The following is a 121,896-nucleotide window of genomic DNA, read 5'->3' as shown; positions in this document are numbered from 1 at the left end:
GCCCACAGTCCACCTAGCCATTCCCTAATATACTGAAACCCCATCCACTACCCACCTAAACCCCACCCACTTCCCATCCAAATCCCACCCACTATCTATCTTAACCCCACCCAATATCCACCCAAACCCCACCCACTCCTTGATCCAAGCCCCCTACTAGCAACACAATTATGCAATGGAAGCAATGAGACGGGCGGTGATAGGCAGCAGTGGTGCGGGGGGGGGGTACGGCTGTGGATTTTCCAGTGGGCCCCAGGTACCCCAATCTGACACTGGAAGAGATGGCACCCATAACAGTTGCATACGGCAGTGAGGGTAGAGCTGTGGTAATAATAATAAGGGCCAAATAAGGGCCAAAATATCACAAACAGAACATACTACATCTATATATTTAATAATGATCAAATCACAACTTCTGTTTCCTATGTATCGGTTTCTAAAGGTTCGGGAAAGATTCTCGGATTTCAGTGTAAATGTCCCAGAATCCTCCATTTTCCCATGATCGAAACCTTTAAAAGGGACAGTCTCTGCTCAATGGCTTTGAAGCCACTCAGTATAATGCCCTGTCAATGGGTCATTTCCATGGGGGTCTTCTGCTGAGAGGTCCAATAGAATCAATCAGGATCCAGAGGGAATGCCATGCCGCACTTCACTGTAGCATTATTGTGGATATATTTATATATATGTGTGTATGTACATTAATTAATATACATCTATAAGTCATATGTACATGTATGTGGCCCCAGGGACACGGGGTAGATGAGCCAATACCAGGAACACGATGTCTCCTAGCATAGCGATTCCTCTAGTAGGGTCCCTTGTGCCGTTTGAGAGAGGGGCTCACACTGGGTCTTCTGTGGGAGATCAGGGTCTGGGAAGGTAAGCTGGCGGAATCTCTGTTAGATAAGAGAGACAGCTGCAAGTTAATATAGGTGGCCATGTTGGTGGTTAATGGGGGGGGGGGCAGGTCAGAAATGTAGGGGCTGGACACTGAAGTGATCCATTTGAGTAAGCAGGATTGCCCTCTAGTGACCAAAGCCAGTTGCAATTGTTTGGGGTTTGTGGGGCACCTTGTATCCTTGGTGGGTGCCCCCCCTAGTGGTGGGCATGGAGTACTGGCAGGGATTGGGCTGAGCCTGAAGGCCAGTTAAGGTGAAATGTGGGGGGGGGGGGGGGGAATGGACATTTCCTCTTCAACATACACCTCACAACTTATCTTGAAGGTCAAGCAGGGTGAGATTTGGGATGAATACATATTTGCTGCCCTAGGTATTCTTGGAACTACAACTGAATGGCTGATTTGCCAATGTTGTACAGGTATGGGATCCCTTATCCGGAAACCTGTTATCCAGAAAGCTCCGAATTACAGAAAGCCCGTCTCCCATAGACTCAGTTTTAATCAAATAATTCAGAATTTTAAAACTCATTTCCTTTTTGTCTGTAATAATAAAACAGTACCTGTACTTGATCCCAACTAAGATATAATTACCCCTTATTGGGGCAGAACAGCCCTATTGGGTTTATTTAATGGTTAAATGATTCCCTTTTCTCTGTAATAATAAAACAGTACCTGTACTTGATCCCAACTAAGATATAATTACCCCTTATTGGGGGCAGAACAGCCCTATTGGGTTTATTTAATGGTTAAATGATTCCCTTTTCTCTGTAATAATAAAACAGTACCTGTACTTGATCCCAACTAAGATATAATTACCCCTTATTGGGGCAGAACAGCCCTATTGGGTTTATTTCATGGTTAAATGATTCCCTTTTCTCTGTAATAATAAAACAGTACCTGTACTTGATCCCAACTAAGATATAATTACCCCTTATTGGGGCAGAACAGCCCTATTGGGTTTATTTCATGGTTAAATGATTCCCTTTTCTCTGTAATAATAAAACAGTACCTGTACTTGATCCCAACTAAGATATAATTACCCCTTATTGGGGCAGAACAGCCCTATTGGGTTTATTTAATGGTTAAATGATTCCCTTTTCTCTGTAATAATAAAACAGTACCTGTACTTGATCCCAACTAAGATATAATTACCCCTTATTGGGGGCAGAACTGCCCTATTGGTGGTTCTGTAAATGTATGGACTGGACTGGAAGACGTAAGGGTCATTGCAGGGGGGGATGATGGGATTGGGGCTCATTACCTCCATTAGAGAGCCTTTGATTGTAGACAACTTGTAGCCGACCCAAAGCGGAATGCAGACCATAGAGGAGAGCGCTAGAAGCCAGCCTATAGCATCACCCCACCATGGGTATACATAGTGCTTATTATACGTTAGCGGAGTGTACTTCACCAATGAGAATAGGAAGGTTGCCTGCAAGGGGAAAACATGGAACCCTGAGCCATATCCCCATCTCAGGGAAGTCCCACCACCCCACCAAGCTGAATGCCTTGGCCTTACCATGCACACTGCCGGGGTAACAAAGAGCCAGCAGTACTTTATGATACCTGTCGGCCTGTAACCAATCATGTGCTCCACTTTGTCGTAGAAATTATCAGCCCCTGGAAGATGCCATTAAACAAAGGTAAACATAACATGACACATTGCCAGAAGATCTCATTTGCACCCACAATGCAACGGGCTCACTCGGTTGGGGGATTATAAGTACAATAATAATCACTAGGCTGCATAAGGGACCACTTACCATATACCCAGCCTACACACAGAGTTTCAAAGATGGCCACAAAGAGCAGGCACATCCCACTGGCAGCGTAGTAATCGAACAACTGAAATACGTACATTCCGCCCTACGGAAAAGGAAGAAGAAGAGAGGAAAACTGGTTTAATGCGTGAATAGAAGAAATAGCTGGGTGAGAAGATTGAAGATCAGTCAGGTAGGCCCCTCGTTAGTGCCCCTACACGGGCCGATAAGCTGCTGAGTCGGTCTAAGGGATCCATATCGGCAGCTAGAATTGGCCCGTGTATGGGGACCTTAAGCTTGTAAAGCACTGGTGGTAGATGGCACCATGCAGAAACACTTGTTCCATAGCAGATATTTCAGCCATTTTGGTCAACCAACAAGTGGCCCTGGATCTGGTCAGCAATATAGCAGCAACTCATAGGACTAAACACAAATATGGCCGGCTCCAAGTTCATTCGTCGCACTGCTACCATTTCCCTCATCCCCATCCCTCTCACCTCAGTGAGCATGATGAGGCCAACGAGAAAGGAAATCATAGAAACACCCAGGATGAGAAGCTCCCGCCGGTTCTTTTTGCGGAATATGGTGGGATACATGTCGACCACAGCAGTAACCAAGCTCTCGACGCACACAAACTGCCCACGGGAAAAGAAAAGATAGAAATATTACACGGCTGGGAATCCATAGGAGCTATATATCCTAGCAAATGGATATCCAGTTGATTATGTGCAGCTACATGTAGGCATGGAAGATACTTCTGTTGCAGGAATATGTCTCACTTACCTGGCTATCAAGTCCCAGTAGAATCACCATGAAGAAAAAGAAGCAGGCCCAGAGAGGAGAGAAGGGCATCATGGACACGGCCCGGGGGTAGGCAATGAAAGCCAAACCTGGACCTGGATGAAGACCAAGATTACTAAGTGTTCTCCATTGGCCCAGCATAATAGAAGTTTTCCCTAACCTGTAGGAAGTCTTCTCGGATTGAGATGGAGCTTCATCTGACCAAATAGTACTGGTGCTCTCTAATGTGAGTGTAGTTGTTCCTCTCTTACTCTTACTGACCTGATGGGGTTGGATTTGTCCCTCACATAATGTCACTAGCCCAGTGGAACTATAGTTATTCCTGACCTGATGTGGCTGGAGTTGTCTATAATCTTGGAAGCTTAAGCCATTTCTGACATGATGAGACACAAACTGGAATTAGTGAAGTTGGGTTTGTTGTTGACCTTATAGTGCTGGAGTTTTCCCTGACTTAATAGGCCCCAAGTTGCCCCTGGCCTTATGGAACCATAGGTGTCCCTCATCTGATGGGTCTAATGTGGGTCCTTGATTTAATTCAGTGAGAGTAGGGCTGTCCATGACCTGATGGGACCACAAGCTGTCCCTGTCCTCACTTACTCCCAGTGGCCCATTTATTGCAGACTAAAGCTGAGCCCCTAAGTTATGTTGGCAGCACCAATACTGTGTAGGCACCTACCAGACTCTGCCACGTCTGAGATGTGCACCCCTTGCTCTTCTGCCATGAAGCCAAGGATTGAAAAGATGGCAAAGCCAGCCACAAAGCTAGTGCCGCTGTTAAGGAAGCAGAGGGCAACACAGTCCCTAGAAACAGAAAACACATTTACAATTCATATCTTGCAATAAGCATTCTGCCCATATTCTGCCCAATGATGTTCGATGTTTAATTGGGCCTCCTAACAAAACCCCTAGCATTGCCCCTGATCTATCTGTATTCCGTCTCAGCGCCCCCTTCCTTCACCAACCTCCATGCCCTCTCGCAGTGACTTCACCAATGTCCATTTGTTTAGACCTCTCCCCAAAACCACTAAAGAAGCCCAAATGTAAAGAGGAAAGTATGAGCAGTAAAGTACCTGTAACAGTTGTTGTTGTATTTATTGTAACTCCCCAGGGCTGTCAGGCACCCCAGGCAGATGGCGTAGGAGAAGAAGATCTGGGTGCCAGCATCCATCCAAACCTGCTGAGGACAGTCTGATGAAAACACGGCAAGCATGAAGAGATCAATATGAGAAGGAGCCTAACTCTGTCCTTCTTACTACACACTCACTTATAGGAGCACCCATGGCCATGCCCTGTTGGCATAGTGTCCATTGGCGGAATAGAGGGTATGAATTGAGGTTGCACCATGATTTTTATGTAATGCAAGTGCCAAATGGCTGCACTGCCCTACAAGTGTGCCCAGAATGGCAATGTGGATACTCTGGCCAATGGCTGGAGTGAGCTCCATAGGGTACTTGAAATGCCAAGGCTTAATTTGAATCTAAAGGTGGCCATACACGGGCCAATTCGGCAGCTTATCGGGCCGTGTAGGGGCAGGAACGAGGGTCGCTTGTCGACCTCGCCACCTTAATCCGCTCGCTTGGCGAGGTCGGCAAGCAAGCGGATCTTCTCCCGATATCCCCACATATGGGTGGGTGATATCGGGCAAATACAGGCTAATTCGGTCGTTTGGCCCTGGGGCCAAATGATCTAATTATAACAACGGCATTGGGCGCAGTCGGTTCGGGGAGCATCAACGAGCCGATGTGGCCCCCGATCCGACTAAGTATTTTAACCTGCTCGATCGATATCTGGCCAATTTCAGGGCAGATATTGGTCGGGTATGGCCATCGTTAGTGCCCCTACACGGGCCGATAAGCTGCCGAGTTGGTCTAAGGGACAGATATCGGCAGCTACAATCGGTCCGTGTATGGCCACCTTAAGGATGGGCACAATGGACCACGAAAGAGTACTGGAAACATAAATGTATTCAATAAACAAAGATAGAAAGTCCTTCAATTTAAATGCCAACATCAAAATTGGCCATGAATGAGCGCAGTAAATTGCAAGTTAATGTGTAACACATGGGTAGTAAAGCGAGTACACAGTGTGGGCAGTAAGTACATAGTGTAAGTGCTAACATATGGGGCTGCTCCTCTGGGAATATCCTAAGGAGATTCCATACATTCCCGTGTAATGCAGGATTCCAGCCCCCATACAAACAAGCCGGGTCACACACAGCTCCGGGGGCACAAACACAGCCACACAAGTCTGCCCCGGCCTGTTTTAAAGGTTGGGGTGAAAGAGCATTTCTCATGCCCTCTACAAGGGTTAAAAATCAATCTCAGCATTGGGGGAGTGGGATAAAGGAAACAGAGTAGGGTCACTGGCTAAATGGGGTTGTGGTCAACGATATAACTGTGCTCTCTACTTGCCTCGAGCTGGGGTTGCTGGGAAGTGGATCAGGAACATGCTACATGGCTTATTAGGCACCAGTGCAGTCTGCACCATTATTCAATTAAACAGCCATGTAGCATTTCCTTTTAAAGACAGGAAGCATCCGAACAGACAGGGAGCCTTTCAGCAAATCCCATGGTCAGACTTAAAAGCCCAGAAGTCAGTTCTTAAGGTCCTCATACACGGGACGATTGTAGCTGCCGATATGGGTCCCTTGGACCAATTCGACAGCTTATCGGCCCGTGTAGGGGCAGAAACAAGGTGCCTGCCCGACCGAAATCTGGCCTGAAATTGCCCAGATATCGATTGGGCAGGTTAAAAGATTCAGTCGGTTCGGGGACCGCATCGGCTCGTTGATGCGGTCCCCGAACCGACTGCCCCATTGCCGCCAATATAATTTGATCGTTTGGCCCCAGGGTCAAACGATCTAATTAGCCTATACGTTCCCCGATATCACCCACCCATAGGTGGGTATATCGGGTGAAGATCCGCTCACTTGGCGATCTCGCCAAGCGAGCGAATCTTTACGCGTATGGGGACCTTTAGCATTGGTTGAAGGCAAAGGGGGCTTTAAACTTTAAATGGTGTCTGGGCTTTATAGGGACATGCAGGGAATCTCTACTTATACCAGTCACTTTGATGGTCCAACCCAGAGCTAGTGAGCCCCCCTTGGCAACCTTGGAGACCCCATATGAAATATAAAACCTTGCGCAGCCTCAGAGAGCGGTGCCACCAACTGGTATGGTTCATAGGGGCATGTTTAGGAGCCTGCTGGCTGCCCCACGGGGCTTATCCAATTGGACAGCATAGGCCCCCAGCCTTCTGCAGAGGAAAAATTATTGCCCCAGCAGCCTCATTAAGATACTAACACTGGGCAATAATCCATATTATATATCACGGCTGTATGGCACATGGGGCATTTTTGCTTGCTGATGCCACCCAATGTGTTTCGGCATGACTTTGGCTAATAAGTCTCTTTAGGTTTATGGCACACAGGTCAAGAAGGTGAGACATTTCCTAGGCCCTGGCATTTCAAGTACACAAAGGCCTAAACAGCCCCCCACCAGTCCGATAGAGTGACTGTCTATGGCATCTTACAGCAGTTCTTCTGGCATTTGCCAGCCAGTCTGGCCCTGCCCTCTAGTCCTGGAGATGGCCATTGAAATAAATGAATTCCAAGGGTTTTGTTGTTTGAGATGAAATTTATAGGCTTGGTATTGGTCCTGAGTTGCTGAACTCAAGAGTCCAGGCTATTGAACTGTTGGAACTTGGGTCGTTTTGTCAGCCATGCGTTGAGCTGGACAACAATTGGGCAGCAGGATTAGCCATTGGCTTTATACATCCAGGGACCCCTCCAGTTGCTCCATCTGCCATCTCTACTTTATACACCAGCCCCCTACATCATACAGTCCAGGCTGTGGGATGGAAACTTCACCTTTTCTGCCTTACCTGAGGGTCCTGCAACCTGCTGAGATCAGGGTACAGGTAAAACTGAATTCCAGTCAGGGCCCCAGGTAGAGACACCCCCCGGATAAGCAGGACGATCAGCATTAGGTAGGGGAACGTGGCGGTGAAATATACAACCTGCAGAAGATACACACATTGAATTAGATAGAGGGCAGGAGATGCTGGAAGCAGAAGGGATCACTGTGGCCCTAATTATGTTTTTTCCCAAGGTTTTGGCCCTTGTCATAAGGCTGCTCAACACATTCAGAGTAACAGATCCCTAAGACATGAATGATATCCACCCCACTCACCTAGTCCTAATACCACCAATCTCTTGACCCCGCCCCACCTTCTCTAGTTGGTCAGAAGCCCAAGGTAATACCCATGCCCTACAGGCCAATGTATTGGTAATAACCCATAACAACCTACCAAATGCCTAATTTATTCCTACTTGGTGTGGCCCTCAGGTACTTATGTTAGCCGAAGGTGTCACAAGGTCACTGACCTTTCCTGTGGATTTGACCCCTTTCCAGATACAGAAGTAACAGATGATCCAGGCCAGCAACAAACACAGAGCCAGCTCCCAGTGGAGACCCCCAATGTTATCAATGCCATCTGATATCCTTAGCACTCGTCTCCTGGGAAGAGGGGAGAGAAGTGAGGCTTGATAACAAGGCAGCAGAACGATTGTTGTTATTGGGGAGGGGGAGGTGTGGGGTACAAAGAACTAGCAGAAGAAGGATGAAGACTTGGGAACCTTGGCACAGGCAATGCAGGTATCAAATAGTTAACTGTAGTTGTTAAATGCAAACAGGGTGTTTGTAATATATTAATATATCACTCTACTTGCTAATTAGACTCCTGCTTGTGGACTGAGCCCTGCCCTCTCAGGGCTGGAACTAGGTTTAGGCAGCAAAGGTGCCAGAACATATGTTTATTGCAGGGCAGTCTATTACTTGAAATCACTAGACCAGCTCCCGTGGCAGCCGATCTGTGGGCAACTGGTAACAGTGTGGTGGAACCATGGACAGTGTCGGACTGGCCCACCAGGATACCAGGAAAATTCCCGGCGGGCCCAGGGGTCAGTTTGCCAACCATTTGCCTTGTATGCCTTACACCATGGCCATCACTGAATTCTATATGAGAAGAACAGAAGTAATGGAGGAAAGGATAGATAATACTATGTAAAAAGAAGTAATTAAGAGAAAGTGAGTGACCAGAGAAGGGGAGAGTGGGCCTAAGGTTTTCTGGGGGGCCCTTGGCATCCCAGTCCGACACTGACCATGGAGGAACTATGGGGGGGTGGCTTGCCTTCCATGACAAAGCTCCATGGCCTAGCTCTGTGTCCATTCATGGTCAGTCATTCTATAATATATACTAGTAATATGACACCACAAACCAATGAAAATACTAGTTGGGAGCAGGAACTTTTTCTACTGGACAGCCATTGTGTTGAGATACAGGAGCTTTATGGGAACTAGGAGACACGGAAAAAGGCGCTACGGGTCAACAAGAGCAACGAGACTTACTCCCAGAACTCAATGACGCTGGAGGTACCGTTGAGTGTCACATTGTGAGTAGAATTTCCCTTGTAAAAATCCAGGCAGTTCTCTGTGTGCATATAAAAGGGGGGTCAGTAGGTGTATAGTCCAAGGGAGGTGGTTGGATGATAGAATAAACAGAGGGTTACAGTGGTTACCTGTGTTCCATGAATGGCCACAAGATGCCCAAGGCAGCTCTGATGTAAAGGAGTTAAAGAGATAGAACAGGGCCCAAGCCAGGACTACAATGTAATAGCAATTCAGTAGCATAACAATGACCTGGGAAGAGTAGCCAATCCCTGAAACAGAGAAATAGAGTGTTCAGTTAAAGAGATTTATGCCCTTCAATGAGGCCCATAAGCAAAGGCAGAGAAAGCCTAATAGATAAATGGAGAGTGTTGCCTGGAGTTCTGGTTATTAGATAGGGCAGAGATGTCATCCAATCAGGTTACCAATAAGATTCTGAACCAGCCCTGGCACTTGGGTTCATTAGAAAGTTGGACTGGTAGGTTTCATTAGACATTAGTTATCAAGATGAGTGAAGAAGACCATGAGCTTCACCTTCATCTTCTGCTTGGCTTGAACTTCTCCTCTTGGAATTGCAAGGCTTTGTTTCATGCTATTATTTTTCTAAACCTAAATTCTGCCTTATTTAATTGCTAACGATTGTAAGGTACAGAGGGCCTTAGCCATAGATACTACTCCATGTTACATTAGTCTATGTAGTATTGGGAGTTTCCAGGCAATTTTGTGGCCCTTCCCCAAATCTGGGTCTGGGCAATCTGAGAATCTGCACAACCCAACAGCAAACTGTCAGGGACGTATAGAGGCCTCAAGCAAAAGGGAATGGGCCTATAAATACATTATTCAGTAGGGAGAATAAGCCCTCTTTGTGTATTCCACCCAGTTCTGATGTTTCCGGCACCCAGGGTGCCACACATTTGCTGTCTGTGGGTCCAAGAGACTGTAAATAAGGTAAGAATGTGAGAGAAGAAAATTCCAAGAAACTAACCTTCAAACAGTGGGCAGATTTTCCTCCAGGCTGTGACGCCCCCTTGGCTGGTGTATTGACCCAGAGCCGTCTCCAAAAAGAAGACTGGGATCCCACAGGTAAACAGAAATATAAGGTATGGAATGAAGAAGGCACCTGTATGGAGATGGGGGTAAATGAATAAAAGGAACATTGATCGGAGTCCAGAAAATTCCGGAGGACATAGTGTTTGGCCAAACCCAAAACGTATGTATGTTGTGTATTGCTAGATGGAGACCTCTGGCCTAAATGTTAGGTTGTTAGGAACAGAAAACTGACTGCCATGTTTCTAAACAAGACAACAGCCTGCACCAAGGTGTTAGATCAGCATCAATGTACCGCCGGCAACTGATTCCTGCACCCATTACATTGTCACCAAAGAAGCCATTTTCGTTACTTAGCCTTCAGGGAGGACATGGAGAACATGAGAGGGTTCATTTATGAAGCAAAGACAAGTTAGATGTGGCCAGTGGACTCTTGGGAACCCTAGAATTATCCCCCGGCCTAGAGCTGAAGGTTATTGCAGGGTTCTGGGTCGGCGGCAAAATGGGAAAAAACACGGTTCCCGCCAACCAGGAAATGATCCTCACCTGCAATGTAGTTGTCGCTGACTCCCTACCTACCCCGATGTCAGCAAATTTAGTATAGGGTACTTGGGTGGGGGGGAAGGCTAATTCTATTATTGACAATTAAATAGTAAATTAGGTTTAAGAAAGGGGAATCTGCAAGTTATATCCCACTGATATGAATAAACAACAGAAATTTCAGTGGAATAAAAACAACAACATTTATTGGCTCAAATTAACAGAAAACAAAAAACTAACATATAAAGTATATTATACCAAACAATGGATAGGTGCATCCCAGTGCCTCATGGTACCCACACTCCTAACGCGTTTCGCACCATGTGATGCTTCATCAGAGGAGGTCATCAGGCCTGATGGCAGAGGCAGAAGCCCCGGTGGGCCCTGCATCCCCCAGTCCAACCCTGTCTGAGGGTTAGCCTGCTCCATACATGCCAGTTCAGAGCTGCCCTCACCAAAAATGGCGACTCTGCTGGTTTGGAGCAGCTGTGGACCAGACCCAAACTTGTCTCCTTAAGTAACAGTTACATCTAGTTACGTCTCTGGGCACCATCCCATATACAAGTGTAAAGCACTGAGGGTGTGTTTTCCTATTGCCTACAATATGGCCAAAGCCTCCCGTAATTTAGTATACAGTGTTATGCAGCAAATTCATTCCAGTCAGAAACAGTCCCACAAGGCAGCGCCATTCATTCAAACCCATTACTCATTAGCTCTGTGAGGGATTCTTTTTAGTTCCAGAACTCGTGTTTAGACATTGAACCGAGGAGTTAGTAAAGTTACAGAATTGAGTTAGCGTGGCCCCCCCACCCACCCCACCACTACCTCTCATTCACACACCTCAGCCCCACCTCCCCCAACCAAACCAATCACTGAGGGGGGAGGACTCCCAATGGGTTTGTATTCGAGTGGAACTGGCAGAGATGCAGCGGAGTGACCAATACACATTCTCCCGACCAAAACACAAAGTGGCCATTGATTGCTTGGGGCAGGTAGAAGGCGGGACGCACGACTCAATAAAGTGAATGTACAAAGTTCAAGCCGTGTGTGTCACAAGGGTCCCAAAGCAGCTTTGAGTGGCCCACGAGGCGGAAGCATTAGGAGGGATTAATGTATATGGGCTCTACTGGTACTGTGGCCTGTCAAGAACCTGTCACTATTTATTGGGCTGGGGGGGCTGTTTGTGCCTCTGGGTACTGGGAATGCCAGGGGGGCTTTAAGGTGCCACAGACAGTCACTATTTATTGGGCTGGGGGGGCTGTTTGTGCCTCTGGGTACTGGGAATGCCAGGGGGGCTGTAAGGTGCCACAGACAGTCACTATTTATTGGGCTGGGGGGGGGCTGTTTGTGCCTCTGGGTACTGGGAATGCCAGGGGGGCTGTAAGGTGCCACAGACAGTCACTATTTATTGGGCTGGGGGGGCTGTTTGTGCCTCTGGGTACTGGGAATGCCAGGGGGGCTGTAAGGTGCCACAGACAGTCACTATTTATTGGGCTGGGGGGGGGGCTGTTTGTGCCTCTGGGTACTGGGAATGCCAGGGGGGCTGTAAGGTGCCACAGGCAGTCACTATTTATTGGGCTGGGGGGGGGCTGTTTGTGCCTCTGGGTACTGGGAATGCCAGGAGGGCTGTAAGGTGCCACAGACAGTCACTATTTATTGGGCTGGGGGGGCTGTTTGTGCCTCTGGGTACTGGGAATGCCAGGGGGGCTGTAAGGTGCCACAGACAGTCACTATTTATTGGGCTGGGGGGCTGTTTGTGCCTCTGGGTACTGGGAATGCCAGGGGGGCTGTAAGGTGCCACAGACAGTCAGTATTTATTGGGCTGGGGGGGGGGCTGTTTGTGCCTCTGGGTACTGGGAATGCCAGGGGGGCTGTAAGGTGCCACAGACAGTCACTATTTATTGGGCTGGGGGGGCTGTTTGTGCCTCTGGGTACTGGGAATGCCAGGGGGCTGTAAGGTGCCACAGACAGTCACTATTTATTGGGCTGGGGGGGCTGTTTGTGCCTCTGGGTACTGGGAATGCCAGGGGGGCTGTAAGGTGCCACAGACAGTCACTATTTATTGGGCTGGGGGGGCTGTTTGTGCCTCTGGGTACTGGAATGCCAGGGGGGCTGTAAGGTGCCACAGACAGTCACTATTTATTGGGCTGGGGGGGGCTGTTGTGCCTCTGGGTACTGGGAATGCCAGGGGGGCTGTAAGGTGCCACAGACAGTCACTATTTATTGGGCTGGGGGGTCTGTTTGTGCCTCTGGGTACTGGGAATGCCAGGGGGGCTGTAAGGTGCCACAGACAGTCACTATTTATTGGGCTGGGGGGGCTGTTTGTGCCTCTGGGTACTGGGAATGCCAGGGGGGCTGTAAGGTGCCACAGACAGTCAGTATTTATTGGGCTGGGGGGGGGCTGTTTGTGCCTCTGGGTACTGGGAATGCCAGGGGGGCTGTAAGGTGCCACAGACAGTCACTATTTATTGGGCTGGGGGGGCTGTTTGTGCCTCTGGGTACTGGGAATGCCAGGGGGCTGTAAGGTGCCACAGACAGTCACTATTTATTGGGCTGGGGGGGCTGTTTGTGCCTCTGGGTACTGGGAATGCCAGGGGGGCTGTAAGGTGCCACAGACAGTCACTATTTATTGGGCTGGGGGGGCTGTTTGTGCCTCTGGGTACTGGGAATGCCAGGGGGGCTGTAAGGTGCCACAGACAGTCACTATTTATTGGGCTGGGGGGGGCTGTTTGTGCCTCTGGGTACTGGGAATGCCAGGGGGGCTGTAAGGTGCCACAGACAGTCACTATTTATTGGGCTGGGGGGTCTGTTTGTGCCTCTGGGTACTGGGAATGCCAGGGGGGCTGTAAGGTGCCACAGACAGTCACTATTTATTGGGCTGGGGGGGCTGTTTGTGCCTCTGGGTACTGGGAATGCCAGGGGGGCTGTAAGGTGCCACAGACAGTCACTATTTATTGGGCTGGGGGGGCTGTTTGTGCCTCTGGGTACTGGGAATGCCAGGGGGGCTGTAAGGTGCCACAGACAGTCAGTATTTATTGGGCTGGGGGGGGGGCTGTTTGTGCCTCTGGGTACTGGGAATGCCAGGGGGGCTGTAAGGTGCCACAGACAGTCACTATTTATTGGGCTGGGGGGGCTGTTTGTGCCTCTGGGTACTGGGAATGCCAGGGGGGGCTGTAAGGTGCCACAGACAGTCACTATTTATTGGGCTGGGGGGCTGTTTGTGCCTCTGGGTACTGGGAATGCCAGGGGGGCTGTAAGGTGCCACAGACAGTCACTATTTATTGGGCTGGGGGGGGCTGTTTGGTGCCTCTGGGTACTGGGAATGCCAGGGGGGCTGTAAGGTGCCACAGACAGTCACTATTTATTGGGCTGGGGGGGCTGTTTGTTCCTCTGGGTACTGGGAATGCCAGGGGGACTGTAAGGTGCCACAGACAGTCACTATTTATTGGGCTGGGGGGGCTGTTTGTGCCTCTGGGTACTGGGAATGCCAGGGGGACTGTAAGGTGCCACAGACAGTCACTATTTATTGGGCTGGGGGGGCTGTTTGTGCCTCTGGGTACTGGGAATGCCAGGGGGGCTGTAAGGTGCCACAGACAGTCACTATTTATTGGGCTGGGGGGGCTGTTTGTGCCTCTGGGTACTGGGAATGCCAGCAGGGCCGGATTTCAGTTGGAGGCGCCCCGAGGCCGCCCCCGCAAGTGCGCATGCGCAATCGCGCGGCGCCCTCTCCCCCTGAGTGCGCATGCGCATTCGCACATTTAAACTCCCATACGGAGCAGTGGGGAGAGGTCCCGACTGCTCCGTATGGGAGACAAATTTAAAAATTCTGTTGCGGCGGGGCGGCATGCCGCCCCTAAACTTGTGCCGCCCTAGGCCCGGGCCTTTGTGGCCTTTCCACAAATCCGGGCCTGAATGCCAGGGGGGCTGTAAGGTGCCACAGACAGTCACTATTTATTGGGCTGGGGGGGGGGGCTGTTTGGGCCTAAGTGTACTTGAAATTCCTGGTCTGTTAATCATTTGGCTTCTGTTTCAGGAGTCGGGGCAAGCAGTGCAGAAACACAGATGGATGAGGCTGTAAAAAGCAATTAAATTTACAAATATATTGAAAATGTACTAATTAAGGTCCCCATACACGGGCCGATTGTAGCAAGCGATATGGGTCCCTTAGACCAATTCAGCAGCAAAACAGCAGCTTATTGGCCCGTCTAGGGGCACTACCGACGGGCCTGCCCGACCAATATCTGGCCTGAAATCGGGCAGATATCAATCGGGCAGGTTAAAAAATCTAGTCGGATCGGGGACCGCATTGGCTCGTTGATGCGGTCCCCGAACCGACTGCACCTATTACCACTGTTCTAATTCGATCGTTTAGTCCCTGGGCCAAATGACTGAATTAGCTTAAATTCACCCAATATCGCCCACCCGTAGGTGGGGATATTGGGAGAAGATCTGCTCACTTGGCGACCTCGCCAAGCGAACAGATCTTAAAGTGTATGGCCACCTTTAGCCATATACATGTATACACATACTCATATGTGACTGATGTTAGAGTGGTAAGACACCAACTCTGATTGGTCAGGAAGCCTAAGAAGAGTCGGTCTGGGCCAGTGGGACACAGGAAAAAAATCCCTGCCATTTTGGGTTCCGTCAACCCAGGCCCAATCCCTGCCAGGAACTACTCACACTTCCTCCACCCACCCGTCGACACATGGAGGAAGGTAGGTGGTGCATACGTGTGGGGTGTGTGTCGCCATTGTCGGGCTCAGCGTGGAGGGGCCCCTGAGATGGCAGCCCTGGTGGGCCCCAGCAATGTTCCCTCTAGGGAACATTGGGTCCCAGACACCCCAGTCTGATACTGAGCCTAACTGCCAGCTAAATGCCAGAAATGGAAACAGGTTTGACCTCACTGGTTTAATACAAGTCTCGCAGCAAGCATAGTGTGACCCAGTTCTAGACCCAGTTCTAGACCCAGTCTAAATGCACTGCCCACACAACTGACCTGTGCCTGCATAACATTAAGGTGGCAGAACCCCGGGTCCTTTTAATACAGAGCAGTAATAATAACAAAGGGAATTTTGTGATATGGGGCCAAAAGAAAGCGCTAATCGTAAAATCGGCTCATGGAGGCCAATCAATGGGTTCATTTTTCTCTGCACACAGAAATGTGACCATTTTAACACCCAGAACTTGTTGGACTTTGGACTTGGCAGCTTCTTTCTGCCTAAACTACAGCCACATTCCTAACCCAGTAACCCTTGCCAGGGCAGCTAAGACTGGGTTGTACCTTGGCTATAATGATGGCACTAGTCAGTGGAGTAACTGCCATAAAGCAAACCACTCACATTTGCATGGGGGAGGTAGCCTGTTGGATAAGGGGGCCTGGATTGTGAGCTCTGCTGTACAGTAGTCCCCCAGCCATTTCAAACTCACTGCCTGCTCACTGCTTGCTGTTTGGCAAGCCAAGCCAGCATCCGGCATGACCAATGGACCACTGGAGCCTATGGGTAATATGTTATATTTCCTTGTCAAGGGAAGCAGTATGGCAGCTACAACCCCTTTCAGTTACAATATGCCCGACTGTGTGCCCAAAGCCTTTACATTGCATAGGCAGTGATAAAGCATGGAAGTATGAAATACCTTGGCCGGATTATCTATAATACAAGGGGGTGTTTGGGCGGATAAGCAAGGGCTAAGACAGGGTGCAGACAGAGACAGGGTGGAGCAAGGCCAATGATTAGAGCATCTGTCACCCATGGACCCACAAGCTTTGTCCTAGGTGTTTGCCACACCCACCCCCATATCTTGCCCTCTGAATGTTCTGGGGGGCCCTAAAATGATGTTCCTGAGGGGCCCAGTAACTTCTTGTTATGCCAGTGGAGCTTTGTGAGTGTTAGTGTGTGTATGAACAAAAAAAACCCACAAACAACTGTACAGACTCTTAAGGTGGCCATACATTGGCCGATTGTAGCTGTTGATATTGGCCCATGTAGGGGCACAAATGAGGGGCCTGCCCGACCGACATCTGGCTTGAAATCGGGCAGATATCGTTCGGGCAGGTTTAGTCGGATCGGGGACCGCATCGGCTCGTTGATGCAGTCCCCGAACCGACTGCGCCCATTACCGTTGTTATAATTCGATTGTTTGGCCACAGGGCCAAATGACCGAATTAGCCTAAATTTGACCAATAACACCCACCCATACGTGGGGATATCGGGAGAAGATCTGCTCGCTTGGCGACCTCGTCAAGCGAGCAGATCTTAATGTGTATGGGCACCTTTAGAAGAACCAATCTCTCAATAACAATAAAAGTCAAATTATGGGTTATATGGATGCATTTCGGCTCCATCTGTGCACCACTGGCCACACCTCTGTTCCACCTTGGTCCTGCCCCCCCCCCCCCCAACAATCATGCTCACTGCTCCACTAAGAGAATTTTGGTTAACAACTCAATACAATTCATTAGAGAGGGTACAAATAAGCGACAACAAATGATTGGCCTGCTACTGCGGGTGATTGGGGGTTAATTCAGGGTGACCCCTCCCACCCCCAAAAAATATGGGTGAATTTACAGGTATTGAGGGCAAAATACACCTATAAGTAACTAGATATCCGCCCACCTATTTGCCCACCATTCTGTATGTGTTTGGTTATAATGCAAGTTCTACTCTCCTTACCGCCTCCGTTTTTGTAGCACAAGTATGGGAAGCGCCACACATTCCCCAGTCCAATGATTTCTCCGGCCACGGACAGCACAAACTCCACCTTATTGTTCCACTGTCCCCTCTCAATCATCATGTCGCCATCTTCCATTTTGGGTTCCTTCTCCATGAGAGGCTTGGTTGGAGGCACACAGTACCCATTGCTTACAGCTCCTGGCACCTTGTTATCCATAATGCCTGGAACACAGAGTCATTGAGCAGTTATGTGCAAGAGTGTGGGGCAAGGGTTCTCCATCACTGGGAGACAATCTTTTAACACAATACACACACAGATTTTAGTTATTGGTGTTAACAAGGTACGATCCTGCTAACTTAGTAGTACGGGCCCTATAATTACTGATAGTCTGGACACGGTACTAGAATACAGTGGTAGTGTGATATAACTCCCCGACTCGGTGCTAGAGTACAGTGCTACTGGGATATAAATTCCTGAATCCTGACTCAACGGTAGAGTACAGTGCTATTGGGATATAACATTCAGTGCTAGAGTACAGTGCTATTGGGATATAACACTCAGTTCTAGAGTACAGTGCTATTGGGATATAACACTCAGAGTGACTCAGTGCTAGAGTGCATTGGTATTGGGATATAACACTCAGTGCTAGATTACAGTACTATTAGGATATAACATCCAGACTCAGTGTTAGAGTACAGTGCTATTGGGATATAACTCCCAGACTCAGTGCTTTATTACAGTACTATTAGGATATAACATCCAGACTCAGTGTTAGAGTACAGTACTATTGGGATATAACTCCCAGACTCAGTGCTAGAGTACAGTGCTATTGGGATATAACTCCCAGACTCAGTGCTAGAGTACAGTGCTATTGGGATATAACACTCAGACTCAGTTCTAGAGTACAGTATTATTGGGATATAACATCCAGATGCAGTGTTAGAGTACAGTGCTATTGGGATATAACTCCCAGACTCAGTGCTAGAGTACAGTGCTATTGGGATATAACTCCCAGACTCAGTGCTAGAGTACAGTATTATTGGGATATAACACCCAGACTCAGTGCTAGAGTACAGTGCTATTGGGATATAACTCCCAGACTCAGTGCTAGAGTACAGTATTATTGGGATATAACTCCCACACTCAGTGCTAGAGTACAGTGCTATTGGGATATAACTCCCAGACTCAGTGCTAGAGTACAGTGCTATTGGGATATAACACTCAGACTCAGTTCTAGAGTACAGTATTATTGGGATATAACATCCAGACGCAGTGTTAGAGTACAGTGCTATTGGGATATAACTCTCAGACTCAGTGCTAGAGTACAGTATTATTGGGATATAACACCCAGACTCAGTGCTAGAGTACAGTGCTATTGGCATATAACACTCAGTGCTAGAGTACAGTGCTATTGGGATATAACTCCCAGACTCAGTGCTAGAGTACAGTACTATTGGGATATAACTCCCAGACTCAGTGCTAGAGTACAGTGCTATTGGGATATAACTCCCAGACTCAGTGCTAGAGTACAGTGCTATTGGGATATAACTCCCAGACTCAGTGCTAGAGTACAGTGCTATTGGGATATAACTCTCAGACTCAGTGCTAGAGTACAGTATTATTGGGATATAACACCCAGACTCAGTGCTAGAGTACAGTGCTATTGGCATATAACACTCAGTGCTAGAGTACAGTACTATTGGGATATAACTCCCACACTCAGTGCTAGAGTACAGTGCTATTGGGATATAACTCCCAGACTCAGTGCTAGAGTACAGTGCTATTGGGATATAACACTCAGACTCAGTTCTAGAGTACAGTATTATTGGGATATAACATCCAGACGCAGTGTTAGAGTACAGTGCTATTGGGATATAACTCCCAGACTCAGTGCTAGAGTACAGTGCTATTGGGATATAACTCCCAGACTCAGTGCTAGAGTACAGTATTATTGGGATATAACACCCAGACTCAGTGCTAGAGTACAGTGCTTTTGGCATATAACACTCAGTGCTAGAGTACAGTACTATTGGGATATAACTCCCACACTCAGTGCTAGAGTACAGTACTATTGGGATATAACACTTACACTCAGTGCTAGAGTACAGTACTATTGGGATATAACTCCCAGACTCAGTGCTAGAGTACAGTGCTATTGGGATATAACACTCAGACTCAGTTCTAGAGTACAGTGCTATTGGGATATAACTCCCAGACTCAGTGCTAGAGTACAGTGCTATTGGGATATAACTCCCAGACTCAGTGCTAGAGTACAGTGCTATTGGGATATAACTCCCAGACTCAGTGCTAGAGTACAGTATTATTGGGATATAACACCCAGACTCAGTGCTAGAGTACAGTGCTATTGGCATATAACACTCAGTGCTAGAGTACAGTACTATTGGGATATAACTCCCAGACTCAGTGCTAGAGTACAGTGCTATTGGGATATAACTCCCAGACTCAGTGCTAGAGTACAGTGCTATTGGGATATAACACTCAGACTCAGTTCTAGAGTACAGTATTATTGGGATATAACATCCAGACGCAGTGTTAGAGTACAGTGCTATTGGGATATAACTCCCAGACTCAGTGCTAGAGTACAGTGCTATTGGGATATAACTCCCAGACTCAGTGCTAGAGTACAGTATTATTGGGATATAACACCCAGACTCAGTGCTAGAGTACAGTGCTATTGGCATATAACACTCAGTGCTAGAGTACAGTACTATTGGGATATAACTCCCACACTCAGTGCTAGAGTACAGTACTATTGGGATATAACACTTACACTCAGTGCTAGAGTACAGTACTATTGGGATATAACTCCCAGACTCAGTGCTAGAGTACAGTGCTATTGGGATATAACTCCCAGACTCAGTGCTAGAGTACAGTGCTATTGGGATATAACTCCCAGACTCAGTGCTAGAGTACAGTGCTATTGGGATATAACTTGAGTATGAAACTATTGGGTTTGATGCATTTTTCCAATAGAGAAAACACAGAGTTACTGACATGAACTCTTAGTACATAGCTGATAATAATATATGGCAGAGAATGTATATACATGGGGGGGTTTGCAGGTCATGCACATAGCGCAAGAGGGCCCGGGAATATCCATGTTTGTGCAGTTTACTCATACTGATCATCCGTAAGCTGTGCCCGGGCTTAAAACTTAAACATACCAGACCCCCGCGCTAAACTGCCCCACATAAATTCATTAGAGTAGGCTTTAGTTGCCCTTTAATTGCTCCTACAATAGAAAATACAAGATATTAAGCAGAATTCTGGTCTGCAAAGGCGACTTATTCTGGGTCCCACCCAAAAATAAAGGTTAACAAACCTTCACCCTAGAACTGGAATAAATATAGTACCTTTTGGGGGGGGGGTCCACAGAGTCCAGGTGTTTTCAAAACCAGTGGATAATCCTGGCTAAAGGAAGGCAACTGTGCCCCCCTGTCTGGCACAGGAGAGTCAGGAACGACACATGGTGGGGGCACTGAGTGCAAACGGATGAGCCAAGGGGGCGCAGAGAGTTGCCACACTGAGTACTCACTCCTCGTGTACTGCTGTAGGGAGCACCGGGCTGGGGATATTTAAAGGATGAAGGAAGTAATTCTAAACTCTCCCCTCCCTCACATTCCATGGTCACCAGAGAGAGGATAGGGGCCGGGGAAGCTGCGGGGAAGCTATGGGGGCAGCTGGGGCTATAGGGCTCTTTCCTATAATCTGATAAATACAGATTTGTGTTTCTATTGCTGTCAGGACTCTCCTGGTCCATCAGCTTCACTCTTAGCAATGTGTACTTAATCATGTCATAAATGGAATTATTAACTCATTCCACAGAATGCCCTAATAACCATAACTACTATAGGCACCATCATTTCCTACTATAGTCCCTTCCCAAAAGCTACTATAGGCACCATCTCTCCCTACTATACCTGCTATCCCACAGCCCCAGTCCCTTCCCAGAGGCTATTATCCCCCCACTGCTACTATAGGCACCATCTCTCCCTACTATACCTGCTATCCCACAGCCCCAGTCCCTTCCCAGAGGCTATTATCCCCCCACTGCTACTATAGGCACCATCTCTCCCTACTATACCTGCTATCCCACAGCCCCAGTTCCTTCCCAGAGGCTATTATCCCCCACTGCTACTATAGGCACCATCTCTCCCTACTATACCTGCTATCCCACAGCCCCAGTCCCTTCCCAGAGGCTATTATCCCCCACTGCTACTATAGGCACCATCTCTCCCTACTATACCTGCTATCCCACAGCCCCAGTCCCTTCCCAGAGGCTATTATCCCCCCACTGCTACTATAGGCACCATCTCTCCCTACTATACCTGCTATCCCACAGCCCCAGTCCCTTCCCAGAGGCTATTATCCCCCCACTGCTACTATAGGCACCATCTCTCCCTACTATACCTGCTATCCCACAGCCCCAGTCCCTTCCCAGAGGCTATTATTCCCCCACTGCTACTATAGGCACCATCTCTCCCTACTATACCTGCTATCCCACAGCCCCAGTCCCTTCCCAGAGGCTATTATCCCCCCACTGCTACTATAGGCACCATCTCTCCCTACTATACCTGCTATCCCACAGCCCCAGTCCCTTCCCAGAGGCTATTATCCCCCCACTGCCACTATAGGCACCATCTCTCCCTACTATACCTGCTATCCCACAGCCCCAGTCCCTTCCCAGAGGCTATTATCCCACTGCTACTATAGGCACCATCTCTCCCTACTATACCTGCTATCCCACAGCCCCAGTCTCTTCCCAGAGGCTATTATCCCCCACTGCTACTATAGGCACCATCTCTCCCTACTATACCTGCTATCCCACAGCCCCAGTCCCTTCCCAGAGGCTATTATTCCCCCACTGCTACTATAGGCACCATCTCTCCCTACTATACCTGCTATCCCACAGCCCCAGTCCCTTCCAGAGGCTATTATCCCCCCACTGCTACTATAGGCACCATCTCTCCCTACTATACCTGCTATCCCACAGTCCCAGTCCCTTCCCAGAGGCTATTATCCCCCCACTGCTACTATAGGCACCATCTCTCCCTACTATACCTGCTATCCCACAGCCCCAGTCCCTTCCCAGAGGCTATTATCCCCCCACTGCCACTATAGGCACCATCTCTCCCTACTATACCTGCTATCCCACAGCCCCAGTCCCTTCCCAGAGGCTATTATCCCACTGCTACTATAGGCACCATCTCTCCCTACTATACCTGCTATCCCACAGCCCCAGTCTCTTCCCAGAGGCTATTATCCCCCACTGCTACTATAGGCACCATCTCTCCCTACTATACCTGCTATCCCACAGCCCCAGTCCCTTCCCAGAGGCTATTATCCCCCCACTGCTACTATAGGCACCATCTCTCCCTACTATACCTGCTATCCCACAGCCCCAGTCCCTTCCCAGAGGCTATTATCCCCCCACTGCTACTATAGGCACCATCTCTCCCTACTATACCTGCTATCCCACAGCCCCAGTCCCTTCCCAGAGGCTATTATCCCCCCACTGCCACTATAGGCACCATCTCTCCCTACTATACCTGCTATCCCACAGCCCCAGTCTCTTCCCAGAGGCTATTATCCCCCACTGCTACTATAGGCACCATCTCTCCCTACTATACCTGCTATCCCACAGCCCCAGTCCCTTCCCAGAGGCTATTATCCCCCACTGCTACTATAGGCACCATCTCTCCCTACTATACCTGCTATCCCACAGCCCCAGTCTCTTCCCAGAGGCTATTATCCCCCACTGCTACTATAGGCACCATCTCTCCCTACTATACCTGCTATCCCACAGCCCCAGTCCCTTCCCAGAGGCTATTATCCCCCCACTGCTACTATAGGCACCATCTCTCCCTACTATACCTGCTATCCCACAGCCCCAGTCCCTTCCCAGAGGCTATTATCCCCCCACTGCTACTATAGGCACCATCTCTCCCTACTATACCTGCTATCCCACAGCCCCAGTCCCTTCCCAGAGGCTATTATCCCCCCACTGCTTCTATAGGCACCATCTCTCCCTACTATACCTGCTATCCCACAGCCCCAGTCCCTTCCCAGAGGCTATTATCCCCCCACTGCTACTATAGGCACCATCTCTCCCTACTATACCTGCTATCCCACAGCCCCAGTCCCTTCCCAGAGGCTATTATCCCCCACTGCTACTATAGGCACCATCTCTCCCTACTATACCTGCTATCCCACAGCCCCAGTCCCTTCCCAGAGGCTATTATCCCGCCACAGCTACTATAATACATACTGATGAGTAAAGAATTTAATTAGCGTTGCATTACTAAACTTTCGAGCACTCTTTTTTACTTAACACTGATGCTATAGGTACTCCTATGACCTATGATAGTCACTAGGGTTGCCATCTGTCCAGTTTTGACCCGGATAGCACGGTTTTTGGAAGGACTGTCCAGGGCAAAACCTCCTGCCCCGTTTTCTAAATTAGGAAAACCAGATAGGACTCAGATTGATGATGGCCCTGCCTCTTCCCCACCCATTACTACCTGCCCCCTGCCCGGCAACAAATACAGGCAGAGGTGGCAACCCTAATAGTTACCTTGTCTGAACTCCTTGAAGACAGCACCGAGTGTAAGGAAGTGACTCCTGTGGGTTTATAATGGGCTGCATGGATAAATGAGAAACTGAGATTTGGAACGCTATGTACATATAAAAAGAAAACTGTGATTTAAAGCTCCTTATGTGTTACACAGAGCACTGCTATTCTGGGGGTGATTAGAATTCCCACTGGGGTTAAAACACAGGTCATTTAATACAGAGACGCTTATTACATTTATAGCTTTATATCTTGTTCTGATCTTAAATCTCAGCACTGTGTGGTCCAGCGGGAAATAGTGGGCCGGGCAGGGTAATGGCTAAAATAGGTATCATATCTGCGCCACTGTGGTGTTATTCTGTAAACTCAGAATGATCAGAACTTTAGGCTTTATTCTGTAATACAGAGTACAGGTATGGGATCCCTTATCCGGAAACCCATTATCCAGAAAGTTCCGAATTACGGAAAGGCCATCTCCCATAGACTCCATTATAAGCAAATAATTCTAATTTTATAATCTTTTTCTCTGTAATAATAAAACAGTACCTGTACTTGATCCCAACTAAGATATAATTACCCCTTATTGGGGCAGAACAGCCCTATTGGGTTTATTTCATGGTTAAATGATTCCCTTTTCTCTGTAATAATAAAACAGTACCTGTACTTGATCCCAACTAAGATATAATTACCCCTTATTGGGGCAGAACAGCCCTATTGGGTTTATTTCATGGTTAAATGATTCCCTTTTCTCTGTAATAATAAAACAGTACCTGTACTTGATCCCAACTAAGATATAATTACCCCTTATTGGGGGCAGAACAGCCCTATTGGGTTTATATAATGGTTAAATGATTCCCTTTTCTCTGTAATAATAAAACAGTACCTGTACTTGATCCCAACTAAGATATAATTACCCCTTATTGGGGCAGAACAGCCCTATTGGGTTTATTTCATGGTTAAATGATTCCCTTTTCTCTGTAATAATAAAACAGTACCTGTACTTGATCCCAACTAAGATATAATTACCCCTTATTGGGGCAGAACAGCCCTATTGGGTTTATTTCATGGTTAAATGATTCCCTTTTCTCTGTAATAATAAAACAGTACCCCTTATCCGGAAAACCCCAGGTCCCGAGCATTCTGGATAACAGGTCCCATGCCTGTAGTTGTTTTTATGGCTGCTTTTTAATTCCTGACAGACAAAGTGACCAACAATAAAAACTACAAGAAAACGTAATGTCAACTGAAGCCCTCTAGTGGTTGGAGGTAAAATTCACCACAACTTCCCCTTTCTCAAATAAGAAAAATTAACAATAACAAACATTTAGAACATGCATTAATACATTTATAACATGCATTGTTCAAAGTGGGACTCAATATCAATAGTCAGAATCTCAATGTAGGACTTTAGCATTGTTCAAGTAAATGGTTGGCGTATAACTTGTCCAGATGAAGTTACTTCATGGATGTCTCGCTCCTGACTGTTGTTTGACAGACTATTTGCAGGCATTGCCTTAGAACAGGGCTCCCCAACCTTTCTTACTCATGAGCCTCAGTCAAATGTAAAAAGACTTGGAGAGCAACACAAGCACCATAAAAGTTCATGGAGGAGCCAAATAAGGGCTGTGATTGGCTATTAGGCAGCCTCTATGCACCCTATCAGCTTACAGGGGGCTTTATTTGGTAGGAAATCTTGTTTTTATTCAACCAAAACTTGCCCCCAAGTCAGGAATTCAAAAATAACTCCCTGGTTTGGGGGCACTGAGAGCAACATCCAAGGGGTTGGGGAGCAACATGTTGCCCCGGAGCCACTGGTTGGGGATCACTGCCTTAGAATGAGGCGGCTTTTGTGTTGCACCGGTTGTGCTATCATTAGCTTCACTGACCTGGGCAGATGGTATTTGTTCTGGGATCTGTAGAAAATGTCAACGGAGGTTCTGCCCTGTATCTATACAAAACACATACAACCTTGGTCTGTGAATTACATTAGCGGGTACTTCCCAAGACTTGGAACTTTGAATGCAAACTCTACTATTCTTTGCCAAAGGTGGAAGTTCTCTGGAATGTTTGGCATGAACTTCATTTCTCTTGGTTCTAAAACCACTGCTTCATCTTGGCATGGTGCTACGGTTGAGTGGTTGGAACTCTAGTGAAGATCTGATTCCCAAACAGAAGTTCTGCTGGAGCTTTGTGGAGCTGCATGATAACCCAGCAGTGCCAAACAAAGGTCTTCCTTTGATTCCCATGATTTTTTGAGTATAATTTTTAGTATCCGTACTCCTGCTTCTGGCAATCCATTTTCCTCTGGATGCTCTGGCCTTGAGGTCTGATGAATGAATTTATATGTGGAGGCAAAATCCTTGAATACGTTGCAGGCAAACTGAGGGCCATTATCAGTGACAACAACTCTAGGCGTTCCATGTCTAGCTAGAATTGACTCAGCATGCTTGACTACCTGGGAAAAAAGTCCATAACTGCTAGATAGTGCTGTCCTCCCAAGGAGAGACTGAATAGTCTATATCAGGGATCCTCAATCTTTTATAACTATGAGCCACACTGAAATGGAAAAGGATTTGGAGAGCAACACAAGCATGGAAAAGGGTTCTGGGGTGCAAATAAGAGCTATAATTGGCTATTTAGTAGCCCCCTATGTGGACTGGCAGCCTATAGAAGGCTCTGTTTGGCTTTACACTGGGTTCTATGCAATCAACAATTGCCCCCAAGTCAGGAATTCAAAAATAAGCAGCTGCTTTGGGGCCACTGGGAGCAACATCCAAGGGGTTGGGGAGCAACATGTTGCCCCTGAGCCACTGGTTGGGGATCACTGGTCTATATCAAGGTAAGGTTCCTTGGTAGATGTTTGTGATTGACTTCATGAAGATATTGTAAGTATGCAACAGAAATCCTGACCCTACATTATTGTTCTCAATGGCACCTTTGACTTGTATCAGTATTTCATCTTGCTGTGTAGCCTTGGCTAGTTGAGGCCATAGAGCATGACCAACTCTGGAAGTTGTCTTTACTAAATTCACATGTGCAGAAGCATCATTAGTTACATAGTTACATAGTTACATAGTTACATAGGGTTGAAAAAAGACCTGTGTCCATCAAGTTCAACCCATCCAAGTAAACCCAGCACACCTAACCCACACCTACCAATCTATACTCACATACATAAACTATAAATACAACCACTAGTACTAACTGTAGATATTAGTATCACAATAGCCTTGGATATTCTGATTGATCAAGAACTCATCCAGGCCCCTCTTAAAGGCATTAACAGAATCTGCCATTACCACATCACTAGGAAGGGCATTCCATAACCTCACTGCCCTCACCGTGAAAAACCACCTACGCTGCTTCAAATGGAAGCTCCGTTCCTCTAATCTAAAGGGGTGACCTCTGGTGCGTTGATTGTTTTTATGGGAAAAAAGAACATCCCCCAACTGCCTATAATCCCCTCTAATGTACTTGTACAGAGTAATCATGTCCCCTCGCAAGCGCCTCTTTTCCAGAGAAAACAACCCCAACCTCGACAGTCTAACCTCATAGTTTAAATCTTCCATCCCCTTAACCAGTTTAGTTGCACGTCTCTGCACTCTCTCCAGCTCATTAATATCCTTCTTAAGGACTGGAGCCCAAAACTGCACTGCATACTCAAGGTGAGGCCTTACCAGGGACCTATAAAGGGGCAAAATTATGTTCTCATCCCTTGAGTCAATGCCCTTTTTTATACAAGACAGCACTTTATTTGCTTTAGTAGCCACAGAATGACACTGCCTGGAATTAGACAACTTGTTATCAACAAAAACCCCTAGATCCTTCTCCATTAAGGAAACCCCCAACGCATTTTCTGAAGTGTTTCCAGTCTGTAATAAAGGGAGTGAACCTTTTTTTAATATTAATCATTTGTATTAATTAACATTAATAGCAAATATTAATACATATGCAGGATCAATGATTAAACCTTCTGATAAACTGTTAGTGAGCAATAACTTACACGCACACAAGTAATAATAGAACCAAATAGATTTACTTATCTTTGTATGATTATAGTTACAAGCACAGCCAGTTCTGTATCAATTCAGCACAATCTGGGAGCCCCACAACCTTTGGTGCAAAACCTTCAGGTTCCCGATAACCAATCGATGATCCAAATGTCCCGGCACTTGTTCAGGAGCCCTAGGCGAAGCTACTGACATATGGTGGAGGCTCCCTTTTATACATGAGTTCTTAGTAAACCCCCCAACACCAAGTGCCGACTTGTGCAATATTGTGTACAAACTTTTGTCATGAACAAAAGATCTAACTATACAATTTATTAGCTTATAGCAGGCCTTATTTGTTTCTCAAATAAGTTGTACATAGAGTATATTGTCTCTCAACTGTCTGTTTGTTTATTCCAAGGATATTTGCTGGGTAACAATATCTGTGTTTACTGTTTACCAAGCAATTTATATAGAACAAAGACACTGTACCTTGAACATTGGACAATAGCTGTCCCAAAATCTGCTGCTTTTACTGGACTCAAGCCTAAAGGTGCCCATACACTATAAGATCCGCTCGCTTGGCGATGTCGCCAAGCGAGCGGATCTTCACCCGATATCCCCACCTACGGGTGGCCGATATCGGGTAGCAAGTAACTTTAAAAAAAAATAATCCGTTCGTTTGGCCCTGGGGCCAAACGATCGGATTACATTTGTGGTTATGGGGCAGTCGGTTCGGGGACCGCATCAACGAGCCGATGCGGTCCCCGATCCGACTGGATTTTCTAACCTGCCGATCGAGATCTGGCCAATTTCAGGCCAGATATCGGTTGGCCAGGCCGCTCTGTTCTGCCCATACACGGGCCGATTAGCTGCAGAATCGGTCAAAGGGACCCATATCGGCAGCTATAGTCAGCCCATGTATGGGGACCTTAAGGCTGATGCCACACGAGGCGTAGGGCTGATATTTTCGGCAAGCGGAAAAACACTTGGCGAAAATTCAGCCCTACGCCTGCTACTTGTGCCTGCACCCGAATGAATGAGATACGCTCGGGTGCAGGCACATGTAGCCGATTGTGTATAAACGCAAGAGAATGCAAAGTCTCGCGTTTTCATGCGTATATCGGCTACATGTGCCTGCACCCGAGCTTATTCCATTCATTCGGCTGCGTTTTTCCGCTTGCCGAAAATATCAGCCCTACGCCTCTTGTGGCATCAGCCTAAGATTTGATTCATATGTCAAAGCAGATGTATATATTGTAAATAATTATAAAATCAATAGAAAATCCACCTTGCTAAACAGTCAAATAAGCACATGATAGTGTCTTCTACTACCAAGTTCTTACCTGGCTTATAGTAGAAAACAAAGTTGCGTTGCTGAAGCCGCAGTAATTATCTTTGAATTCTAGGTGGGGCTTCACTTATGCCTTTTTGCAATAAGAGGCTTGTACCTTTTCTATTTGCACATACAAAAGTTCTGTTGAAGTCAGTGCTCCGGAAGCATAAGCTACTGGCATCCAAGAGTTATTTGTTTTTTGATGAACAACTGCCCCAAGGCCTTTCTGTGATGCCTCAGTAGACAATTTACTCTGCAAGGAAGTATCTAAATACTGTAGTAACGGGTTTCTTGTTAAGCATCTTTTTAATATCTTCTAACTCAGCATTGTGATATTCATTCCATTCCCAGTCAGTATTTGCTTTCTGTAAGTCTCTTATGTATTGTGTTCTGTGTACTAAACCGAGTATGAATTTGCCAACAAGTTAATCCTTCCTATTAAGCACAGTAGGTCTTTCTTACATTGTGGAGCAGGCATATCTTTTATTGCGACTATATTATTTTTATCCAAGCAAAGAACCATGTCAGTAAGATACTCCTATAGGTATTTTATAGAAGACTGGGAAACATTGCACTTCTGTTTGTTTTTCAAGTACAGGTATGGGATCCCTTATCTGGAAATCCATTATCCAAAACGTTCTGAATTACGGAAAGGCCGTCTCCCATAGACTCCATTATAAGCAAATAATTCTAATTTTTAAAACAGATTTCCTTTTTCTCTGTAATAATAAAAGAGTACCTGTACTTGATCCCAACTAAGATATAATTACCCCTTATTGGGGCAGAACAGCCCTATTGGGTTTATTTCATGGTTAAATGATTCCCTTTTCTCTGTAATAATAAAACAGTACCTGTACTTGATCCCAACTAAGATATAATTACCCCTTATTGGGGCAGAACAGCCCTATTGGGTTTATTTAATGGTTAAATGATTCCCTTTTCTCTGTAATAATAAAACAGTACCTGTACTTGATCCAAACTAAGATATAATGAATCCTTTTTGGAGGTAAAACAAGTCTATTGGGTTTATTCAAAACTTAAATGATTTTTAGCAGACCTAAGTTATGGAGATCCAAATTACGGAAAGACCCCTTATCCGGAAAACCCCAGGTCCCGAGCATTCTGGATAATAGGTCCTATACCTGTACTTGCTCCAGTCTAGCATCATGCTCCTGTATGTCTGTACCCCACACAAGGGTATCATCCATACAAACTGCAGTTCCATCATTCGGCGAATAGCACGACGAAACACTTCTGAACTAAGCATCTGGAACAACCTGTTTCTGTAACGGAGCCGCACACACAAACATATGCAGTCGGGGAGCTTACCCCATTTATTGTGACCCCCTTGATGAACGTTTCGGGGGGATACACCCTCCCTTCGTCAGGATATAATTCCAAGCGCACACCACAAACGTATAACAAAAAACCCAGAGTTCCTTAATGTCCAATCAGTCCAACAGAAAACATCAGTCCAATGAAAAACCAAAGTCCATTAAGTTACCTGGAAAAAGCCATTTCAAAGTGCAAATTTCTTTAACCCCGTTATATAATTCACTATACACTGAATATTTAACAACACTCCGGTGCTATATCACAGGGAGGGGGAAAGTGTTAATATATAATTACATAAATCAAACACTCACTACCGGCGGGGCTATAACCTTTAACTCTAGTACATTACACTCTATTCCCCACCAGCATTTTCTTATCTGTGAAAAAACGCACAGAACTGGGCTTGTGTTATTCTGTAAACTCACCCTGTTCAGAACTCTATTCAGTGAGTCTGAAATATACAGCAGTTGTCTTTATGGCTGTTTTTAGTTCCTGACAGACAAAGTGACCAGTGCTCTATTATACAGATAGCTAGAATCTCAGCCATAAAGCAGGGCAGGACTGCTGCTTACAATGGGGGGATCAGATAGGATCTGTGCCACTGTGACAGAATGCTCTGTTATACAGATAGCTAGAATCTCAGCCATAAAGCAGGGCAGGACTGCTGCTTACAATGGGGGGGATCAGATAGGATCTGTGCCACTGTGACAGAATGCTCTGTTATACAGATAGCTAGAATCTCAGCCATAAAGCAGGGCAGGACTGCTGCTTACAATGGGGGGATCAGATAGGATCTGTGCCACTGTGACAGAATGCTCTGTTATACAGATAGCTAGAATCTCAGCCATAAAGCAGGGCAGGACTGCTGCTTACAATGGGGGGATCAGATAGGATCTGTGCCACTGTGACAGAATGCTCTGTTATACAGATAGCTAGAATCTCAGCCATAAAGCAGGGCAGGACTGCTGCTTACAATGGGGGGGGATCAGATAGGATCTGTGCCACTGTGACAGAATGCTCTGTTATACAGATAGCTAGAATCTCAGCCATAAAGCAGGGCAGGACTGCTGCTTACAATGGATGGGGGGATAGGATCTGTGCCACTGTGACAGAATGCTCTGTTATACAGATAGCTAGAATCTCAGCCATAAAGCAGGGTAGGACTGCTGCTTACAATGGATGGGGGGATCAGATAGGATCTGTGCCACTGTGACAGAATGCTCTATTATACAGATAGCTAGAATCTCAGCCATAAAGCAGGGCAGGACTGCTGCTTACAATGGATGGGGGGATAGGATCTGTGCCACTGTGACAGAATGCTCTGTTATACAGATAGCTAGAATCTCAGCCATAAAGCAGGGTAGGACTGCTGCTTACAATGGGGGGATCAGATAGGATCTGTGCCACTGTGACAGAATGCTCTGTTATACAGATAGCTAGAATCTCAGCCATAAAGCAGGGCAGGACTGCTGCTTACAATGGGGGATCAGATAGGATCTGTGCCACTGTGACAGAATGCTCTGTTATACAGATAGCTAGAATCTCAGCCATAAAGCAGGGCAGGACTGCTGCTTACAATGGGGGGGGGGGGGGGGGGGATCAGATATGATCTGTGCCACTGTGACAGAATGTTCTGTTATACAGATATAGGTTATAGATAGATAGGTTATACAGGGTTACTGCTACAATGAGTATTAGATGGGAAAGTAAAAGCTCTGTTATACTAAGGACAGGGCTGCTCCTTTCTAGGAACAGTATATAAAGGCTATAGAGGTGATAGGGCACAGGGCAGAGGTCGGGACCTTCAGAACAAGGGACATCTACTCATCGACAGGTCAACAGAGGGGTCGTTCAAAAAATGTGCATATGCTTTGGCAATCACATAGACCAACCGCCTTCCAGATGGTGCCACTTCAATACCTAAGAACTATGGGCAGCTCTGATTAAAGGACAACTAACTGTAAAATATAAGTTGCTCATATGTTGTGTGACTAATAAAAACAGCAAATGAAAATGTCCAATCAGTGCCAGGTTCCATCTCATTCAGCTCTCCTGTGAGCGGGGCGATGGTTGTGCTCTCTCTGCATAAGAAGGGCAGAAATTCCAGTTAAGAACCTGAAATTCTGCTCTTAATGTCACCATAAAAGGCTTTTTCCCTTTGGTAGAAATAATATAAACGCAAGCTATCTACTGAATGGTAGTGTGTTGGGGGGATCCTTAATGGAGAAGGATCTGGGGGTTTTTGTAGATAACAAGTCTAATTCCAGGCAGTGTCATTCTGTGGCTACTAAAGCAAATAAAGTGCTGTCTTGTATAAAAAGGGCATTGACTCAAGGGATGAGAACATAATTTTGCCCCTTTATAGGTCCCTGGTAAGGCCTCACCTTGAGTATGGGGGGCAGTTTTGGGCTCCAGTCCTTAAGAAGGATATTAATGAGCTGGAGAGAGTGCAGAGACTGCAACTAAACTGGTAAAGGGGATGGAAGGGTTAAACTATGAGGTGAGACTGTCAGGGTTGGGGTTGTTTTCTCTGGAAAAGAGGCGCTTGCGAGGGGACATGATTACTCTGTACAAAAAAAAAACCCCAGTGGGCCCCACTGACCCAGACCCCTGCTGCCCTCCCTACCCTAGTTAGGTATGAGATATACTCGTTTGGGGAGGGGGCAGGTGTGTGGGCAATGGGGCCCTTGGGGGTTGTGGGGGCCCCTGTATTGGCAGGCCTGGTGGGACCCACACTCCCCAGTCCAACCCTGTCCACCCTAGGCCTATATGAAATGTTATATTTGGCACTGTCTGTGTTAGATTCTATGGTCTCTATAAAAAGATATTGCATAAACAAGTTCATATGTAAAACCCTGTTTCATAAAAATATACTTTTTTAGCAGTATGTGCCATTGGGTAATCCTAAGAAAACTGCCATTTTAAGAATTAAGGGCCGCCCCCTGGGATCATAGGAGTCACAGTGCACACAAACAAGCCAAGGCACACATACATGCTAGGCCCTATCAGCCAATGAATGGGCAGAGTTCTACCTTTTGCTCCTACACTACTTCCTGTTACAGTTGCTGCCTCACTTCCTGTCAGCTGATCTCTGAGGGAGCACACAGCCCATCACAAAATGGCGGCTCAAGGGAAAGGATGTAAAAGGGCAATATTTACTGATATATATTCCAGTTTGGGGAGATTCTTTTATTGGTCACTTAACATAATATAAACTGTCTGTTGGTTACGTATTCATTCTGGGGGTATAGTTTTCCTAGCCTTTAGGTTGGGGGCGGGCAGTGACAGTCCAGAGAAATGGGAGGCCACAGTTTTTGGGAGAAGTTCCCCTTTAAAGGCTGAACTTGCTGAATACTGAAGGATTTATCCGCTTGCTAGTACTGCTGTTTTCTTCATGGGAACGACCGCAAGCCCTTGGGACAAACAGGGTTAATCAGCAGAATCCAATTTGCTGACATGTCGCTTTTTCCTTTGTTTGCAGGTGAACCCTCCATTGCTCACAGACTCCCTCCCTGCGTGGCGCCGCCCTGCTGTTCCTCACTAATTCCTCAATCTGATGTTGCAGCTGTTGGCTCCGCGGGGTTCTTTGCCTCCAGCATCAGGATGAAGATTAAAGGCATTGCGTTGGTGGGAAAATGTATTTTCTTTGATCCCCCCTAAAATTCTTGAGCCTACGGGTAAATGACTGGAGATATAGGGGTGCGTTTTTAGGACCGTACACTTGGAATTGGCCTTTTCCTGCTGTACCTATAGCAAAACAGCTGATAGGTGGGTAATATCAGACTAAATTGAGTTTGGCCCTAGGGCCAAAGGATTGAATTGAAAAGCGGGTACAGGGGCTGTTGGACTGAGTACTGAGTACTGAGGGAGAGATGGTGCCTATAGTAGCAGTGGGGGGATAATAGCCTCTGGGAAGGGACTGGGGCTGTGGGATAGCAGGTATAGTAGGGAGAGATGGTGCCTATAGTAGCAGTGGGGGGATAATAGCCTCTGGGAAGGGACTGGGGCTGTGGGATAGCAGGTATAGTAGGGAGAGATGGTGCCTATAGTAGCAGTGGGGGGATAATAGCCTCTGGGAAGGGACTGGGGCTGTGGGATAGCAGGTATAGTAGGGAGAGATGGTGCCTATAGTAGCAGTGGGGGGATAATAGCCTCTGGGAAGGGACTGGGGCTGTGGGATAGCAGGTATAGTAGGGAGAGATGGTGCCTATAGTAGCAGTGGGGGGATAATAGCCTCTGGGAAGGGACTGGGGCTGTGGGATAGCAGGTATAGTAGGGAGAGATGGTGCCTATAGTAGCAGTAGGGATAATAGCCTCTGGGAAGGGACTGGGGCTGTGGGATAGCAGGTATAGTAGGGAGAGATGGTGCCTATAGTAACAGTGGGGGGATAATAGCCTCTGGGAAGGGACTGGGGCTGTGGGATAGCAGGTATAGTAGGGAGAGATGGTGCCTATAGTAGCAGTGGGGGGATAATAGCCTCTGGGAAGGGACTGGGGCTGTGGGATAGCAGGTATAGTAGGGAGAGATGGTGCCTATAGTAGCAGTGGGGGGATAATAGCCTCTGGGAAGGGACTGTGGCTGTGGGATAGCAGGTATAGTAGGGAGAGATGGTGCCTATAGTAGCAGTGGGGGGATAATAGCCTCTGGGAAGGGACTGGGGCTGTGGGATAGCAGGTATAGTAGGGAGAGATGGTGCCTATAGTAGCAGTGGGGGGATAATAGCCTCTGGGAAGGGACTGGGGGCTGTGGGATAGCAGGTATAGTAGGGAGAGATGGTGCCTATAGTAGCAGTGGGGGGATAATAGCCTCTGGGAAGGGACTGGGGCTGTGGGATAGCAGGTATAGTAGGGAGAGATGGTGCCTATAGTAGCAGTGGGGGGGATAATAGCCTCTGGGAAGGGACTGGGGCTGTGGGATAGCAGGTATAGTAGGGAGAGATGGTGCCTATAGTAGCAGTGGGGGGATAATAGCCTCTGGGAAGGGACTGGGGCTGTGGGATAGCAGGTATAGTAGGGAGAGATGGTGCCTATAGTAGCAGTGGGGGGATAATAGCCTCTGGGAAGGGACTGGGGCTGTGGGATAGCAGGTATAGTAGGGAGAGATGGTGCCTATAGTAGCAGTGGGGGGATAATAGCCTCTGGGAAGGGACTGTGGCTGTGGATAGCAGGTATAGTAGGGAGAGATGGTGCCTATAGTAGCAGTGGGGGGATAATAGCCTCTGGGAAGGGACTGTGGCTGTGGGATAGCAGGTATAGTAGGGAGAGATGGTGCCTATAGTAGCAGTGGGGGGATAATAGCCTCTGGGAAGGGACTGGGGCTGTGGGATAGCAGGTATAGTAGGGAGAGATGGTGCCTATAGTAGCAGTGGGGGGATAATAGCCTCTGGGAAGGGACTGAAACTGTGGGATAGCAGGTATAGTAGGGAGAGATGGTGCCTATAGTAGCAGTGGGGGGATAATAGCCTCTGGGAAGGGACTGGGGCTGTGGGATAGCAGGTATAGTAGGGAGAGATGGTGCCTATAGTAGCAGTGGGGGGATAATAGCCTCTGGGAAGGGACTGGGGCTGTGGGATAGCAGGTATAGTAGGGAGAGATGGTGCCTATAGTAGCAGTTGGGGGATAATAGCCTCTGGGATGGGACTGGGGCTGTGGGATAGCAGGTATAGTAGGGAGAGATGGTGCCTATAGTAGCAGTGGGGGGATAATAGCCTCTGGGAAGGGACTGGGGCTGTGGGATAGCAGGTATAGTAGGGAGAGATGGTGCCTATAGTAGCAGTGGGGGGATAATAGCCTCTGGGAAGGGACTGGGGCTGTGGGATAGCAGGTATAGTAGGGAGAGATGGTGCCTATAGTAGCAGGGGGGGATAATAGCCTCTGGGAAGGGACTGGGGCTGTGGGATAGCAGGTATAGTAGGGAGAGATGGTGCCTATAGTAGCAGTGGGGGATAATAGCCTCTGGGAAGGGACTGGGGCTGTGGGATAGCAGGTATAGTAGGGAGAGATGGTGCCTATAGTAGCAGTGGGGGGATAATAGCCTCTGGGAAGGGACTGGGGCTGTGGGATAGCAGGTATAGTAGGGAGAGATGGTGCCTATAGTAGCAGTGGGGGGATAATAGCCTCTGGGAAGGGACTGGGGCTGTGGGATAGCAGGTATAGTAGGGAGAGATGGTGCCTATAGTAGCAGTGGGGGGATAATAGCCTCTGGGAAGGGACTGGGGCTGTGGGATAGCAGGTATAGTAGGGAGAGATGGTGCCTATAGAAGCAGTGGGATAATAGCCTCTGGGAAGGGACTGGGGTTGTGGGATAGCAGGTATAGTAGGGAGAGATGGTGCCTATAGTAGCAGTGGGGGGATAATAGCCTCTGGGAAGGGACTGGGGCTGTGGGATAACAGGTATAGTAGGGAGAGATGGTGCCTATAGTAGCAGTGGGGGGATAATAGTCTCTGGGAAGGGACTGGGGCTGTGGGATAGCAGGTATAGTAGGGAGAGATGGTGCCTATAGTAGCAGTGGGGGTATAATAGCCTCTGGGAAGGGACTGGGGCTGTGGGATAGCAGGTATAGTAGGCTTTGCTAAAGGCTACTGAACAATATCTATTACATACAATTAATGAAAACAACTCCAGGCTTCTTTAGACATAATAATAAATTGCTAATAATGGAAAGACTATAAGTTCAGATCTTGTTTGTGTTGCAGAGATTCGTTACTCTCCGTTCTGTACCCAAACATGAAAGAGTTTCTGATGGTTCCTCCCTGCTGGGTCCGTGCTCCATGTGTGTCCCCTTTCCTACTGCTGGGCAAGAAGGGAACAAGCAGCTGTGACCCGGCCAAGGTTATTAAATTGTTCTGCCTCAATTCTCTCTGAGTAACAACTCGGGGATATGTAGAACACAGTATACTCTCTAGTACTAAGATTTAATGAGACATTTTTTATTTCCAGCTGTTATTAAACTGACACTTAATATTATGTAAGAAAATTATTCTTTCCCTAAACTCAGTATGTGATGCACTCCCATATTTAAAGGAGAACTAAAGCCTAAAAAAGAATGTGGCTAGAAATGCTGTACAGGTATTGGACCCGTTATCCAGAATGCTTGGGACAAAGGGTATTCAGGATAAGGGGTCTTTCTATAATATGGATCTCCATACCTTAAGTCTACTAAAAAATCAATAAAACATTAATTAAACCCAATAGGGCTGTTCTGCCCCAATAAGGGGTAATTATATCTTAGTTGGGATCAAGTACAGGTACTGTTTTATTATTACAGAGAAAAAGGAATCATTTAACCATTAAATAAACCCAACAGGGCTGTTCTGCCCCAATAAGGGGTAATTATATCTTAGTTGGGATCAAGTACATGTACTGTTTTATTATTACAGAGAAAAGGGAATCATTTAACCATTAAATAAACCCAATAGGGCTGTTCTGCCCCCAATAAGGGGTAATTATATCTTAGTTGGGATCAAGTACAGGTACTGTTTTATTATTACAGAGAAAAGGGAATCATTTAACCATTAAATAAACCCAATAGGGCTGTTCTGCCCCAATAAGGGGTAATTATATCTTAGTTGGGATCAAGTACAGGTACTGTTTTATTATTACAGAGAAAAGGGAATCATTTAACCATGAAATAAACCCAATAGGGCTGTTCTGCCCCCAATAAGGGGTAATTATATCTTAGTTGGGATCAAGTACAGGTACAGTTTTATTATTACAGAGAAAAGGGAATCATTTAACCATGAAATAAACCCAATAGGGCTGTTCTGCCCCAATAAGGGGTAATTATATCTTAGTTGGGATCAAGTACAGGTACTGTTTTATTATTACAGAGAAAAGGGAATCATTTAACCATTAAATAAACCCAATAGGGCTGTTCTGCCCCCAATAAGGGGTAATTATATCTTAGTTGGGATCAAGTACAGGTACGGTTTTATTATTACAGAGAAAAAGGAAATCAGTTTTAAAATTCTGAATTATTTGATTAAAATGGAGTCTACGGGAGACAGGCTTTCCGTAATTCGGAGCTTTCTGGATAACGGGTTTCCGGATACAAGATCCCATACCTGTACTTTATATACTGTACTTACTGTACCAGCCCAGAGGTTCAGTAGCCCTATAACAGTAAATGTTGGATCTTGTTAGGCCTCCTTTTGTGGGTCAGTGGCACTGCACGTGCTCAGTTGGCTATGGGCTGCTGTTGCGAAGCTAAGCTTAGGGGGATGTGAGAAATTATCAAGCAGAAGCTGAGGTTCATCTGCCATAGACCTACGTGCCCCCCCCATTTAGTGCTGGCTAACGCAGAGTAAGCAGTATAGCAGCTCATATCTACCTACACCGCTTTCTATATACTGACTTGTTGCTTAATATTGCCAGTGTTTTTTTTTTTCAGCCCCTGGCAAGGTGCCAACTGAGGCATAGTTCTTATCTGGCATCATAAATGAGACATAAGGGATCCCATTGAGAGTCCACTGGGACCATTCCATGTCCAACTCCATATGAAGTGCTCTCCAGTTACACTGGTTGCTAGGTGACGCTGGTCATGTTACCCCGCTCAGCCAGGAAAACTGACAGTTAGCTGTGCTCCTTCCCTTAGATCCTTTCCGGCCACAAGCCCCACGCTGGGGTCTATATTAGGCAAATGACTAATAACTACACCTCTGGGGTATATTTAAATCCTTAGGCCCCCGGTCAGTGATTATTGGGCACGCAGAGCCCTTCGACCAATCAGAAGCCTGTATGTGAGCATATGGAATATGGCAGCCACTCTGTTTGATGCTCACATCTATACCAAATACTTATGCATTAATGTTAATAGATATATTACATTGGCTGAGAGTGCCCTATGGGCGGGGTGTAAGGGTTGGGGTGGGAGTGGCCGGAGGCTGTACTGCATAAACTTCCGTTACTTTATTTAGAGAGGGTTTCTGCCCCATAGGTGCTATGAGTTTCAATGTTTTTGGCCCAGTAATAGGGCTTCCTAATGTCTTCCACATGCAGAGGAGAAGTGCCCAAATGTGGGTGTGCAGCCAGTCTAATAATATATGTCAACATCTTGAAAGTGCCCCCTGCTGTTCAACCTGGGAATGGTAAAAGTTCATGTTACTGAAGTAAGCATCTCTTGCCACTTCCCTGCTCAGTTTATCGCTCGGTGTGACAGAAGAGATAGAACTGCACTGGTAGCAATGTTATATTGTTACATGTCCCTCTCCTGACACAGTTACAAAGATCAATGGTATCTTATAAGAAATGTAAGCCCCTTATTGGTAAATAAATGACCGAGCCCAGGTAGCCAGGTCTAGCTGTAGGTTATTTATTGCCAGATCTGCGGGTAATTCAGAGAGGTCTCAGCAGAGATCGGGAACAAGTTGTGCGAGGCTGGAGAGACATCAGCAAGAGACTGGGCTGCTGCACAGAATGTCAGTCCCCCCGCCGGCAGCTGGCAGGGGGCATCCAGCTCTTTCTGCCAACTCTGCTCAAACAGCACCGCCCCATAGGGGTACGGTCTGATACGGCAATGTGCCTGAGAATAAACTCTTACTTGCCCAGAATATCAGAAAGGGCATTAAAGGGAAACTAAAACCTACCATGAAGCTGTAGGGAACTGGAGGCCTGCCCTGCTGTAGGATACCCTGGCCGGTACATATCATGGACATGGAGAGCTGGCCTAGTGCATCACTGGAGTACAGGTCCTTGCCCCGGTCAGACTGGGCCACCGGGACACCAGCGACCCAGACCCAACCCATGCCGGCGCTCCCCCTGCCCGACTGGTCCTCCCCTGACGCGTTGGGGGGGGGGGGGGTTAGAGGGGCACCAGAGGGGATGCGGCCAGCAGGGGTACCTGCAGGGCCCCTGGGGGGGGGGGGGGGGAGCTCCGGTGGGCCCTGCACCCCCCAGTCCAACCCTGGTCCTTGCACTTCATTTTAAAGAGTATAGACATGTGCCTGTAGGCACTTACCCTTAGTGGGTGGAGCCAGAAGCTGACTGAGGGAGGGGCAGAGAGTCTGTAACCCAAGGAGTGGTTGGTACAAGAACCCTCTGATAGAAGCTTTACAGGGGGAGGGACAAGGAATCATTAGCATTTAAATTAAAAAAAAAAAAAAACTGCAGCTCTAATTCTTATATATATTGTCCAGCCTGGGGAGATGTATAGGCTGCAATGTCTTTAATGGACATGTCACTTCCAGAACTCATAGCGGAAGATAATTTGCTATATAATCAGGCAGGGCCATCATCAGAAATCACAGCCCCCCTCCTTCCACGCTCCGTCCCCAAATGGCCCCTCCCATCAGTACAAAGGACACACAGACATTGGTAGCCAGGGACCCCCAAAAACATTGGTGCTACCTCCCCAGTGTCCTCATACTATGGCCCGCTCCCCCTCTGCATCATCCCATTCCCCCCTACGTCCTCCAGCATCCTCCAGCTCCCGCCCAGCATCCTCCCTAGCATCCCACCCAGCATCTTCCAGCTCCCCTCCCCCCCCCCCCCCCCCCCAGCAACATACAGATTCCTGCAGCTCCCCCAGCTCCAGCTCCAGCGACCTCCTGCTTCCTCCATCCTTTGGCTGTGTAATCTTGATCTGTCTCCCCGCTGCATCCGCACACTTTTATATGGTTGCACCCCGTGCGTACTGTGCGTCCCCCCTGATGGCGGCCCTGTAATCAGTGGTGGATTTAGATAAGGGCACCCACAAGGGCCAGGTATGAGGTGGATCAGTACAGCCCAGAGCCATGAAAATGACTAGCAAGAGTTATGGGCGCAGTTCTAAAGATAGCCACTAGAGGGCAGGCTACAGTTGCTCAGAATAAGAATATCATGACAATATTCATTATTCCACAGCTGTATGGCAATGAAGTCTTGATCTGATGCTAATTCCAGACATAATTTGGAACTTTACATTGGTTGTATTTAACTGAGGACATATAATTAGTGACCCAATTCTGCCACACCCACTGGCTGCACCCTAGCTCCCCCTGCTGGAATAGAGTCCATAGGTTCCAAGTTGCGATTCTGGTACTGATATGACTGCTTGTTTTGCTTCATGGCACCGAGTACTGATATACACACAGGATCAGTTACAATGTCAGGGCCCCCCCTTACCTTAGGCTGCAATGGCCAGCAGACGCACCCCTGTAATTCCCAGCGCTTATGTGCATTCGGGCACCCCAAAAGGGCGTCGATGAAGACCGGGAACAGCTGCACAGTAGGAGTCAGATTTGCACCAGCGTTCCTGCTAACTAGTACATTACACACAAGATACAAAGCAAGATCCATTAAAGGACATGTTAACCCTAAAAATAATTTTTTGCCCAATACTCCATTCCACAATAGTGCAGCGTGGAGATGCCTTTCCCTGCTTTTAGCTATGAGAAGCAAAGAATGGGGAGCTCTGCCACAATAAATGATACCAGAGGCGGGCCAAGCTGGCTGGGCACCCTAGGCACGAATGCACGTATGCGCCCTCATTTATGCCCACCTCACCTTCTGTCACCCAACATTAGGGTAAAAGGTGAGGGGGGCATTGTGTCCCGGTGCGCCCATGTTAGTGGGCAAAGAGGCTGGGGCTGATACTCGTTCCCCTTCTACCTCCATACCGGGTAGGAGTGAGCAATAGGGGTAGACTAGAGGTAACCTTACACTTGCCCCTTTGGGTCTGCAAACCCGTTCTCACCAGTTGCCCGATACCTGCTAAAGGCCAGGCTGTGGTGATTATCCCACGGTGGGGGCTGACATGGAGGGTCTGGCAACTGTCGTCTCAGGTCTCCCTGAGACCCCATGTGCTGAGGCTATTCCTCAAGATGTAGAATTCCATGTGTAGGGCCTATCTAAAGGCCTCCTTGATTTTGTGAGGGCGTTATATAAGGGGGGCGATTCAGTTATTCTACAAGTGTACTGCACATAATTCCACCCATGTACAATGTAGAAGGTTCATATCCCAATGAAAGATGTGGGATATGAATAGGAGAGGCCTAAATAAGGAATAAAAAGGTAACAATAATTATAAATTGTAGCCTTGCAGAGCAATAGTTTTTTGGCTGCTGGAGTCAGTGACCCCCAGGCTATTTTAACACAGAAATACTCACTGTTCAGTTTAAAGGGATCGTTTACCTTATAAACTTCTGGTATAACGTAAAGAATTCCATTTGGAGAATTTGCAGCCGTTTTTCATATTTACTTATTTGTGGTTATTAAATCTCGCTTTTTCTGCATCAGCTCTCCAGGTTTATCATTTTAGCTTCTCTCGTTGCTAGGGTTCAAATTACCCTAGCAACCAGGCAGTGGTCTGAATGACAGACTGGATCATGAATAGGATAGGGGCCTGAATAGCAAGAGAATACAAACAATATCAATAACACTGTAGCCTCACAAAGCAATTGTTTTTTTGTGTGCTGGGCTCAGTGACCACATTTAAAATGAAGACCAATTGAAAAGATGCTAAGAATAGACCCCCCTCCCCCCATTTTTTTTAATGTCTACTTTGGTGGGACTGTGAGGTCATTTGCCCACTACGGCAAGCCCTGAGGATCAAACATTGTACCACGGTATGCAAAAGCAATAATCAATATATAGAGGAAATCAGGAGCTTAAACACAAATGTATTCTTCAAAGGGCACTTCATTACTTATCGAAATTTCTAGAGCTACTCCCTACTCCTCCTGCGTTTTAAAGTACAATGTAGCTGACAACACTGGAGAGAGAGGTCCTGGTTCTTTTAACACAAGAAAAACAAATATGGCCGACATCAGACAAACAGTGAGGAGTGTGGGAGAGAATCTATTATTACACAGTAGTCACAGGAGGAAGAAATGGAAAGCAAGTCTTTTCAAGGCTTTCCTTCCCTCCTCCGACACAAGCCAACGTCCTGCAGCCGCCATAGGCCGATTTCCTAGATGGCGCCACTTCCCGGGGGGGGGGGGGGGGGGCATCAGAGCTTATTAAATGCAACCGACAGAGGTACCCGTGTCATACCCAGTAAGGAACAGGAATAAAATGAGGCCAGAAACACTGTCGCTAGATTGCTTGAAACATAAAAAGTTCCGTCCATAGGTGACACTGTAGTAATTCTCCATGCCGGGGTGGGGGGGGAGGGTTGTGATTGGCTGCTTCTGTTTTTAACTCCTTTATCCTATATAATCCAGGTAAGGTCCAATGAGGGCATCCTATTAACATGGTTGTTTGCTTTGAACGTGCATATCATCGGACCTGGATATAAATCGGCTACGGAACCCGTAGCCGGATACATGTCTCTACCACGGAGGATTTTCATTCATGTCATGATCAGCTACTCCTACCGTGTACTACTACTGGGAGAGGCTTCTGGGAGTCGGATGCTCAGTCTTTCCTCTGCTGGTGGGAGCCATTTGGATTCCAAAAAAGGGCACCGAACCTACTCCGTTCCTTTTGTGCATTTATCTCCTGCTTCTCCGGGTTCCTTCAGCACTACCGGCCTTAACCAGAGAACGGTTCTGACGTTGAACAGCACCGGGGGGGGGGGCTTGCTCAGTGTCAAAAGAACTACCAAAAACAAACACATCCCCCCCGTTTGTTAGGAAGTAGGCAGAGGGATGATAGATCAAAGGGTAGGAAGTTGTGAAACAACCAGTCAGTGCTTCGCCGCTTTGCCGTGCTAGCTGACTTCCTGTTTAACCTCAATGGGGGACAAAGGGAAACCAGGGGAGAAAGTTAAATTTGAAGGGCAGGGGGGACAGGGTGGGCCTGAACCCTGCACCCGCTTCCTGCTGCAGTTCGTACAGATGTAGTCTTCGTTCTCAGCCATTTCGGAGGAGACTCCCACGCAGACCTGATGAAACCACTCGTCGCAGCCCCCGTCGCACTGCACCCAATCAACCTGTAGAAAGCGAAGTGCAACAGAGTGAGCAGAAATTTGGAACGTTGGGTTGGTGAGGCAGAACGAGATCAACTGGAAGTCAGAAAGGATTATAGTTTTTCTATCACTGGGCAATAGCTCTTAGTACAAGTTGATCCAGGGCCTGGTCCGATTGCCATCTTGGAGTCAGGAAGGAATTTTTCCCCTTCTGTGGCAAATCAGGGTTTTCTTTGCCTTCCTCTGGACCAACTAGCAGTTAGGAAGGTTTTATATAGGCATTAAGGCTGAACCGGACGTGTCTTTTTTCAACCTAATTTACTATGCTACTATGGGAGACAATACCCCCCTTTGGACGAGCTCATTCTGCTGGATAAATATATATTCAGATCATGCATACTATGCCTTTTAATGATGAGGGCTACACCGTTGCAAATCCTGAATACCTTGTACACATTTCAAGCTGCTTAAACAACCCACAGTTACCCCAGCTATTCACAGAAAGAGTATCTTTAACACGTCTAGCAATACTTCAGTTTATGGGCAGTATAAAGCTGGCTACAAACTGGCAGGCCATACAGTAGATATTGTATGAGTTGGCCATCCAGCAGTGCTTTATTAGTCCAGTGGGCATAATAAGGAATGAAAACTACTCTCACATCCTTCTCTGCTGATGCAAGACTAGGGGCAAAACCGTGCAACCCAACCCAAATGAATATAAGAGCTCACCTTATCCTTGCACGGTCGCTGGCAGTTCTGTGCAGCACAAACTGCATTCTCATCATCGGACTCTTCTGCTCCTGACCAGTCATACTTAGAGGGAATATCTAGCACTTTCTTCTCTCGCTTCTTCTCAGCAATTTCTTTGCTCAGCTCTGCCTTGGCAGCTGCTACTTTCTCCTTCTTCCTCTTGCGTTCCTCCTCCTTGGCCAGCCTTTTGGCAAGCTTGCTCAGCTCCTTAGCCTTGTCGTGCCCCAATTTCAGCTTTTTCTTTTTGTTCTTATCCAGCTTTTTGAATTCCCTGGACCGCTGTTTACCCTCGGCCAAGAGCTGTTCTGCGCGCTCTAATTTCCTCTTACGTTTCTTCTCCGAAGAGTCCTTGCTCTTCACCTTCATCGGTTTCTCATCCAGGCTGTCATCCTGAAACACAGTAACAGAGCTCTAGTTAGACAGAGATTTGGTCCCATTATAAATAACGTCAGAGTATACAAATCAATACTTAAATGGGAGAAAAAGACTACTTTTTGCTCTACTTCCAGTTTCTGAATTGCTCTTTTTTCTGTGATTAAAGGGATGGTTCACTTTTATGTTAAACTTTTAGTATGTTATAGAATACTCTATTCCAGGGGTGGCCAGAATTTTTCATTCCGCGGTCGACTAATGACTGGGGAATGCAGAAGTGCGGCATGAATGCATCGAATGCCCCGGATTCATTGCGGCTCATCAGTGATCCACGGGAAATCGACTGGTGGACCGCGATCGACGTGTTGGCCACCCCTGCTCTATTCCTAACAACTCTGCAGTTTTTGCCAGCTTTCAAACAGGGGGTCACTGACCCCAGCAGCTTAAATCTGTTCCAGGGGCTACAATTTCATGCAGGCCTTCTACTATTCATATTCCAGTCTCTTGTTCGAACCACTACCTGGTTGCAATGGTGAATAAGACCTTGGCAACCAGAACTATAATACCAAACTGGAGAGCTGCAGAACAAAAAGCTAAATAACTGAAAGAACAAGAAATAAAAAATAAAGACCAATTGCAAGCTGTTTCAAAATATCGATGTCTACATTATACTAGAAGTTAGGGGCACTGCTTGGCTGTGTACCAGTGGCCAGTTGTAGGGATGTTCCATTGAACGAATATCTGTTAGCAGCGCCAAGTAAATTAATGGTGTTGTCACTAGAAGGAACTGTTTCACACAGAATTTCTTTGGCCCATAGACATAAATGCAATGAGTAAACCCTGAGCTTTCGATCCCTTCCTGTACCTCCATGACATGCAGGAACTTTTCTTCAGAAGGAGGGTGTGTTGCCTGCAGGATCCTCCAGATATGCTGAGTCTCATCCAGTGATACCTCCAGCAGGTCTCCTAACATCAGGAGTTCCTCCAGCTGGCACTTGGCTCCCGGGGACAGCTCCAGTACGGGAGGTTCTAGGCTGCGTGGTACCAGTGGGCTCTTCCTGGGCTGTTTTCGTGGGGTGCCTGAAACTAACACACAACATCTCAGACTGTGATTTACATATTCCAACAAGGAGAAAAGCACAGAAACCCCCCTACATCATAGACCAGTGAGCCCCAACCAGTGGCTCGGGGGCAACATGTTGCTCCCCAACCCCTTGGATGTTGCTCTCAGTGCCCCCAAACCAGGGAGTTATTTTTGAATTCCTGACTTGGGGGCAAGTTTTGGTTGAATAAAAACAAGATTTCCTACCAAATAAAGCCCCTGTAAGCCGATAGGGTGCATAGAGGTTGCCTAATAGCCAATCACAGCCCTTATTTAGCACCTCCATGAACTTTTATGGTGCTTGTGTTGCTCCCCAAGTCTTTTTACATTTGACTGTGGCTCACGAGTAAGAAAGGGTGGGGACCCCTATTATAGACTATGAAGAAGCCCATCACAACTCTCACCTTGGACACAGCTCTTGGAAGCAGAGGAGTAAGCATGTTCAGCACAAAACGACGATGTTGTCCACATGTGGCTCACAACTTCTTCAGACTTAATTGGGATCTCCTCGTCACAGAACAGGTTTGGCTCCAGGCTGCTGGAAGATTTTACACTCCCGCTATCCTGAAAGAGAAAGCACAGAATCCCTATGTAAAAAAGAAACTCCTTTGGTAAAGCAAGAGGTACTATGACAGTATGGTATATTCCGTTTCCTGCGCTATAATAATAATGTGTTATAAATGACCCCCAATGACAAGCAGTCAACCTCATCCATTCACAATTAAGGCTTGGTGGTTGGCATGTGAATATAGACATTCTATATAGACAAAATAGACAAGTGCAAAGTTATGCACTTTGGTAGAAATAATATAAACACAAACTATCTACTGAATGGTAGTGTGTTGGGGGGATCCTTAATGGAGAAGGATCTGGGGGTTTTTGTAGATAACAAGTTGTCTAATTCCAGGCAGTGTCATTCTGTGGCTACTAAAGCAAATAAAGTGCTGTCTTGTATAAAAAAGGCTTTGACTCAAGGGATGAAACATAATTTTGCCCCTTTACAGGTCCCTGGTAAGGCCTCACCTTGAGTATGGGGGGCAGTTTTGGGCTCCAGTCCTTAAGAAGGATATTAATGAGCTGGAGAGAGTGCAGAGACTGCAACTAAACTGGTAAAGGGGATGGAAGGGTTAAACTATGAGGTGAGACTGTCAGGGTTGGGGTTGTTTTCTCTGGAAAAGAGGCGCTTGCGAGGGGACATGATTGCTCTGTACAAGTACATTAGGGGGGATTATAGGCAGATAGGGGGGGTTCTTTTTTCCCATAAAAACAATCAGCGCACCAGAGGCCCCCCCTTTAGATTAGAGGAAAGGAGCTTCCATTTGAAGCAGCGTAGGGGGTTCCTCACGGGGAGGGCAGTGAGGTTGGGGAATGCCCTTCCTAGTGATGCTGTAATGGCAGATTCTGTTAGTGCCTATAAGAGGGGCCTGGATGAGTTCTTGAACAAGCACAGTACCCAAGGCTATTGTGATACTAATACCTACAGTTAGTATTAGTCTTTGTATATATAGTTTATGTATGAGAGTGTATAGATTGGTAAGTATGGGTGCTGCGTTTAGTTGGAAGGGTTGAACTTGATGGACTCTGGTCTTTTTTCAACCCTATGTAACTATGTGATGAGAAGCTAAAGCTCCACAGACTGCTTTTTATCTCCAAACAACTGATGCTACTTGCTGTTACATAAGCACAAGCCAGTGCTGTAAATATTTACATAGCTGCACATAGATTCTGGCTTTACTCTGCTCACAGCAGGAAAGGAAGCAGAACAGCCAACAAGTATAGACCCTTGAAGCAATGGGTTGTTTTCTAGTCACCTTTATATCATAACCATATGTCTCCCGTATATCCTCATCTGAATCAGTCTCCTCATCATCATAATCTAAAGGCGTCTGGGGGGAAGGTGCCATGCTGGACAAACCCCGACTGAAGGAGCTCTGCTGGAAAATGGGCAAGTGACCCTGCAAAACATAGTTTGAAGCATTTTTGGAAAAGCAACGTGAATTCCACCCCCACCCCAATCCTGAGATTGGTCACACTCTAAAGCAGTGATCCCCAAACAGTGGCTCAGGGGCAACACGTTGCTCCCCAACCCCTTGGATGTTGCTCTCAGCGCCCCCAAACCAGGGAGTTATTTTTGAATTCCTGACTTGGGGGCAAGTTGTTATTGAATAAAAACAAGATTTCCTACCAAATAAAGCCCCCTGTAAGCTGATAGGGTGCATAGAGGCTGCCTAATAGCCAATCACAGCCCTTATTTGGCTGAACTTTTATGGTGCTTGTGTTGCTCTCCAAGTCTTTTTACATTTGACTGTGAGTAAAAAAGGTCCCCCTCCCCTAAATGATACCATGCTGCACACCCCCAGGATGATAAACCAGTAGGGGTAGCCCTTTTTTAATAAGACTGGATTGTGTCATGGTCAGAGGTCATCATTTAAGTCTGGACGCAGGGTCAGGACTACCATCATCATACGGAAAATCATAGAAATGAAGATTTGAATACATTGTTTAAAAAAAAAGGACCTACTTGCAGGTCTGGGTTTGCCGCGGCTTTTTGCAGCTCTGCGCTTATGATCTTCTCCGTCTTCTCGCGTGCTGCCTGCTCCACCATACGCTGGCTCAGAACACTAAGCTTAGCCAAAGCACACGACAGTTCATCCGTCGCCAAAGCCTGCCGTGCCTGGTCCTGCCAGCTCATGGCTCGTTCAGTCAGGCACTGCAAGGCCTCGCCTTCAGGTAAGCGCACGGGAAGCTTCTGCAGCGAAACGAGCAGCGAGAGGATAGTCTCTAGGCGCGGCCGCCGGGAGCGCATACACTGAGTGCAAAGGAATTTCACGTCCTTGGACTGCCAGTTGGAGCCCTTCTTCTGAGAGCTGGTCTTGGGCAGCGGCACACAGGTACTGTGGAACCAGTCTTTGCAAAGCTCGCACTGCAGCATGAAGCCGCTAGCTGCCTTCCGACACACGCAGAACCGCACCTCCTCGATTCGATCCACCATCGTCATCTTAACCAGATTAGCGGATCTCAAAGAACGAATGGCGTCCACCTCTTTGTGCTCCATGTCTTTAAACACTGCAACCTACACGGAGAAAACAATCACGCAGGGCTCAGAATATTGTCCTGTAACTGGCACAGTGCCAGGGCGATTATACATTTCTGCAGCACAGGGAACCTACAATTACATTGCTTTATGGGATTTTTTTTATAAAGGCCGTTAGTTACCTAAGCCAAAATACATTTATGGTTTCTCTCTACTTATGGGGCTTTTCCTGCCGAATTGTCGGGGAATACCTATGGTGGCAATTGTTTTATGGTTGCTCTCTGTACAGGTATAGGACCCGTTATCCAGAATGCTCGGGACCAAGGGTATTCTTGGATCCGTAATATGGATCTCCATACCTTAAGTCTACTAAAAAAAAAATCAATAAACCATTAATCAAACCCAACAGGATTGTTCTGCCCCCAATAAGGATTAATAATATCTTAGTTGGGATCAAGTACAGGTACTGTTTTATTATTACAGAGAAAAGGGAATCGTTTAACCATTAAATAAACCCAATAGGGCTGTTCTGCCCCCAATAAGGGGTAATTATATCTTAGTTGGGATCAAGTACAGGTACTGTTTTATTATTACAGAGAAAAGGGAATCGTTTAACCATTAAATAAACCCAATAGGACTGTTCTGCCCCAATAAGGGGTAATTATATCTTAGTTGGGATCAAGTACAGGTACTGTTTTATTATTACAGAGAAAAGGGAATCGTTTAACCATTAAATAAACCCAATAGGGCTGTTCTGCCCCCAATAAGGGGTAATTATATCTTAGTTGGGATCAAGTACAGGTACTGTTTTATTATTACAGAGAAAAAAGAAGAAATACATTTTAAAAATCTAAATTATTTGATAAAAATGGAGCCTATGACAGGCTTTCCGTAATTCGGAGCTCTCTGGATAATGGGTTTCCGAATAACTGGGTACTGGATTTTGCTTAGTACAGGGGAATAACTGTAGGCAAAATGGGAACTCTGTACATTCTGTGAATAAACTCGGGACCTTATTCCTGCTTTTATTGTGCCTTGATTTACCAAACCCCCCTTGAGCACTAGGCCAATCTCCCTGCTCGCTTTATGTAATGGGGTCATGAAGATTACAGGAGGGAAGGCATTAAGGAAGCTTATGTAGGGTTAATGTAAATAGTCTGTAACACATTTGCAGAAGATAGCAAAGAAAACCTTAAGTGAAATAAGAATATCTAATGATTTATTAGCCCATTAATAGAAAGTCTGCAATAACTGCTACAAGTTGAGACCATCTGCCAGGATCCCAGAAAGAAGGCCTTACCACAGACGCAGCATCCCGGGGCTCTTCCATTGGTTCTTCCAGCTCACTCATGGAATCTAGATCCAAGTCTTTCTCATCCATTAACTCTTTGACTTTCTTCCTCTTACTCCGACTGCTGCCGTACACACCAATATCAGTTCGTGGGCTCAACACCTTATTAGCAAATAATTAAAATGATTAGGCATGCACCTATTTCATCACATTTGGGTTCCATCAAATACTAAATTTTGCACAAAGACTGTAATAGATTACTAAAAAGAAATTCAATATTAACACTTTATTTTAAACCAGAAGTGACCTATTTTATATTCACAATGGGGCTAAACATCTATTAAATAACATATTTAGGGCTGGACTATATAAAACAAATGCAAAGTATTGAGCTAAGGGGGCTAGGCCTGAAGGCCAGCTAGGGTGCTTATTTGTGCCCTGGATACCCCTGGAACTATAGCAGGGTGACTGTTACCCCAATGTTTCTATATATCTGTAACCTTGTTATGGGCTAAGGGGGCCCAGCCTGAAGGCCAGTTAGGGGGGGATTTGGGGTGAGTGCTTATTTGTGCCCTGGGTACCCCTGGAACTATAGCAGGGTGACTGTTACCCCAATGTTTCTATATATCTGTAACCTTGTTATGGGCTAAGGGGGCCCAGCCTGAAGGCCAGTTAGGGGGGGATTTGGGGTGAGTGCTTATTTGTGCCCTGGGTACCCCTGGAACTATAGCAGGGTGACTGTTACCCCAATGTTTCTATATATCTGTAACCTTGTTATGGGCTAAGGGGGCCCAGCCTGAAGGCCAGTTAGGGGGGATTTGGGGTGAGTGCTTATTTGTGCCCTGGGTACCCCTGGAACTGGCCTTCAGGCTGGGCCCCCTTAGCCCATAACAAGGTTACAGATTTATAGAAACATTGGGGTAACAGTCACCCTGCTATAGTTCCAGGGGTACCCAGGGCACAAATAAGCACTCACCCCAAATCCCCCCCTAACTGGCCTTCAGGCTGGGCCCCCTTAGCCCATAACAAGGTTACAAATATATAGAAACATTGGGGTAACAGTCACCCCGCTATAGTTCCAGGGGTACCCAGGGCATAAATAAGCACTCACCCCAAATCCCCCCCTAACTGGCCTTCAGGCTGGGCCCCTTTAGCCCATAACAAGGTTACAGATATATAGAAACATTGGGGTGAGTGCTTATTTATGCCCTGGGTACCCTTGGAACTATAGGAAACTATAGGACCCAACGTTGAAGTGGTGAGTTCTACTTTGCATAGGATTCTTTTAAATCATATAAGCTTAATGGGCCCAGTTTAAAAGCCAGTTAGAGCAAAATTTTGGGTGCTAATTGTTCTTATATCCCCTGGGACTACAGCATAATGACCATTTCTGCAAAAAAACCCTTTACCTTAAACAATCAGTAATACGTAAATAAGCCATATCAGAGGTAGATCAACATTTTTATCAATCTTCAGCAACTAATCTGTCACAAGACATAGAGGAACAATGCAAAAAATGGATACTAGTGTGTGTTGGCAAATAATTTGGAAAGAGAATGAGAGAGTGAACAATACTGTCAATATAACTGAGTGAAACAACCACAATATTCACCTGTAGCAAAGTATAGCTGGAGTTCTTCTTTAAGAACGTTCTGGCTGTTCTCTCTCGCCACGCTCGAGCTGCTGCAACCTGGGACTCCACCTGAGGGAGGGCATCAAGACGCACTGGGATGGGGCGGCCTTTCACTAGCAGGTTCTCCAACTGCTCTAAGTATGCATAGTGAGAGCCACTCTGTGGAAATAAAAAAAAAAAAAACAATTACTAATGTAAGTTGCAATCCTGGAAGTTAAGTCCAACAGAAGCACAGAGGGGGGTCCCCAGCAGGCTACACCCCCCTCCAAGAGGCTGTCCCTACCCAGAATGTAATAAGAAGAACCTGCTGAACCAGGCCAAAAAGAAAATTGTTGTGAGAACTGATTCAAACTCTTATCCCTGTAGGTAAGGAGAAAAAGTCAAAGCGAGTGATAGCAAATAGGACTCCCACCAGAGACCAAACAGACGCTGCCGTGAGCAGGGGGTCTACCAGGATGGGGCTCTTCATTAACAGGCTTGAGAAAACGGGAGGCCGTGCCTGCGGGAGTCACGTCTGAGCCTGTACTGCAACCTGCAGACTGCCTCTGTCGAAAAAGCCACATGAACCTGATAAAAGCGAGTAAAGGTGTGGATGGAGGACCAGGTGGCTGCCTTGCAAATCTGTTCCACGGAAGTAAAGTTCTTCACTGCCCAGGAAGCCACCATGGGTCTCAGGGTAGTCTTGGAAGCCTACTGAGCCCTAACAACATCAAGAGGGGTGCAGTCTCCTTTGGAGTCTTGGGATGTGGGCAGAAAGATAGTACGACAATATCTTGGTTTAAGTGGAAGGGCAATACTAAAGGAAGGCAGGGTGCGGAGCACAGCCTTGTTTTGATGGAAAAGTAGGAAGGGAGAACGGCTGGAAAGGGCTGCCAGTTTTGAGACCCTCCTGGCAGAAGGAGCCAGGAGAAAGAGTCTTCCAGGTGAGCAGTGTGTCAGAGGCCTGAGCAAGGGGCTCAAATAGAGGCCCTTGGAGAGCAAACAGAACTAGGTTGAGGTCCCTTGGAGAGCAAACAGAACTAGGTTGATGTGTGAGGATCCTGAGCAATCTGGTATTGGAAAAAAAGAGCAGATCCATGTCTTCCTTGGGGAAGGGGTAGAGAGGCGAGGAAACAACAGGAGATTTTGATCTTGCACTTTGGAAAAGCCCATTCATCCTTAAGGGCTCTGGCACACGGGGAGATTAGTCGCCCGCGACAAATCTCCCTGTTCGTGGGCGACTAATCTCCCCGAGTTGCCATCCCACCGGCGAAAATGTAAGTCGCCGGTGGGATGGCACACGATCTCCCCGTGTGCCAGAGCCCTTACAACCAAGAAGAGCTGTTCGTGTCAGGGGAAGGCTCTGAATGTCTTCTTCTGTTGCTTGATAAGATCCTTGTAGGGGTCTGATAAGATGGGTGCTGAGACATTGAGGGCCGTTAAAACAAGGAGAACAAAGGGAGAAGGATCTGTCTGATGGGACTACTCGTCGGAGGAACCCTCTGTGATTTGCTGACGTCATTTTGGCACCAAATTCAAACTTTGTTTATTTTCTTTGCCTAAGCTGGTTCTAATTTTCTAGATCATAGCTAAAGCCTTGTTTCATTTGCTATACTGATTTTTTTACTCTGTTTTTTTACACTGAATCTCCACTGCCTGCCTTTGACAATTGCCTGACACTGAGGTTGCCTCTGCCTGATCCTATTGGTACTGCGTTTTCGTATCAACCTTGGTAGTGTTTAGAATCCCTGTCTTCCCCCAGCAGAAAGTCCAGGGCCCCAAAAGGGCATCTGTGAAAACCAGGGTTGCCAGGGCTCTTCTACTTCACCTAAATGGTTTGTACTAGCAGTCTACGAGCTTCCTCATACTCCAGACCGTAACATTGAGCTGGCAAGGCTCCTCTCCAGAGCCTGTGAGTGCTTCTGTGACAGGGGGATCTGAGCCAAGGTCCCTGCTCCACTGTGTAGCCCCAGGGGTCTAAGCTACACCCCAGCCTGTAGACCAGAGGCAGGCTGTAGTATCAGCCAGTGTCCATCCCCCCATGGTCCCCCCTGCTCAGGAACCGAGGGAATGGAGCCAAAACTCCTGCCCCTGAGCGTGGGCTGTTAAAACATTTGACCTTTTGGTGTCCTTTCCTCCTGGAAAGATGTGTTAACTCTCCATTGCCTGTGCCCCCCTGAAATGATAATATTGTCAGAATAATGTGCACCATGTTTCTCTATACCTGAATGGCCTCCACTTTAGCTGTCCAATCTTTAGCCCTTTGCAGGGCTTCCTTAAGAGCAAGCACATTGGGCAGATATGCATGGATGTTCTTGGCTTCCACGATGATGCTCTCAATACCTCCCATACTGTGCTGTGGCCTGGAAGGGCAAACAAAAATAAAAATTGTTAAAAGAAAAATCTTGCAATTTAGAATAAAATCAGAAAACATTCCCCAAATGCAGTCTGGGAACAAGCACTTCTTGTCTCTTACCTGGCTTGCAGACATGTTTTGGCTTTCTCTTCCATCCTCTCCGATACTGTGAGCAGTTCCTGTAAGTCTGCCATTGCTTTCTCCACTGCGTGATGGGGTGCCAGACCCACTCCAGAGTCAATCAGTTTCTTCATCACATCCAAAGTAACCCTGTGAGGGTCTGACAAAGTCTGCCGCACCTCGTCAAGCCAACGGGCTTGCAGAAGTTCTTGCTTTAACCGTGGCAGTTCTGGAAGTTCTACATACAAGCTGGAGCCGAGGTCTATGAGAGCCTGAAGCTTGCTGGAGTCAGGGATATCGTCACGCATGGCTTCATGCGCGCGTTCATGAAACTCCTCCACGTCGTCAAGCAGGTTCTATGATTGGAAAAAGGAAACAAGAATGTACAATGTAGTATCAATGGCTCTTAAAGCTCTTACACTCAAAACTTTCTTTTATTTCTTATTCTAACAGCAACTCGGGACAAAGACAGCTCAGCAGTTATGATTACTCCTTTTCGGTTCCACCCCACTGCTTGGCACTTTGCAGCCAAAGCATTAATTTCAACATATATATACCCCCTATAACTGAGAATATGATTGTATGCCTCTTTGATAAAACTTGATGAACCACCAAATCATTTCTCAAAGAAAAGAAATGTGCCAGGGTATGGAATGGCTCTCAGGGGAGAAAACCAAAGAGAAAAAAAAACAAGGATATCCCCAGTGGTGGGAGCAATAACGGCACCCCACTTAGTATCTGTGTGCAGAAGAACAGCTGGCTGCATCGAAGGTAATTTTTTTTTTATAAACTGCTTTAAGGTGAAGGCCTCTGTTCTATGGACAATGCTCCATCATATAAGCAGGTTACAGATTTCATGATCCTATAAGGAATATGGTGCATGTTACTCTCTATGATCCCAAATACAAAGTATGCAACCTGCAGAGGCCACGTTTCACTGCTGTGGAACTGAGGATCTCTCTATAGCAAGCCCAGCCAGAAACACAAGAGAGCTTAAGCAGTGCTTATTTTTGTTTCACCCACCTTAACCTGTCGGGCCTGAGAGATAATGCAGGGCAGGCTGAACAGCTGATGCACAAAGGCTTTGAGCTCCTCCATGGTAAGTTTGGTGCGAGTCTTCCCATATTCTGGGTTTAATCTGCTGCAAAACAATAAACACTTAAGAGACTGCGACAGAACCTGCCCTGTTCCAAACAAACACATACAGAAGGACTGCAGCATTATTTAAATTGAAGAAATGTTAAAACATCATGACAACATATTAGGGCTGTTAAACATTTATAAATTCCATGGTAAGTGAGGAATTGTAAGACCAATGGGTCACGCTGACACCACCTGTCACTACTCAAAGGGGCAGTTTCGTCTGGCATCTCCATTTCTTAGCAAATGGGAAAAACAGAGGTTGTGCCATTAGTAGGGATGCACTGAAACCAGTTTTTCGGGTTCGGCCGAACCACCGAATCCACATTAAGGCATTCAACTGAACACCGAACCAAATCTGAATCCTACTTAGCATATGCTAGTTAGGATCTGGAAGGGTTAAATGTTAAAAAATTTACACTTCCATGTTTATGCGGCGACATATGCAGCATATGCTAATTAGGATTTGGTTCGGCCAAGACCGTGGCTTCGGCCAAATCCGAACCCTGAGATAAAGGCTGAATACCGAATCGAATCCTGGATTCGGTGCATCCCTAGCCATTAGCCTTTGGTATTTCCAGGTAAAGATTATAAGGAGCTGTTAAACTGATGCCCTGCCGGGGTACACTGCTATTCATGTGAAACAACTCATACTTGTGCTTTTGTTTTTTGGTGAGTAGCAACTGGGCAACAGATGCACAGGTTTCTGCCTCCTTAACGGCATCCCGGAGTTTGCGGTACAGATCGTTCTCTGGAAACTTCCTATCTTCCGCATCCTCCAGCATGACTTTCAACTCGATGACATCTATACAACATAAAAAAATAGGTGAGAGAAGAAATCTGGACACTGAACAAACTCTACAACATATGTTGTAAAAGGGAAGGCAATGGCTGATTCTGTACAACAGGTAACCCAAGGGACCTGAGATCACTCACTGTGGAATCTCATTGGGGAGAGGGGTCACACAATGAGGCCAGGATAGACTAGTACTGGTCACCTACCTTGACAAGTAGTAGTAAGAGATTAGGCACTGTTAAGGAAAGAGATCTAAAAAGCCCAAGAATTGGTCCAGGGCAAACCCCTGGAGCAGTCTCAATACTGGCCTGAGCAGTGGGAGAGTCCTGGGAAGAGCGCAGGAGAATAGCCCTGTCTAAATAGCAGGGGAACTGTGGATCATGTGGGAGAGCAGAGCACCGTGAAAGAGGTGGAGCACCTGTAATGTGCACAAGAAGGGGGACTGGAGGGACCTAAAAGTAGACCCTGAGAAGGGTGGGAAAACAGAGTCAAGCCTGAGCCTGCAGCACTTTCCTGCTGAACACCGCCTCCGTTGAGGAAGCCACATGTACTTGGCAGAAACGAGGAAATAAGGACACAAAACGAACTGGGTGCCTCCTGGAGTGGGTGTAGACTGTGGAGCAGAGGAGGACTGTCAAGACTTGGGGGGTCTTTTCTTTCAGTGTCCTGTCCTCCCAGAAGGTAAAGTTAAACCTCCAGAGAAATGTATTTTTGAGCAACAATTTTGGCCAGTCCAATCCAGATGCTGTTGAACTACAGCTCCTAGGTCTATTGAGAGGCGGGGCAATGGTGGTTCAACAAGATCTAAAGGACGGGCAGTTTTGCTATTCACTGCTGCAAGTCAAAACATTCAATTCAATGGAAAAAAATATACTTGTCACTTTAGTAGGCTTTCAGTTTTAAGACTCAGCCTGTAACAAATGCAGAGGTAAGTCTCACCTTTTTTGTGGTTGAGAGAGGCAGACAGAGCATCTGTAACTCGATTCACCCATGACTCGTAAGACTGCGCCCGTAATTTCACACCATAAAGCAGTGATGGGAGATCCTCCAGAGAGTACCGGTACCTAAAATTCAATGAATTCAGGGATATATGTATTTAGGTTGTTCACAGCACAGTCAGACATTAGCTCCATTTATCAGAAATCTACCTTACTGATATCTTAAAAAATCTAAGGTGGGTCAGCCCAAATCCCATAGGATTCTTTACTGTTCGTTTGGGGGGCAATTCACAAAAAACAGACAACTATTACAGGGAACATTTTCTTTAGTTAATGTCAGTCCTAGTATGTATTTCCTGACCAATCCTGATCCATATGCAAAGCAAATGCATTGTGTAGCATTCCTATTTTCTGTGCACACTTGGTCTGACATTAGCAAAACACAGAATTTATGGGAACTTGAGTGCCTACCTTCATCTGTTGTAGACTGAGCCTACAAGCCCCAGGGCACACTAACTGATGTGCAAAGTAAAACTGAGCCAAGTATAACATTACTAGATATTTTTTTTTAAACTCATAGGTGAAAGTGTGCGTAAAACCATCACAAATATAAACATAAATAGATTTTCTTCAATGCCATGTTTGCATACCTGAGACACTTATTTTGCATTGGACAGGAGCAGAGTTCCTCTGCATGATTCAGACAGACAAGCTGATCCAAGCTGCAGGAACACGTGAGAGCAGACAGAAAGCAAGTAGTTCTGCATGAAGAACATTGCCTCTCGTCATCTGGCACCAACTCGAAGGCCTCCTCCTCGGCCTGAACAACTCCCTTGAAACAAAGCAAAATGCCATTAGAGAGAATGCGAATAGCAGCAAACAATGCACCTGTAAGACGATAACGAGATTCCTCTGTATGTTTGACTTGATATACTGATAACTATCTCTTACCAACTGCACAATCAGTTCCCTCAGTTTGGTCTCCTCCTCGATCATTATGGTCATCTCTTTGCATACTGCGGCTGCCAGTCCCACGTCCAGGCACTCTGGGTCAGACGCCATCTTAAAGATCAGCTCTTCGTGAGAGAAGACGCAATGGCGCCTCAGCCGACGGTAGTGGCTTACACACTGACGACCCATAGAGAGCTGAAAAACAAAAGAAAATGGTATATATTTATTTATACTATGATATTTTATTCTTACTTGCAGCACACAATATTATATACAGCACAAACGGCACAACAGGGCTAAAAGTACAAATTGGACAAGGAAAGAGTAGAACACTTAAAATCCTGGAGCCAAACTTGGTTATGGGAACAAACTAATGTATGGCTTTCAAAATGTCAAAGAGTAGGAGTATAGGGGAATAGCTAATCTTCATACCCCCTAAGTATGCCTGTCACGCTTGCTTACAGAGGAAGGGATATATTTATTACTCATACCCAGTCTGCAGTGCAGAAATTCACAGCCTCTGCAAAGTTGTAGCCCTGATTGAATCCAGAATGATAAGCACGAGGAAAGGTGATCACAAACTCTCCGGCACACTGATTGGTCCTGTATACCTACAGACAATAATAAAAATCACAAATAGCAAAATCATAGTAATTAATAAACAGCAGTTAGATGGCCATTTCTTTTTGCTGCAACAGGGAAATCAGAGTGAGGGAAAGGGCTTATCGGAAGCTTTTGTAAAAGTCTATGAAACTGTGACAATCTTATGATACATGAATGCTCCTATTAGCAACATTAAAGGTAATCAACGAGCAGATGAGGCCCCCGATCCGACTAAATTTTTTAACCTGCACGATCGATATCTGGCTGATTTCAGGCGGGAAGGCCCGTTGTTGGTGCCCCTACATGGGCCGCTAAGCTGCCGAGTCGGTCTAAGGGACCGATAATCGGCAGCTAGAATCGGCCCGTGTATGGGCACCTTAACATTAAATGCTTGGAATCACCCCTGATTTATTTTATTGGCAGTGAGTGTATTTGCAGGTCATGCAACTACTGCTCAGGGGGCAGGAGTTTCGACAATCTCCTGACACCTGCAGTTCAGCGATGGGTCCAGACGATCGCTATAAGCATGAATGGGAGGTACATTGCTGCCCAAGCTGGAAATGACTTAAGCAATTAAACACCCAGTATAAACACACACTAATGGAGAGCTGCAAGAACCTCTAATACAAAAATATCTAGAACAATTTTTTTTTTGCCTAGAAGCAGTTGCAATGGCATATTAAATCCCCATAAATCCCTTGATTTCTCTACATATGTGATATATAAAATAGAAGGGATATTACTTACCGGCACTCCATGTTCCATCAGGACGTTGGGGTTCATGATGGTTACCAGCTGATGCAAGAGATCAGGCTGTGTCTCAAACAGCTCTGGAGCCAGAGTCCTCATCACATCCTCCAGCTGTTCGGCAGCATGGGAAGGAACACCATACCAAGTCTTTGGCTCCCCCCTGACATAAAGGAGGTAGAAATAACTTTTCACTACTGCCCAGTAACAGGAACAAAATCTAATTATTGTAAAAGGTCTGGGTGAGGCAGGCAAACTTACCAGTGCAGATAGTTGATTGAATAACTCCAGTGGTCTTCAATGTGCCAACAGAAGGAGGAGAAACACATGCCCACGTAGAGCCAGGGCACTTTCATACCAGAGATATCAGCGTTAATGTGGGCGAGCACAGACTGCTCAAGCACAGGCATGTTATTGAGGTTCCATCCACAATGAGCATAATCCTAGAGAGCAACATTAAATTAGTCTCTTTCCTTTAAACAAACTGATCTGTGACCTGCCCACCTACCTTAGTTCTAGCACTGGGTTATTTACCCTAGACAGAGCAGACACAGCAACTTGGAGGGCCCATTGGAGGTCCTGGTTTATACAAGATTTTAGCACAGTACAAACAGGTCAACCTCTCTTTGTTGTGCCCTACAAAGATACTGATATGGGTGCCAAACATTTAATCATGCATTTGCTGGACACAGGGCCGCCATCAGAAATCAAGGGGCCCCTCACAACAAAATTTTCTGGGCCCCCCCTCCTCCCACCCCCAATGGCTCCTCCCCCAATGAACCCTCCCATCAGTAAAAAGGACACACAGACATTGGTAGCCAGGGACTTCCTTAAACATTGGTAGCCAGGGCCCCCCCTAAAACATTGGTAGCCAGCATCCCCCAGCACCCCCCCTCCAAGAATCCTCCAGCTCCCCTCCCCCCCAAGAATCCTCCAGCTCCCCTCCCCCCCAAGCATCCTCCAGCTCCCCTCCCCCCAAATCATCCTACAGTTCCCCTCCCCCCAATCATCCTACAGTTCCCCCCCTCCATTCATCCTACAGTTCCCCCCCCCCCCAAGTATCCTACAGCTCCACCCACCCTCCTCCTGCTTCCTGTGGCTCCCCCTGCTCCCCCCAGCCTCTTCCTACGGCTCCCCCTGCTTTCCCCCAGCATCCTCCAGCTTCCACCCCGTGGCATCTTTGATATGTGCCCCGGCTACCTGCTGCATCTACACATTTTTATAAGGTTGCGCCACTTGCGTACTGACGTTGCGCATACGCATGGGACACAACCAATCGAATTATCTGCTGACCACCAATGACAGGGCCCGTAATTTTTTAAAGGGGGCCCGAGCTAAAAGCCCGAGCTAAAAAACTGTATCACGGCTGGGACCCCTTTAAAGCGACAATCGTCCGGGCCTGGGACAACTGTGCCCCCCTGATGGCGGCCCTGGCTGGACATCTCCATCTGTCCAAGAGACTCAAGGTTAGTGGACAAAGACAGAGTTGCTGGACAAAGTACGTCACGTAGGTGCCCATTTTTACATTTCTGGCTTGGAAGCACAGAGACACAGTTTTACTCCAAGCAGGACACATGGGGCTACCAAATAGCCAATCACAGCCCTTATTTGGCACCCCCAAATAACTTTTTTCATGCTTGCGTGGCACATCAACAGTTTTTACATTTGAGTGTGGCTCATAAATGAAAAAAGCTGGGTATCCCTGGCTTACAACTTTGACCTACAGCAAAGCATTTTGCACAACTGACCTCTTCATCTGCAGTTAGCTTTCTGCGTCCGTCCATTACGGGGAAGCCGCTCCCAAAATCCCGAGAGGAGATGTCAGCTCCATACTCCACAATCACATCTTCTTCAATGGAACTGACTAACCGCCAAAACTCTTTTTCCACAAGCTCAGTAGGCACCATCTATGGCACAATGATTTCATTGACATTAGCGGCTCAATATATTATAGGCATTATGATAGAACATCAGGATGGATGGGTTTCAGCACCCTTTTAAACTGGAATTAATTCACTGTGATACTTTAAGTTAAATGGGATATCTGAACGCAATACAGTATTGAACTATAAATGTTGTAATTATTATACCAATGTCAAATAAATAATGAATAAAACTAGAAAGGGAAGTTTGAGAACAAACTTCATGTTGGTTTGAAAAACGGGATGTCAGTGACTGAAATCTAATTGGCTGTTGGCTACACCAAATTTATCTATATAGAAAAAACCACTGTGCAAAGTTTAGGGGACGCTGGTTTTAAAGGAGAAGGAAAGGTAAAAACTAAGTAAGCTTTATCAAAAGTCTATGTAGATACAGCCATAAGCACTCTGTCAAAAGAAACACAGGATTAGGGACACTGGCGTTAAATGTGTGAAATGGCAGCACTTTAAATTAAAAATCAATTAAATAAATCTGAGTGGCTGTCAGTGGTTCCACCCACTTTTTTCAAACCTTGAATTACTGTCAACCAGTTACTAACTCTGTCCCAAGTTTGGGGACTCTGGTGTAAATAGTATAGGAATGGCAGCATTTTAAATGTAACCAAAAAAATAGATGAAACCTGATTGGCTGTTGGTGGCTCCACCCAGTTTTTCAAACCTAAAAATGCAGTCCTCTAGTGATCAAATGTGAAGAGTTTGGGAGACCCTGGTGTTAATACAGTGAGAATGGCAGCAGGTTGGATTTCCCCATTGAAAGTCAACAAGCAACATCTGATTGGCTGTTGGTGGCTCCGCCCACTTTTTCTAACCCTGAACCGCAGTTACCCGGTGCCTAATTCTGCAAAGTTTGGGGACCTTAGTATTAATATTGAAAGAATGGCAGCAGTTTAACTTTAAACCAATGAAAATCTATAGGTGAAATCTGCTGTTGGCCCCACCCACTTTTCTAAACTTTGCATAGTTTGTCATTGGGTGATTACGTTCCAAGTTTGGGAACCCTGACATTAAACCAATAAAATTCAATAGGTGAAATCTGATTGGCTGTTGGTGGCTCCCCCATTTTTTCCAAACTTAAAACTGCAGTCCCCTAGTGACCACCTGTGAAGCGTTTGGGGACCCCGGTGTTAAAACTGTGATAATGGCTGCAGGTTGGATTTCCCCACTGAAAGTCAACAGGGAACACCTGATTGGCTGTTGGTGGCTCTGCCCACTTTTTCCAACCTTGAACCGCAGTTACCTGGTGCCTAACTCTGCAAAGTTTGGGGATTTCCCCTCTGAAAGTCAAAAGGTAAAATCTGATTGGCTGTTTGTAGCTCCACCTACTTTTGGGCATCCAACAATCATCATATTTTCATTCAGGCTGACCCCATGACTATGTGATCAAAGTCTGGCGAGTGTAGCCTCAAAGCTGTAAGTGTGGCAACAGTTTAAAAACTGAAATTTGATTGGCTGTTGTTGGCTCCTCCCACTTTGGGTCATCCAACAAATGTTGCTGTTTCATTCGGGGTGACCCCATTATTATGTTATGCAAGTTTGGGGGGTGTACCTTCAAAGCTGTAAGTGTGGCAGCAGTTTGGAAATCTTCCCTGTCAAAGTCAATGGGAAAATTGGGGGGTTCAGAGCGGTGCCACAAAAAGACAGGGGGGCGGGATCGCTTAGAAAAGCACAAGCAGCCTGCTCCGCTATAGGGCGAAGAAGTGTGGGGAGTCTGGGTGTTGTACCCCTAAAACTGTAGGAGGAGTAGCTTTTAGAAAATGGTGGGCGCTAAGAATAAGAATCAGCTGAAGTCGGAGAACAGTTTGTGGGTATGAACCCAAAACATGATCTGCCTTGAACCCCACACACATACATATGAATCAGCACAGCAGCGTCCCAAATAATTCATAATCACAGAGAAAGCAGTGAGCAGGAGCGTAAGGCTTCCATTTGCATCCAGTTCCATATGAAACAAAAGGGAAAGGACATCCGATCCCTTACAGCCTCATTATGAAGCAGATTAAATGACCAACCTGAGGCAGCCTTCCATGACACTGGGAGACCTGATCTGCCCAACAACAGCTGCACATTTTCCAGTATCACAAATACATGGTACAGGGCTGTTAGATGTAGTGAAATACTCACGTGCACAGGCATATTGAAGTAATCGGATTTGAAGCTGTCGGCCATTTCCCCAAAGCTTTGTAAAGTATATTCCCTCACTGCCTGCTCAAATCCAAACGCTTCCCGGGGTTTGCTACATTCCTAAAACGAAAAGTTAACATACGTTATTACAAACCTGGAGAGACGGCCTACGGGATAAGGAAAGCTCCAAACAGGACTTTCTTCATGGCAATGTAAGGACAAGTTTAACCATAGACATATAAGCTTTAGGCCTACTGGTATACTGTATATACTCGAGTATAAGCCGAGTTTTTCAGCACCCAAAGTGTGCTGAAAAATTAACCCTCGGCTTATTCTCGAGTCCCTCCAACTAGCACCCTCTGCTACCCGATTCCCTGTGTGCTCTTCTGTGCTCCGCTCCTTCCTGGTTCCTTGCCCCGCCCCCCGGCATGACATCACACGCTCCCTGCTTTCAGCTCCAGTGTCTGTGTCTAATGGTGAGGGGGAGGGAGAGCCTTTACAAGCAGGCAGGAATGGAACTGTTTGAAGCAGGCAGGCAACGGAACATCAAGCCTGCATGCTATTGAGGTGACAAGGTGAGGAGGGAGCTCCTTGAAGTAAACCTCAAGCTGAATCCTCTCAGGAGGCAGTAGGGGGGAGCCTGGCATCTCGCATACTGATTCCCTGCACGTATTTGTTCAGTAAGATTGATAGATCCTAATTTTATTGGAATTTATTTTGATTATTGAAACTTAGAAGCTGCTTCATTTCCCACCCTAGGCTTATACTTGAGTCAAGAGATTTTTCCAGTTTTCTTAGGTAAAGTTAGGTACCTCGGCTTATATTCGGATCGGCTTATACTCGAGTATATACAGTATTTAAGGCCTAGATCTAGCAAGAAGTTGCAGCAAATGTTTTGATCATTTAATATAAGTTGTTTACAGATAAGAAATGTTTATCTCCTATAATTTTAAGAACATCTACCCTCACCCCACGTTATCAAAGAACCCCAGATGTCACGTGATGTTTTGGAAAGTCCAGAACTTCTGTTATCGCAAGAGGTCAGGAGAAACTTCACGAAAGGTGAAGAGATAACAATGGGAACATTGAACTCTGATTGGAAATCCCCCACTGAAGGGTATAAAAAGACATGATAGAATGTAACTTGGAAGTTCAATGTACAATATTGTATTGTACATTGTTTCCCCATCGATGTAAATTAAATCTTATCGGATATCTTTTCAGCAGAATCTAGATAGTGTTCTTGCATTATTCAACCCAATTTTGGGCCTGACAGCAATTACCTCAGCCACACATTTGGGACACCTCCAGTCACCCTTGGGCACCTCTGAAAGAGGTGGGATCAAGCAAAAGGTATGGTAGCTGTCGTCACATCCATCGCACAGCAGCAATTTGTCTTCACAGTCACCGCGGGCGCAGAACAGACAGATGTACAGGTCGACCTATTGTAGCAAGAAACATTAGACATTCACAAGTTATGGTTATATTACTGTACATGGGAGAGTAAATAATAGGTCGTATTTTCTAATAACCTTCATCTGTTTTATGTTCATTGACTTACAAAACTAACTGACAGGGCCCCCTTCCCGTGTCTTCTCTGCATTCCAAAGGCCTCCAGCTTTGAAGTTTTGCGCTTCTTGTAAGCTTCATCTAAAATTAGAAAATATTACATTAGAAAAGGGGAATGAGTCCGCTCACGTCTGGTGTATTGGTCATTTTGCTCAGCATCTTGTCAATGGAAGATGCTAGTTATGTTATACATTTCAGGCTGCATAACGATTGGGACAGAGAAACAGCCCAAACCGGTCACATTGTGTCATTAGTTCTCTTGATAAAGATGTTGCTGGGGTTCCCTTCTGATTGAGCTATGGCCACTGGCTCTGCTGAGTCAGGTGTGTGGGTCTGGGCAGGGCTGCAAGAAGCGCAGAGCAGAACAGCTTGGTCCTCCCTAAATGTTATGAGACATTTTGAGCAGGCAAAGAATGTTACTTGCCCCCCCTGGAGAATAGATCCTTCATGCCTTTCCCCATGTTGGGTGCTTGCAGTGAGACTGGGGGCAAGATGGCCTCAGAAGAAATAATAAAAGTGCGAATGGAGTAACGCAAGATGGTGGCGTCACTTCCCATGCCCCACCCGTGCTAAGAGCTCTGCTCATCCGTGGTATTGATTTGTGTGGCAGGCAGGGGGATCGATCCAGGGCTCATCGCTCACATACTTACCAGCGGGGAAGTCTGTGCATGTTACACTAGATCAGGGGTGGGCAAACTTTTTGGCTCAGGGGCCACATTGATTTACAGACGGGCCAGGCCAGCATTACGCCCAGGGCTGCCATCAGAAATTACAGGACCTCTCAGCTCCTCCCCAGCATCCTCCAGCTCCACTCCCCAGCATCCTCCCTCCAGCTCCCCCCCCAGCATCCTCCCTCCAGCTCCCCCCCAGCATCCTCCATCTTTCTCCCCCTGCAACCTGGGGGTCCCTCCTCCAGCGACATCCTGCTTCCTCCGTCCTTGGCTGCTTTTGTCCCCGGCTCCCCGCTGCATCAGATTAAAAAGGCCAACAGGCCGGATGTAGCCCGCGGGCCGTGGCTTGCCCACCCCTGCACTAGACACCTATACATAAATATATACACTCACCAGCTCGGTCTTTCACGCCATCACCAACCCCTATCATTCTAGCAGCTGCTCCAAAAACATGCAACTTCTTCATCTCCGGGCTCTTTGTGATCTCCAACGTTTCTGGCTAAGATGCACAAAATGGGCAAGAATACGTTTTAATATTCAAAGTAATTCGCTACCTAGATATCACATTGCTAACAGTGTACCTCCAGCCTGTAGCTCTCCCACTGCTTTTAATAGTAATTATATATACAAATAACTCAACCATTACACATTTATAATGAATGTACATTGCAAAGCTGCTTATAATGTCTTCTTTTATTAGGCAGAAAATTATATTCTGGGTTGACTTGTCCTTTAATATTGTTGCTAATAACATGGATACTGCTTAATAAAAACAATGTAGCAACCCCTTAAGGAGCATTAGTATTAAAGGAACAGTAACACCAAAAAATGAAAGTGTATAAAAGTAACTAAAATATAATGTGCTGCTACCCTGCACTGGTTAAAGTTGTGTGTTTACTTCAGAAAGTCTACGATAGTTTATATAAATAAGCTGCTGTGTAGCCATGGGGGCAGCCATTCAAAGGAGAAAAGGCACAGGCACATAGCAGATAACAGATAAAACACTATTGTATTCTACAGAACTTATCTGTTATCTGCTATGTAACCTGTGCCTTTTCTCCTTTTTTCCAGCTTGAATGGCTGCCCCCGTGGCTACACAGCAGCTTATTATATAAATTATAGTAGTGTTACTGTAGCAAACACACCAGTTTTACCAGTGCAGGGCAACAGAGCAGTATATATTTATTACTTTAAAGCTCTTTCATTTTTTAGTGTTACTGTTCCTTTAAGGTGAAGCAACTGCAAAATGATAAAAGACCAAAGAAATATGAGAAGAAATGTTCAGTAAAACCAGAATGAGGATACCAACTGAAATCTGCTTCCTAATAAATGGATGCACGCTGCTGCTTCCCCACATGGGCTTGTGTGCCTCAGATGTAGATATGAGAGGGGGAAGAAAATCTAAACCACAAACTACTATTCTCAGGCATGCAGTGGGAGGAGTGTAATTTATAGGCCACGCAATTCAAGTACCTCTGACTTTATGCGTCGAGACCTTTTTAAAGGGACAATCATCTTCTTCTCAGTTTCGGGTAAATCTTTTTGAACCTCACATGGCTCCGTCACTTCCAGCTTCTCTTCTTCCTTCAGACTTGTTTTTTTGATGCCCTGGGGTGTAAACAAAAAATATAACAAAATAAACTAAAAATGCCATTCAACTCTAACCACCTAAAATAAGCTGAGCATGGTCAACGTTGTTCTAAAGCTTTATTTACCCTTTAAAAAAGCATCTAAAACCCAGAAGAACACCATAATAAAAGCACCATCTAAACAGATTCCACCTGGTCTGAAAGATAGATTATATAGAGACAGAGAAGGCTTACTAGAGACCAACTAGGAAAAAGTGCAACCTATACAGGTATATGATCCCTTATCCGGAAACCAGTTATCCGAAAGTTCCGAATTACGGAAAGGCCATCTCCCATAGACTCCATTATAAGCAAATAATTCTAAATGATTCCCTTTTCTCTGTAATAATAAAACAGTACCTGTACTTGATCCCAACTAAGATATAATTACCCCTTATTGGGGGCAGAACAGCCCTATTGGGTTTATTTCATGGTTAAATGATTCCCTTTTCTCTGTAATAATAAAACAGTACCTGTACTTGATCCCAACTAAGATATAATTACCCCTTATTGGGGCAGAACAGCCCTATTGGGTTTATTTAATGGTTAAATGATTCCCTTTTCTCTGTAATAATAAAACAGTACCTGCACTTGATCCCAACTAAGATATAATTACCCCTTATTGGGGGCAGAACAGCCCTATTGGGTTTATTTAATGGTTAAATGATTCCCTTTTCTCTGTAATAATAAAACAGTACCTGTACTTGATCCCAACTGAGATATAATTACCCCTTATTGGGGCAGAACAGCCCTATTGGGTTTATTTAATGGTTAAATGATTCCCTTTTCTCTGTAATAATAAAACAGTACCTGCACTTGATCCCAACTAAGATATAATTACCCCTTATTGGGGCAGAACAGCCCTATTGGGTTTATTTAATGGTTAAATGATTCCCTTTTCTCTGTAATAATAAAACAGTACCTGTACTTGATCCCAACTGAGATATAATTACCCCTTATTGGGGCAGAACAGCCCTATTGGGTTTATTTAATGGTTAAATGATTCCCTTTTCTCTGTAATAATAAAACAGTACCTGCACTTGATCCCAACTAAGATATAATTAATCCTTATTGGATGCAAAACAATCCTGTTAGGTTTAAATTATCCAAATTACGGAAAGACCCCTTATCCGGAAAGCCCCAGGTCCCGAGCATTCTGGATAACAGGTCCTATACCTGTACCTATACTAAAAACTGAAACAGAAGGTTTCTCTCTAGAATATTCTAGGTGCATTTCTTACCATCAGGCTGACGCCAGACTGGAACAGCTCGTAGGGGTAGAGGATTCGGTCATAGTGCAACTTCAGAAGAGAGCCTGTGCCTTTGCCTGGCTGGTATCCCATTCGATTGCCCACCTGAGACCATTTCTTCTCTTTAGTGACAACCTCAAAGCCCCCCTCACTGGAAACCACCTGAAGTGAAAAGGAAAGACGGTAACAGTCTACGGATGGCTCTGGGCAATAAGGCCCGTTCTGTTCTATTAGAAAGGTCTAATTATATAAACTTCCTGCAGTTATATGCATATGTTGTTTATCTGCAGAACCACCTGTCCCTGCACGCCCACCTTGCTCAGTGCATACACATCCAACAGCTTGCGATCCACCACTGGAATTCTGAGCGCGGAACCTTGCAGCTCCCAAAATTTTCCCAGCTGATCCAGGAAATCGAGCTTGACACGGGTCATTGCCTGGATGAAAGAAAATTCCGACAGTCAGGGTGCAAGCCTACAGATAACATACTATACTAAAGCAAAGAGTAATAAACTTTTATCCTTACGACTGCTGTGAACTACAACTCCCAGCATTCTTTATATGTGGAAAGCTGCTGTAAATTGTCTACCCTAATTCTAACATCAAACCTGAACACTTATTTATATGTTTAAGTTCTACAATACAATCAGTATTATGGCCAAACATATACATAGCCACTTGCAGTTGTCCAGAGCTGTAAACTTACTTCCTTTTCTCTTTTTGGAATCGTAGTTAAAATTCAGTTTTTTCAATAAAGTCTAAGAGTTTCAACCTTAAGGGTGAAGTCACACTGAGCTACTAGTAGCAGCTACTTTTTCATGGCTACTAAATGCCAGAAAATCCCCTGCCATATACAATACTGAGAATTGCCTCTGCTAAACCACACGTAGAGACAATTATCAGTAAATGATCAGCATTGTCTATTTTAGTAGCCACGACAAGTAGCTGCTACTAGTAGCTCTGTGTGTCTTCACCCTTAATCTTGCAGAAAATGAAGAATATTCTAGTCTCCTGGGCATCAAGGGGGAAAAGTGTGTATTGGACTATAGCTTAATCCTTTCCTGTTGCAGCCTAGTGGCTTTTAATAAGGAGGCCTACTCACCTCCCAGGGGACATACACATAATTGCTGGAGAGGGAACATAGCATGGGAGGAGGCGATGCATCACTGTGCAGCATAAGCAAGCGGAACTGGCACAACAGGTGTGCAATTGGCTCCATACACTCCCTTCATGGCAGGTAATTAAGATGAATAAACAAAACATGCAAATGCACAGGATATCTCCAGCCTATATCATAACAAGGGAAACATGTACCTAATCTGTACTGCTGTGTATTTTTCTGTCTTTTTGTCCTTGCCACATATCCAAGCTCTAATTAATTTAAGAATGGGATACCAACAGGTGGCCCTCCTGCTATACTTCTTCCATATTCCCCTGCTGAATCGGAAGCCATGCTAGAACTGCTTTTGTTTAAGCTGCCAGGGAGTTATGATGTTATGCAGTGTGATTCCAGTCTCTATAAATGACTTCTGCCCACATCCGCATTTTAACAATGCAAGATCATAAAGCCAATTAAACATACACGTTTGTTTATATTGCAAAGGTTCTATTTAGCTATGACAGGTCTAGAGCAGTTAGAATAATGAAAGTAAATATCGGCTACTGTTCTGGAACATACGATACTGCCTAAAGGTGCCCATACACGGCCCGATTCAAGCTGCCGATATCAGTCCCTTAGACCGATTCGGCAGCTAATTGGCCCGTGTATGGGCACTACCGACAGGCCTGCCCGACCGATATTTGGGCTGAAATTGGCCAGATATCGATTGGGCAGGTTAAAAAAAAAAATCTAGTCGGATCGGGGACCACATCGGCTCGTTGATTCGGTCCCCAAACCGACTTTGCCTATACCCGTCGTTATAATTCGATCAAATTAGCCTGGATTCTCCTGATATCGGGAGAAGATTCGCTCGCTTGGCGACATCGCCAAGCGAGCGGATCTGAAGGTGTATTCCCAGCACAATAGTCACAGAAACCTTACCTCTAGTTCGTTGAGGCGCTGTACCCGAGGGGTGAAGCAGAAGCTTTTGACATCGCAGGCAAAGGGTGGCTGCCAGTCCTGAGATAAAGGAAGAACATAAAAAAGAAAGCTAAACTGTAACTGTGCCAATAACCAAAACCAGATCTCTAAGGGGTTAAGAATAAATCTATAAAGCGCACAGGCAAACTAAAGGGAAATTCTAGGTTTTCTTTTCTATACCTTCCATAAAGAGAAAATTAAAAAAATGCTAATTATGAGTTTTGTCCTGCAAAGGGATGCTCAGAACAATGTATTTGGGAGCAGTACCTGCCCAGTTCCAAGGCCAGGCAAGTTGTAGAACTCATTCTGGCCCACTGAACTTGCCTTCAGAAGTACAAATAATTTAACCCTGCCTGTGCTACTAAATCAGCAGAGAAGACACACTAGGGGATTAAGCATTTTCAGGGTTAAAGTAATAGCTCTGCTAAACTTTTAAACAGTTTAAATACCTACAGGTGTCAAGAAGGCACCCATATAATATAAACCCACACAAATAATATATATAGGATTTATTTTTAATGACATAAATAGAATACAAACATCATAGAAAAAAAACTCCCAGTGGGCCCCCCTGCGCACCCATTCATTTGCCTTGTATGCCTACACCATGTCCGTTACTCAATTCTATATGAGAAGAAACAAAAGAAATAGAGGAAAGGATAGATAATAGTATGTAAAAATAAGTAATTAAGAAATTAAAGAAAGTGAGTGAACAGGGAAGGAATGGTGGTCTGGACAGTGGGCCTAGTGTCTAAAGTTTTCTGGTGGGCCCTTGGCACCCCAGTCCAACACTGGTGGCTGTTATCTAGAAGCAGCAAACTGCAGCTTAAAACTAGGGATGAAACAAATCCAGGATTCGGTTCAGAATCCAGGAATCTCGCCCAAACCTCAAAATAGTGCATTCGGTGCATCCCTACTTAAAACCCAGGTATAACCGTAATGTGTACAATAAAGCTGCAGTGTTGGGATTTTAGGAAAAATAGACTACAAAGTAATGGCAGAGAAGATTCATTTCAGTAATTGGACTTCCCTTCCATTTGTAATCACTGGAGCGAAAACCCTGGTCAGTACATATAGCTTCAGTTCCATGTTGCCCCCGCCTCCCCCATGAGGGGGCATAAAGTAGTAAATAAGTTAAGAGGTGAGAAAAACAGCCAGTTGTAAGATTGGGGTAGAACCTGGAGAATTAACCCCCTGCATTGCAAACGTGGATATGAGCTGTTATAACGCTGATCTCACTATACATAAAGGGGCGTATATACATTTTTTTTGTAAGCCAGACCAACACCTTATTGGTGTAAACAGCAGTTTTGTTCAATGACAATTATTTGCGACTGTGTATGTAATGCTCTTAAGTTGGAAATACACAGCCAGCTCCACTCTTTTGTCAAGGTCACCAAATGAGTGGATCTGGGCTCGATTTGGACACCCTCCTCCTGGGCCAAATTGGGCCGATACGAATGTGGCCCAGGGGCCCAAGACAGGATTATACAGAAAGGCCTACAGACCAATTGGATGAAGGCAACATCAACGCACCTATTCAGTCCGTGTTCAATCTGTCCAAATATCTGACAAATGTACAATACCCTGCTGACTAGGTCCTCCACCTCTTTCAGCATAAAATACAAAAGTTCTTCTTTAACTACTTAAACTTTAATGGTTTGATTAGAGTGACCTTTCAGCTTGGACACAACCACCCCACTACTGGCTGACTATTGCCTTCTTTGATTGTTAGAACAATAATATAATATCAAATAATAGAATAAATATTATCCATTGAAACTGCACCATATGCGATAGCCCAAAACAGTAAATGCAGTCGGCCATTAGCTACTCTAAACATGCATAAAGCAAATTTAGATAGAGGACACTTTCCCCATGATGTTTGGCCATATGGCCTGTATACATAAGTAATCCTTACAAATGCAAACAAACACACTTTGGGCATGATGGAATTTTGGGGTACATACCCTCAAGTTATGCCTCACATGTCATGGGGTACATTTTTTCGCACAACAGGGCATGTAGTCATTATCCTCTGCCTATATAGCACCTACATTTTCTGCAGCTCTCTTAGGGTGAAGACACACAGAGCTACTAGTAGCAGCTACTTGTTGTGGCTACTAAAATAGACAATGCTGATCATTTACTGATAATTGTCTCTACGTGTATTGTCTATGGAAGGGATTTTCAGTAGCTTGAAAAAGTAGCTGCTACTAGTAGCCCGGTGTGTCTTTAGGGCAGTGGTACACAGGGAGATTAGTGATGGGCGACTAATCTCCCCGCAATGCCATCCCACCGGCTAGAATGTAAATCGCCGGTGGGATAGCATGCGTGTCGCTACGATGTCCCACGGTCGCTTAAAGTTTCCTCCAAAGACAACTTTGTGCGACATCGCAGTGAAGCATCCCACTGGCGATTTAAATGCTAGCCCGTGGGATGGCATTGCGGGGAGATTTGTTGCCCACGACAAAGAAGATTTGTGTACTGTGTACCACTGCCCTCACCCTTATACATCATTCTAATTAGTCCCTGCCCCCATGAAGTTTACAATCACTAATCTAACATCTGACATTTGTCATCAGCCTGTGTGAACTTATTATAATCATATATATATATATAATAATAATAAAACTTATATAATGTGACTTGCACACAGTATGTATCAGCTCCCTGTTACAACTGCATCATTTATCCTTAAGGAATTATATCAGGCTCTCAGTGTACTGATAACATCCATCTATCAGACTTACCTTGGGAGGTCGGATTTTGCATATCCCTGTCTTTTCAGCAATCGGCCGGATGCGTCCGATGAAACTCAGGGGATCAGAGAATTCCTCCCAGCTGGGCTCGAACACCGGGCATTCCGGAGGGGGCACAAATTCGATGTAGGTGGCCATTCCAAACAAGCGTTAATCCTCAGGTGGGTATAGAACTAGACAACCAGTATAGTGCGGATAAGCATCCCAGATCTTGCTTGGATAAAGCCAGAGGCTCCTTTCTCTGTCATGAAGTAACGTCCCTCATCGAGTTTTCTCTGTGATCCTTCACTACAGCCCCGGATTTACACCCCGTCTCTCCTGTTCCCTCAGTAACCAGTGCCTGATGCTACCAACACCGGAGGAAGCAAATACAGTCTAACACTTAAGGATTCCCTGAGACTGTTGACAAAAAGATCACTTTATTCCCCTCGCTGGTGGTTGTGACACTGGGCTAACTTTGCACCCCAATATCTACAGGTACTCCCTGTGGCTTCTATTACTGTATCTCCTACAGCCCCCGGGACAGCAGGAACCCCCTGTGAAGCCCACAGAGACCCCTAATTCTGCCACAGAGGCAGGCAGTTACTTTTGCTGGGACAATCAAGACTCCCAAATATCTGACCCCCAGATCCATATAATATAATGAGCTCTTTATTTCAGTTCTTGGGGTACTCAGGGTGCCAAAGTTCCACTATTTACTACTAGTTACTTTTGCTGAGACAATCAAGACTCCCAAATATCTGACCCCCAGATCCATATAATATAACAAGCTCTTTATTTCAGTTCTTGGGGTACTCAGGGTGCCAAAGTTCCACTATTTACTACTAGTTACTTTTGCTGGGACAATCAAGACTCCCAAATATCTGACCCCCAGATCCATATAATATATTGAGCTCTTTATTTAAGTTCTTGGGGTACTCAGGGTGCCAAAGTTCCACTATTTACTACTAGTTACTTTTTCTGAGACAATCAAGACTCCCAAATATCTGACCCCCAGATCCATATAATATAATGAGCTCTTAATTTAAGTTCTTGGGGTACTCAGGGTGCCAAAGTTCCACTATTTACTACTAGTTACTTTTGCTGGGACAATCAAGACTCCCAAATATCTGACCCCCAGATCCATATAATATAATGAGCTCTTAATTTAAGTTCTTGGGGTACTCAGGGTGCCAAAGTTGCACTATTTACTACTAGTTACTTTTGCTGAGACAATCAAGACTCCCAAATATCTGACCCCCAGATCCATATAATATAACGAGCTCTTTATTTCAGTTCTTGGGGTACTCAGGGTGCCAAAGTTCCACTCCTTACCTGACTATGACACCCCAAGTCCCAGAGTCACCTTGTAGCAATTCCCTAACTCAGAATTAATTTCTAATTTCAACAAACACCTCCTACCAGAAAGCCCCCAGTCTGTGCCACTAGGGTCTCTGCAGCCTCGTTTTGAAAGCCCCAATGATGTGCCCCCTCTCAGCAACTTCCTGTTGCAATTGCCCCCCCCTGGGGCTTCCTAGTACCCAGTGCCCTTCCTGAAGCCCAGCAGCTCCTTCAGCACATCCAGAGGCTCTTACAGTAAATTCTAGGCTCCAGTCCGTATCATTCCTAGGTCCTGATGCAACTTTGTATTGTAAAATTGGGGCCCTTCCGGCCTTTGTTCCCTTCCGGGGCCCCAGGTAGCGATGCCTCCCCCAGACAGAGTCAGACGCTAAAGGTTCCGCTTCTCTCCGGTCCCCAAGGCGCGTCTCCCCCGTAACTATATTTACAGAAAGAACCCCGGTTTGTTTTCATCACCATTCTTGACCGGAAGTCTCCAGTTACAGTTCCCTTCGCCGGAAACCGGAAATGTTAGCCTCCGCCACATGGTGCATGTAGTGCGCCGCGGAAGAAGCTTCCCCCCCTCCTCCAAGCCTCAAGCTGCGATGAAGCGGCAGCGAAAACGAGTACGAGACGATGCGCCTCAAGGGTGAAAGGAATAGTAACGTGTAACGCTAGAAATGACAGAGGACTAAAGAGGCTGGTTGTATAATCTCCAGGTATCCCTCCGCGCTAGTTAAAGCTATGTGGATTAATAACAGAGGCTGTAATGTGAAAAACAGCCGATAGATGGCGCTTCCTTTAGATAAAGGAGATCTTTCATGGTTTCATGCGTGTGTAAAAAGTTTTTAACAATTCCAGAACTGGAGTATAATCTCTCGAATGGCTGCGAATGGGTGGGGGGGGTGGGGAGAGTTGGGATAAAAATGGAATTAAATGTCACACATGTTCACACGCCTATTTCCTATGTAGAGGAAAAAGTTAGATCAAAATTTTTCATTAACAATGATAATTATAATGTAATAATGAAATTATAATACATATACTGTTATGAAGGTAAAGACATGTTGTCATAATTCTCCTTTGCATATCGGGTATTCGTTTTGGAATCTAAACCTGAGGGAATTGTAGTTTCAAGCTGTAATAGAAAAAACTACAATACCCAGAAGACACCTGGCGGGAGGGCGGGCCGACTCAAGTATCGCCCTAGCGGATTGGATGCTTCAATGATTCTGGACTGAACTGGGTGCGTGATTGGTTAAGCTTGCGGAGGCGGGCTGTTTGGATCGTACAGTTAGGGGTGAGGTGACTGGCGGTAGGAGACCCGCGTAGTTGCTTGTACCAGAGCTCGTAAGGTGGGGTACAGGTACGTACAGTGTGACATCTGGGTGGCAGGGGTTATATACATTTATGCACAGCTATAGCGCCATTGGATAGGTCTGTATGCTAAATAATGTGCCATACCCTGCACTTTACCCCCTAACCAATCATAGCTCTTATTTGGCACCCCCAGAGCTTTTATTGTGCTTTTTTTGTTCCCTCTATTAGAATAGGCATAAGGGTGGGTAACTAGACATAGGGGAACCTCCAGTAAGTGAATGTAGAAGCGCCTAATACATAGTGGGGCTGCAAGAGTAAAACTTATGGGAAATACTGTAGGGAACTCAATGTAGCGCTGGTACAGCGATATGTACAATGGAAACAACACACGTTGCCATAGCAACACCTCTCATTAGCGCAAAAGGCCATCGTGTTATGGCATTGTGTCAGATGAAAGAATTTATATTACCCATATATATATATAATATATATATATATATATATATATATATATATATATATAACCCATCATCCCTCTCCCCAAAGATTGGGAGAGTTGTATGTTTGTTTATTTATTAATTAGTTATATACTACTTAACCGCTATTCATAAAGAAATCAAGAGATGTCTCGTTAAAACAGCCCATATCAAGCATATTCCTACTTAAAATGTAGATAAATTAGAAATAAATAAATACCAGGAATTAGGGCTGGGCGATATACCGTGTAATACCGAATACCGGTGTTTTTTTTCATTTTTCAGATACCGCCATACCGGGGTGTCAGGGTACTCACCCGTGTGGGCCGGTCTCGCACGCCTCCTTGCGTGTGCGCACACGTCCCATTGTCCGCGGGAGCTTGGGCACGCGCGTCCAGGTGCGCGCACGTCCGTGACGCGCTGACGGCGCCGTGGGGGGTATTTAAAGCTATCAAACGCCTCCTCCTGTGCTATGTTGTCTGCGGCCTTGCCTGGGAAACTAAGCCTGCCTGATTTACCTTACGACTTTCTGTTGCCGATCCTTCGCTTGCCTGACTTTGATTTTCAATACTGCAGTAATTATTCTCTAATTTATTAGGAAATGGGGTTAACACCTAATCATGCATGGAAAAAAAAATACCGCCAAATACCGTGACACCGATATCATTTTGAAAAATAGCGTGATATAAATTTTTGGTCATACTGCCCAGCTCTACCAGGAATACAAAGATTTACCAAAAATAAGCTTAAAATTGAATTTAAAATGCCGCTAAGTCCAAATCTACATTGAGTCCTTCCGGATGCAATGTATTCAATTTAAAAATCCTAAAGGTTTTCTCGTTGTCTTAATCTAGTAAATTCGTCTCCACCTCTTAACTTGGGAGAAATATGCTCCAGTCCCATAAAGAATATCCCTTTGGGATCACTATTATTGTGAAACAGCTTAAAATGTCTCGATACCCCATGGTTCATTCTCCCTGCTTTACTGTTACGGATGTGCTCATTAACCCTAGTTCCCACTCTATCTTATAGTCCGCCCCACGTAAACTTTGTTACACGGACAAGTGAGAGCATAGACTACATATGTTGTGCGACAATTAATAAAGGTCTTGGAAATTGGAATATCCCTCACAGCAGTATAACCTTTTATACCCATGAGCCACATTTAAAGGGAAAAAGTGTTGGGGAGCAACACAAGTACGAAGAAGGTTCCTGGGGGTGCCAATAAGGGCTATAATTGGCTACTTTATAGCCCCTATGTGGACTGGCAGCCTACAGAAGGCTCTGTTTGGAATTATTAAGACTTGCCTCCTAACCAGAAATGAAAAAATGAGCACCTACTTTGAGGCCACTGGGAGCAACATCCAAGGGGTTGGGGAGCAACATGTTGCTCCCGAGCCACTGGTTGGGGATCACTGCCTCACAGTGTGTTTCTTGGGCATAACATAGGAGCAAGATGCACAGAGTTTTTTTACCACATTTATAGGTGCCATTAAGGCCAAACGGATTTTGTCTAATGTGTGAATGATCCCGACCCCAAACCTTGGAAGGTGCTATGATATTACTGATCGTTCTAGATTTCCGAAAACATACTTGCGGGGTTTGTCTGCACAAATTGCCCAATAGTGGGTCTGCTGACACAACGTTCCAGTGTCTATGAATGATCCTGCCAATAAGATGTGGAGAGGTGTTGTATTTGGTATAGAAGTTAAAATTAGAATTAGAACCATGAGGGGGGAACCCCCCACACTTAGACCCATCCTTATGTCGCTTAGAGCTGGGCGGTATGACCAAAAATTGATATCACGGTATTTTTCAAAATTATATCGGTGTCATGGATTTTTGGATTTTTAAATTGAATACATTGCATCCAGAAGGACTCAATGTAGATTTGGACTTAGCGGCATTTTAAATTCAATTTTAAGCTTATTTTTGGTAAATTTCTGTATTCCTGGTAGAGCTAGGCGGTATGACCAAAAATTGATATCACGGTATTTTTAAAAATGATATCGGTGTCACGGTATTTGACGGTATTTTTTTTTTTCCATGCATGATTAGGTGTTAACCCCATTTCCTAATAAATTAGAGAATAATTACTGCAGTATTGAAAATCAGAGTCAGGCAAGGATTGGCAACAGAAAGTCGTAAGGTAAATCAGGCAGGCTTAGTTTCCCAGGCAAGGCTGCAGACAACATAGCACAGGAGGAGGCGTTTGATAGCTTTAAATACCCCCCACGCATGCGCAGAACCGGCGCCATCAGCGTGTCGCGGACGTGCACGCTTTGACATGTACGTGCGCTTTGGCGCACGAGAACGGCCGGCACGGGTGAGTACCCTGACACCCTGGTATTGCGGTACAGGTATCGGACCCCTTATCCAGAAACCCGTTATCCAGAAAGCTCCGAATTACGGAAAGCCTGTCTCCCATAGACTCCATTTTAATCAAATAATTCAAAATTTTAAAACTGATTTCCTTTTTCTATGTAGAAATAAAACAGTACCTTGTAATTGATCACAACTAAGATATAAATAATCCTTATTAGATGCAGAACAATCCTATTGGGTTTAATTAATGTTTTATTGATTTTTTAGTAGACTTAAGGTATGGAGATCCAAATTACGGAAAGACCCCTTATCCGGAATACCCTTGGTCCTGAGCATTCTGAATAATGGATCCTATACCTGTATCTGAAAAATGAAAATAGTTTAAAAAAAAAAACACTGGTATTCGGTATTAAACGGTATATCACCCAGCCCTAATGTCGCTTATCTAACAGGGTATCTCTATCTTTGTTGGTTGCTAATAATTCCGCCTCAGGAGGGTTTGTATCCCTTTTCCAAGAATCTCTCTTTCAAAACCTCACATTCCTTCAAAAAGTCTTCAGTTCTTGAACAGTTTCTCTTTGCCCTTAAAAATTGTCCTATAGGGATGTTTTTTTATGCACTGTTTGTGATGGCTACTTGTGGCGTGAAGCAACCCATTCCGATCGGTGTGTTTACAGAATAGTTTTGTCTCTGTCCTATCGTTGGCAATAAAAAGGGTGAGATCTAAAAAAATCTATTGTTGTGGTATTGATGTTAGCAGTGAAGCTTAAATCAAATGAATTAATGTTAATATGATTAATAAATAAATCGGCCAATTCCTTAGGGCCATCCCAGATGAAAAGTAGATCATCGATGTACCGTGTATAAAATATAATGTGTTGATGAAATATTGGTGAACCCCAGATGTGTGTGTCCTCCCAAAAGGACATATATAAATTAGCAGATGAGGGTGCGAATTTGCTCCCCATTGCTGTGCCTTGTTTTTGCAAGTAAAATGTGTCGTTGAAAATAAAATAATTGTGCGTGAGTATATAAGCTATACTGTCTATTAAAAAGGATTGAAGAGTTAAGGGTAAGTCACTGTCCGTGTCAAGTTTGGATCTAATGGCCTCAATACCTTTCATATGTGGGATATTGGTATAAAGGGCAGATACATCGCACGTGATCCATATATATGTATTTTTCCAGTTGATGCTCTTTAGCTTGTTAACCAAATCAACTGTATCTCGCAAATAAGATCTTTGCTTGATGACCGCCTCCTGTAGGAAGTGGTCAACAAATTCAGAAAGGTTACTGGTGATTCTTGGATTTCTCTTTTACCTACTCAATATTGCCATCTGGTGGGCATTTCCTTATTTGATCGTTTAATTGTCACAGCAATATTACACTATTATTTGTTTTTATTTTTCACATGCGCTCCTGCCTTAGTTCTCCTTGAGCATCCCATAAGCCATGATAGGTCCCTTATTTGTATCCATGGCAAAAAAAAAATCCTATATAGACACCCCCTGAAGCTGCTGCCCTCAGCACTGGCCCCCAGGGGGTTATACAGAAAATAACCTTTGTATTCACTGATTTCCCAGCAAGAGAGTTAGGCTACCCATCTATTGTCCGGCTTTAATCCTATAGCTGCTCATACCACCCTACAGTATATTTGGTTAGGGAATGTTAGGCCAGTTTTGACCATACTGGCCAACCATCTGGACATTTATAGCGAGTCACTTACCACCTTTATCTTGTTCCTATCCATGAATCTCTGTGTGTCTTCACTTTTTTCTGTAGCTGTGAATTGAAAAAGGAAAATATGGACTTTTCACCCCACCGTGGCTTGCATGAAGGAAGGTAAGTCAAAATCCAATTTATTTCAGAAGAAACAAACAAACAAACAAAAAAAAAAATATATATATATATATATATAAACAGTTCGAGATCAGGCACTCACGTATCAAAAAAGGTTTCATGTGCCTGGGTGCAGACCATCAGAGATACGAACAGTAAATAAAATCCGCACTCACAGGACTTAGGAAAACAAAAAATATTTTATTTGGCAAACGACTAACGTTTCGGCTGGCACAGCAGCCTTTCTCAAAGTGGATGTGAAACAAACAAATTCCCCAAATATACCCAACAATGGCGCCAAAAAACCAGTGTGACGTCATCCACTGGGGGTGTGTATTAAAATACATGAATGAACCGAACAAAAACTGTTACAAAATCAAATATAAAAATAGAAACATAGAGAGTGAAACGGTAGAGGGGACACCCAGTGTGGCAGAAAGTGTATAATAAATGAAATAAAAGAAATGAAATAAAAGGAGCTTGTACACACTTGTACTGAACTGTAACTCGCATCATTTGTACCTAGAGGGATGTTGTGCCGAGTAAGATACGCGGCATGAGGAATGCACCAGTAGAACTTGTCACTTGTTAGAATAACGGTGACGCCTGTTATATACGGGCGGGACCGTCTAGGAGCAGCAGTAGCCCGAATGTGTTGCGCTCATCCGTGCGTCTTAGAGCGGGCAATCATACGGGGAAGTACGTGACATCCGTCACGGTAATTGATACAGGGCCCGAGAGCGGTATACATCCCTACAAGTTGCGCTAATCAGCGCAGAACAAAGTTATAGTTCAAAGGAATAGCGGATTGCGGCCAGGATAGCTAGTGTCACGTATGAACATGGAGTCCTTGATATTTAGTAGGACCCAATACGTCAATACAGTGCACATATTTATACCATCCAGGGACCAATGCAGGGTCTGCTTAAGGGGTCAATGACCGATTTTTATCGTTTATTGAGGGCAGAAAAGGATGTGGAACAAGTGGACTGGTAGGGTGTTGGTGTTCGTGCCCGGCAAAGGGTGAACCGCCATACACTGTACATAAGTCCATAGCAAGGCAGTGTGACATGCGCAGAATATAGGGCAATATACAGGTACTAGACATGAGTGTGCAATGAACGGTACAGTAAGGTACAAGCTGGTAAGGGAAAAGTGACATGTGAGTTAAAAGCAATATGCTAAAAGCAGGATGGAGAAGCCACTGGAAAACATATTCAAATAGCTAAAGAGCTGTAAACAGGGGTTAAATAAAGCCCAGTAATATCAGAGACCAGGGAGACAACTTATAAAGCAACACAAAGAATTTGAAACAGTTCCCAAAGGGCGGATTAAAGGTCCATAACAATGTATCCAAACGTCAGGTTAAATGCCCACAACAATGTAGCAATCCGAGGAAATGATACAGAAGGTTGCTAACAGGCGAGATAATAAAGCATACAGAATAGTAAATGTTGGGAGGGCTGTACGTCGAGATAAGAGTCAATGTTAGTTCAAATAAAACGGGGAGTATGAGACCATTTCATTCAGGCCATTTGGATTAATGGTATTAAGTCTATGCATCCATTTTAGTTCTGTGCGTAAGAGTAGTTTCTCACGGTCCCCACCCCTGACAGGGGGGGGAACAAAGTCAATAAGCATGGTACGTAGACTAGCCAGTGAATGTTTGTTTGTGAAAATGTGCAGCCACAGGGGTATCAGCCACTCCTGTGGCTAGGGCTGTACGTATCGCTGATCTATGATTTGCCATCCGGTCTCTAAAGGAGGTAATGGTCTTACCAATGTACATAAGGCCACAGGGGCATTTGATAAAGTATATAACATACTTTGAAGTGCATGTCAATCTGTGTTGTATCTGTATGGCCTTCCCAGTATGTGGGTGATTAAACGCCGGACCAGTGATGAGTGAGCTGCAGGTAGTGCAGTTGGGGCATCTGTAGCACCCAAGTCGGGCTGATGGTAACCATGAGGTAGGTGTCACTGTAGAATAACTGTGGAGAGGGTCCGTTTTAACAAGTAGATCACGTAGGCTTCTTCCTCTTCGATACGCGATGCGTGGGGGGGTTCTGAAAATAGGGGGAAGTGATCGATCTTTTTGTACTACAGACCAATGGTATAGTATGGAGTCTGTGAGTGGCTTCATGTCGGGGGCAAATGCTGTAATGAATGTCAATCTTTCATTCTGATTCTTTGGTTTAGAATGGTTATTCGTGTCCAAAGTTTGTGCACGAGGCAAGCGGAGTGCTCTTTCTTTGCTTTGAAGGAGATCCCGTAAGTTATAGCCCCTTTGTAGAAAGCGTTGAACTAGATCATCGAGTTGCTGGTGTAGGAGTGTGTGATCGGAATTGTTACGCACCATTCTTACCATTTGTGAGTATGGAATACTTCTGAGTAGGTGCGGAGGGTGACAGGAGGAATGATGTAATAAAGTGTTACGGTCCGTGGCCTTCCTATAGGTAGTTGTGATAAATGTAGAACCAGACAGTATGATTGTTAGGTCCAGAAAAGCAACCGACACTGGGTCTACATGTGCTGTAAACTTGATGGTGGTAGGGAGATCATTCAGTTCTTGGACCATGGTCAAAAACTGTTCCTGCGAACCAGACCAGAGGATCAATAGGTCGTCGATATAGCGGAATAGACTGAAGATGTGTTTACCATAATTAGGAAAAATATGAGAATTTTCAAAATTAGACATGAATAAATTTGCAAATGAGGGGGCGACATTGGAGCCCATACTGGTGCCGCTGATCTGTAGGTAGTATGCAAGTTCAAATTTGAAGTAGTTCAATGTCAAGCAGTGGTTAAGGAGGGTTATCAAAAATTCTGTAGGTGGTCTGTCTTTTTTAGGGTGATCCTGTAGGAATTTTTGAACAACGGCCACACCTTCAGTAATTGGAATGACTGTGTATAGTGAAGAGACATCCATAGTGGCCAGAAGCAGTTTGTTAGGCAAAGGGTAAAGTTCCTGTAGTTTCACTAATAAGTCCCCTGTGTCTCGGATATAAGTATCCATTTTGTGTACAATGGGCTGTAGATAATAGTCAACATAGATGGATAGTGGTTGTAGGAGTGAATCACATGCGCTCACGATAGGACGGCCTGGTGGTGTAGTTAAGTTCTTGTGTATTTTTGGCAGAGTGTAAAAGATGGGACATTTGGGGAATTCTTTGGTTAGAAACTTAAAGGTATCGTTGGTAATGAAGCCTCCATCCAAACCTAGTCGCAGTGAGTTGTCGATGGTTTTTTTAAAGGTAGGACCAGGATCCCTATCAAGTCTCTTGTATATAGTTTTATCTGCAAGCTGTTGTAAGATTTCCTGTCTGTAATCCGAGTAATCTTGGATTACCACGGAGCCTCCCTTGTCTGCAGGGCGAATCGTGATATTGGGGTTTTGGGACAAGGAAGTAATAGCTTCCCTTTCACTACTAGTAAGATTGGGATATGTGGGTCTAGAATGTATATGTTTTTCGGTCTCATCAATAAGTAATCTAGTGAAAGCTGTAATTGATTTGGGAGTGTTGGGGGGTTCAAACTGACTAGGGGCTTTGAACCGTGTCGGATCAATAGAGGAGGAGGTGGTGCGAAAATGGTCTCGCAGTTTCATGCTGCGTTGAAACCTATGGATATCAATCATTGTATCCAGAGTGTTAGTTCTAGAAGTAGGTACAAAAGACAAGCCTTTTGAAAGGAGAGACTGTTCTGATTCAGTCAAATTATGAGTACTTAAATTAAAGACTACTTGTTCCGTGGCCGCAAATTTCTTGCGGAACGGATGTTGGTGCCCGCCTCGCCTCTTATTGGGGCGCCCCCTGATGGGGGGCGAGAGTCTGGTCCTAAAAAATGAGATTGGGGTGAATCTGTACGGGGTGTTGGATAATTGGGGGCCCGAGATTGTCTTCCCCTATGGAAAACCCGTGTCCTGTCAGGTGTGTCAGAGTCAGATGATGTATTGGTATAGGGAGAGGAGTCAATCCTTTCAGTATGTGGATTCAGGGCAGTATGGATTCTCCTACCACGGGACACTGTTTCCCCCCCGGTCAACCAACGGTATACCCGTCTATTCTGGTAATCGGCAGATACTGTGGTCACCTTCTGTTTTTTAAACTTATGTAAGTCGGTGGTGTACTGAGTAATCTGGTTCTGTAATTTTTCAAGCCACTTGTGGTCTTTGTCATTAGTGAGAGTATGTAAATGTGCTGTTTCAAAGGCAGAGATTTCTGTGTTGATGATTTTTAAATTTCTACTGACCTCTTCAATGACAAGTAAAATTAAGTCCATGGAACACTTGTTGAGGATTTGGCACCACCGTTTGCAGAAATCAACGTTGTTACGACCGATCGTAGGGGTGTTGCGGATCCTGAACCCTCTGGGGATGTGCTGTCTTTTATAGAAGTCGGATAGGTATATACCATGTAGTTTGAGGTCTGTCTCCCGTTGTTTAAGTCTCAGGTATTGGTGATAAAGGTCAGTGGAAGATGAGAGTGGGATGATGTCATCCGCAGTTTCGTGGAATAAGATATCCGCAGCCTCAGCGTCAGAAAACTGGAAACCAGATAAGGGAATTTCAACTACTTCCCTTCCATCTGATGTGGCCATAGTTGAGTATATTCAGTAGAATGCAGTAACAAAGGGCATATATATAGAGAAAAGCTCGGGTGCACTGATTGAAAAAAAGTAGATAAACAGTTCGAGATCAGGCACTCACGTATCAAAAAAGGTTTCATGTGCCTGGGTGCAGACCATCAGAGATACGAACAGTAAATAAAATCCGCACTCACAGGACTTAGGAAAACAAAAAATATTTTATTTGGCAAACGACTAACGTTTCGGCTGGCACAGCAGCCTTTCTCAAAGTGGATGTGAAACAAACAAATTCCCCAAATATACCCAACAATGGCGCCAAAAAACCAGTGTGACGTCATCCACTGGGGGTGTGTATTAAAATACATGAATGAACCGAACAAAAACTGTTACAAAATCAAATATAAAAATAGAAACATAGAGAGTGAAACGGTAGAGGGGACACCCAGTGTGGCAGAAAGTGTATAATAAATGAAATAAAAGAAATGAAATAAAAGGAGCTTGTACACACTTGTGTATATATATATATATATATATATATATATAACACCGTAAGGTCCGCACTCCCATGAACAGTCCACATTCACAATTCACAAACGGGTGCTGCACTTAGTTTTATCCAATATTCATTCCCAATGATTATACGCACTCATAATCATTGGGAATGTAATATATATATGTCATGGGTAACATATTTTTGACAGAGAAATTAGTACCCTAGATCGTTTGTACGGGTATAGGATCAATTATCCAGAAATTTGTTATCCAGAAAGCTCCGAATTATAGGAAGGCCGTCTCGCATAAACTCCTTTATAAATAAATAAATAACTTTTTCCAAAAAAACTCTGTAGTAATAAAACAGTAACTTGTAATTGGTTCTTACTAAGATATAATAAATCCTATATAAACAATCCTTTTAGGTTTATGTAATGTTTAAATTATTTTTTAATAGATTTGTAGTATGGAGAACCAAATTACAGAAAGACCCCTAATCTGGAAAACCCCAGGTCCAGAGCATTCTGGATAACAGCTCTCAATGCAAAATTGTGATCCTAAAGTTGGAGCTGCTTGTATGATTTTATCTATATGGTTTTGTTAGGTACAGGTCTCCTTCCCTTCAAGATACCACCATGAGCTCCAGCCACACCCAGAAGAACCGAGGGGACTCCACTCCGCTGCCTCCAATCAACGAGCGCCTGGCTTTCCTGCGGCCGTCCAGAGAGCTGTTAGAGTATTACCGCAAGAAGATCGCTGAGTTTGATGAGGAACACGAGGATCTGGTAAAGCAACTGGAGCAATACAAAGCTACCTTTGAGGAGCAGGTCAGTATACGCCCTTGCTAAGAGCAGTAATGCTGATAACTATTATTATCCTTTATATAGCGCTGGTGTATTCGACTACACTGTACAGAGATCACTTAGTACATTGTTTCATCAGTCCCGGTGGAGCTTATAATTCACATTCAATGTGGTCACTTTTACCAGGAGTTTACAGAACCCTGTATGTTTTTGCAGTGTGGGAGGAACCTGGGGTTCCTAGAGGATACCCACGCAAGCATATAGTGCCCTGGCTGGAATCGAACCTAGGAGCTCAGTTCTGCAAGGCAGCATTGTATGTTTGCCTGCAAATGGTTTGTGTCATTCTCCAGTTTCTTTTTGCCATATGCCACGCATCGCCCTAGCTCCGCTAACTACTCTTCCTTAATCCCCTTGATAGACATAAAGATATAAGGGGTATATCTATCATGCTGTGTAAAAATTGGAGTACAACATTACTGGTGATGTTGCTCATAGCAGCCAATCAGATGCTTTGCTTTGGTTTTCTAACTGTTGAAGTCTAATTGCTGATTGGTCTCCCTGCAAGTTCCTGGTCGTCTCCTCCGCTCCTCTCAGAGCCTCCGTCTTTTTACACCATCCACACCCACTGCTCTCTCTCGTCTTAAACCTTTAAATCTCGCTGCTCCTTCCCTCTGGAACTCTATCCCTGAATCCCTCCGTAGGGAAAACTCACCCACTCTCTTTAAGAAAAAGCTCAGCTGTTACCTTCTGGGGCACTAAGACATTATCCTGTGCTTAAGGGCAAATGCCCATACCTGATGCACTCTTACCTTCCGGTTTGTGCCTGTATGTTACCCAACCACTTAGATTGTTACCTCTACGGGGCAGGGACCTCCTTCCTACTGTGTCTCATACCACATGGCACTTATATATATATTTATTGTATTTATTTATTATATCACTTGTCCTCCCTGTGTGTAATTTTGTATTCTGTAAGACTGTACAGCGCTGCGTACCCTTGTGGCGCTTTATAAATAAAGTTATACATACATACATACATACATACTTAGTAGCAGCTACTTGTCATTGCTACTTATCGCCAGAAAATCCCCTGCCATAGACAATACTGAGAATTGCCTCTACTAATACTCTACTAATGTCTCTTAACTTGGGTTTAGTCTTGAGTTACGGGTCAGTGGCTCTTATGTTACATGGGTCTGTTATAATAGACCTGGACCTTGGTATCCTCCGTTTCCCTCAAGTGCCTGCCTACCTGTACCCAACCATCAGGTTTCCTATAGGCAATTCGCCTCCCTCTGAACGTCTCTAAAAACTGTAACGTCAGTTGGGGGCAGGATAGACCCTGTGAACTGCAGTGACATCAGTACTTGGTTAGAAGACCAATCCAAACCACTTTTGGGGTATTCCGTGGTACCTGACCAGGCAGAACTCTAGCAGGGCCTAGTCCAGTGGCTCAATGCATAAATAGAATCTTCTATTGATAATGCATAATCTAATATATATATAGAGAGAGAGAGAGAATCTTCACCTCTCTGCTACCCTAGCCTGGTTCATAGTCCCCTTTGCCTTCCTGGCCACTCCCTGATATGTTGGGGGGCTGCCATACTGGCTTTCACATCATCTCAAACAGAACTCTAGCTGAATAGGTGGTTTTACCACTCCCTGGCACAAGTACTGCGCTCACCCTGCACCAACATACAGTTGCTTTTCCTTTTGCACTGAAGAAGAGGTTGGGTAGAATGCTGTTATTTTTAATGAAAAATAAAGCTGTTAGCTTGATAATGGGCCAGCGTACTATCTTCCTCAGAGGCCATACCCATGAATGGTCAAATTGCATTAGGTCAAACAGCTTAAAAGGCAAATCCATACTGTTCTGCATCACCATAGGGGTTATGGCTTGGCCTTGCTTTCTTGTGCAGCACGGGACATGGCAACCTAGGTGCGGGCAGCTATAGCAACCCAGTGGGAGTATACGTGTAGTAATCTTTTGCCCCTCTTTTTTCCCTAACAGCACAAGCTGCAGTGGGAGATGCGTCAGCGCGAGGAAGAGATCTCGGAGCTGCAGAAGGCACTAAGTGACATGCAGGTTTATCTGTTCCAGGAACGAGAGCACGTGCTGCGCCTATACTCGGAGAATGATAGGCTGAAAATCAGGTAAGAGGACTCCTCATGTAAAAATAAAAAGGCACTGACAAATGAGAGCACATAATTTGTTCTATTTTAATAATATGTATATTTGTTAATGTAGTACTTATGTACTTTTATTATGTATTATTATATTTTACTGGGCTGCTCACAGCTGTCTTTAGGTGATGAAAAATATGAATCAATGCCTGGGGGGACTAGTGATGCTTGGATGTCCCCCGTTCATTTCCTTCTTTCTATATTTTCGGCCCCCTTTCCATTCTGTGATGTCAGTGGAATGGCCTCTCCCCCTTATTATTATCATTAGTAGGTTTAGTTAAGTGTGGCTTTTGTAAAGTGTAAGTTACGGTTGGGTATGTGCCAATCATTTTCAAACCAGCCTTCATTTCTGGGGCACCTTTAGGGCAGGGGTACACGGGGAGATTAGTCGTCGTACGACAAATCTTCGCTGTCATGCGGCGACTAATCTCCCGTGTGTCACTGCCCTTAGATCAAAGATTGCACTGGTTGCTCTGAGTCTGCAAAGTCATCTCATTAAGTCTGTTTTGACCCTGGCCCTGCAAAAAGTTATGCTGCTCTTGAAGAAACTTTCTTAAATGACCAAGGGATATTCTTGAGGTTGGGATGATCTCTATGAACATGGCACAGCAGATGTTGGTGTGTGGATGGCACATCACTTGGAGACAATCACATTGGTGCAATAAGCAATGGGCTGTTCCCAAGCACTTATGCCCTTCATTCAAAGACAGGAAGATGAGTGCTTATTTCTTTTACTCATTGCAGAGAGTTGGAGGATAGGAAGAAGATCCAGAAGCTTTTGGCATTGGTTGGGACCAGTGAGGGTGACGTTACTTACTTCCACAAGGAGCCCCCAAACAAGGTTAGTGCACCTGTGCTAGACATTTTGCCATAAATACAGCTCTGATATGTACCCCTACAAAAATGTGCTTCTCTGTGTCTTTCTCCCACATCTAGGGGGGCACAGGTACCGTGGGGTAAAGGGCTCCTCCCATCAGGACGCAGGACACTGATGACGTTAGAGTTAAGGACCCTCTCCCTGTCACCCCGGAAGGGAGCCAGTTTTTTTTAAGTTTCCTTTTTCCAAGGAGGTCAGGAGCGGCCTCTAGGCAGGCCCATCTAAAGAAATGTTTCAGTTAGTGGCTAACTCCCGGGGTGAGGCCGGGTCAGACTCTGTCTGTTCTCCAGTGGCCCCCCCACCTGGGATTCCACAGAACTGTGCCCCTCAGTGGGAATAATGCCCCATTACTCAGAGAAGTAAAAGTACTGGCTGCTCCCTCCTATCACTCATTAGCACTCTAGCAATTGCGGATACAATTTTCTAAGGCAGTCTCACATCATGGCTGACAGCAGGGGGATCTGTACTTCAGATGGGGCCGACACACTTACCATGTGGTTACTTTCTTTTCCTGTTCTATGTGCCTCACCAAATCCCGATTGGGCCAAGCTAAATGGTTTTGCTCATCTTGCAGCCCTGCTCAGACCCACACATCTGACACCACAGCACCTTACGCAGTGGCAGCTTCAGACGAGGTTCCAACGGCCCCTTCTCCCAAAGGGGTTAGTGATCCACAGGGCCCTTCTGATGCCCCAGGATGGGCGGCCATGCTGTCGCAATCCCTATCCAGTTTGCAATGCATGCCACAATTAGTTGGCAACTTCACCTACTACTGGCCCAAAACGTTCCTCCAGAGCTGCCCACTAAGGGCTCCCCCTCGTCTGTCGAGGAAATTAGCGAAGGAGAAATATTCTCCTTTTCCTCGACCTCCAATACCAATGAGGAGGACATCACTGCCAGTACAGCTTCCAGCACAGACAGCCTAATTGGAGCAGTACTAGAGACTCTACAGGTTCATGAGGAAGAATCAAAACAAAAGAAGTCTTCAGTGCTATTCAGGAGACAACATTAGACCTCTGTGTTTTTTCCAGTTCATGATCAAATGCAGACATTGGTAAAGAAATGGCAGACACCAGACAAAAATGTCCCCACGGTCCCTGTGTCCCCCTAGACATGGGAGAAAAGGAGATTTATGTACTTACTCTTAAATCCTTTTCTCTCGTAAGGGGGACACAGGGCTTCCCTCCCCGAACTCTTGTTCAAAATTGCCCTTAGTCTTGTTGAGAGTTGTAGGTTATGTTCTAGAGTTTATTTCTCTTTATTACAAGCTGGCTCCCTTCCGGAATGATGGGATAAAGGGAGATGAGGAGGGTCCTCGACTGTCATCAGTGTCCTGTCTCCTGATGTCCTCTTTGTTTAGGAACACATTGGCGCTTAATTAGGGCTCTGGCACACGGGGGAGATTAGTCGCCCGCGAACAGGGAGTTAATCGCGGGCGACTAATCTCCCCCGTGTGCCAGAGCCCTTAACAACACTGGGCTGATTTGCCCCTGGGCAGTAACCCATAACAGTAACCCTTTTTTCAGCCGCATAACAAGAATATCCATGTGAGCTTCTCGGTTTTGTCTTAGATCTGCCTGGCCATGTAACAAGCAATAGGGAGAATCTGAGCTTCCTAACGACATAAGTATTGGGTGGGCACTGATGGGTTTCCAAATTCCAGGGGAGGTTGCTAATGAAAATAAAAAATCAGCCCAGGTTTTATCTTAAATTAACTTTCCCTTTAATTCATCTGTGATTGCAGGTCACCATTCCCCAACGTGCTGTTCAGTCTGGGGATCCATACGCCCGGAAACTGCAACGTTCAGGCCAGGCAGGTTAGTGACTTGTGTGCTTTAAAATCTTATTTCCTAAAATGTGTTTAAACATGGCTTTTTGTTTAATCTTTTTCTTTTATATAAAAAAGCCATGGCTGTAAGTTTCCCTAAGTCTGACTCTTTCATATATGTCAGTCGGTGACCCGCTGCTTTCCACTTACAGGTACCAAACAAGCACCCCTGAAAGCACCGGGGAAGCAAGACAGAAGCAAAGAGGGCAAGAAAGAAGATCCCCAGATTCTTTTGCTTCAGGTGAAGCTGCGTTTGAATATTTAATTATTCCTTGGGTCATTCTATTCATTTAATGTGTGAAACAGATATTGGGGTCAGGCGAAGCCCTAGGCAACCCGGTCGGCCACTTGCGATGGGTCATTGCCCCCGGGGGCAATGACAAAGGAGCGTGGACTAGGGGTAGGCAGGAAAGGCTCCTGCCTGGCACCCCGCCATCGTTTCGCCCTAGGCAGCTGCCTTTTCTGCCTTCCCATAGTTCCAACCCTGATTGGGGTTCCTGCTGTTTGATTACAAGACTACCTTCTTGAAAGTCAACTGAATTCAAGTTACCTTTTCCTCTGACCAGGTGGAGGCGCTGCAGGCCCAGCTGGAAGAGCAGACACGACTATCCAAAGAGCAGATAGAGACTCTGTTAGAGGACAGGAAGGTCCGCGTGGAAGAAACCCAGGTGCAGCACCAAAGAGACCAGGACAAAATGAAATCTATGACAGATAAGTGAGTGTGTAAGAAAAGTAGAGAAATCCATAGGCCTCCTACACCTAGGGTTGGGGAAATCAGCCCCCTGTTGTACATCACTGGCTTCTGGAACCATCACTTTCAATCTTTCCCAGGCTGAATAAGACCCAGAAATTGCTGTACGAGAGCACCAGGGATTTCCTGCAACTGAAATTTGAGTGCCGAGCCAATGAGAAATCTTGGATGGCCGAGAAAGATCGGCTGCTCCGAGAGCTAGACCGGTGCCGAGAGCAGTTGGCTTTAAGTAGTGACCCCGAGCAAGAGCGGGAACACGAGCGAGAGATCCTGCGTTTGTCATTGGCTGAGAAAGCACATCGGCACTCGCACAGTGAGGAAGTGAAGGTAATTCCCATGTATGTGTGAATAAAGGATATTATGGTATTAGGGCTGCTTGCTGGTTCTTATGCCTCTTCTTATACAGTCTCTTACAGAGCAGCTGGCACAAGCACATCGCCTCGCTGAAATGTACCGGGAGCAGTGTGTGACACTGGAGGATGAGCTGGGAAAGATACGAGAGGAGGGAGACGTGGGCAGGGAAATCTTCAAGGTGAGTACTTAATATCTTTTAAAGTGGTGTTCACATTTGAGTTACCATTTAGTACAGGGGTCCTCAAACTTTTTAAACATGGGGCCAGTTCATGGTCCCTCAAACTGTTTGGGAGCCAGACTGTAGTCCTCAAACTAGGCCCCCGCATCCTCAAACTATTGCTCGCTCCCTGCTGAGTCCTCCCGCTCCCCGCTCCCCCATTCCCCTGCTGTGTCTGCAGGTCTACAGGTAGTAGCCAGGGGTGAGGAGGCAGCCAGGGCCAGCTTAATTACCTTGGGGGGCCGGATCGGTCCGCGGTCCATAGTTTGAGGATCCCTGATTTAGTATGATGTAGAAAGTAATATTCCAAAACAATTTGCAATTGGTCGTTATTTTTTTGTGTTTTTTAAATGTATTTTACTTTTTGTTCAGCCACTCCCGAGTTATCTGGTTGCTAGGGTTTACATTACCCTATTAGCAACCAGGGACTACTTTGAGTGAGAGATTGGTATATAGAGAAATAAGCATTGAAAAATAACAATAACAATTAAAAGTAGCCTCGCGGAGCAATAGTTTCTTGGCTGCCGGGGTCTGTGACCCCCATTTGAAGGTTGGAAAGAGTCAGAAGAAGAAAGCAAATAATTAAAAACCGCTTTGTTCGCTTTTATAAAAATGTGACTCGTTATCTCCCCTAGTCCTCCTGTAGTGTTACAGTTACCCAACATCTGTTTGTGAGATATATAATATAATATAATTTCGAATGTTATTCTTATACCAGGAACGTTCCGATAAGGTGGCCAAGCGTCTGCAATTGATGACGCAGAGATACGAGGCTCTGGAGAAGAGGCGCAACATGGAGGTAGAGGGCTATAAGACTGACATCAAGCTGCTGAGACAGCGGTTAAAGGATGTAGAGAAGCAACTATTCAAGGTGAGTTTGGGATAGACCGACGGCAAGATTTTCTGTTGCACGCATCTCATTGCCTTATATGAAAGCATATCTATATACAGAAACAAGATGTCAGAGAATAAAAAGTGTCACCTTAACCAAACAGGGGAAAACACACAGGTTTGTAAAGGGGATGTTCACCTATAAATTAACTTTTAGTATAATCTAGTAAAAGAGAGGGCTATTCTGAGACAATTTGCAATTTTTTTATTTTTTTATTTGTGGATGATAAATTACTTAGCTTTTGTTCAGTAGCTTTCCAGTTCGAAATTTCAGCAGCTTTCTGGTTGCTTGGGTTCAAATTAGTCTAGCAACCAGTCAGCGCTTTGAATAAGAGACTTGAACATGAGTAGGAGAGCAACTGAATAGAACGATAAGTAATAAAAAAGGACAATAACAATAAAACTGTAGCCTCACAGAGCAGTAGTTTATGGGCTGCTGGGGTCAGTGACCCCCATTTAGAGCCAGACGAAGAATGCAAATGATTAAAAAAAGACTATAAACAATAAAAGATGAAGACTAATTAAAAATTGGCCATTCTATAACATACTAAGAGTTAACTTGAAGGTATAGCACCCGTTATCCAGAATGCTCGGGACCAAGGGTATTCCGGATAAGGGGTCTTTCTGTAATTTGGATCTCCATACCTTAAGTCTACTAAAAAACAAACATTAAACCCAATAGGATTGTTTTGCATCCAATAAAGATTATTCATATCTTAGTTGGGATCAAGTACAGGTACTGTTTTATTATTACAGAGAAAAGGGAATCATTTAACCATTAAATAAACCCAATAGGACTGTTCTGCCCCCAATAAGGGGTAATTATATCTTAGTTGGGATCAAGTACAGGTACTTTTTTATTATTACAGAGAAAAGGGAATCATTTAACCATTAAATATACCCAATAAGGCTGTTCTGCCCCAATAAGGGGTAATTATATCTTAGTTGGGATCAAGTACAGGTACTGTTTTATTATTACAGAGAAAAGGGAATCATTTAACCATTAAATAAACCCCATAGGGCTGTTCTGCCCCCAATAAGGGGTAATTATATCTTAGTTGGGATCAAGTACAGGTACTGTTTTATTATTACAGAGAAAAGGGAATCATTTAACCATTAAATAAACCCAATAAGGCTGTTCTGCCCCCAATAAGGGGTAATTATATCTTAATTGGGATCAATTACAAGGTTTCTGTTTTATTACTGCAGAGAAAAGGGAAATCAGTTTTAAAATTCTGAATTTGATTAAAATGGAGTCTATGGGAGACGGGCTTTCCTTAATTCGGAGCTTTCTGGATAACGGGTTTCCGGATAAGAGATCCCATTCCTGTACTATGATATTTGGAGCAGCAGTTACATTTTCTAGCCAGTAGGGGGAGCTTAAACTTCATAACACTGCTATTGCTGTACTAGAGGATTAAACACACACAGGGAGACGGCTCATAACCAAACTAAGAAGGAACCCCTATGGGTAAGGGCCCTGTGGGGGTGAGAGGAGATGTGAATTAATCTTCCTCTCCTCTTTTTGCTCTCCTCTCAGGTGACGCTGAACATCGGGCCAGACCAAGATCTTGCCATTCTGGATGCAGTGCGGCAGGGCAACAAAAAGACGCAAAAAATTCAAGGGGAACTGCGCAACTTAAAGGCCAAAATCTATGGCCTGGAGAATGAACTGAGAATCGGATAGAGCACAAGGGAGACTGACGGAGCTGCCACACTAAACAAGGAGCCACAGGTAAAGGTCTACCTTGGCTCTACCTCTGGGATTATATAGTGTGTTCGGCCCAGGAAGGAAGAATATAGGCGGCCATACACGTTGCCAAGCGAGCTGATCTTCTCCCGGTATCCCCACCTCTACGGGTGGGTTATATCGGGCAAATTCAGGCTTATTAGAACAACGGATATAGACGCAGTCGGTTCGGGCACCGTATTAACGAGCTGATGCGGTCCCCGTTCTGACAAATTTTAAACCTTCCCGATCGTTATCTGCCCGATTTCAGGCCAGATATCGGTCGGGCAGGCCCGTCGTTAGTGCCCCTACATGGTCCGATAAGCTGCTGTATCTAAGGGACCCATATCGGCAGCTACAATCGGCCCGTGTATGGGCACCTTATGTTTACATGACCAATGATCAAAAGGGAAACTGTCGTGAAAACTTTGTGTGTGTGTGAATGGACAGCCTTGTATAAAGTTGAATAAATAATAAATTGTCAGAGATGATTTTTAGTTTATTTTGCTAATTTTTGGTCATTTAGAGAAGCCGGGACTTTTAGTTTGTTTAATTAAAAAAAGAAATATAGAGCTGCCCAATTAGATTGCAGATCTGTTTTTACTATGGGGCAATCTGGCTAAACTTAAGGGGTAGTTCACCTTTCGATTACTTTTTAGTATGACATAGAGAAAGATTTTGCAATTGATATTAATTTTTTGTGATTTTTCAGTTACAGGTATAGGATCCCTTATCCGGAAACCCATTATCCAGAAAGTTATGAATTACGGAAAGGCCATCTCCCATAGACTCCATTTTAATCAAATAATTCTAATATTTAAAAATGTTTTTAATGTTTCTTTTTCTTTCTAATAATAAAACTGTACTTTGTACTTGATCCTAACTAAGATATAATTACCCCTTATTGGGGGCAGAACAGCCCTATTGGGTTTATTTCATGGTTAAATGATTCCCTTTTCTCTGTAATAATAAAACAGTACTTGTACTTGATCCCAACTAAGATATAATTACCCCTTATTGGGGGCAGAACAGCCCTATTGGGTTTATTTAATGGTTAAATGATTCCCTTTTCTCTGTAATAATAAAACAGTACCTGTACTTGATCCCAACTAAGATATAATTACCCCTTATTGGGGGCAGAACAGCCCTATTGGGTTTAAATTATGTTTTATATTATTTTTTTTTAGTAGACTTAAGGTATGGAGATCCAAATCACAGAAAGATTCCTTATCTGGAAAGCCCCAGGTCCCGAGCGTTCTGGATAACAGGTCCTATGCCTGTGCTTAGATTTTTGTACAGCAACTCTCCAGTTTGGAACCTTAGTAGCTATATTGTTGCTAGGGCCTTGTTTACCTTAGGAACTAGGCAGTGGTTTAAATGAGAAACAGGAATATGAATAGGAGAGGGTCTGAATAGAAGGATAAAAAATAAAGTTCACAGAGTAATAGTTTTTTTTTTGTTTGTTTTTTTTGTCTACTGGGTCAGTGACCCCCATTTAATAGCTGGAATGAATCAGAAGAGGAAGGCAAATAATTCAAAAACTAAACTCTGACTAGAAATGCTGTATTTTATGTACTGAACTCCCTGTACCAGCCCAGAGAGTCAGCAGCCCTATAAACTAATGATCCTGGCCTTTAACTTTGTCCACATCAGGTCTGTGTGTCAGTGGCACTGCACATGCTCAGTGGGCTCTAGGCTGCTGTTGTTCAGATATTTACCTTTATATTGTGAGTTGGTCCCTAAGGTAAGTGTAGTGGAGATCGCACAAAACTGTTCCTGTGAGACCGAGCTAGTTAAGAGAAAAGGCTGAGGGCAGTAAATACAAGGAAGAGTCTTCAAACAAGGGGCTTGTAATGGAACCTGCTCCCTGGGCACTTGCTTCATTGCTATCTACTCCCCTTGTGCCTTCACCTGCATCATAACAATATAAACAGGATTCCACCAGAGCCTTGTGTTAAAGCAAACTTGGTACATTTATTGGTGCACAGCAAAGCACAACATGTTTCAGTCCTAATTGGTCCATTAGACCCACACTGACATGTTACATAGCACACGCAAACCCACACTGACCCATCTATTCACTCACATACAGACCCATACTTACCTATCTATCCACTCACATACAGACCCACACTGACCCATCTATCCACTCCCATACAGACCCATACTGACCTATCTATCCACTCCCATACAGACCCACACTGACCCATCTATCCACTCACATACAGACCCACACTGACCCATCTATCCACTCACATACAGACCCACACTGACCCATCTATCCCCTCACATACAGACCCACACTGACCCATCTATCCCCTCACATACAGACCATACTGACCCATCTATCCACTCACATACAGACCCACACTGACCTATCTATCCCCTCACATACAGACCCATACTGACCTATCTATCCCCTCACATACAGACCCATACTGACCCATCTATCCCCTCACATACAGACCCATACAGACCCACACTGACCTATCCACTCCCATACAGACCCACACTGACCTATCCACTCCCATACAGACCCACACTGACCTATCCACTCCCATACAGACCCACACTGACCTATCTCTCCACTCACATACAGACCCATACTGACCTATCTCTCCACTCACATACATAAACCATATAAATCAGCATCAATACTAACTGTAGATTTTGGTGCTCTGTTAAACTAGATGGGGCCCCACTTGCACAGGGCTCAGAAGGCCAGTTGGGTGTCTCTGTATATATGCATACTGTAGAGAAAGAACCCTAGTACTTACAAGATAAAGATGGGCCTATTCCACCGATATCTGGCCTAAAATTGGGCAGATCTCGATTGGTCAGGTTTGATTTTTCATCTCATCGAGCTCCGCATCGTTTTGTTTACGCAGTCTCTGATCCAACGCCGCCTGTTGTATTGTTAGAGTTTTGCCCTACGTTGGCATATCGGGAGAAGATCCGATCTGGCCAAATGAGTGAGTCTTCCCATGTATGGCAACCTTTACCGTATACCAACCAGAGGCCAATGCTCACAGTCGGCCCCAGCCTGTAACCAGAGCATCAGAGTTCTCCCAGCCTAAACATAAGAGTTACCCTATAACTGTACCTGAAACAGTGATAATTCATATGTGTGGGAAACAAGCCTCCCTTTATTTCAGGCAAGTTTGCGTAATGGCAGCAGGTTCCACGTGAGTGTGAATACACAGGTGTGAAATCACGGTGAATAAACAAATGTGCCGTGAGAGTATCCTTATCAGCTGGGAGTTTTTGTATGAATCACGTTAAGCTAATAAGTTACATTTTTATTGACTCATTCGGCTGATAATCCTCGCTGAATTGGGTGCATCCGCCGCCTCACCCAGCTGACCAATCCTATTTTTGATGTCAGAATGCTCAAGTATCTCATGAATTGCATGGCAGACAACGGATCTTGCTTGGATATGGGCAATACCCCCGGTTCTGGAGATCCTTGCTTGAGGAAGAGAAATCATTCCCAGGATAGTATCTATAGAAGCTTCTAAATATGGCAAAACTCCAGCCGATAACCCTCCTTACAACAGACAGTACCCACATAAAGCATTCTTCAACCCCCAAAGGGCAACTTGCATAAAGCATTCTTCAACCCCCAAAGGGCAACTTGCATAAAGCATTTTTCGAGGCCGTGTCTGCAATCCAATATGTAAGCCATAGGGCTCTTCATTCCCCTACCGATGGTGCCGCAGCTCCTGCAGACAGACTGGTTACATCACCAGCAGCCCCCAAACAAATGGCCGTCCCCAGCTTTAGATTCCCTAGGGCTGACAGGATTCTCTCACGTGCCTTCCCTGGTCCCCTGCTCCAGATCTTCTATCCACAGTCGCGTAACTAGACATCCCCGGGCCCTGGTGCAGCCGGACCCCCCACCCCCAGACACATTTTTTATCCGAACTCACACCGGTGTGAGCGTCCAGTGGCCCCCGAGGGGTGCGGCCCGGTTGTGTACGCAAGCCTTACCCAGGCTGATATGTATTACTGAATATAGGGAAATAGAAATACAGGTATGGGTTCCCTTATCTGTAAAACAGTACCTGTACTTGATCCCAACTAAGATATAATTACCCCTTAGTGGGGGCAGAACAGCCCTACTGGGTTTATTTAATGGTTAAATGATTCCCTTTTCTCTGTAATAATAAAACAGTACCTGTACTTGATCCCAACTAAGATATAATTACCCCTTATTGGGGGCAGAACAGCCCTATTGGGTTTATTTCATGGTTAAATGATTCCCTTTTCTCTGTAATAATAAAACAGTACCTGTACTTGATCCCAACTAAGATATAATTACCCCTTATTGGGGGCAGAACAGCCCTATTGGGTTTATTTAATGGTTAAATGATTCCTTTTTCTCTGTAATAATAAAGCAGTACCTGTACTTGATCCCAACTAAGATATAATTACCCCTTATTGGGGGCAGAACAGCCCTATTGGGTTTATTTAATGGTTAAATGATTCCTTTTTCTCTGTAATAATAAAGCAGTACCTGTACTTGATCCCAACTAAGATATAATTACCCCTTATTGGGGGCAGAACAGCCCTATTGGGTTTATTTAATTGTTAAATGATTCCTTTTTCTCTGTAAAAATAAACCAGTACCTGTACTTGATCCCATCTAAGATATAATTACCCCTTATTGGGGGCAGAACAACCCTATTGGGTTTATTTAATGGTTAAATGATTCCCTTTTCTCTGTAATAATAAAACAGTACCTGTACTTGATCCCAACTAAGATATAATTACCCCTTATTGGGGCAGAACAGCCCTATTGGATTTATTTCATGGTTAAATGATTCCCTTTTCTCTGTAATAATAAAACAGTACCTGTACTTGATCCCAACTAAGATATAATTACCCCTTATTGGGGCAGAACAGCCCTATTGGGTTTAATTAATATTTTATTGATTTTTTAGTAGACTTAAGGTATGGAGATCCAAATTACGGAAAGACCCCTTATCCGTAATACCCTTGGTACCGAGCATTCTGGATAACCGGCCCTATACCTGTATGTCTTTAAGACTTTAATGGCACTTTGCCAAGGTGCCCCGAGGTTTCATCCAACTATGTTATTTATATAATCAGATAAATTAGGTTTAACAGGACACACGTGGATCACGTTCAGCCATAATGCCTGTATATAACCTGCCTAACTGCTAGTTGACCCAGAGGGAGGATAAAGCTCTCTATTTGCTGCAGGGGGGGGGGATTCCTTCCTGACTGGACCAACTGGTACCACGATCTCCCATAACCCTGTGTTCAGCCGTCCAACCCAGTCTTGGCGCTATCTAATCAGTCAGTACAGTACAACCAATCAGTGTTTTTACATATTTCTGGTTTGATTCCTGGAGCCCAGTTGTATTTGGGGGTACAGTTCCCCTTATTATAGGGGGGCATTTCTTGCTGGGGGGGCAGTCCCAGTAGGGCCCTACTTTCCCCAATAGGCAGGTGTCGTGTAGATCTGTTTTTGGCCAGGAGATTCTTATGGTTTGGGGCATTACAGAGAGGGGGGGTTGCCAGGCTATGATAGTATGGATGGTACAGGCCGAGGGCTCGGGGTACAGGGCTTGTTGCTGGTTACCAGATGGGTAACTGGTTTAGCCTTCAGTGTAATGGTGAGTACATGGCGTGAGTTGTTGCCTTATATATCAGCGCCCCCTGAGCCCCCACAGTACTGTAATCTTCTTTGCAGCTACAACTCTGTGTGTTTTGCCTTTTTATTGCCTCTGGCTATAATACCTTGAGCCTTAAGCTGCCCATACGCGCACCAATCATATCGTAGGAAACCTTGTTCGGTGCGTTTGGGGAATCCATGGGAACCGGTATCTCAGGCTGCGGATATGGGTCGTCTCATCAATCAGCCGGGATAAAAGATTTTGATCTGTAACCCACAAACACTAACCCACTGCTGTCCCGCAATACCCTAACCCACATCCCACTGTAACCCACAAACACTAACCCACTGCTGTCCCGCAATACCCTAACCCACATCCCACTGTAACCCACAAACACTAACCCACTGCTGTCCCGCAATACCCTAACCCACATCCCACTGTAACCCACAAACACTAACCCACTGCTGTCCTGCAATACCCTAACCCACATCCCACTGTAACCCACAAACACTAACCCACTGCTGTCCCACAATACCCTAACCCACATCCCACTGTAACCCACAAACACTAACCCACTGCTGTCCTGCAATACCCTAACCCACATCCCACTGTAACCCACAAACACTAACCCACTGCTGTCCTGCAATACCCTAACCCACATCCCACTGTAACCCACAAACACTAACCCACTGCTGTCCTGCAATACCCTAACCCACATCCCACTGTAACCCACAAACACTAACCCACTGCTGTCCCACATCCCACTGTAACCCACAAACACTAACCCACTGCTGTCCTGCAATACCCTAACCCACATCCCACTGTAACCCACAAACACTAACCCACTGCTGTCCCACAATACCCTAACCCACATCCCACTGTAACCCACAAACACTAACCCACTGCTGTCCCGCAATACCCTAACCCACATCCCACTGTAACCCACAAGACATTAACCCACTCCTGACCCGTAATACCCTAACCCACATCCCACTGTAACCCACAAACACTAACCCACTGCTGTCCCGCAATACCCTAACCCACATCCCACTGTAACCCACAAACACTAACCCACTGCTGTCCCGCAATACCCTAACCCACATCCCACTGTAACCCACAAACACTAACCCACTCCTGTCCCGCAATACCCTAACCCACATCCCACTGTAACCCACAAACACTAACCCACTGCTGTCCCGCAATACCATAACCCACATCCCACTGTAACCCACAAACACTAACCCACTCCTGTCCCGCAATACCCTAACCCACATCCCAATGTAACCCACAAACACTAACCCACTCCTGTCCCGCAATACCATAACCCACATCCCACTGTAACCCACAAACACTAACCCACTCCTGTCCCGCAATACCCTAACCCACATCCCAATGTAACCCACAAACACTAACCCACTGCTGTCCCGCAATACCATAACCCACATCCCACTGTAACCCACAAACACTAACCCACTCCTGTCCCGCAATACCCTAACCCACATCCCAATGTAACCCACAAACACTAACCCACTCCTGTCCCGCAATACCATAACCCACATCCCACTGTAACCCACAAACATTAACCCACTGCTGTCCCTTACCCGCAATACCATAACCCACATCCCCCTGTTACCCACAAACATTAACCCACTGCTGTCCCTTACCCGCAATACCCTAACCCACATCCCACTGTAACCCTCAAACATTAACCCACTCCTTACCCGTAATACTATAACCCACCCTAACCCTCAAAACGTTAACCCACGCCTGACCCTTAACCGCAATACCATAACCCACATCCCACTGTAACCCACAAACATTAACCCATTCCTCTCCTTGACCCACAATACCATAACCCAATACGTTAACCCACTCCTGACCCGCTGTGCCGTAACCCACATTCCACTGTAACCCACAAACATTAACCCACTCCTGACCTGCAATACCATAACCCACATCCCACTGTAACCCACAAAAACTAACCCACTCCTGTCCCGCAATACCATAACCCACATCCCACTGTATCCCACAAACACTAACCCACTGCTGTCCCACAATACCCTAACCCACATCCCACTGTAACCCACAAACACTAACCCACTGCTGTCCCGCAATACCCTAACCCACATCCCACTGTAACCCACAAACACTAACCCACTGCTGTCCCGCAATACCCTAACCCACATCCCACTGTAACCCACAAACACTAACCCACTCCTGTCCCGCAATACCCTAACCCACATCCCACTGTAACCCACAAACACTAACCCACTCCTGTCCCGCAATACCCTAACCCACATCCCACTGTAACCCACAAACACTAACCTACTGCTGTCCCGCAATACCCTAACCCACATCCCACTGTAACCCACAAACACTAACCCACTGCTGTCCCGCAATACCATAACCCACATCCCAGTGTAACCCACAAACACTAACCCACTCCTGTCCCGCAATACCATAACCCACATCCCACTGTAACCCACAAACACTAACCCACTCCTGTCCCGCAATACCCTAACCCACATCCCAATGTAACCCACAAACACTAACCCACTCCTGTCCCGCAATACCATAACCCACATCCCACTGTTACCCACAAACATTAACCCACTGCTGTCCCGCAATACTATAACCCACCCTAACCCACAAAACGTTAACCCACGCCTGACCCTTACCCGCAATACCATAACCCACATCCCACTGTAACCCACAAACATTAACCCATTCCTGTCCTTGACCCACAATACCATAACCCACCCTAACTCACAATACGTTAACCCACTCCTGACCCGCTGTGCCGTAACCCACATCCCACTGTAACCCACAAACATTAACCCACTCCTGACCCGCAATACCATAACCCACATCCCACCCTAACCCACAAACATTAACCCATTCCTGACCCGCAATACCATAACCCACATCCCACCCTCACCCACAAAACATTAACCCACTCCTTACCTGCAATACCATAACCCAGATCCCACTCTCACCCACAAAATATTAACCCACTTGATGGCCCTAGAGTAGCAGCATGGGAATCCATGATCAACAAAGCTATACCCCTATACAAGCTAACGTACATAAGGAGGGGGTGCCCTCAAAAATTTGATAAAATATGGTCAACATGGATAGACACAGAACCCCCCTAAGATATGCAGGTCAGGGAGGTACCCCTCCCATATCCCCCCCTTTAATAACCTACACACCCAGACACAAGGTAACAGTGTAACCCCAATATCTCACTAAGGCCCTGAAGGGCAGGCTAGTAACCAGAAACACAGCTTGAATGGCAAATAGCATCGGTATCTGCAAAGAAGGCACCGCAATGTTATTATTGTTATGTTGTTATTTACTTTATTTACTTTCTGTACAACAAGTAAATGACAATGGAAACAATATACTGCAAACTATGTACATTTACACTCAATAAAAGAATTGTTATAAAAAAATATATATATATTAACCCACTCCTGATCCCACAATACCAAAACCCACATCCCACCCTAACCCACAAACACTAACCCACTCCTGACCCGCAATACCCTAACCCACATCCCACTGTAACCCACAAACACTAACCCACTCCTGTCCCGCAATACTATAACCCACATCCCACCCTAACCCACAAGACATTAACCCACTCCTGACCCGTAATACCCTAACCCACATCCCACTGTAACCCACAAACACTAACCCACTCCTGTCCCGCAATACCCTAACCCACATCCCACTGTAACCCACAAACACTCACCCACTCCTGTCCCGCAATACCATAACCCACATCCCACTGTAACCCACAAACACTAACCCACTGCTTTCCCGCAATACCATAACCCACATCCCACTGTAACCCACAAACACTAACCCACTCCTGTCCCGCAATACCATAACCCACATCCCACTGTAACACACAAACACTAACCCACTCCTGTCCCGCAATACCATAACCCACATCCCACTGTATCCCACAAACACTAACCCACTCCTGTCCCGCAATACCATAACCCACATCCCAGTGTAACCCACAAACATTAACCCACTCCTGACCCCCAATATCATAACCCACATCCCACCCTAACCCACAAGACATTAACCCACTCCTGCAGTTGTTAGAAGATGCTGATATCTATGATGAAGAGAACATGGAGGGCTGCCATCGGGACCACGATGTTTAAGATGTTTGTGGGGGCCCAAGGATGGTAATTAGGCCCCCTATTTATGCCCCCGACCCTCCCCCGATGGCTGCCTTGTTGTTCCCGTTTCAGTGCTTCGTTCCTAAGGAGAGATTGTTCAGTGTTATCCATGGAGTAGGTGAGTATATAATAATTCTGCAATTTGTTCCTTTTTACTGTGACCCTGACCCGCAATTCCATAACCCACATCCCACTGTAACCCACAAACACTAACCCACTGCTGTCCCGCAATACCATAACCCACATCGCACCCTAACCCACAACCATTTACCCACTCCTGACCCCGCAATACTATAACCCACATCCCACCCTCACCCACAAACACTAACCCACTCTTGACCCCGCAATACATAACCCACATCCCACCCTAACCCACAAACACTAACCCACTCTTGACCCCGCAATACATAACCCACATCCCACCCTAACCCACAAACACTAACCCACTCCTGACCCGCAATACCATAACCCACATCCCACCCTAACCCACAAACACTAACCCACTCCTGACCCGCAATACCCTAACCCACATCCCACTGTAACCCACAAACACTAACCCACTCTTGACCCCGCAATACCATAACCCACATCCCACCCTAACTCACAAGACATTAACTTACATCTGCAGTTGTTGGAAGATGATGAAGAGAACATGGAGGGCTGCCATCGGGACCACGATGTTTAAGATGTTTGTGGGGGCCCAAGGATGGTAATTAGGCCCCCTATTTATGCCCCCGACCCTCCCCCGATGGCTGCCTCGTTGTTCTCGTTTCAGTGCTTCGTTCCTAAGGAGAGATTGTTCAGTGTTATCCATGGAGTAGGTGAGTATATAATAATTCTGCAATTTGTTCCTTGTTACTCTTTGCATTTATATGCATGTTTTATATCACGTTCCCTTTTGCTGCTAATTTAAAGGCCAACTACAACTGTCTAATAATAACATGTTCTCCCCTCTCAGATGTTTGTCTCTCCTGTAGATTTAGCCCAGTTTAGTGAGCTCTGCCCTAATCCAATCTTAGTCTTTATTCTTGGTGGCTTTAGTTATAGAATGATATTGTATGTAGGAAAGCAGGAGAATATTGTAGGAATGGGAACAGTAAATGGTTACAGTCTGTGCATCACATGAACTATAATGAGAATGAGCAGTTCCCCTACCTCTGTGCAGGTGTTGGGCGATATTCCTCTGCACCCCCCTTTCACCCCGGAGCTCGGCAATGAAAGGGTGCGTGAGGAGCTGCCTTGCAGATGGTCTCCTGCCTGGGTCTCTCTGCAGGCACTCGCTGATAAAGAAGCGGAACTCGTCGCTCCTGGAAAAAAAAATGGTGGTAAAATTATAATTGTTTGTGTTACATTTCCCAGAGTTCACAGTGTGATGACTCTGATCCTGCCGCTCTGTACCCAACCCAATCACAGCACAGGCAGCAATAGGGGGTGAGCCCCTTCCCTTCTAAGGGTTCCACTGCTCTGCCTGAAATGGGGGGCTATTGCACTTACTTGGTTTTGCCTATATCTTAGCCCGGCTTGTATTGGCTGCCAGATACCGGCCCCAAGATCTCAAGCTCAGCACGAGAGTCTGCATTTGCGCATAGAGCTACACATATTACGCATCACCTTCACCCTTATTTCAGCCCGGACTGGGATACAAAATAGGCCCTGGCATTTCATATACACAGAGGCCAAAACAGCCCCCCAGCCCAATAAATAGCCACTGCCTATGGCATCTCACAGCATTTACCTGCCCTCACTTATTTCCCATTTATCCCTTCCCCATCCTTACTTTACCTCATATCCCAATGTCCCCCTCACCATAAAGTCTACATTGCCCATTTACCCACCTTTCCTGACTCTCTCATTCACACTCTCCACCTAACTGCCTATTCTATTTCCCCACCCTCTGCACCTAACTGCCTATTCTACCCTCTTGCTGCCTTTTCCTATTCTAGTGAAAGTGACTCACCAATTGCCCCGTGATGGTAATGATGGAATAGGACCGGTTGTTATTTTCTGGATCAGCTTCTGCTTGGGAAGTTTTCTGAATGCTAAGATGTAAAGATACAACACAAAAACATGATGATTTACTTAAATTGACATTTTTACCCTACAAAGGTACTTGCCAGGTTTTAGTTACCAATTCTTAACATTTCTGTTTTAAATTCTTATTAAATGGGTACATTTTCAAGTTTGAAAAGTCGAATTCTGAAAGAATTCCAGTTTCTTTGCCTCAAAAAATTGTGTATTATGGAAACACAGCAAATTAAAATGTTAGTATATCCGCCCCTTTGTTTTAAATATTTCATAATATTCTATTTTACAGCGTGACACATAAATGCCCCCTGCCCATTCTACTAACAGTTCTACATGCAGTACAGTACACACACACACACACACACACACACATTAGGGTTTACTTACGGAGATGTCCTTCCGCCATTTCAATGGCTGCAATCCCTAGGGACCAGATGTCAGCCTGGATATTACAATATGGGGGAAAAGACGGGTATTAGAGAAGATTATACACAGAGTACATGAAAATAATTCCAGTTGCAGATGATTTGGATACTTCTGATACCTATCCACCCACACCCTGATAGTGATTCTATTTGGCTTGCACAATAACAAATCCATTAGAAGCCTATAATCCAGTAGTTAATTGCCATGACTTTTATGTCTAGAAAATGACCCCAAATACCCCAAACTGAGAGTCTGGAGTGTTACATGGAGTGAGACATCCCCATAAAGCATAAGCAGTCTAATGGAGTTGGTTTCTATTATTCTTGTGTCCTGCACTTAAAATGCATTTCACTCTCTCATTTCAGATTCTCGTATGACAGAAACCACATTACAGCTCTGGATTCTCTGTTATGAGAGGGGGAAGTAAAGCGAGTGGAACATTTACACGCAGTTCACCCTGTGTAAGTGACATTTTATAAAAAGGTGACACTAAGGGGCAGATTTATCAAAATGCGAGTTTAAAGCTTAATATATAAAAACTCGCCCACGTTCTATTCCTTTCTATGGGATTTTTAGAAGTGTATTTATCAAATGGTGAGTTCTAACTTTCATTCATTGATAAATTGGCTTCTAAAAATCCCATAGGAATGAATAGAAAGTGAGTTTTTCTGTGTAATCTCACATTTTGCTAAATATGCCCCTAACTCTAAGCTAAAAAGAGAGAGAAGACATGACAATACCTTATGGTCATACTCGCCGCTGTTTTGGCCAAAATGAGCCAGTACTTCCGGAGCCATGTATGCCATGGTCCCCGAAGTGCTGGCGCTCCTTCCTCCGATGGTCGCAAAGCAAAACTCGCCTAAAATTGTATGACAAAAGCAGGAATGTTAATGTTTAGTTAGAAATACAAGCCAGCAGTAAACACCACGGAGAAAAAAATATCCTTGTGTCGCTTACCGATCTTCACCTCTCCGGATGAGGAGATGACGATGTGTTCCGGCTTGATGTCATGATGGATTATGTTCTTCTGTTCCAGATGGTTAAGGCCCTGAGAAATCAAGAAAGCAAAAGTAAGTTTATAAATATTTTGTACTCTTTGATTAATTAGAAATATGCAGAATAGCAGGAAGGAGTTTAACAGGTGACCTACCTTTATCACATTCTTGCAAATATAGGCGATCCATCTTTCGCCTAAGGTCCTTTTGGTGGCAATTATCTCTTCTAGAGTTGCACCGGTACAAAGCTCAGTAGCAATCTAGAAGACAAAGAAAGAATATTTGGCCAACTATTTTATTTACTTACAATTTTATTGGGAACCCGAGGAAAAGGCTTTGTGGCTTTAAGTCTTGGGGGGACTGCAGTATCATCTACATCTGACTCTTTCTTACCAACTGGATCATGTATGGATCCAAAATGCTAGCTTGTGTATTAGATCAGTTGCATGTTTGCTGCATAAATGTGTAACCTCTCTGAATCAAAACTTCCTTACCCATAGGCCTCTATGTTTCGATGTTTCCAATGAGGCCTTATGATAAAAGGCCCCATAGAAGTCGATGATGTTTTGGTGGCCAGATACAATTTGTAGGATTTCGACTTCTTTCTTGATCTCCTGTTGCTTCTAGTTTCAAACAAAAGAAACAAGGTAAATAAAATGGATACAATAACAGTTTCAAACACCCCAACCTAACTTGTCGTTATGAAAAATGACAGCTTTGTAATATCCCTACGTGAGTATTGTATAATATGACCAAGACCCCTTGTGTTCTTTTATATCAAACTGCATTTGTTATTTTACTGTTACATAGTTATTAGGGGCCAGGGTATTTCACTGACTGTATTTGGTTAGCAAGTTCTCTTTCTACTGATAACCATAATGTAGGTATAACAAAAGACTAATTAGTATCTAATTAGAGTAATCATGAAGACACATTACCTTCTGATGTTTAATTATTATAATGGCCACTTCCAGTTGTTTTCTTTGGTGCCATCCCTGTTACAAAAGTAGGGAAAGAAGCTCAGTGATCATTACTAACGGAATGCTATGGGAAAGCAAAAAGCTATACAGTAGCATGTAAATATGGAAAGAACAAAGCTGTAGAGAGCACAACCAATGGACAGAATTACCCAAAAGCATGACACACAATGCCTCATTTTAACACTGAACAAAATATCTTACAATGTAGATGACTCCATTGGGGTCCTGCCCGATTGGCTCCCCTAGCTTCAAATACCTCCCGGGCTCCTGAAAAATAACGTATTTGAAAATGTGATAATCAAACTAATATTATTCAGCTGGACAAATAACCTTTCTAACATGAGAGAAGCACAGAAGGTATAGGAGGAACTTGTGAAACAGAGGGTGGAAGACTGGGGGCTGGAAAATGGAAGCCAAACTGTGAAAATACAGCTTTACAGCTACTTACTGGGTATTTCTCTGAAAGTGGGGTGATGTTATCCTCCTGAGGAAGAGAAAAAAAGGGTTTAATCAGAACAACTCATTTTGTGGAACTGCTAACATTATATTTTGTAGAACAAGGAAAGGATTCATTCATTCTTAAAGCAAATCCCCAGCTAACGGAGAACCCTCTGTATGAAAAAATCCTTCTCTCCCACCCCAAGCTGAACAACTGGGCTTTGAGATAAGAGCAGCTCATTATAAAGAAGGATTAAAAAGGGGCAAGGCCCTTTATACCTCATTGAGTGCCAACATGTTCTGAGCGCCCACTCGCTCTGTGTTGGAGATTTCAGGCTGGCAGGTGTTAGTGCCAGATTCCTGTGATATCTCCTATTTGTTGTTATATGAACCGAACCCTCCATCTTAAAGTAGAACTGCAACACCCAAATGTATATGTTTGTGCCATAAATAAGGGGAGACAGCAGAGCTTCGGGGCGGGGTTGATGCTTGTTATGTTTTGCAGTTTCCTTTCTTTTAAACCCCTCACTGCTCTGATTGCAGGACTATGTATAGTGAAGCCTGGATCTTGGCTTTAGTCTGCATGTTCTAGAAGGGCAAAGAGAGATGTGGAAGGTCTGAGAGGCTGTAACGGAGGCAAAAAGTGGTGACCAACTGCCCCACTGAGCACTTGTGCATTTGACATTCAGGTAAGAGTGGAATGGGGCCTACATAAGAGTTTGTATGATGTGGTGGGATTGGGGGCCTGCACGGGGCCCGAATAGGTTTAAAATGGTTTAATGATATATTGAGAGAAAAGTATTAAATTCAGCTCAAACCTCCTCAATCTCCTCCACCTTCTTCTCGCTCAGTTTCGTTGCTGAGCTCTCTGTTTGGCCGGTGTCAGTGCCGGTTTCCATCGGGGACGCCTGGGAAATATAAATACAGTTTGGCAACATTAGTAAGTACAGAGCCCCAGTTTGACTGGTGGCTACAAACTACAGAACCTAACCCTGCCCAATGTTAGTGTTAGTCTGAGGGGCTTAAATTGCCAACTCAAAGTGGCTTTTTTTATTTGGTATTTAATTCATTGCTGCTTACCTCAATGTTCTCTAGCTGAGGTTCCTCACAGCTTTCCAAGGGTTCCTAGTTAAAGAAGAAAACATCATTGTATAAGATCAACTCATTTCAGTAGAGAATATGATTCAATAAATCTGTTTAATTATATAATGAATTATGATCAGTGTCTTTTTTCTCTCATTGGTTATTACCTTGTAGCTGCTCGCCTCAGCTTGTTCTTCACAATCCTGGATAAAAGACAGAAAAATGCAAGTACATTTAATAAATGGTATCAGTTTGTGCAATAACTGCACCATTTTTTGCTCAATCACAACTTGAAGCTGTAAATGAGCCCGACACAGTGGTGCTTATTTACTTGTATAGGGTGAATGGCAGATGTGGTGGATTCTCGGCCTGAGCTTAAACTCAGGCTGAATATCTTCCCCCTGTACCCCAAAAAGCTTATTGCCGTGCCTGCACCTGGAGCCATTGTGTTGGCTGGAGCTATACTCAGGAGTTTCCCACCAAAATCCACTCTGTTTGCCTGAACCCAAGGCAGCGCAATGGCTCGGGGCGCAGGCACATCAAGAAGCATTTAGGGACATTGGGTCAGATTCCAAATCCGTGTTCACAAATTGCCCCCCCCAAAGTGAATCTAAAATGTCTTTCTCTATTGTGACCCTATAATTTTTTCTTACCTGGCAGATGTCCCTGCCCAGGCTTTCTGGAGTCTCCTTAATAAAGAAAAGGTAAGAGAAAGATGTTTCACGTTGTAATAAAGAAGCTAATATACAGTCTTGTATAAAATATAGGGTGATTTTTACTTGCCCCTACTCTCCCCTCCCCGGCAGTAGCCTATGAGTTACATTGTATGAGTGTATGTAATCATAGCAGCCAATCATGTTTTTTTCATTTTCTAATTTATACAAGATAGAAGACCGCTAAGTAACAGATGCTGACTGGTTGGTATGGGCAACTGCATTTGGGCAAGTTAGCCTCAGTTACACTATGTTACTAGATAAGGTTCCCTGTTAGGTAAATATGATTATTATCCTTTACAGATATTGTTCATGAACCCTGTAGCTGGAATAAAAACATATTGGGACCCCTGCAAACTTTATAGCCCCCGTACCTCACAGGTGTTGTTTGGAGGGTCTCCACTCTCTTCCAAGGGTTCCTGGTTAAGAAAGAAAACCTCAGATCAGCAGAGAAGATGATAAAAATGCATATTTTTTTATTCATGTGTTATTTTCTGCTTACCTGTGAGTGGCAGGGGCCGGTGTCGGGGCTCTCCTGCCCAATCACTTCTTCATCCTGTTTAAGACAGAAAAAAAAAGATTGTAAAACAAATTCTCATGGCTGAAAGTAAAGCAAAGTTTGGGAAAGTGTTATTTGATATAATTATATGAGAAATAGAAGGTGTATGTTGCTGTGTAACACAGGGCATAATAAGGAGGTGGGACACACTCACCAACGCTGAAGTCAACAAATTGCCCCCCCAAAGTGAATTTGCATTTGATATTTTTTTAAAATATCTTTTTCTATTGTTAATATATGTTAATAAATGAACTGTACCCACAATTAAAGAAGAAATGCAACCCCCAAACGTCTACATTTGCATTACCCATAAATCAGAGCTACGTAGTGGGGTGGATGGTTGTTACATTTGGTTCTGGCCTTTCTGTTAAGAAACAACTAACATTTAGGCATGGGTGGAATGGGGCCTATATAGGAGTTTGGGAGATGTAGGGGCCCAAATAGGTTTAAAAAGCTATAATGTTATATTGAGGGCAAAATGATCATTCAAAATACAATTCATTGCTGCTTACCTCAAAGGTCTCTAGCTGAGGTTCCTCACAGCTTTCCAAGGGTTCCTAGTTAAAGAAGAAAACATCATTGTATAAGATCAACTCAATTCAGTAGAGAATATGATCAAATAAATCTGTTTAATTATTTTAATTATATAATGAATTATGATCAGTGTCTTTTTCTCTCATTGGTTATTACCTTGTAGCTGCTCGCCTCAGCTGGTTCGTCACAATCCTGGTTAAAAGACAGTAAAATGCAAGTACATTTAATAAATGGTATCAGTTTGTGCATTATAGCTTTTCCCAAGCAAAAGTTTGGGAAGTAGGCAGTGCCTAACAAATTGCCACCCCAAAGTAAATCTAAAATTTCTTTCTCTATTGTGACCCTATTATTTTTCCTTACCTGACAGATCTCCATGTCCAGGCTTTCTGGAGTCTCCTGATTAAAAAAAGGTAAGAAAAAGATGTTGCAGGTTGTAATAAAGAAGCTAATATACAGTCTTACATAAAAGATAAGGTGATTTTTATTTGCCCCTATTGTTCATGAACCCTTTAGCTTAAATAAAAACATATTGGGACCCCAGCAAACTTTTTGGCCCCCGTACCTCACAGGTGTTGATTGGAGGGTCCTCCTGCTTTTCCAAGGGTTCCTGGGTAAGAAAGAAAACCTCAGATCAGCAGAGATGATAAAAATGCATCTTTTTTATTCATGTGTTATTTTCTGCTTACCTGTGAGTGGCAGGGGCCGGTGTCGGGGCTCTCCTGCCCAGTCACGTCTTCCTCCTGTTTAAAACAGAAAAATATTGGAAAACAAATTTTTATGGCTAAAAGTAAAGCAAAGTGTGTAAAAGTGTTATTTGATATAAATATATGAGAAATAGAAGGTGTATGTTGCTGTGTAACACAGGGCATAATAAGGAGGTGGGACAGACTCACCAACACTGAAGTCGTCGGTGCCTAACAAATTGCCCCCCCAAAGTGAATTTGCATTTGATATTCTTTTAAAATATCTTTTTCTATTGTTAATATATGTTAATAAATGAAACTGTACCCACAATTAAAGAAGAAATGCAACCCCCAAACGTCTACATTTGCATTACCCATAAATCAGAGCTACGTAGTGGGGTGGATGGTTGTTACATTTGGCTCTGGCCTTTATGTTAAGAAACAACTAACATTTAGGCATGGGTGGAATGGGGCCTATATAGGAGTTTGGGAGATGTAGGGGCCCAAATAGGTTTAAAAAGCTATAATGTTATATTGAGGGCAAAATGATCATTCAAAATACAATTCATTGCTGCTTACCTCAAACGTCTCTAGCTGAGGTTCCTCACAGCTTTCCAAGGGTTCCTAGTTAAAGAAGAAAACATCATTGTATAAGATCAACTCAATTCAGTAGAGAATATGATCAAATAAATCTGTTTAATTATTTTAATTATATAATGAATTATGATCAGTGTCTTTTTTCTCTCATTGGTTATTACCTTGTAGCTGCTCGCCTCAGCTTGTTCTTCACAATCCTGGTTAAAAGACAGTAAAATGCAAGTACATTTAATAAATGGTATCAGTTTGTGCATTATAGCTTTTCCCAAGCAAAAGTTTGGGAAGTAGGCGGTGCCTAACAAATTGCCACCCCAAAGTGATTCTAAAATGTTTTTCTCTATTGTGACCCTATTATTTTTTCTTACCTGACAGATGTCCGTTGTCAGGATTTCTGGAGTCTCCTGATTAAAAAAAAGTAAGAGAAAGATGTTGCACATTGTATTTTTTCTTTTTTTAAGAAGCTAATATACAGTCTTGCATAAAATATAGGGTGATATTTATTTGCCCCTACTCTCCCCTCTCTTATGCTTACCCGGCAGTAGCCTATGAGTTACATTGTATGAGTGTATGTAATCATAGCAGCCAATCTTGTTTTTTTCATTGTCTTATTTATACAAGATAGAAGACCGCTAAGTAACAGATGCTGACTGGTTGGTATGGGCAACTGCATTTGGGCAAGTTAGCCTCAGTTACACTATGTTAGTAGATAAGGTTCCCTGTTAGGTAAATGTGATTATTATCCTTTACAGATATTATTCATGAACCCTGTAGCGCAAATAAAAACATATTGGGACCCCTGCAAACTTTATAGCTCCCGTACCTCACAGGTGTTGATGGGAGGGTCCTCCTGCTCTTCCAAGGGTTCCTGGGTAAGAAAGAAAACCTCAGATCAGCAGAGAAGATGATAAAAATGCATCTTTTCCATTCATGTGTTATTTTCTGCTTACCTGTGAGTGGCAGGGGCCGGTGTCGGGGCTCTCCTGCCCAATCACTTCTTCATCCTGTTTAAGACAGAAAAAAAGATTGTAAAACAAATTCTCAAGGCTGAAAGTAAAGCAAAGTTTGGGAAAGTCTTATTTGATATAAATATATGAGAAATAGAAGGTGTATGTTGCTGTGTAACACAGGGCATAATAAGGAGGTGGGACAGACTCACCAACGCTGAAGTCGTCGGTGCCTAACAAATTGCCCCCCCAAAGTGAATCTAAAATATCTTTCTCTATTGTGACCCTATTATTTTTCCTTACCTGACAGATCTCCGTGTCCAGGATTTCTGGAGTCTCCTGATTAAAAATGGTAAGAGAAAGATGTTGCAGGTTGTAATAAAGAAGCTAATATACAGTCTTACATAAAATATAGGGTGATTTTTATTTGCCCCTATTGTTCATGAACCCTTTAGCTTGAATAAAAACACATTGGGACCCCAGCAAACTTTTTGCCCTGTACCTCGCAGGTGTTGATGGGAGGGTCTCCACATTCATCCAAGGGTTCCTGGGTAAGAAAGAAAACCTCAGATCAGCAGAGAAGATGATAAAAATGCATCTTGTTCATTCATGTGTTATTTTCTGCTTACCTGTGAGTGGCAGGGGCCGGTGTCGGGGCTCTCCTGTCCAATCACTTCTTCCTCCTGTTTAAGACAGAAAAAAAGATTGTAAAACAAATTCTCATGGCTGAAAGTAAAGCAGAGTTTGGGAAAGTGTTATTTGATATATATATGTGAGAAATAGAAGGTGTATGTTGCTGTGTAACACAGGGCATAATAAGGAGGTGGGACAGACTCACCAACGCTGAAGTAGGCGGTGCCTAACAAATTGCCCCCCCAAAGTGAATCTGCATTTGATATTCTCTATTGTGACCCTATTATTTTTTCTTACCTGACAGATCTTCATGTCCAGGATTTCTGGAGTCTTCTGATTAAAGAAAAGGTAAGAGAAAGATGTTGCTCATTGTAATAAAGAAGCTAATATACAGTCTTGTATAAAATATAGGGTGATTTTCATTTGCCCCTACTCTCCCCTCTCTTATGCTTACCCGGCAGTTCTCTATCGCCGGCTTCAAGTCTGGCTCTGGCTTCTCCTCCTAAGAGAAATAACATTACCTGATCAGTTTACTATAACTCTGTAGTTTAGTATCTAAAAAAGACCCGGTACAAAACAAATTCACTAAACTACCAAAAACCAAACCATTTCATGTATGTTTATTTTTTACTACTTGGCAGGTGTTTTTGCCAGGGATTTCTGGTTGTTCCTGGTAAAGAGATAAAAGTCAAAATTAGTTATATGTAATATTCAGGGACTGGTGTTTTATTATTGAATTATTTATTACTCACGTGGCAAACGGCGTTGCCAGGTCCAAATGATGGTACCAGCTTAAACCTGGCGCACTTTTTGCCAGTCAAAAAAAGTCATATAAAGTTTTATACGTTCATGGTTTTAAAAAAAAAAAAAATAATACAAGGTATTGGACCCCTTATCCGGACACCCATTATCCAGAAAGTTCCGAATTACGGAAAGGCCATCTCACATAGACTCCATTTTAATCAAATAATTCACATTTTAAAAAAAATATTTCCTTTTTCTCTCTAATAATTAAACAAAACCTTGTACTTGATCCCAACTAAGATATAATTACCCCTTATTGGGGGCAGAACAGCCCTATTGGGTTTATTTCATGGTTAAATGATTCCCTTTTCTCTGTAATAATAAAACAGTACCTGTACTTGATCCCAACTAAGATATAATTACCCCTTATTGGGGGCAGAACAGCCCTATTGGGTTTATTTAATGGTTAAATGATTCCCTTTTCTCTGTAATAATAAAACAGTACCTGTACTTGATCCCAACTAAGATATATTTATTCCTTATTGGAGGCAAAACAATTCTATTGGGTTTAATTACTGTTTAAATAATGTTTTTAGTCGACTTTAGGTAGGAGATCCGAATTACGAAAAGACCCCTTATCCGGAAAACCCCAGGTCCCGAGCATTCTGGATAATGGGTCCCATACCTGTAAATTGGCCCCTATGTACATAGTGCATCAAGGTTATTGCGCATAGAAATCTATAGGCAAGGAAATAACACGGCTTTGATAACACAAGTAGGTAGGAAAATGGTGTTTAGGAAATGATGTTGCCCAGTTCTTACCATGACAGATTCCGGGGTGGAATGATCTGCCCGCTTTCGTTTCCTCTGTAATGAAGAAAAAAAGTTTTATCAGAGAAAATAAAAGCACAAATACGAAAACTATAATGAAATAAATGGAGGAGTGAGTATTGAGTGACACATGAGGGATTTGGTGCAAACACAAGTATGACACTGTGTATCCCCTACACTAAAGCGGAATCATACAATGTGTGTGTGTCATTGTGAAACAGCACTAGTGATAGTTGGGGGCACAATTAGGCTTTCCACCTTTTGTTATGTCTAATGCCGGCCAGGGTGGGGGCATGTTTGCTAGGGGGCGGCACCCAGGATACGGGGCATGATGTAAATAGGGGCGGAGTAATGATGGGTTGGCTGGGGCCCGGGGACTAATTATTATAAATGTACAAGTACAAGTACATTGCCGGTACATTTGCTGGCGAGATCCTGTAGAAGTCACTGGGAAGTGTCATAGTGAAACATTCCAACTATTCCAATCTGAATTTTTTGAGCTTTGCGACCCATTAAAAAATGTTAAAATGATGAATTTTAGGTATTCGTGTTATTTCGAGCTTTGATCACATTTTTAATAAATGGATTTTTTAAAATAAATACGGTAATATCCGCAGTTAGTGAGTTTAGTCGAAGTAGAAAAAAAATGCAAAAGCGACACAAATATGAAATATGCCCCTTAGTCTGAGCTGCGAGCAGTCTATCAGGTCATGTGATTAGGTGTTCCCTTTCCATTTGCCCCTCCATGAAGTTTCCCACAGAATGAAATATGTCCTGTTACAGCAGAAAGAGATGAAGCCCTTACCTTGCCGAAGCAAGAGAAACAGCACTTCAGCCTCTTGAACATGTTGTTTCTGTGAAGACAAAATGATAAACATCACTTTAGCATTTCCCAATACAGGTATGGGATCCCTTATCCGGAAACCCGTTATCCAGAAAGTTCCGAATTACAGAAAGGCCATCTCCCATAGACTTATTTATAAGCAAATAATTCTAATTTTTAAAAATTATTTCCTTTTTATCTGTACGGGTATCGGACCCCATATCTGGAAACCCATTATCCATAAAGCTCTGAATTACGGAAAGCCCATCTCCCATAGACTATATTTTAGTCAAATAATTCAAATTTTTTAAACTGATTTCCCTTTTCTCTTTAATAATAAAACAGTACCTGTACTTGATCCCAACTAAGATATAATTACCCCTTATTGGGGGCAGAACAGCCCTATTGGGTTTATTTAATGGTTAAATGATTCCCTTTTCTCTGTAATAATAAAACAGTACCTGTACTTGATCCCAACTAAGATATAATTACCCCTTATTGGGGGCAGAACAGCCCTATTGGGTTTATTTAATGGTTAAATGATTCCCTTTTCTCTGTAATAATAAAACAGTACCTGTACTTGATCCCAACTAAGATATAATTACCCCTTATTGGGGGCAGAACAGCCCAATTGGGTTTATTTAATGGTTAAATGATTCCCTTTTCTCTGTAATAATAAAACAGTCCCTGTACTTGATCCCAACTAAGATATAATTACCCCTTATTGGGGCAGAACAGCCCTATTGGGTTTATTTAATGGTTAAATGATTCTCTTTTCTCTGTAATAATAAAACAGTACCTGTACTTGATCCCAACTAAGATATAATTAATCCTTATTGGAGGCAAAACAATCCTATTGGGTTTATTCAATTTTTAAATGATTTTTAGCAGACTTATGGTATGAAGATCCAAAATACAGAAGTATCCCTTATCTGGAATACCCCAGGTCCCGAGGATTCTGGATAACAGCTCCCATACCTGTACTGTGTTCTATGTACAGTTAATTTTTGATGCGGGGGAGACTTGCTGTAGGAGAAATCATAAACTGGATTTGCTACATTACCTCTCAAAGAAGCTCCAGAGATGGGAAAAAAAAGATGGAATGGGGGGGGGCCGGCCGGCCGGCCGGCCCAGGGCCGGAGAACCCTAAGGGGCCCCCCTCAATAGGCTCTGGCTCTCCTCAAGGCTCAACTATGGGTGGAAAAGGTGAACTGAGGAGAAGCCAGAAAAAAAATCTATCCAAAAAACTGGATAAGCACCGAGGCTCAACGTCGCAGAGTCGCTCACTGCAGCAATCTGTATAGAGACGGGAATAAAAAGGGCTAGTCAGCTTGACGGATAATGCATTTACCCTTTTAAGGTGCAACATTGGGTCAGGGGCCCCATTCAAAGTGTTCCCCCCAAATCTCACGCTTACTGACACTCAGTATTCTGTAATAGGGAAACGTATTGGTATTTATTGCCTTACATTCAGTTACACATTAAGGTTGGTACATAAGGGCAGGGCAGATACCCGGGGGCAGAGGGGCAAAACTCTTAGCAGCCTGTCAGTACTGCCCAACCCTGGGTCTGTGTCTCCCAACCAGCGCTAGGAGTAAAGGCGCCTGCAAAGCCCATTTTAGGGGAAAATTCTCCCAATTCACTAAAATCGTTGACAGGAGCAACATCCCCTAGTCTGGGGGGGGGAGTCACCCAACTATTGCCCCTCCTTTTTAGCTAAAATAAGGGTTTTTAGGCAAAACATTGATCAGAGGAGATGCACGCTTACCTCTCACTGCAATAGCAACCAACTGACTAAACCAACTGTCACTCTCATTACAGTCATGATGCATCATTTGATTGTGACACTAAACTTGAAATTTGAAACCTGATACTTTCCTAGTGGGAAGGCAGCTCTCATCCCAATGACATCACATGCCAGGCGCTGCTGTTAAAGGGGAAGTGTACCCTTTTGACTAGTGAGGTTTATATGGGCTTTGTTTGCCCTTAGATGGGCAGTACATACATAGCTTATTGTGTACCCAGAGCATTGCCTTGTACGTGTGGCCTTATGAGTCAGCCCAGTTACTGTGCTGCCATATCTGTTGGAAAGTTCCGCTCATTTGTCATCCATGGTTTCACTCACTGCTGCTGTTGCTAAGTGTGTGTAACTGGGAGGCCCTTAGCTTGTAGGGTGTCCCCTCCTTAGCCTGACTAGTGTGGAGAGATGGGGGTGACTCTCAGGGCTTTGTCCTTAGTAGGGGAAATGGTATATACAGGTATGTATGGGGGGCAGGTTGGAAGATGGGTGGGGCACAAATCAGTCATTACTCTGGCAGTGACCGGGCTGCTTGGCTGTTGGGCCTGAAACTATTCTCTAAGTAGAACCTGTTGCATCTTGGGAAACAGGAAGTGGCACCGCGCCCAGACTGATGCCAGTAACACAATATGCCCTGCATGTTACACAAACCCCCATAGCACAGGGAACCCTTAGTTGGTTACTCCCCCTATCCCAGTCACTCAGCCCTCTTTGGCATAAAAAGTGAGTGTGTGTGAGAGACAAAGAGAGAGTGAGTGTGTGAGAGGGAGAGACAGAGAGAAAGTGAGTGAGTGAGAGAGTGTGTGAGAGGGAGAGACAAAGAGAAAGTGAGTGAGAGAGTGTGTGAGAGGGAGAGACAAAGAGAAAGTGAGTGAGTGAGTGAGTGAGTGAGTGAGAGAGGGAGAGACAAAGAGAAAGTGAGTGAGTGTGAGAGACAAAGAGAAAGTGAGTGAGTGTGAGAGACAAAGAGAAAGTGAGTGAGTGAGAGAGTGTGTGAGAGGGAGAGACAGAGAGAAAGTGAGTGAGAGAGTGTGTGAGAGGGAGAGACAGAGAGAAAGTGAGTGAGAGACAGAGAAAGTTAGTGAGTGAGTGAGTAAGAGACAAAGAGAAAGTGAGTGAGTGAGTAAGAGACAAAGAGAAAGTGAGTGAGTGAGTGTGAGAGACAAAGAGAGAGTGAGTG

The 121,896-nt window shown here is 44.9% G+C and overlaps 4 protein-coding genes across 15 annotated transcripts; 1 reads left to right on the top strand and 3 right to left on the bottom strand.

The window, feature by feature from the left end:
- Positions 1–375: 375 nt before the first annotated feature.
- slc6a13 (solute carrier family 6 (neurotransmitter transporter), member 13) lies at positions 376–24,211 on the bottom strand. Of its 2 annotated transcripts, none has more exons than XM_012959298.3 (15): positions 23,764–24,211; positions 17,168–17,389; positions 9,892–10,026; positions 9,038–9,178; positions 8,868–8,949; positions 7,844–7,976; positions 7,342–7,476; positions 4,530–4,633; positions 4,136–4,260; positions 3,442–3,554; positions 3,156–3,293; positions 2,662–2,764; positions 2,418–2,518; positions 2,160–2,330; positions 376–896 (listed from the first exon to the last, which is right to left on the bottom strand). In XM_012959298.3, exons 2-15 carry the CDS (start codon positions 17,382–17,384, stop codon positions 789–791), a joined length of 1,806 nt encoding a protein of 601 aa, XP_012814752.1. In that variant the 5' UTR covers positions 17,385–17,389; positions 23,764–24,211; the 3' UTR covers positions 376–788.
- An 18,786-nt stretch (positions 24,212–42,997) lies between these two features.
- kdm5a (lysine demethylase 5A) lies at positions 42,998–74,252 on the bottom strand. Of its 4 annotated transcripts, none has more exons than XM_031898637.1 (28): positions 74,071–74,252; positions 71,279–71,356; positions 69,552–69,674; positions 69,229–69,399; positions 67,833–67,967; positions 66,753–66,858; positions 65,681–65,769; positions 65,403–65,561; positions 64,120–64,239; positions 61,807–61,965; positions 60,320–60,501; positions 60,059–60,221; positions 59,200–59,319; positions 58,709–58,903; positions 58,408–58,589; positions 57,759–57,883; positions 56,678–56,828; positions 55,907–56,024; positions 54,884–55,239; positions 54,632–54,770; positions 52,408–52,587; positions 50,805–50,957; positions 48,992–49,543; positions 48,282–48,425; positions 46,875–47,034; positions 46,234–46,454; positions 44,976–45,386; positions 42,998–44,270 (listed from the first exon to the last, which is right to left on the bottom strand). In XM_031898637.1, the coding sequence occupies exons 1-28, from the start codon at positions 74,215–74,217 to the stop codon at positions 44,049–44,051; spliced, it is 5,061 nt and encodes a 1,686-aa protein (XP_031754497.1). In that variant the 5' UTR covers positions 74,218–74,252; the 3' UTR covers positions 42,998–44,048. The 4 variants fall into 4 exon arrangements, with proteins under 4 accessions (XP_031754497.1, XP_031754500.1, XP_031754498.1 ...); XM_031898640.1 differs by having other exon boundaries at positions 46,234–46,448; XM_031898638.1 differs by having other exon boundaries at positions 55,907–56,021.
- Positions 74,253–75,978: 1,726 nt separating this feature from the next.
- Positions 75,979–108,723, top strand: ccdc77 (coiled-coil domain containing 77). 8 transcript variants are annotated; one of them, XM_002941895.4, is made up of 13 exons: positions 75,979–76,115; positions 81,300–81,359; positions 87,040–87,262; positions 89,250–89,392; positions 90,167–90,263; positions 92,044–92,116; positions 92,280–92,368; positions 92,694–92,842; positions 92,959–93,205; positions 93,285–93,410; positions 94,168–94,320; positions 95,881–96,075; positions 96,782–96,943. In XM_002941895.4, exons 2-12 carry the CDS (start codon positions 81,322–81,324, stop codon positions 96,025–96,027), a joined length of 1,485 nt encoding a protein of 494 aa, XP_002941941.1. In that variant the 5' UTR covers positions 75,979–76,115; positions 81,300–81,321; the 3' UTR covers positions 96,028–96,075; positions 96,782–96,943. The 8 variants fall into 8 exon arrangements, with proteins under 8 accessions (XP_002941941.1, XP_004912538.1, XP_004912539.1 ...); XM_031898642.1 differs by lacking the exons at positions 75,979–76,115; positions 96,782–96,943 and adding exons at positions 80,721–80,857; positions 107,076–108,723; XM_004912480.4 differs by lacking the exon at positions 75,979–76,115 and adding an exon at positions 80,721–80,857.
- Positions 106,691–108,400, bottom strand: LOC116409683 (serine/threonine-protein kinase 3-like). The gene is made up of 3 exons (XM_031898645.1): positions 108,323–108,400; positions 107,868–107,949; positions 106,691–107,217 (listed from the first exon to the last, which is right to left on the bottom strand). Exons 1-3 carry the CDS (start codon positions 108,339–108,341, stop codon positions 106,926–106,928), a joined length of 393 nt encoding a protein of 130 aa, XP_031754505.1. The 5' UTR covers positions 108,342–108,400; the 3' UTR covers positions 106,691–106,925.
- Positions 108,724–121,896: the final 13,173 nt, after the last annotated feature.

Source organism: Xenopus tropicalis, chromosome 3 (assembly GCF_000004195.4).
Source record: "Xenopus tropicalis strain Nigerian chromosome 3, UCB_Xtro_10.0, whole genome shotgun sequence".
NCBI classification, from domain to species: domain Eukaryota; kingdom Metazoa; phylum Chordata; class Amphibia; order Anura; family Pipidae; genus Xenopus; species Xenopus tropicalis.
Note: the sequence above shows the minus strand (reverse complement) of the source record. Positions and strands in the feature narration are given on the sequence as shown.

Bases quoted from the DNA above. Each gene is read 5' to 3' on its own strand.
- ccdc77 (XM_031898642.1), top strand. From the start codon at position 80,766: ATGACCGCCTCCTGTAGGAAGTGGTCAACAAATTCAGAAAGGTTACTG. The intron at 80,858-81,299 runs GTGGGCATTTCC...TTTTTTCTGTAG, and splicing joins CTACTCAATATTGCCATCTG to CTGTGAATTGAAAAAGGAAA. The intron at 92,117-92,279 runs GTTAGTGACTTG...TTCCACTTACAG, and splicing joins GCAACGTTCAGGCCAGGCAG to GTACCAAACAAGCACCCCTG.
- LOC116409683 (XM_031898645.1), bottom strand. The intron at 107,218-107,867 runs GTGAGTCACTTT...TTTTTTTTCCAG, and splicing joins TTACCATCACGGGGCAATTG to GAGCGACGAGTTCCGCTTCT.
- slc6a13 (XM_012959298.3), bottom strand. From the start codon at position 17,384: ATGGATAACAAGGTGCCAGGAGCTGTAAGCAATGGGTACTGTGTGCCT. The intron at 4,634-7,341 runs GTAAGGCAGAAA...TGTCCTCAGCAG, and splicing joins GCAGGTTGCAGGACCCTCAG to GTTTGGATGGATGCTGGCAC. The intron at 3,294-3,441 runs GTAAGTGAGACA...TCCCGTGGGCAG, and splicing joins TACTGGGACTTGATAGCCAG to TTTGTGTGCGTCGAGAGCTT.
- kdm5a (XM_031898637.1), bottom strand. From the start codon at position 74,217: ATGGCCACCTACATCGAATTTGTGCCCCCTCCGGAATGCCCGGTGTTC. The intron at 69,400-69,551 runs GTGGGCGTGCAG...TTTTCACTTCAG, and splicing joins ATGTGTATGCACTGAGCAAG to GTGGTTTCCAGTGAGGGGGG. The intron at 56,025-56,677 runs GTATGAGTTGTT...ATTGTTTTGCAG, and splicing joins ACCAAAAAACAAAAGCACAA to CAGATTAAACCCAGAATATG.